This window comes from Aulonocara stuartgranti, assembly GCF_965226115.1.
Source record: "Aulonocara stuartgranti genome assembly, chromosome: 23".
In the NCBI taxonomy this organism is placed as follows: domain Eukaryota; kingdom Metazoa; phylum Chordata; class Actinopteri; order Cichliformes; family Cichlidae; genus Aulonocara; species Aulonocara stuartgranti.
This window is the reverse complement of record NC_138958.1, coordinates 11,825,479-11,947,374: the sequence shown is the minus strand read 5'-3', so window position 1 is coordinate 11,947,374 and position 121,896 is coordinate 11,825,479. Positions and strand designations below refer to the sequence as shown.

Below are 121,896 nucleotides of genomic sequence, written 5' to 3'. Positions count from 1 at the left end.
TTGAGCATCTTTCTCAAAGACAGCTTCACGGTGACATGTGTGGGGACATGCCGAGCGTACGTGCAGGAGAGAAATCTCATCCTTGTCCTCGCTCTGTGGCCTGTGTGCCACTGGGGCAGCTAATGAGCAATGTAAAGTCCAGCCAAGCTCTCAATCTGCTGCCCACAACATCACGGCACACCGAGTCCGGGCACAAAGCCAGGACTCATACAAAGTGCCGGACTGTCACGAGCACCCTGTGTATACGCTTCCTAGCTCCGGGCTATGGGTGGGTTTTCTGTTATCCCTGTAAGAGCAAAGACGCAGCTGACATTTAGGTGTGTGTGTTTGGAGGCAATCTGTTGTGAATTTAACAGTGAGTACACAAAGGCCAGGGAGGTATTGATTACTTTTTAGCTCCTTTTTGGATTGAGATGCTAGTGTGCCATTTAAGTGTGTGAGCGTGTGTGTGTGTTACTCCACGTGTTCAGACAGAGCCATCTGTTCCAGTCTATAGATTTAATGTATTATCCACTCTCACTGTCAGCACTGGTGCCTTACAGTACCTGCTTTGGAGTTAAGTTCTGCAGCCGTGCCACTGAAATTAAATTTAAAAGGTCGCACTGAGAGTATGTGAGTGTGGATTTTTGCCAAATGCGTCTACAGTAACTTGCATAAATCGTTGAATTTGCTTCTTCCCGGAAGATTATATTGGTTAAATCTACTCTCCATCATCTGAAGTGTGCAGACGAGCTTTTTTTTTTTCAAAGAGAGCTCAGACAAATAGCTTTATTTATTCAGCAGGGAGAAGCCTTTGCTCCAGTCTTATCTGAAGGTAATGACAAAACTGTCTGTAGCCGTCACAAACACGCTGGCCGTGATTAATCCACCTCCTCTCTCCTAATCCGATCTCAAGTCCACTGTGTTTGTTTTGTCTTCAGTCTTAACAAATGGACTGTCCAGTCCGCCAAGAGAGAAGTGGACTCGTAGAAAATAAAACAATGTCAGGGTCAGCTATTGATGAGCCCCGCAGGCAGCGAGCAAGCCAGACGAAAAGAGAGATATCAGGAGGCGAAGGTAGCAAGAGAAGAAGAGAACAAAAAAACTCTCTTCCCTTGTGGAAAGTCGGCTCTAAAAGTGAGCGTTGCTGAGGAGCGGTGTGGAAAATGTGATCACGGTTTCAATTTGAAGCTGTCAGGAGTAAATAAGGAGTATGTGGCTGGAAGGCATAGAGGGCAGGATTACTGAGCCTTGCTCTGCTGTGGCTCATTTCCACCTTTACTAAGAAAAAGAAGGAAAAAGAAAACACCCAAAGAGTGTGAGACTTTAAACTGCTTAACTCCAGCAGGCAGAAGGATAAGCCGACAAAAATATATAGATTCAGTATATAACACTGCAAGTGAATCATGGTGAAAACTCGTGAGCTAAATGTGGATTATTATGAAGAGAATTGTGCATCGTTTTAAGCTTGTGCTTCTCTTTCAGAAAATCAGCTGCAGATGTGATGTCATTCTTTGCAACTTCTTTGCCAACACAAAAATAACTTGGATTTTTTTTTTTTTTTTTAAAGCATGCAGCATCCTGCAGAATGCGTCAGCAGGGATTATGGGAGCTCGGTCAAAGTGATGCTGAGCAGTAAGTTAGAAATCATCCATATGCTTAGCACAGGGGGATAAACAGGTCAAAGGACAAAGCACAGGTCTGCCCTCTCAGCATTTCTCTGACTCATATTTAAATGCGTGAGGTCAAGTGTGACATAAAAATTGCACACTGAAAATTGGACATCAACACTGCTTGTAAATATCTGGAGGCAGCGGTTGCTTATAAAGGCTCTTCTGAGCTTTCCATGGCATTTATTTATGCTTATTGAGATAAGCATGCAAATATAAGCAAGCAAATATTGTCCCCAAACCAAATTATAGCACATCAACATCCCCAGAGTATCCTCATCTTCTGGCCTCACGTATGCAACAACAAAAGCTTCTGATTTCCTGTTTGTCGAGAAATCTTTAAATGCAGATGAACTGCAGGCAGCGAAAAGAAGTGACACATCTCTATCTGTGCTCATCGCTTTAGGCCTAGAATACGGTTCAGGTACTTTTATCGAATGATAATATGTGTGAGGCGCGTGCATACGCTTCCCATATTTAATGTGGCATTAGATCAGCGAGTTCACACAATAGCCTCCCACATCGTATGCAGATTGAAGCAGAGCAGAGGATTGTGGGTGGATTAGAAAGCTCTGGGGTTATGCTTCTCTTTTACTGTGGTTTCCAGCCAGCTTTAACAGCTCAGACAAGAAGAATCCAAATCGCTACAGATCATACGAGCAAACGAACCAGGGTAGATACAATAAAAACCAATTAGATGTGCACAAAAGGAGACGTTTTCAATGTTTCGGCTTTGGCAGAGTAGGAAAAAAAATCTTATCAGTAAGTGTAGATTTCACAAATTGGATTCTTAAAATTACTTTAAGAAGGCAGAGATATCACGTTCTCCCTTCAGCCTCTGTTGCCCCGCTCGTGACTTTCACATTGCACTGCTCCAGCTGATTATTACGTCTGGAACAACAGGATAAATACTTCTTTCATATTTGCATTTTATAGGCACATTATGGCACCAGTGGTCAACTGCAGGAGGAAAATATCCATGACAGGCTGATATTTCTTGCTGACCGCTGCTTGTTAGCGCTCAGGCCAGAGAGCCGATTAGGATGGGTGGCCGGTTGAGTTAAGCCGAGCGCTGCGATGCACACAGCTTAGATAAAAATCGCTTTGAAAGTCAGAAAGTGAGTGGGAGCGATAGCAAGTTCACCAAAAGAGGATTTGGGGGGTGGCATAATCAAAAGTTATGCAGTCACTTAAAGCCCAATGGAACAGGATGCCGTGACAAACTAGAGTGGTTTGGTGTACTTTCAGTGTCTTAATATATTTCAGAGAGGTGGGCGAAAAGATAAAAAAGGTTTTTCCATTGTTCCCGTTCACTCTGTGTCACCACATTGTTCTCACCTTATTTTTAGACCTGTCAAATGACCTGTGCTTTGGTGCCTCCAGGTTTCAGAGGAGCGCTCCCTGCCCGGCAGTTCATCAGTTGTGCTTGTGTGCCTCTGGCTACTCACTTCATGCTTTTTGTGTTATGTAAGCAGACTGTAGCAAAGTAGCACATCTACAGTTGCCAGGTTCTCTGTCTGCTCCTAATGCTGCAAAGCTACTCTGACTCCATCGCTTCATCTCTCTCTCCCTTCTTTCTCTCTCTAAGGGCAGGATTTTAAAAGCTCACCCTCAGCCCTAACAAGTATCAGCTCACTCTGTAGGCTTTAGTCTTTTTCTGTGTGACATGCTCATTTCTGTCGTTTTTACCACAAAATCTTGAAATTCGAATAATAAACAGAGAGGCAGTGGCTGTCAGTTTGTTCCTGGAGACACCAAATGGGCTGTTGGTCCTAATGGCCCATCGCAGTCAGATCAATCAAACAGCTGACAAACCATCTGATGGATGGGAGGCGTAGTGTCAAGAAAAAAAACAGTGGCGAGACAGCCAAGGTGAGGAGAAATGAAAGGCCATTAAACGCTGGAGTCTCCAGAGAAATATATATACATATATATACATACATATATATATATATATATATATGTGTGTATATATACATACATATATATATATATATGTGTGTGTATATATATATATATATATATATATATATATATATATATATACACACACACACACACACACACACACACACAAAGCAGTGAATACGTGGAGATTGTAGCCTTCGGCTCTTTGAGTTGTTTCAACCTCGATGTTGAGAATCAAAGGTCTTGCCTCTTGGTTTAATTTCCTGTTGCTTCTCCAGTCGCAGATATCATCAACACCAACAACAGCCTCGGGAGGTCTCAGAGTGAAAGGATACATTCATATAGCACTTAGATCACACACGCACACACACACACAGATCTATGTTTTGGATCTAAAACAAGGCTAGGCTTTACGATCACAAAAATCTCCAATATCTCCGATATTGAAAGGCCATTTGTAATTAGCTGAACTCCTGATGGAAGTTCTCCAGCATGCTACAGTTAGTCATGCAGCAGCCATGAAACATGCGTGTCCGCGTGTGGGTGGAAATAAATGCATACAGTGAACAAGGAGCGCAATTCTGTGTGAAAAGACGACAAATCTTATTTGTTCCACTGGCCACATCAAGGATGTTTAGGATTTGGCTTGCTCTGTGTGTGAGAGAGCGGGAGAGAAAGGTCTCACTGTGACTAAGAGGAAGTTTAACATTCACTCTGCATGTTATCAGCGCTGTCACTCAGCTGTGCCTGGCACATTCTCAAAAGCACAGGACTACGCTGAGCTGCGGGGGAAAACATAATGACAAACAAAACGACAGCAGAGAGTAAACCGCAGAGAACATCATCCCAGAACTGCCTCGACATCTAGGAGAAGCGACGTGTAATTTCTCCATGATACATCGGGTTATCTAACTGCATAATGAATAGTATTTTTCCTAAGATCCAGCAAAAATCATCTGCGGTGGATGTTCAGCTTCCGACAGCAAAAGCTTTAACCGTCCTTTTATTTATCTGTCCTACTTCTGCGACCAGCATCATCAATACGGAGTCAACACAAACTGTTTTCACCCGAAGAACAAGAAAAAGCACAGAAATGTGGGTTAATTGGACAGCTGGTAATTGGAGCGTATTAGTCCCTTTGCTGCCACAGATTGTATTCTGTGGGAATAGGAAAGTGGGGCATTTTGGAGAATCTCAAGCTGTTTACAGCCTGAAAGCACTCTGCTGATGAAGGCTAGAGCACGTAGAAGTCTGGCATTCAAAACGGGAAACGAATATCACAATCAAAACATCAAATCAAAGAAACAGTTGGTTTTCCTTTCCATCTAAAAAAGAATGGCAGTGTCAAGCAGAACTAAGCATACAGATCAGACAGCAGGGCTTTAAATGGTTTCCACACCCGGGATTAAGGTGTGTATGTGTGCGTCCCTCCCCAGGGTGTCGCAGTATCTCTTAAATTAAGCCGTTTGTTTTAGAAGCATTGAAAGGCCAGATTATGTTCTGTATGCTGGGATCTAAAACAATTGTGTCTCATGTTACTTGATATCTTTAACTTGCTGTTGTCATTCACCTCACCTGCCGACGCCAGATCTCCCCACTGCAATGGTGTAGTGCAAGTAAGCATATTTACTCAAACACAGAGCACATGATGCTTGTTTTTTTGTTATTTATGGCCACTTGGGAACAGTAGATACGAGCTGTGAGCACAGCACAGACGTATCACCTTCTGAAAATGAGCTGTGAGAGCTGTGAGAGTGAATGAAAACAACAAAATTACAGAACATCTCAACAATGGTGCAAAACAGAGGTGGAGATTCAGGTGGTAATTATCACACTGTCATTTTCTATCATCTCACTCTCATTAGATAGATTACTATAGTGTTAAAAAAAAAAAAAAAAAAGAGGGTATATGTATAACAACGAGAATCAACCCCACGGGCCACCAAGACCCACATGTCCATCCTAGACTCCTTCTTGTTCCGCTGCTCTGTTCTTATTCCAGGAGTTGTTGATATCCGAGAGATGGGCACAAGATGTTCTTTAAATTCCCCCCTGTGAAAAGGTCACGGTGACGATGCAATGTTGCAAAAGGGCATATTTCAACTCATTCTGTGACTATTGTAGTTTTGGTGGTTGCTCCTAATCAAGTGGCAGGTTGCCATTAAAGTAACGAGCGAGTGAAAACGAAACGTATTAGTGAGTAAATGTGAAACAAAGTAAAGTTCAAAAGAAAAAATGACACACAATGACACAAAACAACATTCTAATGGGGCAAAGGGGTAACCCTCCCCTCCTGCAGAATTTAATGCTCTTTAAACGAGTCGTCAGGTGTCTGGTTTCATTATTCATGCAGCAGGTACGACGGGGTATGAGTGTGAAAGGAAAACCGCTTTTCCCCTTCTGATTTCTTATCTTTTCTACATTTGTCACACTTTCATGTTTCAAGTTGAATAGGCTTTAATATTACAGGAACATAATTCGAGTAAATACAAAATGCTGATTTTTTTTAAACAATTTAATTTTTAAAATAAATTCAAACCTAACTGTGTGAAAAGGTAACTAAACATGGTAACAGCTGTGCCGTCCTTGGCTGCCAGAACTGCAATCAAGTGTTTGTGATACGTTCTTTCACATCACTGTGTAGGAATTGCAGCACTTTTCTTTGCAGAATTGCTTTAATTCAGCCACACTGATGAAGTTTCTTTTGAATCATCCAAGCGTGCTTGAGCTTCAGGACATGAAGTAATGGCCGGACATCCTCCTTCAGGGTTTTCTGATATGGAGCAGAACTCATGGTTCCCTCAGTTACAGCGAGTCGTCCTGAAGCAGCAGAGCAGCCCAGACCATCACACTACCACCACCCTGTCTGCCTGCTGCTGGGATGTTCTCTTTATGAAACGCTGTTAGTTTGATGTAACGGTACTCAAACCTTCCAGAAAGTTCAGCTTCTGTCTCGTCAGTCCACAGAAGATTTTCCAAAAAGTCTTACCTTTAAGCCTTGTTAAATCACTAATAAACTGTGGCCTGATCACTGTCAGACCTGCTGAATCACTTAAATAGAAGCTGTCTCACAAAGTGAAGCAGGCTAAAAGGTTTAAAGAAACAGCTGAGAAACAAAGTCACTGACATCCATCAGTCTGGAAAAAATTACAGAGACATTCCTGAGGCTCTGGGACTCCAGTGAACCACAGTGAGATCAGATATCCGCACATGGAGAAACTGGGAACAGTGCTGAACCTTCCCAGGAGTGACCGGCCAACCAAAATTCACCCAGGAGGTCACAGAAGAACCAGAACAACATCTGATGACCTGCAGGCTTCGCCTGGCTTTGTTAAGGTCAGAGGTCATGACTCAACTATAAGAAAGAGACTGTGCAAAAATGGCCAAAACATATTTTAAGCACATATAAAGACATATTACTAGAGGTGAAATCAGACAGAACAAAAAAGTATCACCACATAATATTTTACTTACTATTCTTAACATTTAATGCAGAATAATTATTTAATGAATTTATGGATATTGCTTTAAGCAGCTGTTTGAGCAGTAATCTCACCATTAATGATCAGTCTATGTTTCAAATTCAGAAATCAAGCGAAAGTAACTGTTAAAATCATCTGTGTACAAAATATGTGAACAGGTGGAGTCAGTGTTGGCAGCATCAGAGGAAGCAGCTGTCCCTTTTCTAACCTGGTAGAATATAAATCCCATGTGTCTGTCTCGAAACCAGAAGCCGAGGTTATAGTTGACTGGCAGCAGAGAGGAGTGAATAGAAGGAGTTCACCCTCAGATAGAGCTGAAGAAGCACACGCTCACAAAACCTGATTTTACAAACATGAAATAAATTTGGTGTAAAGATTTCAACGTTGGGAACACAGCAATTTTTTTCTTTTGAGAGTTTTTCAGCCCAGAAACTCCAGTTTGTACCTTTACGCTCTGCTCTCTTCTTAAAATCACAAAGATAACCCTGCTCGTGGCGCTGAGGGGACCAATGCGGGGTTTAAAAGCTGCTGTTAGAATCTTAGTGTGAACGTGGAGCCGCGACCTCTGCTGCCGTTCAGGATAACGGTGGGTGGAAAGTGTCAGAGCGTCTTTATTCAAGAGCTGTGCCTACTGTCAGTACAGGTTTGAGATGCTGACATTTAGGAGTAAGAAGATTTTATACTATTCAGCTTTGACTTTGACAGAGTTTCTTACTCCCACTCACAACATGCTACGAATTTTATATTCTCAAGTAGCCCAAAATGCAGTCGTATAGTTTATTTTAACAATATTTTAAATACATTGCGCTGTTTAATACTTCTTCGTCACTTACTGGCCTTTTTCTAAAGAAAAATAGACTTGGTAGAAATAGGCAATCAAATTAATTTTAAAAGATATTCAATACAAATACCAAAAGTTTTATATTTGCAACAGTCGGGAGCAGCTTACAGCACTGCTCAGTGTCAACGATAGAGACAGAACACATTAAAAAAAAAAGCAAAAGAGTTACTTCTAATATCCTCTAAGTCTGTAACGAGTCTAACACTAAAACAGAGCTACAGTATCTATGCTGCATTGTTGTTATTCTGCATCTACCTGCTAATAAAGTTTATCCAATACATTCACTGACGAAGTGCAGGTTTGACACCGTGCCCATGAATAATTGAAATCTTCTGTATAAACTCTTCATGGTTATACTTCATATTCAAAACGTTACTCTGGCTTGCAAAATCACATCCAGACCAAAAAAAAAAAAAAAAAAAAACCCACGAGGTTTTACAAAAAACTATGAGAGCGCAACAAATTTTTTAAATTCATTTAAAAAAAATGGATCTGAAAACTTTTCAAAGCTCAAATCACTGTTGTCCATCTTGTTTGGTATGAACTGCCTGATAAAATTTGATGTTTGACCTTTTCAACTCCATCCAGCTTTTTGCGAGCCGAAAACGCCACGACTCCTGCAGCTGGTGCAAACAAATTAAATAAAAGAGTCAAAGGTCAAACCACTCAGAGCAGGAAGTCGTCTGCACTGCAGATCCCGATCGTGAATTAAGATCTACAAGCTGTCAAACTGAGCCCCCTCTGCACACATACCACGAATTCACCAGTGGTCACGTGTCTTGTTGGTCTCTGTGCTCAGAATAGCATCCTAAATGTGTAAATGGATTTGCTCACTGCCATCAGCGGGGGCTGGCATCACACACTTCGAAGGCCCGACACAATTTGCTGGTGTGACTCAGAGGTGTAACCGACCTCAAGACAGACAAGGACTATCGCAACACAGATAGAAGCAGAGGCTTCAACTCCAGCCGGACTGTTCGAGAGGCACGGGGAGACCTAAAATACTATGATCCAGATGATAAGATGTGGTGAAGCTACCCGGTGACTCCGGTGGACTTTGAGGATAAGCTGGCCTCTGACGGTTCAGGGCACCAGATTATGATGTAAAATTATGTGAGGGGGATAAAACAGCATTAAGGAAATGAAAAATGCTGCCATGTCACATTATCCTTACTGGATTGTTTTGTTCCAGAAAGCCGACTTGATTTTGAGCGACAGCTCCCCAAGGCGGGAGCAAAAGTCGGCCCTTCGCTCATCCATCAGCAGCAGATCAACGCCGCTTTTACAAAATCTGCTCTTTCCTCTTACTTTGAAACTTTTTGAGAACCCTCAAAGTGTATGACTAACTAAAGGCTCTGTCTGTCTGCTTCATTTTTCATGCCTCTTTTCTTGCTCTGCTGCTCTGAAGATGATGGATGCTCCTGAAATCTACGGGGACAGCCGGTCATTAGGCTTGAGGTAAAGTGAATCACGCTGCATGACTGTGCTGCGGAGGGTGCGGAGGGCCAGCAAAGAACGCTACAGAGAAAAAGTAAGAGACAAGGGAGTTGGTTTGAGCAGTCTTGTTGGCTGACATTACAGAGTCACATTGTAATGTGGCAGATAATAGCCCGCAGGTCAGGCTGGAGGCCTGGAGAGCAGCCGGCACCTGCTGCCATTCACTCAAGGTGACAATAAGCCAATGTCGTCAAGTCCTAGATACGGCTCTGCCTCTAGGTTTGTGCATTTCAGAGAGGTTTTCAAACCATCTGTGCTGCTCACATAAATCCGGTAAAAACAAAAATAAATATGAAAGCACCTACCGCCTGCAACACAGCCACCCTGCATCTGAACTGATCTTCTCTACAAATCATACTGCATGCAACCACCCGTTACAGAACAAAAGCCCCACTATATTCTCTGCATGAGCCAAAAAGTCTTTGTTCCACAGCAGGTTTGAATATGCAAATGCATTTTTATTTTTTTTTGTCCCTTCCAGACTTCATGATTTTTACCTTGCACTTGAAAGGCAAAGGCAGAGCTTGTGCTTTAAAAGCAGGTCTCCAGCTGGCTACAAACAGCAGAGATAGAGGTCGATGCTCTCTAGTGCTGCCTCCGCTGAACGGTCTACCCTTCAAACGTTCAGACAGCCATGAGAGCCCCAAGAGACCATAAGTTCCTGTTCTGTAGCCAGCTCTCACTGCTGCTGCCCTTCCTGAAAACGCGCGCACACACACACACACACACACACACACTAAGCGTTTAATTCACATCAGTATGTGAAACTTCAGCGAAGCTGCTTTTGCACCCCAGCATCACAGGGTGAAAAACACCTCTGAGGGAAGGAAAAAAGGAAGTCACAAACTTTACTGCCAAAACAACCTCGTGTGTTTTTAGGAATTAATTGAAGGCAGCTGGATTTTTTGGCACCAACAAGCAAATAACTGATCTACCCTGGATGTGGCACCTCCCTCCAAGTAATTTAACTGTAGCACAGGTCACTGCAAGAGGGGAGAAAGCACTTAAATGTTTACTGCTGTTTATTTTTTAACTTGCAAATGATAAATTTAAAGTGAAGAATACCTGCCCTCTCTAATAATCATTAGACCTCAATGAGCTCCAAAAAAAAAAAAAAAAAAAAAGATCAAAGAAGGCGGCAGCTTCGCAAACTGAATTTTCAACAGCCAAACATACAGTAAAAACTTCAGAAAGAGACATTTGAGGAGGCAAAAATCAGAGCAGAAAGGGCCAGGACATCCTCACTTCTAGCACGGGTTCAGTGTGCTACGGTGCACTCCGAGTCTGTTAAAATTTCCAGGTCAGGCTTTTACTTTCCCTCATCAAAGCAGACACTGAAACTGAAAGAGCAAGAATTCAGTTGTTTTCCAAAGTGAATTCTTTATATGACTAATAAGTGACCTTTATGAAGAAAACAGGCGGAGTTCCCCATTTCAAATTACAGCACAATAACAGTTCAACACAGTGTTACTTTGAAGAGTGCTCCTTCCTCCAGCCTCGTTCACATCCATCCAGGGAATGAAAACTGGATAAAACCCAAAAATAAATGAAACCATTAGCGAGCTGATCCGCTCCCCCATTACTGACAATGCAAAATCAGTACAGCGGCAGCTCATCCGCGTGGGAGCAGATTGTTGAACAAGTACCGGTTCAGTCATTTTTCAAGAGGTTTGCAGGGCTCTTCACAGCAGCCTGCCATCAGCTTCTGTAAGTACACCTCACACTCAGCAGTAAACAGAGGGACCGTGCGTGCACACGGATAGAGGTTCGGCTCTGTGGGCAGCAGAAAATGACACTCGTCAGCCTCTTATGAGAGCCACATGACAGCAGCCGTCCCCCTCACCGGCAGCACAGTCAGATGTGAGCGCTGTGGTAACAGCACTTTTCTGCTTGGATGAACTCGAGTCAAACAGCTGAAAGTCACCTGCTTTAAGTCAAAAATAGTCCTGGTTCATCTGCCGTCACGGTTTGAAAGTGTCACACCTTTGATGTGCATGTCAGACATGAATTTTTGAAACCTAAGCTAAAATCCTTGTCTTTAAATACATGCATATCAACAGTAAGACTGCACACATTTTGTACTAAGAAAAACTAAGCCGACAGCTCAGAGGCTGATCAGAACCTCACTCGTGGTGAGTCCTATATAAAAGACTCTAGCACAATGAGTCCAGAGCCTTCAACCTTCAGCTTGCCCATTATTGCTTGCAATGTTTAGTACTGATCTTGTAAAGGAGAAATATTTTAAAATACACCTGCACAACTGAAGTGCCTTAGATGTTTACAGATACGACATCAACATGAGGCTGCAAGATTTGAAGACCAGTGTGAGCATCTTTTAAGTGCAAGCTACCAGCTGCAGAAAACCTACCCTACTAATATTCTTCAAGTTTAGTGCAGAACATTTGCAAACTTGCAAGGTTTGTGTTCATGTTGTGCCGTACATGAACAGTAACATGTCCAAGCTGAAATCCAGTTCCCCTTATGCTCCCAACTCTAGTTTTATGTAGCACTACTGCCATCTGGTGGTAACACACAAGCAGGCCAAGGCAAAGGCAAGGCAAGGCAAATTTATTTGTATAGCACAATTCAACAACAAGGTGATTCAAAGTGCTTTACAGAGACATTAGAAACAAAAACAAATAAAAAGCATGATTTAAAATTGATTAAAACAAACTAACTAACTAAACACACACATTTCAAACCTGTTCGCGCGATCTGAACCCTTATCGTAAGGGGAGCTACCAGTCCTTCTGTGGACGAGCTACTTTCTATTTTAAATTCCCTGAATTTAAAATACTCTCTAGACCCAGTCTAGACCCAGCTGGGGAGCTACCCAGAGCTCTAAACCCACTTAACAAACAGTATATAAAATCAAAACAGATAAAATCAGAACAGTAGATAAAATCAGTAGTTAATGTAAGTTTTGAAATTTAAGCTTAACAAACAAAACAGTATATAAAATCAAAACATAAAATCAGAAATAGATAAGATCAGTAGTTAGTGTAAGTTTTGAAATTTAAGCTTAAAAGTGTGGATTTGGTGCTTTATTCAAATGCAGCTGAGAATAGGTGAGTCTTCAACCTGGATTTAAATAAACTGAGTGTTTCAGCTGATCTGAGGCTTTCTGGGAGTTTGTTCCAGATATAAGGAGCATAAAAGCTGAATGCAGCTTCTCCGTGTCTGGTTCTGACTCTGGGAACTGATAAAAGACCGGATCCAGATGACCTGAGGGATCTGGAAGGTTCATACTGGGTCAGGAGGTCACTGATGTATTTTGGTCCTAAACCATTCAGAGCTTTATAGACCAGCATCAGAACTTTAAAGTCTATCCTCTGACAGACAGGCAGCCAGTGTAAGGACCTCAGAGCTGGACTGATGTGGTCCACTTTTTTGGTCTTAGTGAGGACTCGAGCAGCAGAGTTCTCAATGAGCTGTAGTTGTCTGACTGATTTTTTAGGTAGACCTGTAAAGATGCTGTTACAGTAATCAAGCCTACTAAAAATGAATGCATGGACTAGTTTTTCCAGGTCCTGTTGAGACATCAGATCTTTTATCCTTGATATATTCTTGAGGTGATAGTAAGCTGACTTTGTTATTGTCTTAATGTGTTTTTCTAAGTTTAGGTCTGCATCCATCACTACACCCAAATTTCTCGCCTGGTTTGTGGTTTTTAGATGTATAGATTGAAGTTCTCTGGTGACCTGTAATCGTTTTTCTTTGGCGCCAAAGACTATTACCTCAGTTTTGTTTTTGTTTAGTTGGAGAAAATTGTGGCACAACCAGTCATTAATTTCCTCAGTGCATTTACCAAGAGCCTGTACAGGGCCTCGGTCTCCTGGTGACATTGTGATATATATTTGTGTGTCATCTGCATAGCTGTGGTAGTTTATTTTGTTGTTCTTTATAATCTGTGCCAGTGGGAGCATGTAAATGTTAAACAGAGGGAGTCCCAAAGGGATAAAGTTTTATTGAATTATGAAATATAAACATACAAGAACAACCTGCAACAAAGACACTCAATATGACACGCTAAACAGCAGGGCAGGAGACTTCAGGAGTGGGCACATCAACTCCCTGTAGAGACAAGAAAGCTGAGCCGATTCAGCCGTTCAACAATTCGTTTACAGAACCGTGCCGCCACTCAGCTCACCGTGTTCACGTCGTCAATGACGACATCCTTCTCCGAAACCTCAAGGTCACTTTCTGTGTCATTGTGCGAGCGGTATTCTTCACTCTCCGTCTCTACAGAGCTGGGCTTTAAAAGAAAGGAAGCGGCCATGTTTTAAGATGCTCTTCATGTCTGTAACTAAAATTAAAGCCACAGGCTAAAGAAACCAAGCGTGTGGTCTCTGGAGTGAGTTTTACAACTTTAAATTTACAGCTCTGCATAAAACTAATGGGGGAGAAAAATACACAGCAGAGTTTGCTTCCTTGTCTCCCCCCCGCACAATACCAACCTCATAGTCAGGGTCAACCTCAGGTCCATCATCGTCAGCAGCAAGCTCCTGAGAGAGCGCCTCCACCCAAGTCTGCTGCTCCTCCACATCATCGTCCTCCTCCTCGTCATCTACGTCATCCTGTTTTCTCTTACTGCCCTTTCCACAGGGCTTTGCAGGAGACACTCTGATTTCTGTTCACAAAGCATGACCTTTCATGATGCAGTGTTCACTCAATTTCAGAGAAAACTTTAAAAGTTAATTTATATTTAAACCTTCAAGCAGGAGAAAAACACTTTAATTAAATCATGTACAAGAGTGTCCTGCTCAGAGGGGACAACAGTACAATCATAAGTTCCATATACTGTATGGCACATCCAAACACTACTTAAGCACAAACAATATAACACTTATAAACTTCAGGATCAAAGAATGAATACCTAGTGAAAGTAAACTGAACTTGCCACGAGTGTCTGAAATTCTTAAGTTTTGTTCAGTAAGCGGCTGCAGAAGGCCAGACAACTTTTTAATTACACATAAGGCTGCTTAGTCAATCAGCTTTTTAACAAGAGGTTCAGATAAACATTGTTTTACTGCTGAATTGCTCAAACCGTTTGTTTCATGATTCTAAACAGAGTCCCTCAGTAACTCTAAAAACTGAAATATTCTGTAGGCAAAGCTGCAAGCCAGCAGTTATTCACATTAACAGTTGAAGAGTCAAAGGTAAAACGTAGAGCCAGTACAAGTACATTTGGCCCCATTTTCAAATTCTTTTCTCTACTAATGTCACAAACTGTCATCTAATTGTCTCCACTGACTTATTTTAAGTATCAGCCGTGTCTGAACAGTGTGACAGTGGGATCAGTCCGTGTCCTGTTCATATTATTCGACAAAATAAACAACATGCACCTACCTGGGGACAGGGACAGTCCGATTCTGCTGGACACCGGATAGCCGAGGGCACTCTGCATCCAGCGGGGCAGGACGTACAGCAGCAGGCGGGTGACCCGGCTTAGGCGCTTGCGGCCTGTGAGGCTCTGGCGCCCAGGGCTGGAAACCGTGGGGTTAACGAGGACGTTTTCCTTTGTCTGCCGTAAGCCCAGCACCCACCAAAAGCCGCGGTATGCACGCACCTGCAAATCAGAGCAATGTTACTTTAGCTAAAGCTGGAGAGAGGGGTGTAACTTTGTCAGCTACGTACAACGATGCCAAAGGGCCAGAAGAGGCCGCGCAGCAGGGAGGGAAGCACCCCGTCTCTCCTCACAACTCTGTCCTGCAGGTAAGTAGACACGACCGGTGAAAAAACAAAACACAAACAACCTTCCTGCTAGTGCGAGAGGACCCGAGCAGCTAGCAGAAGCGAGAAGTCCCCCTCTCCTTTACCTCAGTATTGTTAGTCTGGACCCGGACCTGATCCTGCCCCAGCTCCACAACTTCGCTGACGCCCTCAAGACTCATTCTTCTGCGGGCTAAAACCTGAAGCTGGAGGGCTGCGATAGACCGAGGACGAACTGAGAAACCACAGCTTGTGAAGGAGTTAGAGCATGAAATGTACCCTGAAGCGTCAACGCTGCAGCCAATCAATGCAGACAAATGCACCTGCTGCAATCAGCGCGAGCCAATGAGCAAATCGCCAATTAACCTCCATCAGGCCAAAAAAGGCGGGCAAAACGGTTTGGGCTGGGAGGGATCACAAACGGGTTATAGAAAACTTAAAATGCAGCCGTGAAATATACACGTGTCTCTGCAACTGAAAAATATATATGTTTTCTATCAGCGCTTAAACATGCGATCTGTAAGTCAAAGTTTTGGGTTGTAATCTCAAAATTTCTGCTACATAACTTGAATATTCGGGGGGCCAACTTCTTGTTATTTTTACATTACTAAGTCTAAGACCAACGCTAAAATTTACTTCAACCCCAGTTTAGTTAGAAAGTTGAAATGTATTATTTTATTTATTTTTTAAAATGTATTATTCATTTATATCTCTGTCGATATAAAGCGGTCAGGGGGTGAAGGCCGGGTTCTTGAAAGATGGGAATAAACCATACTGGCCCCGTTAACAAAGACTGCCTCCAGACTGCAGGGAACTGTGCTACTGTTGGTGGAAGAGTGGATGTAAGATTGGGGACTCTAAATGTAGGGACAGTGCAAAAGGTTGGATGTCAAAGGTCGGGTGTGATGGAGGCAGATGAAGCACTGTGGTGAGTCCTAAATAGAGCAGCTGAAAGAAGGAGAAGGCTAACATTTGTAATATAAAGTTATTTCCTAAGAAAATGTTTTATTGTCACAGAAGCTTGCTTTCTGCCCACCTCTGATCAGATCAGCTGGGTGACCTGTGTGTGCTGTTTTACCGACAGGGACGTTGCAGAGCGCCCTCTGGTGGACAAACATTCCAACATCAACAATCATAAAATACAAGTGTTTGTGTTTCCCTTTTTTAATTTTTAATTTTCATTTAACGGCCATTATAATTGTAGATACCGATGTATCAGCTAAAATCAGCCCCACTTATATACTGGGTGGGTTTTACAGTTTATTAATCAACAGAACAGTTTACTAGAACTTTTTAAATATCACAGATAAATATTTACTTTGTAGAATTCATACATATTTGCAGCTTAGCTGTTTGTTTTTAAACATCCTTTTTGCAAAAGCTGCAATTTTACAAAATCTAATTTATAAGGGAGCGATGGGTACTCTTCACTGTTTTATTAGTCACTAATAAAATATGCAATAGCACCTGTCCCACTGCAAATAAAAAAAAATGTGCGAATCTTAAAATGTTAAACAAGTTTCTTTTCAAAATCTAAACCCTTCATGTAGTTACCAGAATACAACATCTGTCCTGCGTGCTCCTTGGCACACAAAGAGGTTTAAAAAAGAGGCCCATCATTAAGCTTCCATACTTGACAGTTTCCCTAATTGGAAACTGTTTCCGCTACCTGTCTTCGTCACATTTACGCACCCTTTGATGCATTTGCTGGAGGACAAAGGGATGTGGAAAAGCATAAAAGGTGCCTCTCCCCACTCCTATTTCAAAATCTACAGACGCTCCGAGCCTGTGTGCAGAGAGGGTTAAAGAGATTTAAACATGAATAAGAATCCCGTCACCAGAACGTTCACCATTGGAGCTATCTGCAGCGGAAGCAAAGCTTCAGATGATTTCCCCACAGGACGTAGGCACAGCAGTGCAGGGATCCAGGCGCTTTCGTGGGCTACCGGCACCGCAAAGTCCTTCGATTCCCATGAGAACATTTTTCCGAATATCCTGACTCCTGACAGCATCCCACAGTTCACCATTCCAAGTCTGTCTGTGCAGACTGGCTTCAGATCACTGGACAAGGAAAGTAACAAAGAGAGAGAAGGGGGCTCAGAGATGACGCCAGAATCCTCAGTTTCTTCGGCCTGCGCCACGGTCTCGTCATCTGCATCATTCTCCAGCTTTGCTTTAGTTCTGTCAGAGCGCAAAGCTGAGCGGTGTGTTTCAGACCCTTTAACCAAGAGGAGATCTCTCCTTCAGAGGGAGCTGCACTCTCCTTGCTCCTACAGTGAAACCCAGCATTGCCTTGACCCCGCAAGCAAAGCCGCTCTCTCCCTGCCGCACTTGACCAAAATCACCACCCCCTACGGCTTCGTCACCTTAAGTCAGAGCCCCCAGATGGCAAGCGAGGAGGCACTTCTCTGCCAAGCAGGCCCGCACCGCTTAAATAAAAATGACAAGAATTCATACTGGCTCAGCAGAGCTCCCGGGAAAAGCACAGAAGACATTAAAGGCAAGTCCTCCCACCTGTCAGGGCCGGAGAAGAGACTATCCAAACACTTGGCTGACTCACAGTCTAAGAGAGCACTACAGGCTTCTGCTGTCTCCTCCACCACAGTTTCATCGTCTCCACCACCAAGGCAACCAGATGAGAGCCGTAAACCCCGCTTCTACGAGGTCATAAAGAAACACTTCATCTCCCGCCATTAGAAACATCACTATATATTTGACTGTGTGGTAACAATGCCAAGAAAATATGTTATGTATTTATTTAAATTTGCATGTAAAAATAAAAGTTTTTCTCCCGTGTAAAACACTGAAAACTAATTAAATTGTACCAGATTTTGTCACTACTCTGGTGTCACTTTCAAATATCGATTTAGTATTGAAGCACCTGGTTCTGGTTAACCAAATTTCAGAACCCTTTGGGACATTTTTTCAGGTCTTCTGGTATACCCACCACACGTCTGGTAAACACTTCCTCTTCTGTCTGCTTGTCATTGCACACATTGAATACTGAAAATTTTTTTAAAAGCTTATCACACCGTCACAAGGTTTCGAGACAGTTTGTCTGTATACCTGCATGCAACTAAAACTCAGACATGATTGGTTTATACAACCAGACACAAAGCAGAAGTGGTTTGTTTCGCAAAGAGTTCAAAGTCTAGAGCTGAGCACAGAGGAAGATCACCTTTAAGATTCACTGAGGATATTCCACATCACCCGTGAGGTTAAGGTTAATGGATTCCTCTATCGCTTAAATGTCAGTCACTCTCAGTTTGCCTGCTCCTATTCACTTCCTCGCTGAACACGTATTTATGAGCCCTGAGTCCTGCAGCGCTGAATGCGTCCTTCTGCCAGATGAACCAAGCGCTTGCTCTTTAGCATATGAAGAGACCGCTGGTCGCCTAATACATCCTTGGAGCATGCGTCCTTAACCCTCCCACACACTGAAATTAAGCAGGTAAATATCATTATGGCCCAGAGTACCCTTATCTAAGCCGAGGGCGAGGGAAACACAAGGCTGACCCTTGAACACGGGAATAGATAAAGGTGATCTAAATTTAAAATCACCCGCCGTGCTGTTTCTGCGCGTGATTTAGGCCGTTCCTCGTGGCAAACAGGGGTTTCAGCTTTAATGAAAGTAAAAGAGGAGGAGATGAAAGAAAAAAGGCATGCAGAACATCTGTGTTGATTAATATAAAACAAGTTGGAGAGGTTCATATCGCAGTCCATCTGAATGTATTTTTATTGTGTTGTTATTGTATGTTCCTTAAATTGGACTCCACTGGTCAATATAACAATACAAACAAAAGCTGAATATTATTAGTTGAATTTTTTTTTCTTTCTTTTTTTTTTTGCTTTATTTTAACATGTGCTGACTGTGGAGTTTGCATGTTGTCCCTGTGCGTGGGTTAAAGTCACCTTATGCAGATGCAAGAGAGATGTTTGTATTTCCTGTCTCAGAGCGATGCTGAGAAACACGCATTCATTACTTCTAGGCTGAAATATTCATTTTATCAGGTCAATCCAAAACACCACAGTGAGTGTACTGACAGGGAAAAGAAAGAGACATATAGACAGACCTCATGGTACCTTATATCCCAACAGAGCTCTTCGCTCTCAGACTGCTGGTTTACTTGTGGTTTGTATGACATTTAAAAGTAAAATGAGAACCTGCTCCCTCTACTTTCAAGAGACTCTAAACCTTCGTGTTTGATAAAGCAACCTAGAAACCCAGAAACCTAAAAGATTCAGAGAGTTTCTCTCATCCCAACCAGTCGCAGCAGATGGCCGCCCCTCCCTGAGCCTGGTTCTGCCGGAGGTTTCTTCCTGTTAAAAGGGAGTTTTTCCTTCCAACTGTCACCAAAGTGCTTGCTCATAGGGGGTCATATTATTGTTGGATTTTTCTCTGTATGTATTATTGTAAGGTCTGCCTTACAATATAAAGCACCTTGAGGCGACTGTTGTTGTGATTTGGTGCTGTATAAATAAAATTGAATTGATTTAAAGAGGAGTGGGCCAAAATTCTCCTGAGCAACAACAAGAAACATCTCACTGCTGTTCTCACCAACAAGGGTTTCTTAACTAAGTACTCACTCATGCTTTGCTTGGGGACCAAATACTTATTTCATTCTATGACACACAGATGAGTTTGTTTTTTGAAATGTGGTTTTTCTGGATGCATACATAAGACTGGATGCACAGTGACATCTGGATTTTGGGTTGAGTTGGGAGATTTAAAAGAAATCAAACCAGAAGATATTTTAATCCAGATGAGCTCAGATATTTTGGGCATTCTAGTTTTGACACTGTGTAAGTACACTGGCTTTAAAGTTAAATGTCAGCTGAGGAGAGTTTGTTTGGCAGGAATGAGGCAGCGTGACCCACATTGTACTTGTGACCCTCTGATGTGCGCGTCCTTCTTCATTTCAGTTCTCAGACAGAAGTGAAAATTCAAAAGAAATTGGTCTGGTTACTTTCACTGAAAACACAGAAAGAGATTCAGCGCTAACGGCCTTCGTCACCGCCACCGTGCTGGAAGCCTCCATGGACTCCACAGTCAGCCATGATTACACGCTTTTACATGTGTTTATCAGTGACCTGCTGACTGCTGCAGTGAGTGTAAATATAACAGATACTGAAAAACTGCTTTTAGCCAGAGGCATTCTGGGATAGGACTACATTAAGGGAGCTTCATGGTGCAGAAACCAGCTGCACACAGAGATTAAAATATCATACAGCAACCTGTGTGCGCGCATGTGTGTGCATGTGAGGAGGGTTTCATACATGTCTCCGTTTATCAGTTGCATCACATCAAACCTTCTCCCCTGTAGTCAGGTGTTGATGCTGTCACACGGTTGTTTTTCTGTGCTGGCAGAGTGCGGTTGTAAGATTAAACTTTCTGCAGTCATTCATGTAATTAGAATATGAATATGAATTTCCTGTGTTTCCTGTCGCACTGTTTTCTCTTCAGGTGCACTGTAGTGTCAGTATTTGTGATCAGTAAACTATCCCTGGATCAAGTTAAGATTATATTCCAGACATTCATTCAAAGAGGTTTAAGGAACACCAACAGAAACACGGGCAGATGTTTATCAGAAGGCAGTTATTTGGTGTTTCCACCTGCACAAATATGTTTTCCTTCCATTTAAACCAGCGGTAGCAAGTACTTCAGAGAGCAGCGTGTGCATGAAAGCTACAAGTGCATCGGGCACATGAGAAAACCTAAACAGCACATGCAGATCAACTGCAACTGACAGAAGGGAGCAAAAATGAGTGCATGCTGAAGGTGCTCCGCTGTAACTGCTCTTCCCCATTTTGACAAGCTGAGGTTAGCTCAGAGAGCAGCTTTGCCCTCAGAACAGACATAACTTTTCCGGTGCCAACCTCAAAGTCTAACTAGAAATGATTAGAACGAAAGATAAGCAGGGCAGCCTCAAGAAGACACAAGTTTGCTTTAAAAATGTGCGACTACACGTGTGTGACTGTGAGAGGCAGCGAAACGCAGCAGGGGGAGTAACTGAAGCGGATGGGAAGTGTTTTATACTGACTGAGCTGGCCCCCTGAGCTTCACATGCACTCAGTTCAGTGACAGAAGCAAAGTGTGAGAGAAGTGGAAGAGCGGGTTAGGTGTTAGAGTCCCGATGGCGTCTGCTTCAAGCAGCAGAGTGGACGAGCAGCCGCCGGCACTGCCTGTCAAACAGCACAGGTAAGCATTATCTTTCTGTCAGAAGGAGAAACCTTTATGGCTCCTTTTGACATGTTTTTCATTGAATTTTAATAATATTTTCACTCCACACCCAAACCTGACAATGGAGCAGCAGGCAGCTTTTGCTGTGCATATATTGCAATTGCATGTATTTCCTCAGGCATTCCAGCGTGGAGTCTGACTGCAGCCCTGTGGTACCACAGCATCAAAGTTCCGCATACAACGATGTCTTTCCTGAACCCACCGACTGCAATGCAGCCCAGTGCCCCATACACCAACGCTACGGTAGGTTTGGAGAACGATGACACCAAAATATCTCTGCAACAATAAATTAGGCAAATAGCACTGTGGTTTACTGATTACTGAAGTATATGGCTCGGTGTGATGGGAAAAAAAAATACTATTACATCTGGTTCTTTTTTCTCAGTTCGCCTTTCAGTTCATGAGAACTCGAGAGGAAGTCACCTTACAAAACTTTTACTTTCACTGAAAAGGCAAACGGGGTAAATGTCCTTATACTGAATGACTCCTTTGGAGGTGTGATTGTACTATGCAAGCAAGTTCCTCTCAAATAGGAGTGTCAAACTTTCTCTGGGCCACATGCATTCAGTTTCATATTAAGTAGGCTGCACCAGAAAAAGAAACTACTACTAAACAATTAATAATGAAGTACATTCTTAAAATATTCCCATTTATTGAGCCAACCCTCACCGATCAGCTCATGAACAGTCAGTGTTGTTTTTGTAAACATAAGTGCAGTTTCAGCAGTATGTCTGTTTTACAAAACTATTTTACCTCAGTGTGTCTCTGTATTGTGTTTAAACTACTTCCCCTTCTTTGCCTGCTGTTGTTGTCTGACTTTAATTCCTCTGATGGTGTTGCTCAGATCCGTGCAGACACCTGGAGAGATTTTACTCTGATATCAACCCACCGCCTGTCCCGAAGAAGAGGTTACATCGTGCTTTATCCCTCCCGCCCACCCATGTGCCTTCGTTGCCTCACATGTCACCCTTTTCTCCTCTGCAAAGATTCCCCCAGAACTTTGACAATCCGCTGTACATGATGGCACCCAAACAAGATCTTTTTTTCTCAGAGGAGCTAGAAGAGTTTAAACCATCCACAAGCAGTCCTGTCTCCGTAGTGTCCTTCTCCCAGCTGTCGTTTGACACTCCGGATGAAGATCTTCCCTACATCTTCCACAGCTTTGTCGATCAGGGGGTTGTTTCTCATGGGATTCAGCATCGCCATCTACTCTTTCTTAGAAGCATGGCACAGACTGTGGAGGCAAGGAATCTGCTAGAGGGCTCTAGAAGGGATGTGAGCTCATACCAGCCTCAGGACTTCCTCTTGCATAAGGGCAGCCAGCCAAAGGAGATTGGAAACATGACTTACTACAGCCTGCACAGCCCAAAGTTCCCACAGAGAGTGCTCGGTTTAAGGGTAATGTTGCATGTCTTTTATTCATTTTGCATAGTTTACAACCAGCTCTGTGTGCATGTTGTGATTTGTAGTTGTTACATTTCCCTTGAAATTGTCTGCAAAACCAAGTGGTAGGAATGTTGCTCATAGCAACCAGTAAAACAAATATGATCTTTATCGGCACTTGCAAGTGCTACAATGGCTTGTGGTGGCAAAAACGCTTCCTCTGAACTATAGTATACCCACGGCTGCAGCAGAGTCGACTTTTTTTGACATATTTATCACTCAGCACTTCAGTGGTTTGATTGCTGCTTCTCTGTGCAGGTACACAAACACATTGATGAGGTTTTCTCCACTCAAATCCAGCGGCAGCCGCCACACGTCAACGTGCGAGATGTTATTACTTATTTCCCAACCAGCAACAGCTACAGAACCAGTGAAACTCGAGATCCTGCTAATCCACCAGGTGGAAGCAGCACTGAGCGTGCAGCAGAAGCCACGAACCTCTGCAAGCTCACAGTTCAGTCTTTCCTCCAGAAAGGCCATGCCGTGAGCGTGGAAAGAGACCTGCCACACGCCAGCCTGGATGATTTTGTTAAAGACAGCAGCTCGCTGCAGAGCACAGACTCTGTGCGTTATTATAGACAGGTGTGTGCTCTGTTGCTGCAGATATTAATGGGTACACACCATCTATACAGTAAGAGAGGCACTGCAGCTGAGCTCAAACCCCAGGAGATCCTTCTAGTGTGGCCCGATGGGAAGAGGGACAAGGCAGAAAACAACTTGAATAAGGACGCCTCTGAGGAGAAGGAAGAAACGGAGTGGGTAAACACTCCAGAAAAAGGGAGGATTCAGACGTTATGGAGGACGAGAGGCTGTCCTCGTGTGGTGCTAAAGCCACAGACTTTCGCTCAACCCCTCACCTCCATCAAATCTCAAATTACAGCTTTAATCCAGTCCTGCTGGCAAGAGAGTGCGACATCTCCGGGTTCAGTACCAGATGTTTGCAAATCCTCCTACCAAAAAGGGCTTCTTCATCTGTCCTCTCTGCTTGAGAGCGACAGCGGGGCTCAGATGGTGGACATGGTAGCCATGCTTCAGGTGCTCCTCTGGGGCCCACACGTCTCTATCTTCAACCAAGGAGGCCCTGCAACCACCATTATACATAACTGGCTGACAGTCAAGCGGGCGCTGCTGGTTATGAAGTTGGCCGAAAAGGGGCTGATCGAGGATCGGTCTCTTCTGGACTGGGAGGACTGTATGTGCTTGCAGTATCTGTCCTTTACAGACTCTGAAACAGTTGCGAGTGTGGCCAATGAGCTGTGGCACACAGTGAACGCTGAGCAAAGTTTATAGTCGATATCAAAGGAGTCCGTCGTTATCACCCGACTGAAAGGGAAAAACAGTCCAGATTGAGGAATAATCCACTTCAGTGCATTCTCCTTCATCAGCTGTTCATGTGCTGCACTTCATAATGTAAAACTAGTCTATTAAAAAGACTCCACTGGTTTAAAAAAAAAAAAAAAAGGCTGTTTTGTCAACTTCATCTGACTCTTGTGTCAGTTTTTGTCTGTACACTTTACTTCTCTCTAGTTATTGGGTGGGTTTCAAGTTTAAAAAAAAAAAAAAAAAAAAAAAGGTGTGAAGGTGGGGCATGGTTTCTGTTCTCAAGACCTTCACAAAAATACTGTGTGTAAATGAATGCGACTTCATGCAAGTTGTTGACTTTCTGAAGGGGATTAACCTTATTCCCCGTATCCCAAATCAAGACGTTACGAAATGCAGCCAGGAGCTTACACAACTACTACTGGCTCTAGCTTTGGCTAACACAACTAAATGCTTTCTCCTTTTAGAGGGTGTAATTATGTTTCATGACACCACAGAAACCACAGTTTAAGGTGAGCACTTTTATTTAGTACAGTTACAACATGCACGTCCCTATCAAGTGTATTGAAACAAATTAAAATCATGCACACATTAAAAAAAAAAAAAATCAACAGGAGAATCAACTGAAATCTATATTTCTAATTACATGAGTAAGCTCAATATAACTCATAAATATATTTGAGATGATGAGGGTTTAGAGAGAACGAGCAGGAAGCCAACACTACACATCGGGGAAAGTATCACAGCAGTAAGGATGCATTGCCCAAATATTACGTGTCGCTTGATTTACATTCCTGACATATTAACATCTTACCCTAGTGCAAATCGTAATGAAACACAGCACGTGGCAGGTAAAACACACCTCAACCATACTGAGCTTGGATGACATTTTTATAAACAAAATTATAAAGATGTGGTTGTGGATTGAAATAAAAAACAACAAACAAAAAAAAGATTTTTAACTGCTCAGCGTAATTTTAATCATCATCTGAAGAGTCACGCTCGATGCTGTAAGCCATGAAGAAAGCGTCAGGGCGGGAAGGGACGAGGGGATGACCTGGTCTCACAATCTCAAAGCCCAGGAAACTGAATGTACGCAGCAAGGATGCTATGGAGGACGACACAAGGAGAGATCAGAACAGAGCAAAAGCAGCTCATCTTCCATGAACATATAGACACGACACTGCCACTGTGAGTGTGCTGAAAAGCACCATGCAGAGAAAAGCTCTCAGCACTGTAAACACATCAGTACAGACTTGGACCAGATGTTAGAATCAACACACCCGTGACATTTCATAATCACACTGTTCACTAACAGCATCTGTGGTGGTACAGTGGACATTAGTCTGCATAACATGAGTAAGTTAGTTAATTATTAGATAAATCAGCAAGACTGTGCTCAGAAACATCCGGCACGTGTTGCAACATCTGAGCTCTTTAACGAAGAGTCTGGCCTGAGTCCAGTGCTACTTATTTTTGGAGTCGTGAGCAGTACATCGCACATTTATTACAGGTCTGGAAACTAGTGTGAAGAGGTAATGAGGTTCATAACATCTGCAGGCAGTATGCATTTAAAACATGCTTAACAACAAAAACATTACTCTGTTTCCTGATATAGCTCAGTATTTTATATAAAGCGTTAACAGTTTTAATTTGCATCAAAGAAAAAACAAAAAACCCCTCACCTCTATCATCACGGCTCTTATGAAAACAGATGAAAACGTGGTCAACCTGCAGCTGCTCTTCTGCAAACTCCAGCAGAAGGGCAAAACTGGAAAGAAACAGAGCAAACAAGAAGGGTTAATGTTTTGTCAGAGGGTTGTTAATAATTTGAGGCAGAGCACATTTCACCCAAAGATTAGAGGTCCTTCGTTTATTTATTTATTTTTTTCCAAATACCATTTTTGCTTTTAAGATTTTTTTTCCAGTGTGGATGTGAATATTATTATACCTGCCTATATACTGCATCAGGAAACACGAGTAGATGTGTGTTTCTGCTTTAGCAGTTACCAGTAAGTAAAAGCGTCTGGTCTACTTCCTCTTACTTGAATCACTTGCAAACAAGTTTTGCCTGCTCACCTGTCTTTGCTGCCCTCGGGCAAAGCTCCAGGAGGGATTTCAACGTACAGGTTTCCTCCTTTCAGCGCCGCCCTCCATACACAGTGCTTTCCTTCGGAGCGCCGGGGCTCAAAGAGTAAGAAGCGCACTCTGCTATTGGCAGGGGAAGGTTCCTCAAGAACCAGCAACTGAGCATCCTGGGAAAGTGTAGTTTAGGTTATGTTAAAAATTAAATTGCACATACCAGCAGGGAAATTTCTGTATTTCTTTTTAAGCTTTCATCACTTACAGAATAGAACAGCTTAGCTGAAAGATTGCGATCCCGTTGGTCATTCCCTCGCCCACCTGGGATCTTCAGGGGTGGGAGAGGGGCATCAGGAGCACCACAGAGGCCCCGGACACGGGTTACTGCAACAGCGGGAGCACCTCAAAGGACTTGAGATACTGGATAGCGAAACAAACGCACACACAGATGGAACCATCATGAGCTGGGTATTCAGTCGAGATTCTGCTACCAAACACAAACCAAACTCTTTATAAGCAGCAGGTTCGGCACAAATTAAACTGCAGAGTGACTCATCTGCAATACTGCAGTAAAACATTTGCTAACCCCGAGTGAGTCTTCAGACACAAAAGCACAAGACTGGGGGAACCGGTTCAATCAATAACCGTTCCTGTGTTGAGCACAGATGCGTGCATGACGTGCCGACGGATGAGGAACGCGTAACGGAAAGGAGAAGTGGTTTATGTCACACCACCACATCACTGATGCCTCACTTAATCTGTTAGCAATTTTCTGTCAGCTGTCAGTCAAATATTGACCACCAACTATGAGAAATTGTTTGCTTTTGTCTCACAAGGACACATCAAGGCTACGGCTCATGTGGGAAAGGAAGCAAACTTCAGAAAGCTAACGTTTGTCAGGCACACTTCTGCTGCGGTCACTTTAAGCTTGTTCCACGGTTCTCACAGGAAACCTGCCAGAAGAACGGGCTATTTTTTCCTCTAGCCACTAGCCTACTTTAGCCCTTCACTCACTGTGTAGCTCCAGTTTAAGAGACGGGGATAAACAATACTCAACAGCCATTATAATCCAGTGCTGTGTCACAGCACTCCTCAGATTTAGCTTGCTGTGACTGCATACATTTACAGCTTTGAGCAAAGGCCTGTTCACTGGGATTCTATTAGGAACAAAAATAACAGCACTGCAAACACCATCACACACAGAGATGCTCTCTTACGCAAATGCCACCAATGCGCTACATGTTGAGCAGAGGTGCGGAAACCAGTGTCATTTGCAGTGTATAATATTCAACTTATGATCTCACAGAGGATTGGGATTTTAACCAAATGCAGTTACTCCCTAAATCCAGTAATCAGATTAGGAAAGGAAGCCACTTGCCATCCTTGCAGAACCCCTCAACGCCTCCTCCCTGCGATTTAAAGAGAACACGAAGTTCTCAGTCAGTTTCTACCTTTAGCGTTCTTTGAGACTGACATGTGAACAGTAGGCAGCACCGCACAATGACACCCTGGGGGTCATCTTAATAAAAACAGCTGCCGTGAATAGTGTTTGTAGGAGAGTCTGCTGTAAATGAACATCATTGTAAAGGACATCTGCACTAAATCTCATGCATCCATCTAGCAGAGAATCATCTTTAATCTCATGTTCTAGCCTGCACTGTTATAATGAGACTCTTTAATGTAGTATGACATTTGCGATGTGGTTTTTTTAGCTCACCTAACACGTTCTGGCTTTCAACAAAAGACAAATTAGCAGGTTAAAAAGGTAACATTCTTTAATGCAGGGTTAAATTTGCACAAGTTTAAATACCTTTGATTTTATCAGGTGGTCAAAGATGAAAAGAATGAAAAGAAAAGGCCTAGCCTTCTCTTAAGGTAACAGACTTTTTTACCTTGGGAGGGGGGAGGCTATTAGCTGCTATAATAGATGTTATTTTAATGCATGCTTTATTATTGGAAGATGTGGATGTTAAACCACCCTTATCACACATGATAGCTCTGTGTCAGCATATTCATAAAGCCATTTTTTCAAGCTTCGGCTTAAAGAGAAACACTATTATATAATATACATACATAATATCTAACCATGACAATTACATAACTATATCCAACTTCCAACCAACTAGTTGCCACGAGAAGCAAAAATACATCAAGATTTGTGTGTAGGCCATAACTTCCAAAATTCCCCATACAGCACCCACCCTGCCCCCCTCCGTCCCTCCTCCCCCGCAGTGGAAATTTCCTATGAGCGCCTCAAACACTATAGATCAGCACAAACAGAGCGCGTCAACAAATCCTGTCAGGGCACGAGTGGTGCAACCACAACCGACCACCAGACTGGGTTAATCGCTAACAACCAGTTTCGAGGCATCCATCCCCACCAGTCTCCTCACTTCCAGTCAATCGGTACTTTAACTGCACCCAAACAGGCACACGGCTTGCTGAAGAATGGCCCCGCAGCAGCTCGCATAAATCAAACCGAATCGGATTAAAAACATTACAAAGGTTTTTCTGAACGTCGGTAAAACGTATTCCCTGTCCGCCCACCTGGAACCCGTGTTTTCCAGAAGTTACTGGGTGTCTTATCGTGGGTTCAGAAGGGCGAAAAGAAAAAAATAAAATAAAATATATAAATAAATAAGAAAATCCCTGAAACCACGAATTAATCCGTACAGCCATCATTTTAACTACATGGTTAGCTAACTTTACATAACCCCGCGCAAAAAATGTCGTACTAGTTCTACATCAAAAAAGATAGTAACATGGTTTCAAAGCCATTGATCATTTCCATTGCCAAGGACGAAAATATGAACGCATCCGTCAGATTACCTAATGCTAAAGAGCTAGCATTTAGCTTAAATGTCTACGCTAATATTTAAAGGGGAAACACACCTAGTAATGATAAAACACTCTTATTCCGCTTTTTAACACGCAAAATTTGTATTTTAAATGTTATAAATTATAATTCTAGTCGCAACCAGGTCTTAATAGAAAACCTTACGACACGTTAGCCCAGCCATCGATAACGCGAACCTGTGGCGTTTGACATATTAGCTGACGCGTTAGCATCTGTGAAGCTACCAAAGCGGCGCTGTCACTTCTAACATTTTGGTCATAATCCCGGTACTACGGTGTATTTAAGGTGATTAATATGCATCTTTTATGGAATTGAAATAAGCTACCCGTGATTAATAATGTTCTCTAGAAATGTCAACTGAAATAAGTGTCGCTGTTATGTAAACATGAAAGGCTGTGCTAGTCGCCCCACAGCGTATGCGAAAGCTAGGCCGCGGTTTTTAAACGTAGCTTAGCTTAGCTCACTGAGAGCAGCTGACACGGACCACAACATACCTTTCACTTTCAGGTTTATTACTGGACTTCTCGATAACAGGCATCTCGGGTAAGTTTCTCTCTTTTTCTCTAGCAAAACAGTGACTATTCAAAATCGTCTGTAGGTTAGATTTAACCATCCGGCCAGCGTCCACACCAGCTGCTCCCTCTGTCCTCTCCTCGTCACCGTATGCTGGGCTAACAAGCGGGGAGCTGCGGTATTTGGCAGAGGCGTGTTCTGTCAGTCTGACGTTTACTGTCGAAATGTGACGCAGTTACTCAGTACCATCACTTCACGGTGTAATAAAATATACAACAATAAAACAACGCGTACAGAATAAAAAGATTTATATCACAAAAGAATATCTAAGTAGTAATACATTGGGCTTTAGATTTGGCTTTAGATTGGGCACATCTTTTAAAAACAGCTGAAGACATTTTTATATAGAAAAGCTTTTGATTAATTTGTTATTACGTTGTTTTTATTGTTTTTTCATTGGTTTACCTTGCTGTTTTATTTACTGTTACATTGTTTCCATTTCTTGTACTGTAAAGCACTTTGTGATTTTTTTATCTATGAAAAGCGCTATATAAATAAATTTTACCTACTTACTGCGTACCCCTGGTACAGACGGTCTTGTTTTGTGTAGAATTAGCATAGCTTTTTCTATTTGTCTTTTGTTTTATATATATAATTTATCCCAAAAATAGAATTGAGTTGTATCATTTTTGCCAAGTCAAGTGGCTTTAATGTCATTTCAACCATGTGCAGTGGAACAGTAGACCATGGTTTAGCCGAGTACATATTTGAGTAGTAGGTTATTATTGCTGATCAAAAAGACTGGACTGCTCCGGTTGAGTAATTTTTTCAGACAAAGTTTGGACATGTGCAGAGCAGGGATATGGATATACTGGACAAATGCTGTTAAAAATGGAGCTGCCAGGCCGGAGGAAGGCCTGCAGAGAGTTGATGTGACAGGACGATGGTAGGTAAAGGATGACATGGATGCAGATGATGTGCTGTGGTGACCCCTGAAGGGAGCAGCCAAAAGAAGAATTGAAAGAAGAAGGAGAAGTTATTACTGATGATGATGCCTTTATTGACACTATATACAGCAATACACTGAGACTGCAGGTTCCCAATCATACACATCAGTGTCATGTGAATTTAGTAACATACAGAATCAATGAATTGGGACTAATTTATTATGTGATGAACTTTTAACAATGTGTTGTGTTTTAGGACCTCCTCATAATTAAGTAAACTTTTACCCCACCCTGGTAACTCTGGCTTATCTTCCTCTGAGCTGTGGAGGAGTAGGAGTGTTCATGGCACTGGAAGGCGGGTGTTACTAATCCTTGTTCACCTACTGGCTTACTGCTATTAAGTTTGAGTGTCCCTTTCCCTGTTTTCACACCCGTGCCTGTCAATCAAGCAAAGAAGCAGGTGCAGAGCGTGTACACAACCGCAGCAGCACAGCTCTACTATCCCTCACCTCTGTGGTTAAGCACAACTGAAAATCAGGTAAGCATATTTTTCTGTCCAGAGGTTCATATCAAACTAAACCCTGAGCTCCATATTTGTCTTTCTAAAGAGCTGCGTGTGCCTATTTTAAGCTGTGTTAGTGTCACATGTTAGTGTGTGGCTTGGAAGAGGGTGCAAAAGGCAGTACAGGGGAAAGTGGAATATGATCACAGATATAAGATATCGAGGATTATACAAACCCCACGTGTGATCATTCTGTGTATTCTGTGTACTGCTATTTTACTAAATCTCAACCACACAGTCCTACTGAATCTTTCCTCATCTTGCAGTGTTATTTTTCAGCCTTAAGAAGCTGGAGCAGGCCTGTCTGAAGGCTTCACGAGTAAGACACATGTTTCACTAAACAGCCACCAGACTGATGAAACTGAGCATGGACTAAATGCGTCTGACTCGTGTCTGTCTGCAGTGTCTTATGAGCGGATTCTGTGCATTGAAAATCTGAGCGATGTTCCAAATCCGTGGAAAGGATTCACTGTGAACCGCTGTTTAGTGGCGGCGCTGGTTGTGCTACTGGTGAGCTCAGGAGTTAACGAAGTGCATGGTGAGTGCCAGTGCACTGTCTCTTTACCCCCATCAGACATGTTTTGAGCTTGTTTCTGACAGATTGCTGTGATTTGTAACAGCCGACAGCTTCTGTGTAACACGCTCTCAGTCTTTCGTGCGATTGTGTTTTCTAGATGCTCTGGACTATTTTGTTGAAGAGACAGGTGTGTGGTCTTTCTTTGGAAGTCTGCAGAGTGCTTCAATAACACAGGTATGGTTTCTCGTGATTCTGTCAGTTAGCCTGCAACTGTTCTTGTTTAAAGACTGAGGGTGATTTTATGTGTAATGTACAGATACAATAAAGTTTTCCTCCTTTCGATGTGGAGGAGCAGCTGCTCCTCCACATCGAAAGGAGCCAGTTGAGGTAGTTCGGGCATCTGACAAGGATGCCCCCTGGGCGCCTCCTGGGTGAGATTTCCGGGCAGGTCCCACAGGAAGGAGGCCCCGGGGCAGACCCAGGACACGCTGGAGAGATTATATCTCTCGCCTGGCCTGGGAACGCCTTGGTGTTCCCCTGGATAAGCTGGAGGAGGTGGCTGGGGAGAGGGAGTTCTGGGATTCTCTGCTTGGGCTGCTGCCCCCGCGATCCAGCCCCAGTTAAGCAGAGGAAAGTAGATGGATGGATCGACAGTAAAGTTTTTTACTCGGTTTTCTGGATCAGCCACAGCTGAATACAGAGTCGTGCTCATTTCCAGCTCGGTATTTTAGTACTTGGACTTTTAATCATATATCTTAAACATCATCCTTTAATGGGGCAACCCTTCAGTTCATCCGCTGTGTGAAATGAGCCATTTTAGCTTTTCTGCCTTTAAAGCCGTAATCCATCTTCTTCTCTTGGTGTTCAAGCATCTCAGTGACAAGCTATCAGTCTGAGAGGGCCATATTAGTGATATCTGCTTCTCCTGGCATCATAAAGCAACAACAGTAGGATAAACAGGGCAAAATGGAGAATAATGGGCCTGCTGTAAATTCACAGAGGTTTTGAGAAAGTCTTTGTCAGATTTGGAAATAAGGGAACTGTAAAGTGTCCGTTTGTATGGCTGAGAATTAACAAATACCCGGTCAACACACAGCTGATGAACCACTGGATGGCTCCATACTCCCCTTACATGTAATCTTACCGGTTTAAACAATTTTATTCCTCTTTTTTAAAGACTGAATGAGCAAACCTACCCTCTCATAGCTGAAAAAATAAAGTTTTGCAAGACTGACAGTAGCAGTATCTGTTCAACCCAAAGCATAAAGCATGAAACACTGTGTAAAGTGCACGTGTTGGTGTACTGAGCAGAGCTGACTGGTGATCCTGTAGACTAGAGCAGTGAACAGCATTTGGAGCTTCTGTGTGTTAAAAGAACAACATTAGAAGTGTATCTTATAGTGCGTCTTATTTTACATACATCGAGATTGCTATGTTCTACAATCAAGGTCACCTGTTTCTGATTCTTCCACACGTTTTTAAGCGTTAAAGACATCAGAGTGCATCCCGTGTCTAGATGACATCATCTGTGCACCCATCTGGACTATTTCGGTGTGATTTTCCCATTTTTGGAGATGTATGCCTTAATGAGACTGTTGTGAGCAGTTTCATGCTGAAAGTATTTTCCTTTGAGAGAATTACAAATACCAACCAAAAGAGGTTTGCAGCTAGCTGCAGTTCAGCTGAAGGGGGGGGGGGGGGGGGGGGGGGGTGCCACGATTACATCCTGTCACCAGAGTTATTATAGTATTTTGTATTCTCTAATAAGTTTTTATTGTATTTTGACTTTTTGTTTTTACTGTTCGAAAATTTTTCGTTTTTATTCGGTGCAGTGTTAGTTTTTATCTTTTATTGTATGTCAGAGGTAAGATTTAGAAAAAGCAGAACATCTATTTCAATCAAACTATAAGTTTGATTGAATATATTTCCTCTATATTTAAATTTTAGTTATGTTACGAGCCAGCTCAAAAGCTGCAACATAAATATGGAGACCAACACCAGAATTTCACAGAGAAGATTTTATTTTTTATTTTAAATTATATGATAAGTTAGCTAAAATAGCTGGTACCACTAAGACAAAGACTAGTGCACCTCCATGAAAACTTGCCTCAAGTATGTATAAGGTGTGGTCAATTAGCAACAGCTGAACACTCTTGCACTGCCACTGCAAAGAGATTAGGGGCTACAGAGGGGCGTAACAAGTTAGTTTTAGTTAACAGTAATAACCTTGCCTATCACAGGTTAGTGTATACTTCTTTGGGTGATGGATGCCGAACCTTTCGCAGCTATTTTTGAGAGTAACAGAGTCATTATTGTATTTTTGGTACTGCAAGATGTGTGCTTAATGATTTTCATAAATGTTCCAAAGACAGCAGAAACGTCTACAGCCGGTTTCTCCAAATCTAGGAAATGCACACTAAACTGCTCAAGCTGGACAAACAGCTCTACAGCTCAGAGGACCGAAAATAAACTGGACTTTGGATCATCTCTTTAAATATCACGTGCTCAAATATTATTATAAATGAGAATTTTTATTATGCAACAGTATAGGATTTCCACAGTATTTAGGGCTGGTTGATATGGAATCACACGTGTCTTGTCTCCCATTGTCTGCCTCCAGATCTCCATATGGGACAGCTTCACCCGGTGGTGGGGATCTGAAGAAGTCGGAGCGATTAGAAGAAGGAAGAAGCCAGTTGCTAATAAAGCAATCCTGAAACCCAAAATCAAAGCATAAAACATATACTGTAGCTTATGTAGCTGTATGGCTACGAATACAGAACTTTAAATACACTTTGCATTTAATTATCACAAGTTTGAGAAGGCTATATTTCATCCTTTTAACAGTTTAACACTCAGAAACATTATTCCAATTAAAATATTTTCAAAATGACAAGATCTGATTCATTTTAGCATCACTAATTATCAAATATCTTAACATGAATAGCATTCACATCAACTTTGTGATCTTAAGACTTGTGATCTTTAATAAAGCATAAAAGTAGTTATATTTAATTAAAAGTACATGTGGTGTATTGTAATTGATATTTCATAACTGAAACATGCACATAACTATCAGTTGTGTGAAAGTTATAAATGCTGGGGTAAAGTAGCTGTAGAGAACAGCTCTAGCGGCATCCACACTCTCTCGCAACCGCATCTGGCTTGATTGAGATGAAGGTCCCATCTGCGTTCCAGTCCACCACCTCCAGAGCTTCGTAGGCCACGGGCACGCAGCAGGGCGAACGCTCATCCGCGTTGCCGCTCTCGATGTGGGAGTTGAGCAGGATGGCGTGGTTGTTGCCGTTGGTCAGAGGGAACGCGCAGGAGCCGTGGCAATTGTTAATGTTTGCGCTGCTTGGGCCGACAAGAAGCTTCGTCAGGGACACGGTGAGAGCCCTCAGCCCACAGACGCTGCCCCTCACTGACGAACTGGGGTCTGCTCTGGTGGCCCGCAGTTTTCTTTGCGCGTCGTACGTTTGGGCCACCGTCTGCAGAGCCTTCAGCAGAAGAAACGCACGGAACTGACTCCCTCCTGGCGGACGCAGAAAGAAAACACATGCAGCACTTAAAAAGGGGATATACGTGACCTGTACAGCGGTGACGACAAAATTCACGCTAAGCAAAAAGCAAAAGTGGAAACGAGTTCCAGTTTGTAGAGTCTGTGGAGCTGATAAACTGATGAACACAGCAGAGCAAAATGACAAAATAACAAAATCTAATCAAATTAAATTTAATATAGTTGCTCATCTATATATGTCAAAGGTCACTGGTTAATATAGATCCAAATTTTACCACTGACAAAACAGCAAATGATATAATAATAGAAATGAACGTCAGCCAAGCTCACACACACTCACATGATTAGTTTTCTTAAAGACATCTGCTGATATCTAAATATTTCATGTCCAGGTTTTTGTTCTTTTGATGAATGAGATCTAATTTATTTATTTTTTAATCTGCCGTCTTCAGAACTTTTAAAATTTGAATAATAGGAATCTGTTTGTGCACAAGACTTAAAATAATCTGAACTCATAGGTCACTGGGGCCGCTGTAGAACTGAACAGACAGTCTGCAGCATGATTACTGTTTTTGGCCCATAAACCTTTGACTGCAAGGCCTGTTATAAATGGGGTTTAGAGAATCCGTGGCCACTCCCTCCACCCAACATCTCCTAAAGCTGGAAGCTGAAAGCTGCAGAGGGATACTTAACTCATTCACTGCCAGCCATTGGCAGTGAATGAGTTAAACCCATTGACTCATGCACTGCAATTGACGGCTATAGACGTCAATGGCAGTGAATGAGTTAAATGCACCCGACTGTGCAGCAGGGTGTTGTTTCATTAAAAAAAAAGATGCTTCCTATGTAACTATAACTGTTCTTGCACATGTCACCTGTGGCATGTTCTTTCTTCTGTAACGCACTCAGTTCTTTGAGCCTCCCCAGGCTCTCCTTGGCTCCCGGTGAAACCTCTTCCTCTCTGATTAGATCTGTCATTTGCACCAAAGTCTGGTCCAGTTTCTGTCTGAGCTCCTCTAACAGTGCAGCAGACAGGGCCAGCTCTCCGTGGCACACCGGCAACACAGAGCTCCAGCTCGTGAAGCCAAAGACTGTGGGAGCTGTGGAGTTGATCATTACTGCCAGCAGGGTCTCGCTGGAGGATAAGCCAAGCGAGAGGGGAGGCAGAGACTGTAAGGAGTCCAGAGGAAGTGGAGGGGATGCGAAGTGTTCCTGAGGCAGAACACCACCCAGGAAGCGTTTCATCTCACAAAGGAAGGAGGTTTGCAGAGATGCCGGGGGCGAGCCCGAAGCACATCTGGGAAAGCAAACAAAAAAACAAAGCTGAACGCGTCTCTGACGACAGTGAATGTCAGCAGAAAGAAAGCCGGGCCGACCTCGTATCAGTTCCCGTTCCCCCGGAGAAAAACAGAAGTGGACTCATGCTGATGTTACTTCCTGATTTTTCACCAATCAAGATGCTTTTTAGGTTTTGTTCTACAATGAGAGGAAATGTAAGGAGGGTACACAATGAACCACAGATGGGGAAATAAAATGAAGAAGATGATATCTCACTCATATGAGGGGGTTTTGTCTCAGCAGTAATCTGCCACCTGTCATTAACGCTCCCCTCTGATGATTTTCCTGTCAGCAGTACATACTGCGTGTCTCCTGAAATGCACACAGCCTGGAAAACAAAGCAACACAAAAACCCAGAGTTAGAGATCTGCAAACCTTTCATTACATTTTATCACCCAAGGCAGGGATGGCAAACTCGTTTTACATTGAGGGCCACTTGATGCAGCTCGATGTGACACTCCTCTTTCAGTGAGTGTGAGAAGTTTAACTGCACATTTCATTACTGAGACATCTTAATATGAAAAAAACAAGTGCAATTTGTACACCAAGCCTCAGTTTTTGTGCATGACAGAGAAAAGTTTCTGTAGTAAATGAAGGAAATAAATGTGCAAAATTACAGAAAAACGTCCAGTAGCTCAAAGCCGTCTAGTGTGAAGTCTTTGCTGGGCCCAATCTGGCTCCCGTGCCTTATGTTTGACAGCATCCTTGAAGCAGCGTTTGCACCTGAGCTCTCTTTACCTGCGTGTTTGGCTGCAGAGACCGACTAGTGAAAGCAACTTCCAGGTCTCCTCGTGCCAGTGGACTTTCAAAGGCCAAGAGCAGCACGGGGTTCGTCCTGAGCGAAGGAGACCGTGGGAGGTCAAAGGTCAGCGTGATTGTTCCTTGCTCCTCTTCCTCTGATACATGTACTAAAAGAACAAAACCAAACAATTTACAAAGTGAAGAAAGAAAAATAGCAAGAATGCGGTTTCGGCTTTTACCTGCAGCTGGGTGCAGAACCTCCAAGCTGCTCTTCTTGTTAGCGAGGTCTAACGAGAGCGAGGCTGATGAGTGGGCAGACTGTGAGCAGAATCCAAACAGAACCAAACTGCTGTTTGTCAGTTCGCCGCTGTCCCCCACACCCTCACGCAACGCTGCAAAGATGTCCTCCACGAAGCATGGTGCAGCATGAGGCGCTGCTGCTGCTGCTGATGGTGATGATGGGGTCATCGCTGATGGGAGTGAGTACTCTGAAACGGACAAATTAGTTCACGCACTAAAGAACCAGTCTGAAGCAATAACCACATGCACGCATTTTTCCATTCAAAGTTAACGAGTTATTAATTAATTAATCAGCCGAGCGGTGTCTGACCGGTTACTGTGGGGTCCTGGGCCGGTTGCAGGGTCCAGCAGAGCGTCAGCGCCTCGCTGTAAAGAACGAGCAGACCCAACATGTTTGCAGTGTCTGCGCGTGCGTCTGTGTGGTCAGATCTCTCACAGGATGGGAGTTACATCCTCGGACCTCCCATTCTCACCACCTGGGGTCCCCTTTCTGCCAAAATAGCAGTACTGTGTGTCCTTGATGACTGAGATTATCAGTATTTGAGATATTTTAACCTGACTGTAGAGAACATTCTAAAATCAGACAGCAAACGGGACATAGATGTAAACAGAAGATGACTTTGGACACACTGAACATCCTTATCTAGCAGACACAAACAGGTTTGAGAAAGAAAGTTTCTCACAAACCTTTCACAGAACACGCCAGGCTGAAAGATGAAGAGTGTTGTTTAATGTTTCGTGGCTGCAGAGCTAATATGCACGCTGCCTAACTTAAACAAAGAGGACAGTAGAACTGGAGGTTTGCTTCCATCACGTCGACAACAAAGCTCAAAACGACTTTAAAGAAACACTTTGCAGTTTTGGTATATCTGCTTACTTGTTTACGTGTTTATTGCTATGTGTCCAAAGACAAAAGGTATTTGTCTTCATCTTTGCTGTCCACCCACAGATACCGATTAATATATACAATAGAAATAGAACAGATAAATACAAATAGTACAAATAAATAAATAAAGACAGAAAAGGAGACAATATAGTGAAGTGTGAAATAGGTCAGCTTGTTCAAGAGTCTGATCGCAGTGGGGAAGAAGGAGTTGAAGGATTTCACACTTCTAAACCTCTGTCCTGAGGGCAGAAGCGGGAACAGTCCGTGTTGGGGGTGTGGGGGGTCTTTGAGGATGGAGGCAGCTCTCCTTTAGACTCTGCGATGGTAGATGCTCTGCAGAGAGGGCAGCAGAGTCCTGATTATCTTCCCTGCAGTTGTTATCACTCTCTGCAGGTGTTTGCGGTCCATGGCAGTAGTGCTGCCGTACCATGCAGTGATGCAGCTGGTCAGTGTGCTCTCCACAATGCAGCTGTAGAACCTGCTGAGGATCTTGGCCGATATACCAAATTTCCTCAGCCTCCTCAGGAAATACAGCCGCTGCTGAGCCTTCTTGACCAGCTGTGTGGTGTTCAGTGTCCAGGTGAGGTCCTCAGAGATGTAGACGCCCAGGTATCTAAAACTGCTCACCCTCTCCACTTCAAGGCCCCGGATAAACAGCGGCTGGTGAGGCCTCCTCTTCTTCCTCATGTCCACTATCATCTCCTTTGTCTTTTCAGTGTTGAGGGTGGGGTTGTTGTCCTCACACTATGACACCAGACTGGCCACCTCTCTTGTAAGCCACTTCGTCCCCTCCAGTGATGCGACTGATCACTGCAGTGTCGTCCACGAATTTCAAAATGATGTTATCTTTGTTGGAGGTGACACAGTCGTGGGCGTACAGGGTATAGAGGATGGGACTGAGGACATTTGACATTATATATGGAAAAACTGAGACGCAGAGTTGAAGTTGCACTTTCTTATATTGAGATTCACATGTAGTTAAGCTTCTTTACTCTGACAGAGCGGGGCGTTTCACTGGTCAGGTACACTTAAGACCAAAGCGGGCTGAATGTGGCCCACAATCCACAATCAGTTGGACATCCCTGCTTCAGGCTAACCATCTCCTGCCCCCGGCTCCGTGTATAAATGTATGATCACTAGTGACACTACTAAACACCGTTAAAAGGTTTTTATTCTACTCTAAATGAAAATCTGATCTGTTTCTATAAGACATATTATGAGCATAATAAAGAGTAGCGGACCAAGGACAGATCCCTGAGGAACTCCGACTGAATTTTGATTTGATCAACTAAAACATGAAACCTTCAGTACTTCACCTTATTTCCATTTTTTTTTTCCAGAGTCATTTCAACATTTCTAAAATTACAACAAAAATAACTATTGCAAACCGGGAAATAATCTGGTTTATAAGGACTGCAGTCTTTTAACACTTTTTATATTAATGTTTTCTAAGTACAAAATATAATGTCATTTGTTTTATTTTGCTTAATTTTCATTCAGTTAATATCTTTTCCTAATTTTTAGAGAAGTTTTGTGGAAAAGAAACCGTTCGGAGCAAAATATTTGTTCCAATCTGTTTTAGTTTGTTGCATAACTGAAATGTCATTCATTTATTTTCATCTATGTCAGATGAGAAACAAATCAGATTGTTCATCAACTGTGTGGTCTGCCTGCATTTTGGGTGAACTTACCATTAAAGGTCATGGGAAGAGAATGGGTTATCTTAATGAACCCACACCGGAGATCTGGAAGCATTCGCGCTGGAAGACGAGCAGGAAACATGTTGTCAGAGGGAGACCTGAGTGGCTTCGAGGAGCTGTTACTCCCCTCAGCATTTTCACAGCTGCAGGCTTGTTGTGCAGACAGTCAAGGTCTCAGAGCCATTTGTGGACGTTTTCCCCCGGTGATAAAGCCAAGGTTCACCATACCTTATAAATCATCAGTGAGGAATGGCAGGAAATGTTCATTGTATCAAGGCGGTGTTTGAAGCACACCAGCTTGAATGTTTTCAGTCACACTTGTGGGAAACAAGAATTGCACTTTGATGAAAAAGTAATCAACATCTACACTCCTGTTTCTCCCCATCGTATATTCACCTCTCTACAGTGGTGAGCCACAGGTGGTAACCGGGGAACGCCACAGGCCTGGCTTCAGGTGGAAAGCTTCAGTGCACGGGCCTTTTAGGAGGCTTTCTCTGAGGCATCACAGGCATTCGACACAGAATAAGGTAACATGTCTGTGAACTGAAGCAGCAGAAGCTGTTTGTTTTTACAGACCTCACCGGACCAATAATCCTCAAGTGACCAAGTTAGTGACTGAAGCGGCTCTCTTATGCAGGACTACGTTTTTCTTCATTTATGTGTTTTATAACGTTCTCCATTTCTTTTGAAAGCTGACATATTTTTAAAAACAATGTCGTTAATTGTGGTTTTTAATCACCCATCACTTTCATATCCATCTCTCTGACTCAGGCTTGCAGGACCACAGTGAACAGGCTGTTAGTCTTTCTCGGGACTGACACGCGCACGCACGCGCGCACGCACGCACACACACACACCAATGATGCTGACTTCTCAAAAACTTCAGTATCTTATACAGAGACACATTTTTTATCAACTTATTTTACATCGCGGGCCACTTGCAGGCCACTTTGAAATTACGTGAACCGGACCAGTGCAGCTTCTCTATCCGTCTCTGTGAAGAGATTTACCTACAAATTTGATCTCAGAGACATGTGGAAACAGGAAGTGCAGTTTTAACCACATCTGTTTTTCTACACGATAAAGAAATGCTGCTGTAATGAACTGAAGAAATCTGTCAGGACAACAGATACTGTGGACCAGCTGTTAAAAAAAAAAAGGAAACTGCAATAGTAGATAGAAAAAAGAAAACAGAATTTTCTTTAAGGGTTTATATATTTGTTGGTTACTTTGTCTTTTCATTAGGGAAAAACTACCAAACTTGTGAAAGTTCATATTTTGCCGCCGAGCGGGCCAGATTGGAGTCTTTGCCAGGCCAACTCGGCATTACAAGGTAAATGCCGCCTACATGTGAAGTCTACTAACTTAGGATTTAGGTAGTGGGGCTTCAAACATGGTTCAGGTATGAAGATGTCAGCATGACACCCTCTTCCGTCACAGCAAACCAAATGGACTCGGACAAAGTTCACTCCAAACGCAAACTCAATATTATAAGAAACAATTTATTAATAATCATAAATTGCAGGGGAGAAAAAAAAACATTAATTCCATTTTTTCATCATAACATCTTAGGATAAAAGCACCAACATCAAACAGTAACAATGTTTCCATGAAAAACCGAGGGCCTTTTGGAAAGTAGGTTTGCCATTATTGCACCTCAAACCTGCCCTGGCTTCACCAATCAGAGAGCACTATACACATCCTGTAGGTCACGCGTGTCCTTGAAGGTTACCCCCAATTCAACGAGGGATTCAAACAAGACACCGAACCTCCTCCTTAGAGACGCAAATCTAGACAGAGGCATTTGTGAGATGAGGAAGATGCTGAAAGTTGTAGCCATTTCACAGCTTCTCGAGATCAGATCGCTCATAAAGCTCGGACTGATTGTCGGGGGTTGGGGTGTACGTGCCAGCAGGACTGCATCTGAGGAGATCTGATGAGGGCAGCTGATACATTTTTACCTTGAAATACACTGACTGAATGGTGGCCCTGGTCCTGAGTTGGGTCGTAGAGGGACTTTGTCATGCCACCTGAAGGTAAATTAACATAAGATGCAGCAGATTACGAAACTTGTTCTTTCAAGCAGTGTGGGGAGTTCCTGAGTTAAGACCTTTGGCAGGATTTCGAGTAAACAGCCTTGACTGCAAAGCTCTCAAAGATTATCTACGAATAATGTACCAGGATGCAGTATCATGCAGAACTGCACAGCTTTAAAGCCAAATCACACCCCAGAAATACATTTAAAAACTATAAAACTGCTTAAAATCTGTATGTAATGAATGGAATCCCTGCCACCTTCCTCAAAGTGCTCTGACAGGCACGTACACCCCCCTCCGCCCGCCGGTGTCCCTCCAGATTAAAGATTGAAAGGTTAGACTGGGCTGTGAGAAAAGCCACCAGGTGAGCTTGTGTGTAAGATTCTTAAACCATAAAACCCTGCAGCACAACAGGAGGAGTAGTATTCATCAATAGCTGCGATTTTCCTTGTTTTAAGTGAAGGAGAGCACCGTGCTGTCTGACTAGTAGTATTAAAAACTGACAAATCTGAAGACACAATCAAAAGCATAACATGTGACTGCAATCGTATCAAACACCAAGAATAAGAAAATCAAAATGCCATCAACAATAATTACAAAACACCTCTCAGTGCTGGTAACAAATGGACTAGTCTAATTCTAAATGACTTTTTCTCTTCACTTGCACACAAGTGCACGGGACACGGTTTTATTTTTCTATAAAGCTTTGATTATTACACTAATATTCCCTTAGATATGCGCTGGCAAGTGAAAAATTAAAAAAACAAACACAAAAACACACACGTACAAACTGAGCTTTAGTGTAATCCCACTATCAGAGGAAAAAAGGAAGCCTGTCTGATCTCACACACACACACTAAGACAAGTGTTTCACATCAGCTCACGGGGCGAGGTACGGCCTCGTCAGTAAGACGTCTACAGGCGGTGTGTGTAAAGAGGCTGATGCGCAGTTCTGTATGCACCAGTGAAGATTTCGATTGTAAAGTCTGAACTGCCCTCGCTTGGAAACAGAAGCACCATTTTTCCTGCAGAATCTGGGTTGGTAAAAAAAAATTCAACACCAAAAACAAACCAAAAAACAACAACAACAAATCAAAGAAGTGAAAATACCTGAAAAAAGTGATAACAGTTCTAGTACTGGAATCTGGTGGCGTTCGAGCCGCCGCACCTTTGTGTAATAAACACACAGCCTCTGAGTTTGTGGCTGCGGGGTGTGTGTGTGTGTTTGTTTTCAGGTGCTGATGTGCAGCCATGTTAAGGTCCTCTGGTGGCAATGCTTTGCTCTGCTTCAAGCCTCCTGTTACAGGGTGAATTTAAGGGTCACAATGCCAGCACCAAATCACCCCTTTCACATATATATGTATATATATTTATATACTTATATATATTTATATAGACTGTATATAGTTACTTATTTTATATACTTTTCTGTTTATGACAGAGATGTACAATTAAAGAAAACTTATGTACAAAAACAGTGTGTCTTGTTCACCAACAGCGGGCCGATGTATGTTTAAAACATTAACAGGGGCCCCCGTGGCCGTCGCTCGGACCCCGAGCCGGCTGCACGAGAGCACTTTCATCCAAAGGTGGCGTCTACAGTCGTACAAGATGCATTGAAAGAACGAGACAATAGCATATTAAATATGAGAAAGGAAATGCCAAAAAACGGCTTTACAAATGTCCCTGTGTACAGCACCAAGTACTCGACTTGTTTTTGATGTTTTCATTACAGAATAAATAAGATCAGGCATAGTCCAAACTTAGCACCATTGTTTTCAGACTGTGAGTCAAGTACACACACACACACTAATGCATTCTACAATGTCAACACAATTCAGGATTTAGGAAAAAAAAAAAAAGGCAAATGGAAAGACCGACAGCATAAATATAATCATCTAAATTATCCACAACTATACAGTCAGAGAATGAATCACATTCACAGTACAAACATCGTTTACAAAAACAAATTACACCGTTTTTTTAAAAAGCAAACACAGGTGTGAAAGAAGTCCAGTAGTTTGTTGTGGTTATGGTCAACTATGTTTTCCCAGTGTGTGAGGATTTGCATGCATGACTGTGTGCGTGTATTTAAACTAAACGCAGTAAAATTTCACATATCAGTCCACTTACATTTAAACCTGCCTTTCTTAACAGCACGGATAAATATGAATGCATGGATCTCTACTGTTAAGCTTAGCTTACAAAGAGGAATATTTCTGTTGCCGTTTGTGCGACTTCACAACCCGACGGGAAAGAAACAGTTAATAAATACACACAAACTCACTGAACTCTGTTGTTCTTGGACACGTGGATTCAGCTGTTTGCTGAGCCTTAACAGAGCAGCCACAGTGACGAGTGGCTGAAGAGCACCATTTCTTTTCTTCTTTTTTTTTTTTTTTAAACAAATGTTAAATGTACTCGGCGCTGCGTTGCATTACTGACACCCAAAGGCATGTTATTAATTTACCTTATCCTCAAAATAAGGCCAAAATCAACATCCGCAGATGTTTTCCTCATTCCTCTCATCCTTCGAGAGATTTGTCTGATTATTGCTAACATTAAATATCTGACATTAGCAGAAAAACAGAAACGACTTAACTTTAAGCAAATAGCTACAAAATATTTAGTATTTTTTGAGACAGAAGGAGTCAGAGCAAACCAAACAGACACAATCTAATTTATTATTTGGCTTTGAATTAAGCACCAACAACTCATTGCAGTTTGTCACGAATTTAAATATGAAAACACAGTAAATAATGAACATGGCAGGGGTGCCAACTAACACAAGCAAGGGCTTGTACATCTTCTGCTACGTGAGCTTAATATCCAGTGCGAAGTTAGACCAAAATACAAAGCTCCTCATTTTGTTACGCAACCAAATATATTGCAGCAAATACAGAATTTCACTGAGGGAGGAAATAACGCATGCACGCAAAAGCAAAGGTCCTTGACGTCTGAGCAGAGTTCAGTGAACTGGCTCTGTGTGTCTGTGTGCGTGACTCGTGAAGTGAAACTTTGGGGGGGGGGGGGGGGGGGGGGGGGGGGAGTAGACCCTGGTTTATCCTGTCGTTAAATGATAATTCTTTTTTTTTTCTGATTTTGCTGGATCCCGGTCGCTATAATTGGCACCAGAACAAAGAAACTACATATGAACAGATTAGATAGCACCTTAATGTCAAACACGATATTTAAGTTCACTCAGAGCTGGACAACACTACTCCACACACAAACATGACCAGTACCTATGAATTCTGCTCAGGGTGACCATAGTGGTGGTTAGTGTGTGTGTGTGTGTGTGTGTGTGTGTGTGTGTGTGTGTGTGTGTGTGTGTGTGTGTGTGTGTGTGTGTGTGTGAGAGACAAAGATCCCAGTACAGAAGCCGGTCTTGGAGGCGATTGGGTAGTGCAGAGTTTGAAGCACCAGTGAATGAGGAGAGTGCCTTGGTCCACACCTGGACATTTGCATAGTTTATTTAATGTTGAGGTAGTTTTCATCAATTACCTGAAACATTCAAAGACAGACGAGGACATCATGAGTGATTCTAAGGCTTCCAGAAATAACACAGCAAAAACACAGACAGCTGATTGAGCATTGAGCCTTTACTTTTAATCTAACACCTACTTCTCTTACCTTGTTCAGTCAGACAAACAGCTTGCAGAAGCACATGGAAAACAGGCATCCTGTCTCTCTCACTCCCTACCAGCCTCTCTCGCTCACCCTCTATCCACCCTCAGATTGTTCTCCGCCCTTCCCCTCTCCTCGCCCTTCCCCTCAGCCCCAAACCCTATCTAGGTCGGGAGCTGGGGAGCTGGGAGGTGGTGTAGGTACCATGCATGCTCTGAGTCCTCCACATGCTCCCAGCACCACCAGAACTGCTGGTCGGTGGCGGAGGGGGCAGACGGGGGGAGTAGTGCACTGCAAATGGACGAGAGGAGGAGGCAGAGGAGGCTGAGAGAGAGGAAGAGGAAAGGGATGCAGCAGCAGAGACAGAAGCAGCAGAGGTAGAGGATGAGATGGAGAGGGATGATTGTGCTCTCTGATGGTGGAGAGAGGAGAGGGACAGACGCGAGGAGTGGAGGGAGTCTGATCGAGAAGATGCTGGGGAGTCAGAGTGCGTGGATGTCGACGAGGAGGGGACGCTATGCAGGGGTGGAGGAGGGGGCAGGGAGAGCGTGGGAGGAGAGGGGCTATGCAGGACTGACTGCGTGCGGCTGTGCTGGGCCTGGGATAACGAGAGGGGCATAGGCGAGGACACGGGCGCCAGGCGCGTGGAGGCTGGCTGGGGAGTGGTGTGTTGCTGGGTTTGGGAGGAGGTAGAGGAAGAGGAGGAGGGGAGACTGAGCAGAGAGTTGAGGCCTCCTGAGGTGGGGAGCGTTGCCCCAAACTGATGGGAGGACACTGAGGGAACCACGTGGTGAAATATACCTGCAAATCATACAGCAGAAATGGAGGGAGGAGGAGGGCGAGAGAGTGGAGACAAGAGAGAGCCGTGGCAAAAAGAGCAAGGGGGGGGGGGACAGAGAGAGAAGCAAGGGCTGAGCCAGGTTGTGCAAAGCGCCAAGCAAGTCTGAGACAAGCACATAGAGAGCAAACAGAGTCAGTCCACTGGAAATGTAACGGAGCCAATTCAGCACAGCCAGCGTAACGCTGCAGGAAGTGAAATGACTCTGATGCACTAACACACCCGGGGAAAACGCATGCGCAACAACGTGACCTCCATGAAATCAAACAGTCACTCACGCTTTGTTATTAATGATTTCAACGAAAGTTTTGTGAAAAATGGCACATTTTCCGAGGGTGTCTCCAACTGCATCACCTAAGCGGCCAGTCCACGTCAAAGCAGGGCAGCACAGAGAGTCAGTCGAGAACACTTACCTGGCTCTTTCTCTTGCACGATTCGATATCAAGATGACCCCAAATACACAACCAAGCCCTCCCTCCAACTATTCGCTAATCCCTAGATAACATTGGCTATTAATCAGTCGTGCTCACCTCCAGCTGCTCCCCCTGCCAACCCAGCACTGGAGAAGCTTCCTAGGGCAGAGTGTCCGTTGACAAGCCGAGGGGTCCCAGTCACCGTGGATCCACCAGTCTGGGCCCCAAACAAAGATTGCAAGACTGAGGTTCCTCCAAGTGGGAACTGGGCCCCCAGGTACTGCCCCACAGACGACCCAGTGCTCGAGGAAACAGCTACAGGACTGCCTCCCACTTTCCCACTAAGAATGCCTCCTCCACTGCTGGCGGCAGCAGAAATGAAGAGGTTCTGACTGGCCAGATTGCCGCTGTTCTTCAGCTCCCAGTCACGGGAGGCCTTCTGCTTCTGGAGGGTCTGGCGCTGGTCTGAATTGCTTCCTCCTTGAGCACCACCAGCACTGCTGCTTCCACCCCTGGTGCTTGCCTCCTGACTGAGGAAAGGGTTTGGATTGCTGTAGCTGGACTCTCCATCGCTCCCTTTCCTCACCTGCTGCTGTTTGTGGTCAGAATCTGAGTCTGTGCCCCGACCCGAACCCCCGATGCCAAACGGAGAGCCCCCCTGTCTCAGGTCAGAGTTGGGTTGTTTGGGATCAGAAATGGGTGAAAAGGTGGATTTCCATTTGCTGGTAGAGGACAAAGATGACGATGAGGAGGCTTCACTGCCGGTGCTGTTACCACTGCTGCTTCCTGATTTTCTCCCTAGTGGAGGAGAAAGGAAAAAAACAAACAAACACACAGCTCTCATCATCTAGCAGAAAGGCAGAGAATGATGATGATTATTTCTTAATGTATTCATTTTCTACCTCGTTCACCATCTCCGAGTCTACCAGATCCATCTCTGCTCTCCAACGATATAGTGGCTATTTTTCTTTCAATTCTGCAAAAACAAACAAAAATCGAAATCAAAATAAGCAGTAACAATATTATAAATATATGAAATTTGCAACAGAGCTGACTGAGTCATATTTATAACGGTACAACTTGTGATTAAATAAAAGCACAAACAGGAAATGCTGAATCACACGGTTATTCAGCAAGGACATTTAAATGACTTCCGATCGATGAAGACGCCATCATAAGCTTCATATTACCGAGAACTGGAGCTGTCAACAGGATAACCCGAGTCCTCATCGTCTGAGCTGGGTGCTGTGGAATATCGACCCGTGCCGTTCATCTCCAGGGGGCGCTCTCTCTTCAAGATGGGAGGTTGGTCTAGGTCAGGCCCAACGGGGCTGCGGCTTGATTGCTCTGGAGAGGAGATGGCAGAGATCTCCAGAGGTTGGTTGATGTTGTTCACCTGTTGGCAAAAATAATCACAGTTTACAGTGACGCTGGCGACATCTGTGAAAAACAAAACAGACGGATGGTTACGCTGGAGCAGCAGGTTGTCTGTACGATGGCTAAAGAGGATGTGGCACTGTTATTACGCTATTATTACATTTGTTGTACAGTTTCAAGGTCATGCCGCAAAGTGTGCCTCTATTGAACTTTTAAGACTGATGAATTAGCAGGAGCCTTTAAAACTGCTTATAATATTGAGTATATACTTAATATAGTACAATACTCATAATGTAACTTCAAAGAATCTCATATATGCTCTTTCGTCTCCAGTGCTCACCATGGAGTTGATATTGAGTGGCGATCCTGAGGAGTGGTTGCTGGAGCTGAGCCCAGGGAATGATCTTCTCTTTGGGGATCCACTGGCCATAACAGGCCCTGGGTTGCCACGTTTCCGTCTCCCCCGCTTGCGTCCCTCTTGAGAGCAGAGGCTGTGAGAGGAGTGCGATGACGACGTATGTGTGGGTGTGTGAGCGTGCTGCGTGCTGGGCGATTGGTGGTGGTGGTTTCCATGGTTACTGTGGTATCCCTGCTTGGCCGGGTTGCCGGTGTGGTGGTGGAGGCGAGATCCTCCGGCTGCGCTGCCCCCGCTGCCTGACGAAGAGGAAGACGAGGATGAAGAAGAAGAGGAGGAGAAAAAGATCCTCCTTCGCAGTTCACTCTCCTGGGCTTCTGCGTCCGATTCACCTCCTTGGCCCTCCGGTCCATCTTCTGGAACAATCCTCGGGGGTCCGTCGGCATACTGGAGCACCCCCCCAGTGCTGAGAGGGGGGCTCTGGGTCGGACCGCCTCGGCCCATTGTTAAAGTGTTGCTGTGTGGAGGTGGTGAAGAAGTGCCATTATGGTCCTCGGGGTGCAGACCTCCATTCATCATGCTGGAGATGGATGAATATCCTAACAAAGACCAAACAGTTCATGAAGCTTCACAGGAAGATCAGACTAATATAAAACAGCCTCAATTCACATATTTAACCTTAAGTAAGCAGCAGTAAGTTTTTTCCCAGAGGAATTTTTAGCAACACCCCAAGGAATATACTCACCCATTTTTAAAGCTGTAATAAAATAAAACCAGCTTTTTTTCTTTGCAAGGGGTTTATTTTGGTAATTATGCTTTATTTGTGAAACGGACAAAAATAATTGGAAAATGCATATTATTCCATGAAATCAGCAAAAACAGAATCATCCCCTTTACTGTATGTTGTGACCATGTTTACACTGCATAGTCAGAGGCTTACTTACTTAATCCAGGCAAAACCCTGACTATAGTAGAAACTCTGAAAGTCACAAGTGAAAAATAGGCGAAGAGTCCATCCTTACCATTGGTCTGACCGGTCTGTGACACAGGACTCGGAGTACTTCTCTGAAATCATGAATGCAGAGAATTTATCATTGTGAAATCTGAAGGTATTATAGATTTATTTTGAACTTTAGACAATTACATTAAATAATTGACTAGATAAAAACCTAACCTACACATCTTAATCTTTAAACATAATATTTTTATCGTGTAGCGTGGCTTCACGAGAGGTGGATCAGTGATGTACTATAGGAAAAGTCAGCACACTCACCAGTCTCTCAGCACGACTGGGTAGCACCACACTGGCCAGTGGGATGCTAACTGGTAATTTACTTGGGTGAACAGTGCTCAGTGGGATACTAATAGGAAGGCTTGTAATGCTGTTGTCTCCCTGAACAGATGGACTCCTCTCTTTAATGCCCTGTGTCACAGCACAAATGGGAAAATTACAGCAGTGAAAGACTCAAGGTGTGCTTGCAAATAAATCACAGTGAAAATGACACAGGGAAAGATGAAAATTCACCCTCTCTGAGCTTTTGAGATTATTCTGAGCATCACATCCGTTGGGAGAGGGGCAGTTCTGTTTGGCTCCAAGTGGAGAGTTAACACCACCCAGATCCCTAAAAAGATAAATGATGCTTTAGGATTCAATCTGCAAACAGCAGAAATAAAAATGTTCATACATGTTTGTAGTAGGAACAAACCTATGTGTGGTCAGCCCTGGACCTCTTAAGTGAGCAGAGGCAGTAGGATCCTGGTTAAGGTGCCTACGCAAGGCAATCTTGGCAGGGGAGAAGCGCGTGTAGTCAGGAAGAGCATGAGAGAAGCTTTGCTGCCTCTGTCGGGCATCAGGGGTGGCAGCCACTAATTCATGGTCCGGAGATATGGGCAGGTACCGAGAAAGAAGCTCACCCTTGGAGTTAACCCGGTCAAAACAAGGTGAGCTGGTGCCGTTGATAGTAAACTCTGGACTAACACCGTTGAGAACTGGGGCTGTAGACAGGCCGAGCTTAGAAGAGTCCACGTCTGTGGAAGCGCGAGATTCCAGGTTTTTTCTATACGGGGAACTTTCGCCAGGGCTGTAGGATTTCAGCTGAAGTAGCTCCTGCTGCCTTTGACTTTTCTCCAGCTCCACAATGCTTATCTACAAACAGACACCAGGGGGAACTATTACACAGGTAAACAGGCTATACCGATGTTAAAATATTGGAAAATGTTTGTCACAATCGCTCATACACTCTTCCTGAAAACCACAGAGCAGTGAGGTGGATTAAAGGGTGGCGAGATGATAGAGGTAGAGGGGCACGCATCAGAAAAGAGAGACCAAAACACCTGGATATAGATCCAACAATCTGAAGATGTCAGCTGTGTACCTGCAACTCCAAGCAATGTCTCTGCTTCTCGGAGATCTGTTTGCGCAGGGCCTGCTTCTCTTTCAACAAACTCTCCAGACACAAAGAGCCCCAGTCCAGCTTCAACTCCTCACATCGAGACTTCAGCTGAAAAATAACAAGTTACTGTTACTCACTCTCTCTCTCCCATAACGCCGCCAGCCTGTTCGTCCAGCATTGCGCAAAAGTTAAACAGCAGGTACAATGACAGGTGAGAACCGCTGGAGACAATGCTGTAATTAAGGGCTGGAGGATCTGAAGCCTCACCAGCAGCAAGCTGTGGTCTCTCAGCAAAGCCATATCTCTCTCAAGCTGCTTGGTTTGCTCCTTCAGCTGAAGGTTATGGGCTGATATCTCCTTCTGGGCCTGAAGGAGGTCCTCCACAGTCAGGGCTTTTACTCCCAGCTGTTCAGCACACACAAAAAAAACAACACATTTTTATCAGTTGCTTTACTAGCGTGATGCTTAAAAGAATTGTGTCTAAGTGAGTCTTTGCAGACCTCTACTGGCTGAAGAGCTTTCCCTGCTGCAGTAATGTCAAAGTGCATTTTACATTCTAAGTGCTCATATACAGTCACACCTGATGCAGGTGTGCATCCACCCCCTGTTCCTTTTTTCTTTTTTTAAACTGAATTTTTATTATAATTTACAACATTGCAACTTGTACTTGTCAATGTTCACAAATAGGACAGTTACAGGAACCGCAATGCAGAAATACAGATTAAAATAAGAACTGCAATTAGGAAGCACAAAATAAAACTGGGAAGCAAAACAAAACCCAAGCAAGCAAGCAAGCAAACAAACAAACAAACAACAAAAAGCCCCAAAAACTTTATGTAATATTAAATAACATGTGACAATCTTAGCCATAAATGAACAAAACGAAACAGACCTATGCTAAATAATTGAAACAGTAAAGCATGTATGGGTCGCCAACGCTCAGCAAACAATTCTCTGAATCCGCAGAGCATATGTTATTTCCTCCATTTGGTAAATTTCTCTTACTTTATCAATCCACATATTATATGAAGGTGGGTCAAGATTCAGCCATTTAATAGTAATACACTTTAGTGCTGCTGTAAGCAAGATTCTTAAGAGATACTTTTTATTGTTTCCCGCAAAACCATTTGGTAATACTCCTAAAATGGCTAGCTGTTGGTCTTTTGTTAATGGTTGTTGGAAAACTGTGTTGAGAACTTTAAATATGTCATTCCAAAATGAGCAGATTTTTGGGCATGACCAGAATATATGTGAGTGGGTTCCTAAAGAAGTACCACAATTTCACCTGCAGGTGTCAGGATTTGTAGGCTTCGTTTTGGCAATTATCTCTGGGGTTCTAAAATATCTCATGACCACCTTCCCAGGTGTCCTCTGAGATTTGAGTGCCAGTCTCAGCTTCCCACCTTGCCTTAATATCCAAAGTTGCACTTGTATTGAAACTCATAAATGCGTTATAAAAATTGCTGATTAATTTTGGGGAGGAATTACTTTGAAATATTTTTAGAAATATTTCCTCAATGGGTGAGGGCTCCAAAACTTGCCTCCATTCTTTATGTTTTGTCAAAAAACTTCTTAGCTGCAGAAATCTATAAAAGTCAGGGGTCTCATCTGAGCTGCCCAGAAATAATTTTTCAGATTTGGAACAGCCAATCCCCCCGGCAGTTTTGACAGTTTTAATGTTTGGAACTTGATCCTTGGGCGTTTGCCTTGCCATATAGTTTGGTTTATCTAAATTATCAAATGTAGAGTTGGGAATGTTAATAGGCAGCATTTGAAAAGGGGATAGAAGTCTTGGCAATACATTCATACGTATGCTCTCAATCCGACCCAAGAAAGACAGAGGCAGGACTGTCCATCTCTCTAAATCTTTTTTTATTTTTGCAACTATAACTTCATAATTTACTTTAAACAAGTCTGATAATGAGTGAGGAATTTGAATTCCTAAATACTTGATACCTTCGTTTGGCAATTTAAAGCCACATCGCTCCTTGAATGTTCGTGAAATGCTTCCTCCTATATCCATTGCCAATGTTTTGTCAATATTAACTTTGTAACCAGAGAGGTAACCGTATGTACTAATAATTTCTTTTAAATGAGGTACACTGACTGCAGGATTTGAAATGTATAAAAGTACATCGTCTGCATAGATGGACAATTTATGCTGTTCTCCATTAATTGAAAGGCCCTGAATTTAATGTTCATCTCTAATTAACTGCACCAAAGGCTCAATACTTATATCAAACAGCAGGGGTGACAGTGGGCATCCTTGTCTTCACCCACGTTCCAGTGGAAATCTGGCTGATATTGTTCCATTTACCCGTACAGCCGCCATTGGGTTGGAATAAAGAATCTGTATCCACTTAATTAAGTTTGGCCCAAATTTGAATCTTTCAAGTGTATGGCCCAAGTACTGCCAGGAAACCCTGTCGAATGCTTTTTGAGCATCTAGAGACAGAATCATTGTTTCTTCTTGTTTAGTCTTGTACAAGGACATTAAGTTCAACAATCTACGAACATTGTCCCCATAGTGCCTTCCTGCAATGAACCTCGTTTGATCTGGATTTATAACATGTGTAATAATTTTACTAACTCTTTTGGCTAAAATCGTGGTGACAATGTGCAAATCAGTATTAAGTAATGAGATTGGCCTGTATGATTGACAATTTGTGGGGTCCTTGCCCTCTTTATGGATTACGACAATTACTACAATTGTAGTCCCATCTCCAGAGCGCAGGGGTAAGCTTTCAGTAATAAGGGTGCGACTTTGTCCTTAAGTTTTTTATAAAATTCGTTAATAAAACCATCAGGGCCAGGACTTTTTTTAGTTTTAAGGTTTGAAATCACCTGTAAAATTTCTTGTTCTCGAATTGGTTCATCTAACTCCTTTGCTACAGATTCTGGCAGTGTTTTTAAATTGATCTTTTCTAAGAAATCAGATAGTGTATTGTCATCTTTACATGCATCTGAATTTTTATATAATGACTCGAAAAAATTGGCAAAGCAACTTGCAATTTGATTTGGTTTAGTAATTAGGGTTTGATCTGACTTCAACTTTTGGACCATATTACAAGTTTGCTGTTTCCTGAGTCTTATTGCCAGCAATCTACTAGCCCTACTACCCTGTTCATAGTACTTTTGTTTAATGAATCTTAAATTGCCCTCAATTTTCTCGTTTATTAAACTATTAAGCTCACTACGTAACATTTGAAGATCGGAAAGCAAATTGGCCGTCTGTGCTTTTTTGTGTTGTTGCTCTAGGTGTTTTATTATGGCCTCCAATTCACACTGCCTAGCCTCTTTTCTTTTTTTCCTGGCACTTGCAAATGATATTATGCAACCTCTAATGTATGCCTTGGCGCAATCCCAGAGAGTTAAAGGCGATATCTCTGGAGTTGTATTCAACTCCAAGTAAGTATTTAGTTCAGTATGTATGAACTCACAAAACTGGCTATCATTTAGGAGTGAGGCATTTAATCGTCAAAGTTTTAGTTTTGGTGTCAATCCTAAGTCCCATGAGAATGATAACGGTGCATGGTCAGATAGTGTAATTGGTAAGATTTCAATATTGTCAATTCTATGCTCTTCTGTTTTAGAGGTAAAATGTCTATGCAAGTAAAAAGTATAATCTCTGACGCTAGGAAACCTATTTCTCCAGACATCAATTAGTCCCAGTTCAGTTGTTAAATGTTTTAGAGCTTTGCTCATTTGCAACGCATAGCTTTTAAAACTTGGTTGTTTATCCATATAAGGTGACAAGACAAAATTAAAATACCCTCCAAGCAATAAAACACCAGAATACTTTTGAAGTACTAGATTAGAAATTGTATGTATGAAATTTGGCTCATCCTCATTAGGGGCGTAGATATTGATGAGGGAAACCAGTACTCCATCAATAGAGCCGTTGACCATAATGTACCTCCCATGTGGGTCTCTATATGTAGTGAGTGGGGTGAAGTTTATCTGTCTGTGTACTCTTTTCCTGACAGATTTGTGAGATGAAGGAACGTCATCTCACAAATCTGTAGGAACTCTGTTTAAAAGTTTAAGATTGTCTTTGAGAGCAGATTGGTAACTTAAGTGCCTATTTTTGATGCAAATTAAGCTGGAATGTGCAGAGGCTCTGAAGTAAGCGTGTTCACTCCATCGCGCTCGCTAGCGCCCCCCCCTGTTTCTTTTGACCATGTTTATCCTCAGGTGGGACAGAGACAGCATGAGTTTTAAGCTAGTCTACAATTCCCATCCGTTTGACAATCTGCAGTTTTTGAATATACATGCTATAAATGGTTGAATGAAGCATTTTCTGTAGATTTCTACTAACAAGTGTTACTGCATCAGGTGGGAGCAACATAGCATCACTTCTTACCTCATCCAGTTTAGTCTGAAAGAGACCTTTGATCTTCTCCTTGTGAGACTGACAGACCAAATGGAGCTGCTCCGCCTGCCCTGATAGGTCCCTGTGTTTTTGCTAGAGTGAGTGGAAAGCAGATATAATAATATAAATGTATATACAGAATTTAGCGAGGTGAAGATGACCTCACTATGCAGTCTGTTGAGACAATAATTACCTTCTCTTGGTCTAAAAGTTGTTGCAGGTTGGAGCGGTACTGAGGAGTCTTCATGTAGGCCATAAACTGGAGGTACTGAATTTTGATATTGTCTGTAAAAGAAGATCAAAGTTGGAGACAGAAAGAGACGGACAGTTTAACAAATATGTTTGCTGTTGATTGGAGAACTGCAGAACTGTTGTTTTGTTTGCCTCTTCACGTTTTGGCCTCATTCTATAACGTGTGCCTAGAAATATTCTGACCCTGTGCACAAAAAAAAGTGCACATGCAAAAATGACTGCTGGAAATAATGAAACATGCACACCAGCTAATTTTCTTCTTGTCACAGTTTAAAATGTGGATGAGGCTCAACATGTTCGTTCGTTTGTTTATTTCTCGGCTCATATCAGTCTCTGGTGTTAGCTGGTCACGTAAAAGAACAACAAAGATGCAATAAATGCTGACGTGCAACTGAAGTTGAGGATGTGGAGAAAGCCCACCAACGCTTTTATTTTTTATTTTTAGTGTTCTGTGGTGAAATGGCTGCCACTTATTTCTGATTACTGTTCTTTTGTCAGAGACCACAGACAAAAACAATGATGGCATCAGAGTGAAACATGGCAGGTACCAGACTTAGAGAAAAGCTTATTTTCATTTGCACATTTACAACACAAGTATAATAATATCAAAGACCATTCATGCAAATCCTAAAAACTCAATTTTTCAAGGTATTAAATAAAAAAGGCGAACTGTGCAAAAGCAGAGCTTCTTTAGGAGCCCTCCACTCATCCTCAGTGGCGACCTTAAAGCTAAGTTCTTATAAAGTTCTTATGAAACCTTTCCCAGTTGGACGTTCAGTATCGTGAACTATTTTGACAAGATTAACATTTCAGTACAAAATCTGGTTCTCAAAAATAAATATTCTGTACTTCCAATACACCTCTGTATGTAGGTGTGTGCGGAGGCGGAGTCATAGCTATGAGTGGATGGCTCACGATGTGAATGTATTCACTGAAAAAGATCTCATCCAAAACTTCAGCACAACGAGAATCATCCTAACCAGCAGGCAACACACAAAAGTCAGATCAAGTTCTCTTTTATTAAGTCTTTAGTTCACAACCACAAACAGAAGTGGCGTTAAAAAGCTTTATGCTTTGTTAAATTTCCTTATAGATCAATCACACCACACTTCCCAGAACGTCTGTCCATACTGACATATAAAAGCTGTTGCTTAAATCAGTAACCTGAATTTCATATAACCATGTGTATATCTGGTATGGTGCATGTGGTTTTTCAGCATCACAGTTTAAAAAAAATAAAAAATAAAAAATCAATCGGTGTCTTCATTAACTTACCTAGCAGTTTTTCCAAACCAGGGGGAGTTGGGCTCAGCAGAAGTTGACTAGGGGTATAGTGCTGGACCTTGGGAGGTAGCTGGTAGAAGGGATTCTGAGGTGGTCGGTATGCATCTGCACGCATAGTAATATTTTCATTAGTAACATCAATAAAAGTCCTGTTTAGGAAATAATACAGACAGCATATTGTGTGTGTGTGTGTGTGTGTGTGTGTGTGTGTGTGTGTGTGTGTGTGTGTGTGTGTGTGCGCGCGCGCGCGCGCACGCGTTAGCGCTCTTACCCTGAGGGGGTGCTGCAGAAAGGGTCTTGGCATGCAGCAAATCCAACGCACTCTGATTCTTCTTATTTTTCTTCTCAGCAGCTGGAGTAGCTTTCTTGGGTCGACCACGTTTCTTATTGTTCAGCTTGCGACCTTTGGCCAGGAGTCGCGTTCTTCTCGGTTTAGCGGAGGGCTTGACCACAGTCACCAAGCTAGGACGCTCCTCTTCACCACAGGAGTCCTGCTTTATTACACAAAGAGATAACAGTCACATAGAGAACACAGAGACCCGTCTCACAACGCTGACCAGATTGTCCGGGTTTAATTCTCATTCTTGTACCTTGTTTGGTTCCTTGGGTTTTGTAGGCGTGGTACTATTGCTTTTACTGTCCTTCTGCTGACGTCTTCTAGCTGCCTCTTGCTCCTCCTAACAGAAGATGAATCAATTTACTAGTCTGATCCAAAAAATGTAGTAAATACAGGGACTGTCAACACACTGAAGAAGAAGACTCACCCTGAGTTTAGGATTTTTGAGACTAGCAAAGTAGTTTTCAAGCTGGAAGATGAGAAAAAGGAAAATGTGGGTATTAGATTAAGAGTTCTTATTTACACGTTTGTAACAACACTTAAAGAATCAGGTGCATGCTCGTTTCACAGTTCTGACTGAAAAAAGCAAACGCACTAAATAATTAAATTTAGTACAATCGGTACATAAAATGTGTTTTGTGTCATCGCCAAATAAAACTTCATAAAGAGTGAGACGGAGAGGGAAAACGGCATCAGGTGGTGACAAGAAACACATCTGCATAATGAGACTGTCACAAGCATTTTCCAGGCAGCCTGCCAGTTTTCTCACTGGGATTTCAACAGGTAACCAGGGATTACTTTCACCAGTTACTGGAATGACACATATGTCACGGTAATCTAATAAGCACATGTCTGCCTGTGAAACCTCAGATTGCTTACTCTCAAGATGCACTACTCATTAAGATGATACCAGCTGTTATTATGGCAGCTTATCTCTTGAGTTTAGGTTACGGTTCGTCTCTAATGGATAATTTATTTGTGTTGCTTTAGTAGTCAATTATTTTTTTATTGAGCTGACGAGATCCTCTGTTAGGATTTCACGTGTGGGCGCCTGGGACCACTTCCTCTCATTACAGAGACAAAGAGAAGCATGGGTGCTTACTATGGTGCGGTCTATGGTATGCAGGTAGTAGGAAACTGGCTTTCCAGTCCAGGAAACAGAGCCTCTGAGTGGAGAAAGCTCCACCACACGCATAATTGTGCCAATATCTGCAGGACAGAAGGGAAGAATATCACACGGAAGTCTAATTGAGCCTTAAATATTATTTATTTTTTAAATAAATTGGGTGCTTACCACTCAAGTTTCGACTGTTGATTCTGAAGTTTAAAGGTGCAAAGGGTTTGGAGGATACAATTTTCCCTCCTGGGGAAATAGAAAAACAAATGCACAAAAATCCTTTACATGTGTTGTACACACCACAGCTTTTTCAGCTCATTACTTGACGCACGCATGGTAATTTACACAATCACTTTAACTATCTATGGATGGATCTCATGAGCCAATTTTAGCTTAATTAACAATGAGAACAGCTGAAGAATTAATCACTACCAACACTACAAAAACATGATGCTTTATATAAACAAAATACTACATGCACCTGCTTTCAAACTGCTTTTCTATCTTTGATTAATTTTCTCTAGTTTTCAATAAAGGGTCTCAATTCAGTTTTGCTGGGAAATTTGAAAATACCAAATTAACAGAGAGCAGACTGTAGAGATTAAAGAAAAAGTGGACACATCTCCTCAAATGATTTTTAAAAGAATGCTCTGATCCAAACATGACATACAAAAAGTGGTGGGTCTGAATATAATGCAGAAATTATATGTTTGTGACTTTGAAGCTGAAACATTGTTGACTCTATAGAACACAAATTCATCAATGTGCCTAACAGACCGTCAGTGCAACATAATTTATGCTCAATTTTTCTGATAATTCTGATCAGAATTTAAGTGATGATCTATACATTTTCCAATTTAAGAGCCTTGTGTATGTCTGAGTGTTTTTTAACTGAAAGATAAAATAACGCAGATGTTTTCAAGTACAAACAAGTAATGAGTAAGTAGTGTAGTTATTAGCTGAAAAGTACTAACCTTCCTTCATGTTAGCAAAGCGCTCCTTCAGCTGGTGATCTACCTCTGGACCAAAGGCAAAGTTATTCACAAAAATAATACTGGAAAACAGACAAGAGGAAATACTTCACAGTTCAATTCACAGTAAAAATGGTTACCTCAGGATGTAATGAATGACAAAAACAGTTAAGGAGGCGATTTTCTGATTATATTTTGATTAGATTCAGATTCTAAACGGCCTTATTTGCAGAAAAGCATAAATGAAGATTTTGTCTTTCAGTCTGTCACTGTGATCAGGCTTTGTACACCACCTTGTGTTGGCGATTCTTTCTTTCCACTCTTCAGACAGAAAATCACCTCTTTCCAGCTGAAACAAATTGTACGGTTATGGAAAAAGTCCTGAACACCTGTGAATCTACAGAGCACCTGAATTTGTTTCTTCTGAACGTGTGTGCAATGAAAGTGCAACTTGTGTCACACAAGAACCAACTTACTGTGTACTCCCCGTGTTTCTTCCCATACCATTTCATCCATTTTTTAAACTCTTTATGCATGGTCTGAAACAAAGAACAGAAACAATATCAGAACACTTGATACGAAAATTCAAGTTTTTAAAAGTCAAAATTATGATAAAGCGAGAGTTGTGGAGGCATTTCAAGAAAGAGAGGAAGTAAACAAATAGCCCCCAGTTAAAGTTTGGATACTGGTTTCTAAAAAACGCCCTTTCAGTTACCAGAATGACTCGAGCATGAGTTTCACACTTATGATTAAGACTAAGATTTTGAGTTGAATTTCCGCCCAGTCGGGAGACATTAATTCAAAGCAGGGATGTTTATCTGAAGCTTGGGCACTACTCACCAGTCTGTTACCTGCTCTATAGTCAAACCGGCACTGATTGCAGTCATACACTACAGTCACATTATGATAGAGCTGCTGGAAGTTTGAAGACCGCTTAAGGTTCAATCCAGCTGTGTCAGACATTTACAATCTTAATTGAACTCCGTTTAGTGCTTTAGTGCAAGTGTGGAACAGGTATATGCACCTTGTTTGGTGCAGCGTGACAGGGCAAAAAAATGCTAACAAAGAAACCAGTTTGAAGGCTGATCTGAAGAGGAAATAAACAGCAGGTGCTCTTTCTGCTAGACTACGCTCTAGTTTACAGCTGTCTATAGTAAGCTTTGGCTTTTCACTAAAACAAATCTAAACGCAGTGATCTCGTGCTGCTGGGTCTGTATATCTGTTATGTGAGATAATGGAGTTACCTCTGCATAGGTAGCTGGAATGTCTGCTTTCTCTACACCGTAGTAGTGTTTACAGTTGGTTGCTGCTGCAACCTGCAGCACCACCTGCCCTACTCCTGCAAATATGAAACAATTTCTTTAAAAATACATAAACACACCAAAGCTGCCAGACTTGCTATTTATGCTGGAGTTCTGAATCTTACAATTTCAGACATTTTCATAGTTCTTAATTAGCATTTTTATCCAAGTAACCACAAACACACTTTACTGGAGTACTTTTAAGAAACAAAGACAAACTTCAGGTGCTTCTACTAAGTGGTTAGTATAGAATGAAATGTATAACAGCAAACTAACCACTGCCAAGGTCAACAAAGGTGTCTTCTTCCATCATTTCCATTTCATCAATAATCTGGGCCACCAGGTCGAAAGAGGTCTCTCCGTACACCTCGGGGGAGAAGGGTTCATAGTTGTTGAGCTTCTCTGGGTCGGTCACTGAGTGGTTGTACACCTGCTGTAAGATATGTCTCAGCAGCCCATTGGAAGGACGCTTGTTTAGCTTCATGGGCTGGGTTGTCCCTTTCCACTGTAAAACAGGATTTGCATCAATTACATAGCGCCCCCAGAGAGTGCACTCCATCCCTTTTAGGAGTTTTCAGACTCATTGTAAACGGTATCATCTTAACGTATTTAATTATTTTTCACAATTAACCTGCACACATGATAATGACAAAGCAAATACAGGCTTTTTGAGTGGTTTGTACAACTGTTAAAAATAAAAGACTAAAATATCCCATTTCAATAAATATGTGAAGCATTCACTTAATACTTTTGCAAAATAAATAAATAAATAACAGCCTCAATTCTTTTGGGAAAGATCCCACAAGGTTGGCAAACATGTCCTTTAGATTTTTCTCTATTTTTAAATGGTACAGTTATTTGAGCTTAATCCCGGTGGATGGCAAGTATCAGTGAACATTTTACGTTTCTGTCTGTTTTATGTAGTTTGGGTAAAAGCAAAGGATGCACATCCACCATTTTTAATCGAATAATAAATTTGATAAATTGCTTCTCTGCACTTTGACACTGACATAAAAAATACATTATTGAAAAATATGTTCAGCTGCCTTTCTAAGGGGTTACGAGTCCCATGGACAGGATCCAGCTTGGCTGACTTTGACCACAAGTGCTGAGAATAAACCTTGCTCTTCTCAATGAGCAGCTCCTCCTCACAGGTGGTTTCAACTGCCAAAAAACAGCTACCATAGCCTATGTCAGTCCAAGACAGTGGCGTTGGAGTACGATGGGGGAAGAGACTACTTGGAGAGGCAGAAAAATGATTTTAAGGGCTGCCAGAAAGGCACCCTGGTCTGCATGTTGGCAAGCAAAGATAAGACAGGAAAGGCCCAGGCTAGTTAAATAGCAGAGACTACAGTTTACTAGTTTTTACTCTAATATTCATCAGCAGCTGTAAGACCTTACACAGACACATATCATATTTATGACCAGCTGATTTAATTAGCCCTGTGTTAGCCTTAAGATGGGCTTGTGAGGGTATATACTCTGACTTCTACCTTTCAACAGCTGGAATAGGCTCCAGCTCTCGAGGAATAAGCGGTTAGGGAAATGTACTGTTGTATGGACAGATGATTTAATTAGTGCCAGGTAGACTCCAGACAATCTTTAGAAGTTCCTAAGTGATCTCTGAGAAAAGTAGCATGCACCAGAAATCAATAGCAAAAGGTCTGAATACCTGTGTAAGTGGACTATTTCTTTAATTACTGCAGTGGAATGTAGATAAGACAGCACACTAAAGAGTTCTTACCAAAATCCAATAACTGAAGGACAAAGATAGACCACCTTAGAGAACACTGGCTCTGATATCCTACTATAAATACTCAAAACCAGAATAAACAGTTAGGGAAAATGATTCACAAAGGGCACAGATTCAAAAGAACCAGGTTTGTGACTAATGTGCAGCCTTCTCCTACAAAACAGCAAGGAACTTTTCACATATGGACTCACCAGTTGATGAATGCTGTCAATGGCCCTGTTGTACTTGTCACAAAGTCTCTGCATGCTCTCAAAGCTGGGAGAGAGAGGCAACACATAAAATATGATCTCTATAATTTAATTTAAGTAATAACAGCACATTTCTGAGTGAAATAATACAGCTCACATGGGTTAACCCTAACTATCATGACCTAATTTGTTATCATGGCTGGGTAAAATTAATCAAGTCTTTAAATCTGACTCATAAACTAACTAAACTAATTATCAGAGACATCAATCTAACCTTCTGTCTGACTCACAGACTTTGATTTTACAGATACTGATGACATTATTTTACCTCTTGGTGTCATAGTCAATGAGTACATAATTTTCCATTGCCAGTTTGAGGTCTGGGATTTCCTCACACACCCACCTATTAAATAAACAAACATAAAATCACTACTAAATCAGGTCTTTGACAGTCATGTGCATGTAGGAGTATCGCAGGACGGAAACATCGCTTACCGAATGGTCTCGATGATTTCATGAGCAGCATCATGGTGTTTATCCTTAAAAGGGAGGGAGAAAATATTACAAAAACCACACCGAGAATAAAACATTTCACTCAGCAGCACCACAAATTACAGCTTTTAGATGTCCTTAAACTCCAAACACGACCACTCAAAACCAGTCTAAACAAAACCTCAACACTGCTGAAGCCATGATAGTTTTAGAAGACTGATGTGGGGTGTATCTAATAAACTGACAGCTGAAAATAAAATACCCTAAACTGTCTTCACATCTGACCTTACAATACCACAGCTCAGTAAATCATAGGTCAAAACACTAATACAATCTCATCAACTGACAATCATGGGAGGGAAGAACTCCCTTTTAGCAGAAAAAAACTGTCAGAATCAGGCTCAGGTGGGAACAAACACCTACAGCGACCAGAGGGAGTGTGAGGGGAAAGAGAAGACAAATATTTAAATGGTAAATGGACTGAGTCTTATATGGCGCTTTTCTACGCCGGGAATACTCAAATACTAAAATAATACTCTATACAACATGCCACATTCACCCATTCACACAAGTACTGTCATCTATGCTGTTAAGTGCTTACTACCACTCACTCATTCATACCCTGACATATGCATCAGAGAGGAACTTGGGGTTAATATCTTGCCCAAGGATATTTAGGAGGAGCCAGGGATCAAACCACCAACATTCCGATCAGTAGATGACCTGCTCTACCTTCCTGAGTTACAGCCATTTACCACACTGAGTATTGTCGTAGTGATCATAAAAAGAAAGAGGAAGTTCCTCAGATGGTTCAAGGTCACCTGATTTAAGCTACATTAAACATTTTATGATGTAGCCTAAATCAGGCCTAATTTCAGAAGCACAGAGTCTCTGTCTCCTGAACCCAAAATGTTAGCTGGTTCCACAGTAGAAGGACATGATAGGATGAAAGGTGGTGCTACATGTAGGCAAATTGCTGACTGGCTGAAAAGCAGGCCTGAACAGGAAAAAGAGTGAATGGATTGGTACTCATATAGTGCTTTTGTACTGTGCACTTTTTACTACAAAGCTCCTTCACCCATTCCCACACACATTCATACAACATCTAATCACACTGATCGAAGCACTGGGTAAACACACGACGCCAGTATCTTGCACAAGGATGTTTCAACATGCAGCCAGAGATTGAACCACGAACCATCTTGCTGACAGATGACCTGTCCTATCTCCTGAGCCACTACCACCACCACTCAGTTTTTTAGTGTTTGGGAGATTCTGAATGTGCATTAGGAGGATTATGTGAATGCAATCGCAGAGAAACAGGGGTATTGCTTCATCACAGTAGCTAACCGCAGGGAAAAACTCCTGATATGTTTATGGGGAAATAATCAGTTTAACAGAGTGCTTGCTGAGCCAGTATTGTACTGAGCATGTGTTAGTATAAACAAGATGTGTGTAAATATATGGTCTGGCGATGTGCGTATGCAATGAAATGCTGATTAGCCATGGGCACATGCTGCTTATGTTAATTAGCCACGAGGAACTGTTCTTGTTATTAATGCATGTTAGTCTGGAGAACGGTGTAATGTTTAATATTCAGAGTTTCCTTTAACCAAATCATGATCCTGTGTGCAACCCTGCAGCAAATGCATTTATAGCCCCTAAACATATTTTATGACTCATGAGTCTTTTGCTGCATTAGCTCTGCAACGGATTGTGTAACAGACCCTGGAAAGGTCGGATTACCTGCTGAGCGACAGTGCCTGTTAAAACAGCATTTCCAAATCCAGCAGGAATGTTAATGAAACCGTTTTCTATTAAAAAAAAGACATCGAGTGGAGGGAAAGTAAATATGACATGCACACTAATATGTGTGAAGGTAAGGTATAAAACTGCTGGATGGGAGTTTTGATCATTATAAATATAATTAAAGAGAAATTACAACAAAGAAGAAGAGAAAGAGATACTGTTCAGTGCTCGCAAAATCGCTAGCCCGACGTCCCGGAGCTAGCGATATCTCTGGTCGGGTGACCAAAATCCATCTCAGCCCCGCCCGTCGGGTTATCATATAGCCTGACGGGCAAGGCTGAGATAGATTTTGGTCGCCCGACAGGCGATATCGCTAGCTCCGGGACATCGGGCTAGCGATTTTGTGAGCCCTGCGTGTTGATTGCGCTCTTATTTCCTGAGGGTGTCTCCACAGCAGATGGATCTGCATGTTTGATTTGACGAGATTTTACGCCAGATGCCCTTCCTGACGAAACCCCTGCCTTTGAGATCATTAGTAAGAGTACAGCAGCTTGTGACCCCTTAAGGCCGGGTTTGTGTCTCCTCCCAGGACTGAACCAGGGATATTTCACATGTAAGGCAAATGTCCTAAACATTTCACCACAGAGCCACAAAAAGACCTTATAAAGAAATTATTTGAATCTTATTACCCAGTTAACGTGTGTTTAAAATAAATTAGTATATGTATCTGTCTTAATGTACTGTTCTAAGATGAGTTTTTATGAATTTCAATAACATCTGTTTGAGATGTTAATGCAGACTGTATGTGTCTATTTGAATGTATATAGGAACTTGAAAAAAATAGCTGATGCCAATGGGAACCCTAATGAAACTGGAGAGGCTGAAGCTATGCTCATGCTACATCCCGTGTCTCTGAAAATCACCCTAAGTTGGTCAGAAGCAAACTTGAATAAGATAAAAATCTATTGTATTTTACACATGCAGGGAAATTATATTCATTAATTTTAGCAGGAGTGCCTGAGCAGCTCTCTGTGAGTAACAGGACTCAAGTTGCATCCAGCACACAGGCTGCCTAAGCCTGTTGCCTGAGCTGACCCACTGACCCACTTTCCGTCTCCTGCTTTGCCAAAGAGAGCCTCTGCTGGAGAGAAAGAAAAGAAAGAAAGTAGAAAGGGGAAAAAAAAAAGAAAACTGAAGGTGAAAGAGGACAAAGGCAGGGAAAGTGAAAGCGAGAAGCGAAAAAAGAACTGTGAAAGGAAAGGGGGGCCTGAGAGAGGAGGAGAGCCTGCTATTTGTCAGCTGTTTGAGGCCTGGCACAGCAGCATGAGCTAACGGCTCTCAGCTCTCAGCCCACAGCTTCCAGCTTCCCGCTCAATACTACCCGCCAATACTACGCAAACTTCCGCCAAAACTAAAACATCCATGCGCACACCCTGAAAGAACCATGGCTAGACAGGAGATCTGTTAGCGGAGCACAGCAGTTAACCACATTATGGAGCTAACTATTAATGATAATGAGCTACAAATCTTCCTAAAACACACATGAGCAAAGCACTGTGTAGCTCTTAATATGGAAGCTATACAGAGTATGAAGTGAGCGAATCAGATGCAGCAGGGGGAGGTCACCTGCTCACACAAAGACGGCACACAGCAACACCAGTAGAGAGCTGCTGCTAAAAATAAACGCCGTCTGAAAGCTAGACTCAGACAAAAAGAACAGAGGACCCTCCTCTCCTCCCCACTGTGGGTTCAAGTGACGCACGTACTACTCCTCCTCTCCACACTACCTCTCCTCACAGATGCACCGTGGGTGTAGGGGTTTTACCCAAAACACTGCTCAACTATCTACACCGCAACACCCAATGAGAACAAATGACCAAAGTCAGGCTTTGTATAGAAATTTGAATACATTTTATTTATCAAATGGCAAAAAAGTAGTAAGATGAAAGAGCCTTTTTGTTTTAGCTATATCGAGACTAATCAAGCTTATTTATACCTCCATTTATGCACATAAGAATTATGCTCAGTCACCACTGATTTTGTAACAAAGAAGATCAAACAGACATATGAGTCAGATGTCAGTATTAGCATTTACTGCCTAAGAGCACAAGAGATTAGAGCTACAAATTTCTATGACCAATCTTTATCTGTTGTGTCACATCAATTTTGTGCTGGCTAAATACTCAGATGGTGCGACAAAGAGCTGAAAAGCTTTAAAACAGCTTGGTCATTTTTTAAATGAAATTTGTTTTTGTTTTCCCAGCACAAAAGGGCCAATGAATAAAAGCTACTTTAGTCTGCTCCCTTATTCACAAGGGGCTGCCACAGCAGGTAGCTCCACATGTTTGATTTAGCAGTTGTTTTATGCCGGACACCCTTCCTGGCACAATTCTAAAGGCATCGGTGTCTCCTCCGAGAATCAAACTGGTGATCTTTCACTTATTAGGCAAATGTCTAAACCACTACAAAAAGGGCGATGAATTAGAAATAAAATAAAAACTGGTGCCAGTACTCCTCACTAGTATAGACAGCATAACAGTTGGACATAGCCACCTCGATGTCATCCACTGGTTTGTGAAGTCCTGTTATGAAGCCTCCAGCTGAGCTTTTTCACCGTCGCCATCTTGGTGTTTTGAAGCCAGATGTGACGAGCAAGAGGTGGATATGACTGATCCTTGATATGCTCATAGCTTATCATGGCCCTTTCTGACTCTAAATCATTTTTTATAAATTAGGCTCAAAATTAATCAGTTGAAACTAGACACTGAGGCCATCAGTCTGATCAGCACAGTGTGTACAGAGCTTCTCAATGAAGAAGGAACCTATTTCTTCCAATCTTTTCTGGTATTTTTGCAACCAGACTTAGCCCCCTGGTGTTACAAAGAACACAGGCTTAAGGCACTCTAGCATCACACTTTAGACAAGGCAGGCATGTCCATCTTTGATAACATCTGTGGATATCAGCCAAACTCGTAATAATGATATCAGTGGTGATACAGAATTAAACAATCCACACATTCCTACTGATCATACACCAAAAGTACTTAAAACACCAGCGTATCTCTTAAAAGTGTTGTGTGGGGCTGCTTAGTACCAATACCTAGAACCAGATGGATAAAGAGCTGCACCACACCAGAGGTGCTCTTCATATGGAAGCATTTACAGATGCACAGATGTGGGGATTTAGTGAGCAAACAGCAGATGAAAGACTAAACAAAAGAGATCAGAGAACATCTTCTTTGCATTTTTTCTATGGGCTTGGTTCACTAAAAGCACAACTTACACATCAAAAGCCTGTAACACCATGTTGTAGGGCTGGGCCATATTATACCGTTCACGGTAATACCGGTATAATGTTAGGCAACGATAGGAAAATGAAATATCGCGATAGAATGGGAGTAAAACGCGCATGCGCAGTGCCTTTGTTTTCATACGCACATGGCCGATTGTTGAGTGAAACAGATGAACCAGAATTGGTTTGTAAAAATGGTGCAACTTCAGTGATGTGGAACTGGTTTGGTGTTTGTCCGTCAGATACACGACAAAGCACATTTTTTTGCAGAACATGCAAGCGGCCGTTGTTATTGTCATATTTGTCGGACTAAGATGCTCTTAAATCTGGGAGTAATCTGGGTCCTAAACTCTGTATGCTTCAGGTCAAACAACACTGCAGCATCACTTAGAGTTAAAAACTGTCTAAATTCTTTCATCTTTAATAAAACGATCAGCATTGCTGCTTTACCAGGTGTAACTATAAAGTTTAACTTCCAGGCATCCATGAAAACAAAAGTTATTACATTTAACGGAGTTAGAAGTTAGCAGGAAGCTAGCGGAAGTTAGCTCGCTAGTTTCGCTAGTTACCTAAGCATGATATAGCATGTTCTGACAGAGAGATTTCTGAAAAAAATCAAACGTACAGCTCTGCTATCACTTCCAACATAAATGAAGACAGGAAACTAAACAGCAGTGACGTTTGTAGGGTTACTGAAGTTGGGCTAGCTGGTATATAATGATGTGCTACGTGATCGCTAGCGACACAGCTATGTTAGCATAACATAAACAGTGAAGCTGGAGGACGAACACTAACACTTTTCCACTTATAAAAGTTAACGTGAAGGTTCTTCATGGTTAGAGACAAATGCAATCGCATGGCAGGATGCTGTAAACGGACCAAACTTCAGTCAGGAGAACAACTGAGATAATCCATCCACAATACGAGGTTAGTCATTAATATACTGCAACAACATGGGAATAGAGCCGCTGCCAGAGAATTCAACATTAATGAATCAATGGTACAGAAGTGGAGGAAGCAAGAAGAATGAGTTTAATAAAGTTTGATTTATCTGACTGCTTTGTTTCGCTTAATGTGCCTTATAATCCCGTGCACCTTATGGTCCGAAAAATACGTACTGCACACTGCAGTTTAATGTTGCAAAGCACCTCTTTTTAACTTCAGTGGATATTATACATGGTTATGCTCAGGATATGTCAGCCCATTTCTACTGGAAATGCCTTTTGGTTAAACTTTCAGCAAGGAATTTGCATTTGCACTGTTACATTTTTATAAAGCTTTAATGTACATAAAAACCAGCTTCTTGTTTAAGTGAAAATAAATGGAAGGTTGTCTTTTTGCGCTAGTAATGTTGTGGAGTTGTATTTTGTCTCGCATCAATTATATCGTCGGTTATATCGTTATCGCAAATTTTCAAATATATATCGTGATAAATATTTTTGGCCATATCGCCCTGCTCTACCATGTTGTGTCTATCATACACAGATAGCAATGTGCTCGTGCTCTGTAGGTGTGATAAGCAATCCTAATGTGGTGCAATGTAGGAGTGAAGAGTAAATGGAGTGGGATCTGCTGTTACCACCAAGAAGTTCAACAAAGGGAAAACACAATGAGTTTTAAACGTGACTGGGAACACATACTTGTATGTGAATTCTAATAATACAGCATTGCTGAACAGGAGCAGGCTCATATCTTCCTCCCTGCAGACTTGACCATATGGACAAGAGAGGAAGGGAGAGGAGAGGGGAAGTGTTTCCCCCTTTGAAAACAGGAGGAGAGCACCGCATGAATGGGCTCCATATCACACAACTCCACATGCATCAGCTGTTTCTAATTCAACACATGACAGTATAAATAGCTCACGCAGCCCAATGATGTATTAAATTCCTGACATGTTTGTCCTCCTGTTTATCTTTGCAGACCATAACATAAGGAAATGGGAGGAAGGGAGGGAGGAACTGTGAGTGTTATCAGAGTCTGGCATAGTGCAAAAAGGGAGGGTCAGCTCTGTCAGGCAAAGCAGGGAGGGAGTGCCTGATTGCATCGACAAGCAACTCTGACTCAACAGAGACTGAAACGGGTGATGGGACAAACACACTATGATGGAAGTGAAATAACCAGACTGACAGACACAGTGCAGCGTGGGGGTGGGGGAAAGCGCCACAAAGAGACCCCACACACGCATTCTCATAAACTCCGCTATCTTCTCACCGCAATTACTATAAATGAGAAAGATAGTTCAAACTAACTACACACCACTGAAAAGGACCACAGAACTTACAACCGCTTCCCCTTCCGCTTATACTGAATGAGTCAACTGCAGGCACTGACGTGCTGACAGCTACATGGAAATAAAATTAAGAGAAGAGAGAGAAACGTGTCTCTACCAGGCATGATTGCTATCACTGCACAGAGCAGACTGACTGATGGGGGTGGTGGGTCCACCTCATGTACAGAGTTAACCCGAGCAAACACAAGTCAGCTGCTCTCGCTCCTAAAACTATGCTGGGATAACACACATACACACACAGAAGGCAGTCTAGGAATGCCAACACTGCTATTCAGATGTGTACAGACAGGAGTTCAAAAACCTACTGTGTAACCATCGGAGATATGGTGTGGTCTATGTGAGCAGGGAAAAAATGTTCGGCCATAAAATAAGTTAGGGACAGACTAACAAAACGGTGGTCCAATTTCAAAACAACCTCCGATCAGTGGCTGTCACTGTTAGTTTTATTAGCTACGGTCAAATGTGCCGTAGGATCTAAGTGTCTACAGTATGACAAGGAAAGAACGGATTGAAATAATCCAGGTATGCCATCAGCCATGGCAGAAGGCTGATACAGCACGTCTGTCACCATCCCAACCAGTATGACCCGATTCTCCGGACGAGCGTGCCACGGCTCTTTTTGCTAGCTAGAGTTAGCGCACAGCTAACGCGGCTAACAAAGACTAAAACAAAAGGCAAAGCTTAAAAGCTACAAAAATTAAGCTTTAAAGTTTAACACTTACATATACTGGTAACGGCCATGGATACCCAGCGGGTTCTGCTCCAACCGGCGATTTGAGCTTGAGCTCCAGCTTTTCTCCCATCCTACACTTCACGGCGGCTTGGCTGTGGTGGATAGCTAGCTAGTAACTGCTCTCTGTTAGCCAGCTGGTCGGTTAGCGAGCGACTTACAACGAGAACATTTTGTAAGAAAAACGTTCAAACGCGTAAAATTAAAAAAGACGTCGACGCTGGTTACGTGGCAGATACACTCACGATGCGTTCAAGTGTATAACTGGATATGACTCGCTGTTCTATTTTAAATAAAATGCCTTTTTTATGCCCACTGGCAATAACACCGATTCCGTATCGCCGCCATCTTGCCCGGCATGAATACTTATGGCAAGGGGCCACTGGCAGCGGAGGGGACGCAGACGTCACTGAGCCAGCTCACGAGCAAGCCACCCCTTCCCAAGCTGCGTGAGAACACCGATAACATCACGACTTTTTTTCCATATTAACGCAGGAATATTTACGCAGAGCCGGCAGATACATGATAAATGATAACAGTTCGTTTTAATGCTAAAAACACATTCGACTCTGATTCTCAACATAATACACTTTTATTTACCCATAAATTATAAATATAAATTATAGCTTTAAGTAAATTAAATATAACGCAAATAACAATGCAACGAGTACTAATAAACACATTCTGTTTTACACGTTTTTATGTACTAGGTGTTGTTATAGAAAGTTTATATACAAATTCAATATAAAACATTGGAAATTAGACCTAAATATTATTTTACCAGCCTTTAATTCAATTAAATTCAATTTTATTTATACAGCGCCAAATCACAACAACAGTCGCCTCAAGGCGCTTTATATTGTAAGATAGATCCTACAATAACACAGACAGAGAAAAATTCAACAGTCATGTGACCCCGTATGAGCAAGCACTGGGGCACAGTGGGAAGGAAAAACCTCCCTTTTAACCGGAAGAAGCTGGCTCTTACACATATCCCTGAGGTACACCAACTGTATAATGCAGTTTGCTCATTTCCTAAGAACAGCTAGAAATGTGTAGGGTTGTATTTTGGAATCTGTATCGAACTCAAAGAGCTTTCCAACTGTTTCTCTGTCTATACTCGAGGACTCTGTCACCCAGTGCTGATGTTTTGGAATTTTAATTAGGTCTTTACTACTACTACTACTACTACTACTACTACTACTAGTACTACTAATAATAATAATGATAACTTTTCTTTTGTTATCATTATCTATTTGAAGACTACCCCTGTTAGTTAATTTGAGCACAGATCTGTAGCTGACTATAGGCAGAGATGTGCAAACACATGCATTATCAGCAGCCCAGAGTCTGGATCAAAGGCCTAAATGAAAAACTCTGTCAGTACAATATTTACCAAAGATTGCTGTTGTTCACAAGACTTACAGCTTTGCCCAGGAGCCTCAAACATCTGCATGTAAAGACTTTAAACGGCCCGAGGAATTTCATTTATATTTTAAAACTAGTAAGTCGGTTGGCTGGAAAACAGTTTTATAGAACAAAACCAGCTGTTTGATATGTATGACGGAAATACAGAAATATTTCTTAAGGAAGTTCTTCAGTATTTATGCAGGCAAGTATCTACCTACCTATGGCTCTTTATAAAACAGTTGTTTATACACTTCTGTGCACTTGCAAAACAGTTAAACATGGATATGATGTGTAAGAAACTGGGCACATCTCATTCAAAATTGATGGTGTAGTTGGGGAGCTAATTATAGTAAAATTGTTTTTTACTTTATGTGTGACGTGTCCACAGTGAGTGATGATTTATAATGGACTGTGGTTGAGGAAGGGTTGGGTTACTACCCGGTCAAGTCACCATATAATTTTCATAATCTGTGTGCCTGTCTTTTTGTTCCCATGCAGCACAATGTTTGCTGAAAAACAATACAATGCACTGAAGGATGTGCAGAAGCATCTATGCTACTGTAGTCATGTGGACTGAGGGCGGTTATGGGAGAGACATTTATACTTTCATGGGTTATGTTGCTGTATTTTTTATTGAATGAGAAATTACATGTGAGGATAAGTGGATGAGCGAGTACACAGTTTAAACAATAGATAGAGCGAAGAGAGAAATAACCTCAGCTCATTCACAGAAAAGTTGTCTGATTCAGCTCAACAGAGCCAGCATTGTTTACAAGAAGGTTCAGTCATCTATAGCCTGAATGTGAACAGAGACTGTAGTTCAAATTTCTGGCCTTTAGCCACAAAACTGCACCGTACCAGATAGACTGACAGGCTATGGTATCTTGATTTTGAAAGCATTAGATCCAAGAAAAATAGCTATGACTGGTGAAGTGGGATGTTTCTATTATACTCAAAGAAGTCATATATTACCATATAAATGGGAATGTGTCTGCCTGGTGCTAGACGTCTCTTTTGCCAACTGATGATGAGGATGCAGCATCTGGATGGAGATCAGCAATGAAGGAAGAAACCTCCTGATATTAGAAATGACCCTGAAGGTCAGGCAGTCGATATGAAGCAGAAACCCGTCCATAATAGAGGAGAAGACGCAGCAAGCTGCCAGTTTGGCTGGTGCTGCAGAATGAATAAGAGATAATCAAGATGGTAAACTCCCAGGTCAAAGAGCACTCAAGAGAGTATTATGGGGAAACTAGCTTTCCCTGGTGGATTCTGTGGTTAAGACAAAAAAAAAAAAAAAAAAAAACACAATAGAAATTTCAGTGAGACGAATGCAGCTGGTCAAAGCTTGAAGGCTTAGCAGATGTTTATCGCTGCTTCACGTTCACCTGTTTTGTCTGAGACCATTTGCACTAACCCTCTCATGTATCTGAGAGATGAGACTTTTCACACCTATGTCAGAGCAGACTTATAGTGCCAACTTTGAGGAACCACTGATGCATTTTAAAAATGCAACTGTCATCACACACATCAGCTGCTAAAATCAGCAATGTTTCAGCCAACTTAGGTGTGAAGACTTTCCTAAACAAACATTCAGCTAATGGTAAAGCAGCTGGTTTGTTTTTAGAATCCTCATTAGCATGAGCTTTATCTGTAGCTATTATAAGTGTCCGTATACTTAAAGGAAACCAATTATGCTCATTTTTAAACCTCATATTTTCATTCCTGGACTCTGTATGCTCCTTATTTATCTTAGCAGCCCCTCAATCCACCCAGAGTAACCAGCGGTTACCATTTGAGGGCTCCGAGTCCACCCACTGTCAGAAATAAACTGTTCTAGCTGCTCCGTTTTTAAGGTCAAACACCCTTCTTCTGCTTGGCTGCACTTTTTAAACAAAAGAAATAAACACTGAGTGTGTGGGGCTTCCTCTGCTCACCTGGTTCTATTAAATTCAATATAATTTTATTTATACAGCACCAAATCACAACAACAGTCACCTCAAGGCGCTTTATATTGTAAGGTAGACCCTACAATGATACATACAGAGAAAAACCCAACAATCATGTGAACCCCTATTAGCAAGCCCTTTGGCGACAGTGGGAAGGAAAAACTCCCTTTTTACAGGAAGAAACCTCCGGCAGAACCAGGCTCAGGGAGGGGCGGCCATCTGCTGCGACCAGTTGGGGTGAGAAAAGGAAGGCAGGATAAAAGATGACTGAATGACATCACACAGAGGGCAGAAAAAGCTGGTCAGAGCAGTGTGACGGTGGAACTGCTGGCTCACATGAATTATCCGTCTTTGAAATTCTGGCCCCCTCTAATATTAACATCCACCACTGCATAATAAAGCCTTTTAAATTCATCGATTATGCCATGCCCTCGAGTTTAATGCCAATTACCTTCAATAAGAGTCAGCCCTTTATTTCAACTACAGCCTACATTTTCACATGAAAGCACTAGCTCGCTCTGTTAGCACAGAATCTGAATAGAAGCAGATCCCTCTGCAGTTTTCAGCACAGAGAGAGAGGGGAGGGGAGACCTCTGTGTGTAAACATGTTTGTGTATATGCTGCTGTATGTTGAGGAGAGGGGGAGATGGCAGCTTGCCACAGTGAACTCTCTGACCAGCCCCCCTCCCCTCCAGCTCCCTCAGCAGCTCTGAGGCCAGCTTCGGGATGAGAGCCATGCGCAGCGAGGCTCAGGCACAGCTCAGCCCAGCCAACTGGAACGCAGTCGCTATGTAGATTTCTGGGATCTTTCACAGTGTGTCAGATTACAGCGAGCCTCGTCCTGCGCTGCCTGGCTGGAGCATCCTCTGCTCACGCTGCCATGCCAAGGCCTTTTTGGGATCCACGTTTAAGTGTCAGCAAACACACATTCACAAATTATAAGAGGATGCCAATTAGATACAAGACACACGTAGACTACAAAGTGGAAGCTTTTAACTACTTCCCCTTGCAACCAAATGGATCCCCGAAGGTGTCGCCGAGCACACGTAAGGGTTTACCGACGAAGAGAAACAAAGAAATCTGGGACACCGCATGGATCTAAATATTTCTAGTTAATCTGCTGCCTTCATGGACAAAGGCGAGACATGCCAGGACTGTGTGGAGGCTGGGGAACCCAACAGTGTGAGACTGCTGCCATCCAAAGGATAGCTGCTGTATTACAAACCAGTCGATTCAGTAATTGTTACCAAAAAAAAAAAAAAATTAATGATTTCCTTAATTAGAGAAAGTGCTTCAGTAATTTGAACTTCCACAAACATGTTTGTAAGCTTTAAAAAAAAAAAAAAAAAAAAAAAAAATGACTTCATCATCTGTATGATTAAATATTCCTGACCCCATGTGGAAACAGCAGGAAATGTAGCACCATTACAATAAAGGGCAACAACAACGGATTCAGAATTTCACAAATAAAGATTTGAAAGAATTTTATTATTGAAACAAAGATCATCTCAGTCCCAGTCCCTTATGGTTTTCAAAAAGCGTGCTTTGGGTTTTAGCGCCAACATTTCATGACTGTCCTCCAAAGCCCTCTTTGCTTATACAGCAGCATGTATATACTGAAGGGAAAAGGAAAAGGGGGAAAAAAAAAATCAAAACCTATACAAACAGATCATTTTGGCACAATCAACTCGTACATGGTAATCCTGTGCTGGCATATTATTACCAGTTTGCTCTCCATTGGATCAAAATATCTTTCACTGATAAACTCATTCACGATGGATTTTGACCAGAGAGGGAAATACAGTAATCATGTCTGAATCTTTGTAGAAAACAAGGTACAGTAAGAGTGACTGAAAGTCTTTGTTAAAAGGTGTAACGCTCGGTGTTGCAGAGTGTTGATACCAGTAACAAAACATTCCTCCTCACAGACTTCCGAGTCCCAGATCCAGCCTCGGTCTGAACCCAGCAGCATTTCTAAGTTCTGAACTTCATGTAGTGTTTGCATTAGGAGCAAGATGAAAATCTGAAACCTGACAAGTCCAGTGCGAAGCTCTGACCCCTCACAGGGAAACACTGAAGAACTTCCTACTGGATGGTAAATCAGACAAAATTAATGAGAACTGGAAGCGGGGAATTCTGTGATTTGGTAGAGCGTTTTGTGTCATCCCACTCAGTAAGCACTTTGGTATACATGCTGGTCAGAGTCACGTCTACTCGATTACATGATAATACAGTCGGACTAGGCCTCAGCGTGGATTTTAATATCCTTGGGCAGTTTTTTTTCTTCAAGTAAAGATACAAAGACTGTTCATTGTAACTCATTCATAAAGCATGCACTCGGATGGACAAAGAAGTGTGTCGATTGGACAAAACCCCAAGGTAACAGCAAGATCAGAAGAAAAAGTGCAGATTCTCCATATTCACGTAAAAAGATCGATATAAGAAACGCACTTGCTGACGGCGCTCAACGTTTCTCGGGCATCTCGACTCGATGCTGACCCGGGAAACTGATTTTTTGGGTCGCTCCCTGTAAATACTTGACATCACACTTGGAAAAAGGCAAAAAGTGGTTCTCCTCTGAGCAGGAGGTCCACCGGGCTCCACTCGGAAGATGAACAAAAATGGCTTCATCTTAACAGTCGTCTCAGATGGACTAGCATGCGGGAAGATTAGCAGACAAAAACAAAAGTAAACATGATCTGAACACAACTGAAAGTGATAATGGTGCACAAGCCGAAACTTCCAAAACTTCCCGGAGATGAAAAGAAAAAGGCTTTAGGTCTGCATCCCGTCTGCTTCAGCTTACAATTCAAGGATCTTCCGTAGTGCGAAGAAGGGTAACACTGACACCGAGCTCCTCAGAAAACTCGGACACATTCTGTTGCTACAAAAGCCGTAATAAACGGGAAAGACGATTCATTAACAGCAGAGAATAGTTTCTCACTGACGCAATAACTGAACCACAACTTAGGACCACTGCAGGAACAGAGCTCGGGAGTTCGTCCTGAAGGACCGCAAACCCGAGCCCCCCCTCCTTTAATACGCGTGCATATGATTTTAGAAACGAAAAGCTGAACGCACAAACCCGCGTGTGACCGTGCGCACCGGTTTCAAATGAACAGTAATATCTGCATCTCTTTAAAAGAGATAAATAAAGAGAATAAAGTTATCCCAAAAGACTGACAGACGGGCAAGGCAGCTTCTGGATAAAATACAGGCAGACATTCAAAATGTGAGAACAGAAGCTTTAAAGTACTGATACAGAGGAGTGTAAAACAGACTCCTCCCCCATTTTAATATCCAAAATAAATACAAAGAAATAGAGGTTCGACATCTCAACCATTCATTTTTCACTAAGTGGGGAAAACTTTTTCATCATTCGTTTAATTTTTTCTCAACTCAAAAACAAATTCATTGCATTTGGCATTCAATCTGCAGCTTTCATCTCCGTGTCCCTCCTGTTCCCAAAGCAGGAAAAAGAATTTGGAAATCTCCCAAGAACGTGGCAAAGTTTCCATGTTTGACACTTTCACATCTCTGAACTATAAGCAGGGTGTGTAGAAAAACAGACCTGCACAGAGCCACATTTTCTGGATGCACACCAGGCTTCGCCTCATCTCCACAAAAGAAAAAACAAAAGAAAAACAGAGCGTGTCCCGCTTGGTTCCCACTAGAGCCTTTGGCCCCGATGAGAGGAATACTCCCTTCATGGCAATTTTTTTCTTCTTCTTTTCTCCCCACACAAGCAGAATCTGGAGCTTTCCACCATCTGCTCGGCTTCCAGAGATAACAGGGAACACAGTCTAATAACCACTTTTAAAGTTGCTGTTGATCGTACTCCGCAATGAGTTTCTTAATGTGCGCCAGTTTGTTGTGTAGATATTCACAGCGGTTCTTCTCTTGGCTGTAGTTTGGATTAGTCTGCGATGGAAAAAGCACAGCGTCAGAATCTGATAAACCGCTCACACACTTCATCATCAGCGTCAGTCAGAGCTACAACCTACCTTTTTTATTTTACGATACTCTTGAAGTATTTGATTGTGAACCGTCTGTTCAAAGAAGGAAAGAGTTTAAGTCATTTGTCTTCACATTAAAGGTAAAAGCGTTGTGTTTATTATACGGTTACTCGTGGTGCCGTGGAATCTTTCGCGTCTCTCTCGGGGTATTTACCTTGTACTTGTCTGTGCCGTGTTGGAGCTGTTTCAGCTCATTATCAAGCACCGTGAACTGCCGGGTGATGCCCTCTATTCGAGCATGTAGTCCCCGGTACTCGCTGTACTCGGCGTTGAAATCATTTTTATACCTTTGACGCTGCTCCGGAGAGCTGATCACTGTATATTTCCTAAGGAGAAGAATACAGAAAAAAATATTACTGAACAAGAAGAGCCCAAACTACCAAGGACACTCCCTGTCTGGGCAGCATTTACTTTGGATTTTCTTTGTTTTTTTAAAATGTACTTTTACATTGTCTGCAGTAAAAAACAGATGACACAACTCACAGCACAGTTGTAAGAGTCAGAGTTTCTCAGTTACAAGGCTTTTGTCAGTTTTCCACAAATAAATCATCGAGCTGACCTCGAAGACCTCAGTGGATGCGAGCCAAATTTGAGTGCATTGTTAACATGACCCCAACGTTTTATAAGAATTCTTTCAAAACTGTGTTTACAGACAGAAGGACACACAAACTTTACCAGAACCCAGAAATATAACCAACAAAAATAAGTTGTGAGGAGTGAGAAGAATCAATATCGGCTTTTAAGTCTGACGCTGCGGGAAAAGTGCAACTTAAACTGTAACCCAAAATATGTGTCATCACGTCTGCGTTCATGTTTGAGTTGTGGCTGTGAGGAGGAGGAGTATAATTTTTGTGTCTCAGCCACAGCTATGGAGCTTGGTGGCAAAAGGACAAAAAAGTAATGAGCGCTTTCTGAACACCAGCACGCACCCGTCTCCTTTACGTCACGTCTCACCACCAATGGGACGGTGAACTATCTCCTCTCCTCATGTGTGACTCACGGTGGAGGCTGTCTCATTTGTTCTGATGAGTTTAACAAGAAGAAATTTGTCAAAACTTGAATACTCACAATAAATAGTCTGCCACTTCAGGTGAAGATGAAGGAATACTGGTACTGTTACACATCCCATTAAGATCTGAAACGAGAACACACATTTGAATAATCTCAATGTGTCATCTGTGCAGGTCTCTAATGCAAAAGCAGAGAAACGTCAGTATGACTGTTATTTGTATTTAACTATCATCTTTTCTGCCAGTGAAATTAACAGGCGTGCATTTGAGGCACAAACTCGAACAGCAGGGGTCTCAGTTTGTTCGATAAGAATAAGACTCGTCACATGATGCATCACCTACTCACAGTGATGACTAACTGGAGAGCATCCAAATATCAAGTATCACTTTTATTCAGAAATCCACATCTAACGCAGTAAAATACTGTGTGTGTGTGTGTGTGTGTTGTTCTCACCTGTGCTTCTGTGTGGAATACTGTTGCTTTTGAGGTTTCCTAGGCTCGTCTCACAGGCTCTATTAGGCTCCGACACACACTCGTCACGACTTTTCCTCTCGTTTTCCTGCTCCTTCTCCCTCACCTTCTCTTTATCTTTGCTCTTCTCTTTGTCTTTATGCTTTTTGGACTTCTTTTTAGACTTGGTGTTTAAGGAGGAAGAGCTCTTGTCCCGCGGGGCCTCCAGGATCGTGTGTCTGGGGGAAGATGTTTGAGGGAGCGAAGGCGGCTGACTGAACCTCTCGGGCACCGCAGATTCCTGAGAGTCACAGTCGCGTCCATTGTTGCTGGAGTCATTGCTGACGTCCGACAATGCTTCAAAAGGACGGGGGATGTCGAGCATGGGCAGCTGCTGGGAGCTGGACGGCGTGCCGCCATCTGGCGCTGAACCCACCACTCCCGACGGCGTGCTGCCTGCATCGCCTCTGCCATTGGAAGAGCTGATCTTGCCATTAACCGGGGGTGTTGCAGCCTTGCTAGTGAGGTGCGATATCCTTGGCTTTTTGTTGGCGAGTGGGTCGATGAAGTCGGCAGCGGGCCGTTTCTGGCGAAAACAAAACAGTTTTAGTTTCATACCTTAAAACAGCGTTTGATATGAAATAGTGTTCCAGGTGAAATCAGGCAGGGGAGAGACTAATATGAGAGCAGAAAGCAACATAATGAAAACGACAAGACTACAGAGTATTCGAGGAAGAGCACTCTTAGCAGCAAAGACACAATGAGGACTGTGCTTCCTTTTCACAACAGCAGAGATTAGATTACAGACAGCCCTGTTTGACCCAGTCCACTCTGAAGACTTTGGGAGTGGCAGACTCAATGACTTTGTTTGCTCTCCTGACTTGGTGGTGTGAAACAAAGGCAAAGAGCCAGTGAAGAGCTCAGCTTGAACCTCCCAAGCTCTTCTAATCTTCTCCACACAAAGCACCTTTGACACCTGAGATCAAAAGTCTCCTGAGATGACAGCCGGAATGAAAAGACTTCTTTATGATTAGCCATGATGGAGGAGGCTACACTTTAAGTTTCATGTTCATCAGTGTGGATATGCCTTCCCATTGTTCTGTAGCACTCCCTGATTCAGACCAGACCCAGCTCAGGTTTATGCTGCATTACCTGCTGTGATTCTGTCTTTTTACCAATGCAGCTAAAAATGGAGCCCGGAGGCCTGTGTGTGTGTATTCATATCTTTGTGGGGACCAAAAATTGTAAGTTGACTATGCTTGTGGGGGACTAACAACCCGTTATAGGGACAAAATGCTCGTCCCAACGAGTCTGAAGGCAATTTTCAGACTCAAAATGTGGCTTTAGTGTCAGGGTTACAATTCGGTTATGGGCAGGGTTAGGGTATTAGGGTAAGCGGCTAGGGAAAGCATTATGTCAACGAGATGTCCTCACTAAGATATGGAAACGTGTGTATGTGCGTGTGTTTACAGAGGGAGTGAGCGGAAAGGAAGGGGCAAACAGTAGGTGTCTGAGGCAAGAACAGCTGAGTGGAAGGAGCTATTAATAAAGCAGAGCCTCTTCTCCTCCCTCTGCTTAATGGAAGTGTAAATAATGGTAAATTTAGACGTCTGTACAGACCTAACAGGACAGGCAGTATGAAAATATCAAAAAATTGTTTAGGCAGTAAGGCAGGAAAACACAATTTCACGCAGATATAGTATACCCAAGAAGATATTTTGTATAATAACAAAAGTTAAGTATTCATGGAAACGTGTATATTTATTTAAAGATTCTAGGGGAGCTTCTAATATCCCTTAATGCGTAATTCTGACCAGCAGCAACCACTTAAGAAAACATTTACTCCAAAAGGCACTTTGGAAATTCACAGAGGAGGATACTAAGAGGAAACATTTATACTTTTGCAGACAGCCAGATGATTTAGAAAAACCCTCCTTGGGAAATACCAGACACCACCAGACTACTACAACAACAGTCCGGGGGTCAGGCTGCAGTGTTTGGTAAACTGGTGGAAATGGAAAGAAACGCTCCAGTACACACATTAGGTGGAAATAATCTTACCCCTATTCCTCCTGCCTTTCTACAAGGTTGCTGGAAACATACAAAAGGCTTAAGCATGCTTGGGTTACACATTACGCTTTGTATTTACACTGAATTTTTTTCCTGCCTGGTCTGTATCTCAAACAGGGGTTTTCTATTCTTACATGTAGCTTCCTCCGTCTTAACCAGCCCTTTATCGTGGTCTGATCACAGGAAGAGACTTGTTATTAAATGTTCAGTCAGTAACGAGGAGGAGGAGGCAGAGGGAAACAGCAGATGAGGCTTTAGGAAAATGTGTGGAAGTGAGAGACGGGTTAAAGGAAGAGGAGGCTCACTTGAGATGGAGAGCAGCTGGCCAGCTCTTTCGGTGGGCTCTCTGGTGGAGGTGCAGAGCTGTTCTGGGCTTGTTTCCTAAGAGAGTTCATGCACACAGACAGAGACAGAGCCAAGAAAATTTAATACAGTTTATGCATACCTGCAGTGCATTAAAACTCTTATCTATCCAACTATCCTGGTGAGTTAAAGCAACATATGCACTGGCAGCAATGAGGGGCTTAAAGTGCAGGAAAGTGATCTCTTTCAACCTCAGCGTTTGACCAGACACTTCCACACCACTAACACGCTTCTCAGGTCTGAAGCAATCATGGGCTCATAAAGTGTCTTTGAAATGACTTAAACCCTTACAGCTTAAAATCCCCTTTTCTAAGCATACACGGCAAAAAACAGAAAAAGAAATCTAGCTGAAATTGATTCTGTGACAAGCAAATTGTATGTACGAGGACTTCAAAGACCTGAGACAGTCACACTGAGAAGCTCACAGGGTAGCTATGACAACTGAGTGAAGGAGGAGGTACTTGAGAGCAGCATTTAATTATCTACAGAGAAGGCAAAGTTTCAATAATAAAATCTGTGCACATTTTTAACATTTAATGCTTTTTAATCTCTCAGTCACTGCAGTGTGTTTATTTAACGGCTGAACGGTTTTGGCAGCAGCTCGTGCACGATGAGCGAGAGAGTGCCACGACACTCTGAAGTGACAAAGAAAGTGGTGCCGCTGCTCACTTGGGGATGGATGCTTGTTGTGCCGGGTTACATTTATAAAGAGGTTACTTTTGCATGCTCCGACAATAACAGAACGTCGATTTAAAGGCAAACGAGCAATATTTACACGCCGATCGTAACTGCCTCCATTACCCACGAATCATTGCACGGCCAGGTATGAACAAGGATAAACGGTGCATGCTACGTGCAACAACGTACACTTTCTGAGAAGCATAACTACACGTTAGATTGAAGCATCCCACGGCTACTGCGATTGGCCCGTCGATTCTCCCTGTGCATTTCCAGCTATGTTTAACGTTGAAGTACGATATCAGTGACAGGGCAACAATCAATGCCTCAGTAATCATCACTGTCAATATACAGAGGGGGAAAAAGTCACAGGATTTGTTCCTATCGACTGGCACCGCACGTGTAACAGCAGGACACGACAACAATGTTGACCACTTAGGTAGGATACATCACAGGCTCTACAAGGTATTCCCCACAGATATATGAATCAGTCCTTAAAGTTGCTTTTTTGAAGCGGAACCTCAGTCCGCTGACCTGAGCAGAGTTCCAACGCTGGCTTAAACACTAGCAGTAAAAACAGAATTCACTGGACAAACACCACATGTGGCCATAAAAATAAAGACGCATGCAGAGATGCTCTTGCCACAGCTGAGGACTTTATCAGTAGGGGGCAGTTAGGTACACCAAGTCTCGTCAGTGCCGCACCCTTGTAAAAATCAAGCCGTGTGTGCGTGTGAGTGAGAGAGAGTGAGTGTGCAGCTGACACTCAAAGGCAGGCAGGAGTGAGAGCAGTGAGACAGCGGGTTAAACCTTGGACAGGTGCCACTTCACACATAGATCAGCATGGGCTGGAACACTTGCATCATGTGCGCCCCACTCATGTTGCTGTGCGACTCCTGCGTGACTGACTGCATTAGCTCCAAACACTGGAGGAGCCACGGAGGGGGAGGTGGTATTTAGGTGGGAGGCTGTTTGCTAGTCAGCTGATAAACTCCCCCAAAAAGAGCTCAAAGTACAGTAAAGACACAAATGGGAAGCAAGCATGTACGGATGTTAAAAAGAAAATACAAGAGCACACACACGAAATACTGACTAGACTTTCCGACAAAAAACTGAGAACTGCTGCAGTGCATGAGACTGCGTGTTGCATTATGAACACTCAGTGTTAATATCCTGGCTGCCTTCAGGTGTGGGCACAGTTAAGGTTACTGTGGATAATTGGAGCTATTCTGGAGTCCACTACATAAACACAAACTGAGGACTGAATGTTGCTGGTCTATATATAGCCGGTCGGACGCTCGCTCCCTCGCTGGCTTGCTTTTCCTCGGCGTTCCAGACCATGAGAAACCAGATTTTTCCACCGGGACGGAAGCCAGCAGCTCACGCTGTTAACAAATACAACTCTAAGAGGAAATTCAGTGGAATGCAGAAATCTTCCTGGGGCACAGAGAAAGTCGAGCACATTGATACCTCCCAAAAAAAAAAAAAAAAAATCCTTAAAGAAAATAATTTCAATCCAAAAATATCCTTATACATGCAACGATCACGTCTCATAAACGACACAAGGAAAATATTAAAGAAAAATAAGCATGCATAGATATTAAACATTACTTCTATGCGCCGTAAGACTTTAAACTCATAACCATCACGCTGGCGCTTAACTCCCGCCAGAAATACAAACAAGGTGCTTTTCAAGATTTTTAAGCCACAACACGTGAGATGAAAGTTAAATCTACTGATCTACCAGAAATGCTGCTGTACAAATGAACACTGCTACAGTATCAGAGCCTTCTAACTGCTGGCATGCTATCCCACTGAACACACATATTCATTGTAACTGCTGACATACCTGAACAGAATTCTCTTGAGAAGCTGCTGGTCTCCTTCTGTGTAGCCTGGCCAGTCCTTCTGAATTTCCTTATACAAAAAGTCCTTTAATGTGAAAGTGTTTTCTCTCCCATTCAGGTTTGCAACCTATGAAAGGAGCAGAAATCTCAGGTGAGCCCAGCTACTATCAAAGTATCAGGAAATCTACATGATGGCCAAGAGTGTGTGTGGGACCTGTTGCAGGTGGCTATCCAGGGAGTCTTTGTCTAATGGCGAGAGACCATCCTTCTGCAACCTCAGGATCAGCTCGGGCTTCTTGTAAGGCTTGAGAGCCAGCAGGTGGACGAGGCGCTCTCGGAGCGGCCTGTGCTGAGTTGCGCTCTTCTTCAGCGTACTGCTCGAGATGATGACGGGTCGAGACGTCCTCCGTAAGGGGGCGACATCTGAGAGTCCAGGTGCCGGTTTCCGGATCTGAACCTTCTTACCTGAGAAGAGTTAAAACGCACAGACTGATGTTACACATTTTAACGGATCTTTCAAAGAGCAGTCTTAGGAAAACCGTCTGCAGTTTATTTACGAGTTACGACGAGACGCTCGTCTTATGATGATTTTAATTATAAGGGGTGTTTATTTATCACAAATAAACACAGTGTTAGAAAAATGAGTCATCAGGTTGCTTTTTGGTTGGCAGCCAGTGTATTTTATTTTCTTAAGAACAAAAACTGCAATTTCATCACAGCATCTTTGGACACAGTGGCTGTTAAAGGCTGGGAGAGCTTGCAGATGACTCATAGGTGACGCATTGTGAAATGATCTTAAGTTCAAGTCTGTGTGGCAACACTAAACTTCCAGCAAAAAGCAGTGATCGCCATCTCCCAGTGACACCTTGCTTTCGGATCACCTGGTGAGACCAACAGCCCGTTTGCTTCCTAGCACGCGGACCGAGCGTGCTTGACTCAGAGCCTCATGGTGAACAGGCTCACACTAGATTTCTTTTTTTTTGTAGGCAGTGAGGCAGAGCCGCTGCGGCTTTCTGCTTCGACTGACACTCAGGGCACTGCGGTGCGGCTCTGATACCAAAACAGAGATTCAGGAAGTGGACGTGTTATGTGTGGATGTGCCTGGGGGCATTTCCTCCTCTGTGTGTTTTTAAATTACATTCAAGGAGAAATGGATCAGTGCGTATGAGCCTTTACAGCAAGCACGCATGCTGTTACCGTGAAAGTACACTGCCGTTCAGACACAGGTCACTTTCTGTTAACGCTTCATTCAGATAACCACAGCGAGGAAGCTCAAACACTGGTACAGTGAGAACCCATTCACCAGCAGAGCACGGGCCAAGTGTGGGTGTTTGCAGGGAAATATCGCTTCACACAAACCAAAAGCTCAACACTGGTAGTCTTACTAGTCTGTGTGAGTAGGAGACTCTGAAAATGACAGACCAACAGTTGGTATTCATGTGTCATAGTATCGCGTTTTCTCACCTACGTATCGTCCCCCAGGCTTGATGACGATGGCACTCCTGCTGCGAGTCTCCTCCTCAACCTGGGCCATGCTTTCCTTGGCCTTCTGGTAGGAGTCGTCTGTGGCACATACTGTAATCTTGTCCTGGATCCCACCCAAACAATCCAGCTGAATGCTCCCTTCACTGCCAAAACAAAAAGGAGGTGGTGAGAGAGGAAGACGGAGAATGGACAGAAGTTTGAACTGGAAAAAATCCCATTAGAATCCCTTTTATTGGAGATGGGGAATAAGACACTTGTGATACATTTAAACGAGTCCTACTTTAAAGTATTGCAACAGTGTATTTATAACATTAAGTATTAAAGACTATTTTCACTACTCCACCCCTTCACCGTGCATTCCTGCCCACATGAGAGCCATTAAACCCCCCGGAGGGCACAACTATTATTTTTTCAATTTCCAGCCAACTGTGGGTTCCCACAGTACGACTCACTGCGGCATCAAATCCTATTCTTTCACAGACTTTCCGGCTCCCTTTGATTAGGATTTGGCAGAAAATGAGATGGTGCTAGCACAGTTGATGGAAGCTGAGCTCTGTCATTTGGGTTTTAGACTGCAACTGGAGGTTGACGAGGATCAAGTCGGAGATTCGAATTAACTCCAGCTGACCCACTTTTTAAAAATACTTTGAGAACAATGGGGTCAGAAACTTGACAAGTACAAGATCCTTGTAGTTCCTCATTCTGTTCCTCCATTTCCTTCCTCATCGACGCACACATCTGCCGGCACTAATTTGATTCAGTCACAGTTTGCGGACGTTATGTGTCGAGTCTTTCCCACCTCTACTTGCTGGGATGGGCCCGACCACCCATGATTGAAGTTTAACTGTACTGGAACACCAGATAGCTTAAGTTCTTACCTCAACATTATTTTGCAAGAATATTTTGTTTAATAACTCAATTTTGGGTTAACTCGACAGAACAATGTCGTCACTCAGCTCGCGGCACCTTTTCATATTTAACTGGAAAAAGATGAAGAACGATTGAACCATTTACCAAAGTTCATAAAAGTCACAGCGTCCCGGAGCCGAAGCCCCGATTGTCTTCATCTATGCTGCCTGTAAGGTGGTGAATTGAGAGACCTGATGATTGGCCTCAGGTCCCGAGTTCAACAGTATTTCCAAGCAACAGTCTGCCTGAAAATACTCATTAGATAATTGAAGTCCAAAGACTGCTGACTATTTACACATGGTTTAAATATGTTGACAGAACATGACATTACATCTTGTGTTTTTATGGAGTGTTCCTAGTGCCAGTCCCAAGCCCGGATATGTGGGAGGGCTGTGTCAGGAAGGGCATCAAATCAAACATGCGGATTCATCTGCTGTTGGAGGACTGACTCCTTGGGTAATACACGAGCGACCGTAGGCACCTTCGTGTATTTACATAAGAGAAATTAATAAGAAAGCACTGCTTGTGTTTGCGCTCTTCACCTGGTGATGTACTGCTGGATGCAGTCGAAGCTGCCCTGCGGGTTATCTCTGCCCACATTCGACAGGTAGAAAGTAAAAGTTTGGAGTTCGCTTGAATTTTCTGAGCGTGGTATTGAAATTTTCTGTTGAAGACAAAAACAAAACAAACGATACATTAACTCAGCATGAAAGTAAAAAATGGATTTCACAAAGGTCTGATGCATATTACAAACACGTTTAACATTCTTTCCAGACACTTTTCCTGTATGTTGTTTGCATTGCTGTAAACAGGATGTCACTGTGGTACATAATATTTAAGAAAAAAAAAAAAGCTTATAAAGCTCCAGGGGTTTTCTGCTCATTTAAAAACCACGCAAAATGCATGTAAATCTACCACCTTGTGTTTCTACGGCATTCATTCACAACTACAGAGTGTTTTAATTGTTGTCCAAACGCACCACTAAAATATGTTAGCAGAACAACTATGGTAGGTATTTCTGCAGTCTGTGGCTTTGGATGTAGTTGCAGTGCGCACATACTACTCTGCCCCCACAAAAAAACCCTCCTCCAGCACTACAGGTGTTGGTTATAAAAGACTGAGGTGAACGTAGAATTAACCACCGTCATCTGGCTAATAAGCCTCTTATCATAAAGCAAAGCTTCTGGATACTTTGGTTAAGTAGAGGAAATAGTTTTAGAAGAGAGCCGAGATTCAGATGTTGCGTTTTTCCTTTAAAGTAGATAGAGCAAAACTACAATAGTGCCCAGTGTGAATACAGCTGACATTTTAATGCAGTGGAAAGACACAGGCTGGTAATCATCTTAAAGGGCAATGTGTAGAGTGAGCGGAGAAAGCACGGGGCGACACCCAAACCTTGGCTGACACACTTCTGATTCACCTCAAAATGATTTTATTATGCTGTGAATTCAACAGTGAATTGATTCGTCGCGTAAAGAAACTTCTTCACTAAAGGAGCGCGAGCGGAGGCAGAGGTTTGTGTTTTAAGCACATCTGACCAAATTCAAGTGGTGTCACCGCCAAGGACTGTGCATCACACTGAGCCAGTGCGACAAAAGGCTGACGTTACATATTTGGTGGTTTTGGACACCTAGCAGAGGTCCTCTTGATTGGTGAGCAGGTTACTGCTGGTGACCCAGCCTCGATCCGAGGCTCTGCCTGTGACTCACAGGCTCCTTAATCAGTGCTGGAAGTCACATGCAGGCGGCTAAACCGTTTTACCAAAGACAGAAAGTGTGGAGGCTGCAGGTGACACAATCACCTGTATTTTCCTACCTCTAAAAACTGTTCCATAACTCTGAAAACAGCTTTGTTAACAAAAGGGAAAATGATCATTTACAAATTATAGCACACTTTTTTTGTTAGTTATCTGCATTAGCCCAGTTAATTAGCAGCAGTAACACTGACCACCCTACTACACTGTACAGCCTGTATTTACAAAGAGAGAGCAGGGACAAGATCAGGTGTAAGAGGAGGGAAACTCAGAAGTTCCTTTCTTATGGAACAAAGTATGACTCAAGTGCACAACAAGATTTATGAAGAGTGAAGTACACCGCCTGCGCTCAGAAAACATCACAACTGTAAGAAAAACACCCATAAAACCAGCCACACCTATCAGCACCATCTGGTGATTGTGCTCACATCCACGTTTGTCCCGTTTAGGAAATCTGGCCCTATATGTACTCAATGTTCTTAGTCCATTTTGTAATGAGCCCCGACCCCATCGCTCGTCTTTACAGATCAACCGGCAGTGTTGCCATTGCAACAGAGACAAATGGACGCAGCCCCATTATGACTCCAGCACCCACATACTTACTTGTACTTGCAATAAAACTCTGGCCTACAGCAAACAGGAAAAATACAGACTATGCAGATAAAAGCAGCTTACTCTAAGATCAGTAAGGGCATTTCTATTGAGCGTTTCATGCTCGAAAATGCTTGCTAGCTTTGATGGCAACACATCTCCAGGCTTTCAGCACATTATAAAACCCGTTACGGCAGTTTAAGAACACGAAATGCACGTGGGAAGAAGATCAACAATGATACAGTGTGTCATGGTGTTGAAAGACACCTACATATCCAGTTTAAACATACTGTACGTGTGTCACGTTTAGTTGAAAGAGCAGCAGATCGATGTGTTGACTGTGAATCCAGATCTAATTAAGAGGCACCGGAGCTGACTGAGAGGCAGGGCACAGGGGAGTGACTCAGTGACTCACGCTGGAGAGGATGAAAGAGTGAGAAGAGGCTCCTCCACACCCAATGGCTCAGGCTCCACGCTAACAAACTGTCGAAACCACCACGTGGACGTAGGGCTGCTCGATTATGGCAAAAATGGTAATCACGATTATTTTCACTGAAACTGAGATCTCGATTATTTGACGATATTTATTTAACCCTTTAAGACCTACTATAGAACCAAGTCCGTCAGAGCTTATATTATTTTTTTACATGTTGTAGTGCCATTTGTGGGAGCATTTCAAGTTGCTATACAACTGTTATAGCCCATATTTTAATAATATGTATACATTAAGTCCATAGTAACTACATTAATTGCAAAAAAGTGCAATAAACTACAAAAAAAAAAATTGAAAATAGAAATATATGTAAAAAAACAAAAACTACTTGGAGAAATTTAAGAGGTTTATCCCTCAAAACTTTAAATACAAAAAAAGTTGCAAAAAATAGTTTACAACAACAGGAAATTTATTTTGAGTGTCTTCATAGTTTTATTTTGGAGATAAAGCAATTTTTATATACTGCAGGAAAAACAAAAAAACAATCCTATGATGCAAATTTGCAAAGAAAACAGCAGGTGCATCAAAATAAACTATTTCCAGCGGTGCAATTTGAGTTCTAAGCATCACAGAAACTATTCAGAAAAGTCAAACATGACCAGTATAGGCTTTTAAGGCCTACAAGTAAAAAAACCTACATTTTCCGCGAAAATGACGTCACTTCCGGTTTCGGGCAGGAAATGGCGGACATGCGATAGTTAGCGGTGACGTCTGTTTCAATGTGCGAAGTGTTATGAACAGCTGATCGGATCGGCAAAGCGTGTTTCTGGAATATTATGTTTTTGTTCCTGCAAGCGCTTTTTATGCAATTTTTGAAAAGCTTTATGTGGAAGGAAACCCTGACCGAGGACAAGCTGATGGCATAAGATGCAAGTACAACTCCTCTGGTTTCATATGCAAAAAAATAATAATTATTGCGCTAGCTTACACGGTTCAGGTTCTACAGGGATTTAAAAATAGTTACACAAAACGGAGCGTGCTGCTCTGACCGGCTTTAAAGGGTTAACAATAACAATGTATTGAATAATGGCTTTAAAAAATTATATAAAATAGTGTGCAACACCACTGAAGTTTTTTTTACCTCTCTTTTCAACCAACAGCAGTCACTCTCCTCTCCAAATAACTTCTGCTTAGCTTTCCGAGCTTCCCTCGGGTCCTCTTAATTAGCGGTCTCCAACCTTTTTTGCGCCACGGACCGGTTTATGCCCGACAATATTTTCACGGACCGGCCTTTAAGGTGTCGCGGATAAATGAGGGAGGGGCTAATAATCGGCTCAGTCATTTTTAATGATCGTTGAAAGCCCAGATCGTAATCGTGATTAAAATTCAATTAATTGAGCAGCCCTACGTGGACACATGAACGAGCACCGCTTCTAAAGAAAGTTATCACTGTTGAGATCAAAACCTGACAAGAAACGCCTCCCACCAAGACCGAGTCTTTGGTAAATCAGATGCACAGGTGACAAAGTGTCTTTGATCACACTGAGCAGGCACGACTAGATATGGATGAATTTCTTTTTTTTTTTTTTTTTTTTTTTTTTTAAATATATGCATTAAGTAGAGCCAACATTTTAATAATACATTAAATAAGTTATGAACTTTTAACACTCGAACTGAAAAATGTGACTGCAGATCCGGTTTGGTCAGAGTACCCAGAGCTCCGGTCTGCATCAAGACTAAGAGGCTAACTGGGTTAAGTTTTATTTGCATGGTTAAAACCTTCCAATTATTAAAGCTTTGAGAGCTTTAGCACAAATCAAAGGAATACAAACAAAGAAACATTTTAAAGAGATTACCCATCACCACCTTGTGGGACCGTCTGATGTTCAACACACAACCAAATTAAGTGCAGTTCTTCGCAGTGTTAAAAAGGATCTGAAAAATTAAATTAAAAAAAAGAAAAAGAAAAAAAAAAGAAGTTTTACAGAGACAGGGATGCAGCAAATTCACCAGTCCCTTTCATTTTTGATCAAGCCAAAACCCCACAAACTTGATATCCACACCTCTTATCAAGGTGAGAAGAGAAGAAAGTCTGTCAGTGTCAAATCTTTGGCTTAGAAAGTATTAATCTATTTATTTTTCTTAAATTGGAGACACCAAGATTAAATGGATGACACTATTGACTTGTTCAGCTTCAAGCCAGCCAGAGAGCTGTCCAAATCCTCTCCAATTGAGCCGACTATGCTTGACTAGAAATCATGGTGCACGGTGGCCGATATCAGGAGCAGAGCAAGAAAGTCATGAAAAACAGTGATTCATGAGGAGAGACACGATGGATCTGGGGGAGGATAAGAAAACAATAATACCCCCGCCCCTGGATCTAATAATTGACCCTCCAAGTCCCTTGTTAGAGGGACAGCAATCAAACCCTGAATGGAAATGTGAAGGGCGAATTCTGCAAATCCACAGTCAGCCCTTACCCTGGGCACACCCACGAAAGCAATACAACAATGAAATCTGGAAACATGAGCCAGTCCTGCTGCTGATACATGTGCTGATAGTTTACAGTGTGAGGTAGCAGGCTTATCTGTATCCGTTCGACTAAGATATGCATAATGATAATTTTTCCTTGCACTCTGCATCCATAACACAAACAGGCATGGTATTTTTTACACGTGCTGCGGGGGGAGGAGCCAGAAACGCCGCTCATCGAGCAGTTAATGAATCCGTTATGAGAATTTCTGAGTATGTGGGAGAAGCACAACCTGCAGCAAAACGTGTTTTAAAAATAATCTGGGGGCAAAGCTACTGAATGTTTCAGCATTTTCAGATTTAACTGTCCTTCCTGGCTCTAGAAGATCCTGTGGAGGGGCAACTTTGGACATGAGCAATATTAAGCGATGTGTAGTCTTTTATCTATCTTTGCAGCAGTCTGTAATTTCTGCGCATTTTTTAAATAGACAAAATCAAACAAGAACAAGTGATTAAAATTTTTTTAAGCTCAATCTTGATGACTTTGCTTTGTGGGATGATCAGTGTGCAGGAAAAACTCTGGTACTGTACATCCACCACCTCTTCTGAAGAATTCATAAAAAAGGATGTGTGTGTCACTTTTACCAAAATTAGGACAGAATATTTCTGCAGCCAGAATGAAATATGAGGGAGAGACGTCTCATCATCCAGATCAAAGTTTTCCATGTTTTATGCAGCCAGCGTTTGTGTTTTTTGGCCATTTAAAATATGAAACCTGTCTGGAAAATATGTCTCCCATTTCGTTTCTAGCCTTTTGGATTTCCCCCCACTTTTCTAAAAAGTATGTGTGCAAACTCTGTCAGAGCTGAACCAGATGAATGAATCTGAGTGAATGAATATTGGATCTCTTGACAGCCAGGCCATCTGTTCTGTAATTCAGTCACTTTCACACTTGTGACTTGCATTCTCATCTTAACACCAACAGATTTTTTCCCTGAGCAAGCCTGCTGCATCATAACTGCAGCCTGAAACGACCGGCAACAGACAGCAGGACCTTCTACAGAACATGTGACCAAATGTGTGTTAAGTTAAAGACAGGTGGGTAGGTAACGCCTACCATGACGCTTCTTATAAAAACTGCAGCGTCACATTGAATAATCAGCCTGTAAACTGGAGATAAAGCCATCTTTCCACAGCAGACGTGTTCATACACATAAAATAAATGAGCATTAAATGAAAGAGCGCCTGGCTCCATGGTTCTGCAGTGCACCAAAATACTGACAGCAGGCAGGAAAGCTTGCTACAACTCTAAATACAAGGCTATTGTGCATAATGTTATAGCAAGAATATTAGTTCTAAATTTTAAAAACAATGCAACCTGAAATACTAAATACTTGGCTATACTTGAGCTACAGCAGTGGTCCCATCTGCTGCTTTACAGGCGTTTATAAGACTACATACATAAATGATGAATGGGGAGCTTCTGCAGACTCCGGTCTGTTTGTGTACATCAGGAAACAACTCGTGGATACAGTCAAGAAAAACGTCTTGCCCTGAAAATATTTTTAACATATTTAGAGCATTAAACTTCCATAAGGAGACACATATTGGCAGATGTTTTGTTAGCAAGCAGGTTAATATTAAAAAAAAAAAAAAAAGTGTGCTGTTAGAAAGTATACCAGCCACCAATCTATTTAACTTTGTCCATCAGTAGAAATTTAAGTTCTGTAATTCAGTGATGATCGTCCGTTTTATTTTAACCATTTTTCATGTTAAAGTTCAAACATTCATTGTGCCTGCTGAGACCTGCTGATATGGGAACTGTAAAGCTTATGAGGAGGCTGCCTGAGTTTACAACGGAAACAGTAAGACACATTTTAACCACATTTCTCAATACGGTGCCAACCTGTGCCGGAGCTTTTTATATCACGTTCAGTGACCGAAGATAACCTGGTGTCAAAGCCTTTATATAAGCCAACAGCCTGGGGTGCAGACGAGGCAGTGCCAATGAGAGCAAGTGTGTAGGAGGGCAGGATTAAGACAGATGTATGAAGCATCATTATGGATAAAGATGCTAGAAATCTCTGGTTTTGTGGGTATTGTGACCACGCTGGCAGAACAGAAACACCACTTGGGACACAAATGCACTGCTAATAAAACATCTGGGCATGGCAGACACTAAGGTTTCCAAAGTAGAAGAGCAAATAGACAGTATGCATGTCAGACGGGGCAGGCTGACACACGTCAAGCGGGCATGTTGCCTTTAATGGAAGAAGCTGCTTGTGCAGAGTTCATCATTGTCGGACAGTTAGCTGCTGATACAAGGAGCGCTGGCACCACGGTGACATTTTTATATCATGGAAAGGCACAATTAAATTATAGGATTTGAAGGAAAACGTCAGTGCGTTCTGCTTACTTTGTTTACTCCACTGTCCGCTACTCGTTTTGCATTAAGAAAGAAAACTGGGCACTTTGCATGGCACTGCTTGCTGTACCATGCAAACTACACCAATACTGATGCAAAATATTATCAGGATGTCCTAAAAACTCCCTGAAAAGCCTTCAGTTAATCCAAAATGCTGCAGCAAGAGTAGCGACAGGGACTAGAAAGAGAGAGCATACTTCTCCTATATTGGCTTCCATTCATTGGCTCCCTGTTAAATCCAGAATTTAAAATCCTGCTCCTCACATACAAGGTCTTAAATAATCAGGCCCCATCTTATCTTAATGACCTTATAGTACCATATCACCCCATTAGAGCACTTCGCTCTCGCACTGCAGGCTTGTTGTTTCTAGAGTATTTAAAAGTAGAATGGGAAACCAAGCCTTCTGTTTTCAAGTCGTTCTTCTGTGGAACCAGCTTCCAGTTTGGATTCAGGAGACAGACACTAGCTCTACTTTTAAGATTAGGCTTCAAACTTTCCTTTTTGCTACAGCATAGTTAGGGTTGGATCAGGTGAGCCTGAATCTTCCCTTAGTTATGCTGCAATGGGTGTAGGCTGCTGGGGGATTCCAAATTCATTGAGTGATTCTTCTTCAGTCACCTCTCTCACTCACTATGTGTTAGTAGACCTCTCTGCAGTGAATCATACTTTTTATTCATCTCTGTCTCTCTTCCACAGCATGTCTTTTATCCTGTCTTCCTTCTCTCACCTCATCCAGTTGCAGCAGATGGCTGCCCCTCCCTGAGCCTGGTTCTACCAGAGGTTTCTTCCTGTTAAAAAGGAGTTTTTCCTTCCCACTGTTGCCAAGTGCTTGCTCATAATGGGTGACCTGATTGTTGGGGTCTCTGTGTTACTGTAGAGTCTTTACCTTACAACATAAAGCACCTTGAGGCGACTGTTGTTGTGATTTGGTGCTGTGTAAATAAAACTGAATTGAACTATTAAGTAGTTCAATCTGACCATTTTTCAGTTTGGACAAATAAATCTAACAATCTAATAAAATAAAATCAGAAAAGCCTCAACTCTGGTTAAAATAAATACAATTAATTTTTCAAATTTCAAATAAACAAAATTAGATGTGATCACTTTAATAAGTGCACTTTAAACTTTAACTCAGTTACAGTTTGTACTAGAGACAAAATTCAAAAGAGATTTGGAAAGTGGAGATGATCAATCTTAACAGGACATTCGGGGTCCTGTATGATACTTAGATGATAAAACTATCAAACATCATTCGTTAGAATTCCCACTGTGGACAAACACATGACTGACAAAGAGTACACATGAAACACAAGCCTTCCTTTATCTTGCTTTCATAATATGTCTGAATATAGGTATGAAGACAGAGGCAGAGGACATGACGCTGCAAGAGGTTTCTTTTTCTCCCCTACTAATCAGTTTTGTCAGATCACGTTATTTGGAAGGAGAAGCAATAGAAAACAAATTTACGTGACTAACATCACGACAGGGCCAAACGGCTGCCTCAAGTTCTGTGGCAACAGTGCTTTAAGGTCGAGCAGCGCTTACACAGCACATGACACAATGGCAAGGAGTGCATCATTACATTTAACATCTTTTTAACATCTCACACTCACACACAGTGTCATGCTTACAAAGAAACAGCAAACTTGTTGGGTGCGTCACCATTGAAATCATCTTGAAAAATCTGAATTGCGTTATACAATCACCTGCCATTCTGTTAAGTACACCTCACCGTCTTCAGAACGAGGTCCTCTGCCATCGATAAAGCATTTATCACCCAGAGAACTGCCTATTACTGAACCTCTCCGTGCCTAAATGAATCAAATTGCTGCCACGTGGCTGATACCCGCATTAACAAGCAGATGGATAGGTGTACCTAACAAAATGACTGATAAATGTGTAATAAAGACATCTTTTGAAACTGAAAGTGGCAAATACCTGCGATAATTCAACAAGGTCAACTGTAATAAAACTGAGGTGATGATGTAGGTATAGTAGCGTGTTTACGGAGCGGAATACATTCTTACCCCTTGGTTTCCATTAAATCTTATCAATGGCGATGATGACAGGACCTGTGAAAAGAAACAAAAAGATTAATTAACGTCAGCCAAGTTACCACAAACACCTTTTGTTTTTTAATTAACTGCTCATGTATGGATATTAAAACTGTTCAGTGAGGGCAAAAATGTGATTTTGAAACCGTCAGCAGTAGATTAAATGGTAACAAAGTAAAGCCATCATCATTTCCGTCCTTTGTCTTTAGAAAAGATACCAGACACTTTGCTAGCTCCTGTACCTGACCCGGGTGAAATCTGTTTATTCCAGTGTAAATGAACTGTGATAGATGGGGAAGACTGAAAAATCCGCCCAGCGTTGGAGAAGCAGAAGCAGTCACGGGTGTAAATGAGGAAGAACAAGAACAGTAAAAAAAAAAAAAAGCTGCCTGCAATCATGTGGTCACCTTATGGCTCAAGTAGACAAAACAGAAGAGAACTTTTAAAAAGGCATGCTATGTGCCGCAGACCACAAACACGTATGGATTAGTTTTTATGCTGAAGAGTTGATGGTCACATCAAAGGTACTGAAAGCAGTAACGCACGAACACCAGAAATAAACCAGAACAGACCATTTCACACTTTCTAACAAAAAAGACGTGAGCGAGACAACCCATTTAATATCACAAAATTAAAGTGACAAAATTGTGACCTCCCACAAGCAGCAATAAGTTTGTAAACACGGGAAAAGCAGCACAGAACAGAGTTTCCAGAATTATTTCAAGGGAAACTGCATTTCCTCACGAGTCCATTTCTTATAAATTTTAATTCTTTCAGTTTAACGATTCTCAAAAAAGTGGAAAAACAAACAAACAAACATTCCCGGACTTGGGGGATTTAAAAAATAAAAATAAAAATTAATAATAATACTACTACATGTGCATTCTTAAAACAAATCTGGTGCTGACGCTAAGACAAAGCAGGGAGCGGCACAGAAAGCCAAACTTAATCAATCAGCAGTTTGCTTCAACCTAAACTGAACCTTTGACAGTGCCGGTAGCTCCAGATGAAGCCTTTTTGGGGCGTCAGCCTCACAATTACAGGTACTGTGGGTACTGTAAGTACCGTTAAACATTTAAACAGCACTTTGGCTTTTCTGATGCTGCTTTAGTGGATTAAATGTGATCAAGTGAGAGTACTAAAAAGTTCAAGAGAGGGTAAGCCTATTAAAGACACAACATGCTTTGTATTCTTGCCTGATCCTGACCCAGAGATCTAGCACTTGCATATAAAGATAACAGAGTTGCTATTCTGTGTGGTTTCACTTAAATTTCATTTTATTTTTTAATTTCAGGCCTTAATAGTATGGACCACATTTCTAGCATAACGGCCGGTGCAGAACGACTGCACGTCTCTACCCATTATAAGCCTACTGGGAGGAACTCTTGAAGCTTTCTGAACTGAGTGGTTTCTGGCATATTTCTTATGGACAAAGTTGATTGGCTATGCCTCAGACGCTAGTGAGGATGGTCTCTGCCTATCCAACTACCTTTGGAAAAGCCCACAAACTATTCTGATGGTCATCAAACCACATTTTGATATATACCATGGTGACGAACTCATCATGAAGGGTACTGAAAGAGTTCAAATACAAAAAAAACCGGTCTGTATAAAATTGTGGGAAATTTTTTTCCCACCTTAGTAAAAGCTCTCCAATGATTTTATGGTGTTTATGTGTTTATGGTGTCACTAGTTTAAAGGTCTTCTTTAATACTGTAAAATGTTCATTTTGTGGATTTTTTGGTCCTATTTAGAGCTAAACAGCAGACAGATACGTTTTAGCGTATGGTTAACTCTTCTTTGACAAGCCTCTACAGCGAGACCACACAGCTCCATCCTTTACACATCAGATCTAGTTTTAAACTATGACGATTGCAAAATAATCAGCTCGACATTTGAAAATCACCAGTGTGACGTTACTTCAGCTACGAAGATCCTTTATGTGCTACCTGGCTTATATGCCTTTAATGTTAGGCTTGTGACACGCCCATGCATACTCTGACATGTGCCTGAAAAGGTTTACATTACTCCTGCAACGCTCGCTGTCCAATCACAGCACACACACCTGTGCAACGTCCTTAATTCCTTCCAAGAAATGCTGGACCTTTGGAGCAGGTTTAGACAAATGCTACAACCATTAAATTAGTTAATGCACCTTATTAGCTTAACTGTTTTTACACATAAAAATTGGTTGAAAGAACTATTTAAAAATTAATTAATAAATTAATTAAAGGGCATAATCAACTGCAACATTAAACTGTACTGAATCATCCTGAATGACTTAATCGTTCAAATAAAGCCGGGACTTTCTCCATTCATTTCTGTAATCCACTGTAATCCAGATGTCAAACACTATACTCAACTCCCAAGCAACATTTCAACAGCATAAAGGTCCGCCTCCTCTGAGGAAAAAAAAGAAAAGAAAAAAAAAGCTGCAGTTCAATGGAAACAATTGTGAATTCTGGCAAAGGAATTTTCTCCATTTTATGAAGGAAATCTAGACAAGTTGTGCAAATCCTGCCCAAACTCTTCTGCCAGAACTTTGGAGGCTTCAGCTGGTTTTGCTAACTCTCCTGGTGTGTGCGTTTCTAGCTTGTTTACACACACACACACACACACACACACACACACACACACACACACACACACACACACACACACACACACACACACACACACACACACACACACACACACACACACACACACACACACACACACACACACACACACACACACACACCTATCCCTGCTAAAACGATCATCGAGTCTGCTGTAAAGCTGATTTATAATTATTGCTTAATAGCTCAGCTGGGAGTGCTGGACTCAAAGAAACTGTTCTGATGATCCAAAATAGAAGTGTGTTAAATACCTTTTGCCACACCCTTTAATTTCCCTTCCCTTAACCGCAGCCTGTAAGATTCAACGGCGTCTGAAAAACAGCCTGGACACACATTAAGTTGTGATGTGTGGCACCTTCCTGACAGACAGCCATCTGCCATGTTCAGTTCTGCCAAAGAGTTCTTCCTGTTAAAAGGAAGTTTTTCCTTCCCACTGTTGCCAAGTGCTTGCTCATAATGGGTCACCTGATTGTTGGGGTCTCTGCATTACTGTAGGGTCTTTACCTTACAACATAAAGCACCTTGAGGTGACTGTTGTTGTGATTTGATGCTATTTAACTGAACTGTACTGAATGCGGAAAAAGAATGCAGTCTTTCCAGAACTGGTTTCTGGTAACAGCTTTAAAAGCCTAGCTTAACCTCGCTGTGTGTTCACTGTTTACTAATTAAACATAATGCACTGTAAAAAAAGAAAAAAAAGAAAAAGAAAGACTGCTACTTGAAGCAGCAGTGTCTCAGAGACTCTAGTTCTATTATTTGAAGTTAAAGACTTTGTTGCGGAACAAAGGGAATGAAGCGAAGTAATCCTGGCAAAGCAACTCTGCTTAAACTCAAAAGAAATTGCAGGGCAGCAGAAAGGAGATGGAGGAAAAATAAAAATAATATCAACCATCAAATATTTTCCGAGCAACTTAAAATGTACAATAATACATTAAGGAAGTCAAGAAATTCATACTTCGCCAAAATAATCAGTATTAACAAAAATAATCCCAAGGTCCTCTTTTCCACCATAGATCATTTATTTAACCCTGATTTTAAAAGCTCCAAAAGAACCCCCACAGACTCGCTCTGTGAGCAGTTTGCAGACCACTTCAGGGGAAAGATCAGCGCCATCAGATCTGATATTTTATCTAATCGCGATATGATTGTAAACACATCTGAGGGCTCGATTGTACCTGAGGAGACACTGGACAGCTTTGTCCTGGTTAATGCTGAGAACTTTCAGAAGGTTTTCTCCACAGTGAGATCCACCACATGTCTTTTAGATCCAATTCCTTCTTCACGCTTTAAAACACTTTATGGATTTTTTGAGGCTGAGCTTTTATACATGATGAATTGCCCTCTTCAGTTGGGTGTCTTCCCTGCTGCCTTTAAAACGGCGGTGGTGAGGCCCCTTCTGAAGAAGAGCAATTTGGATTGTAATGATTTTAATAACTACAGACCTGTATCCAACTTACCATTTTTAAGTAAAGTCTTAGAAAAACTTGTTTTTACTCAGATTACTGATTTTCTCAATGATAGACAGATCCTGGAGATATTCCAGTCTGGATTTAGGGAGAACCACAGCACAGAGACTGCTCTCCTAAAGGTTTTAAATGATCTTAGATGTAACTGGGACGCCCAAAAGCTCTCAGTCCTGGTGCTACTGGATCTAAGCGCAGCCTTTGATACAGTAGACCACGCTATTCTTTTAAACAGACTAAAACACATGGTGGGCCTCTCTGGTGCTGTACACAACTGGTTCACTTCCTATCTCTCTGACAGATCTTTTATGGTGAGTATGGATACATGCTCCTCTAAGATCCATAAAATGACATGTGGTGTGCCTCAAGGGTCGGTTCTAGGCCCTGTACTTTTTAATTTGTATATGTTGCCTCTCGGCAGTGTCATCAGGAGGCATGGAGTGAACTTCCACAGTTACGCTGATGACACGCAGCTGTACATCTCCGTGTCTCCTGATGACACCAGACCAATGGATGCCCTTTTTAACTGTATCTTGGATATAAGATCTTGGATGGCAGAAAACTTTTTACAGCTTAACCAGGACAAAACTGAAGTTTTAATTGTCGGTCCTGAGGCTCAGAGAGAGAAACTCTTGTCTAAATTAGAGGCATTTTCACTATGTCCTTCGCTACAAGTGAAAAACCTGGGTGTTATTTTTGACTCTGAGCTTGGTTTTATCCCACATGTTAAACATGTAACCAAAATTGGATTTTATCATCTAAAAAATATAGCCAGAGTCCGCCCTATTCTCTCTCGGGCCAACACGGAGATGCTGATGCATGCTTTTATTACCAGTCGCATTGATTACTGTAATGCCCTGCTCTCTGGTCTTCCTAAGAAGAATATTTCAACTTTACAACTCTTGCAAAACTCGGCAGCTCGTGTGCTGACGAAGACCAGAGGGCGGGCCCACATTACACCGGTTTTAGAATCGCTGCACTGGCTCCCCGTGTGTTTCAGGATCGATTTTAAAGTTCTTTTATTGGTTTTTAAATGTCTTAATGGTCTTGGGCCTTCTTATCTCTCAGATCTGCTTTTACCATACGAACCCTCGCGGACCCTGAGGTCCTCTGGTACTGGCCTTTTGATTGTCCCTAAAGTCAGGACACATACTCACGGAGAGGCAGCGTTTCAGTGGTATGGTCCTCGTCTGTGGAACAGCCTGCCGGAGGAGCTCAGGGCCGCAGAGAACGTACATGTTTTTAAGAACAGGCTCAAGACCCACCTTTTTAATTTAGCTTTTACTTAGCGTTTATTTATTTTTTATGCTTATTTATTCTATCCTGTTATTCTATTATTAATTTAGGATTTACCTAATATTTCTTGATTTTATTCTTATTCATTTTTTAATCTTCTTACTCTATTTATATTTATATTGTATCCTGTTCTTATTTATTTTATCATTTTACCCTGTATACATCGTATTGCGTCATATCTCCAGTGTTTCCTCGGAGGGCGCTCTCTGCACCGGGGCTGTTATTGACCGTGGCTGCTGGGTCTCTGGGGTCCTCTCAGCCTGGTTGGGGGGCTCCTTTGCCTCCCTCCGGCTGTGTGCCCAGCCCGGAGGCTGCGGTCTGTGACCGGCTCCCGGTGCAGACGGCTCTCTGTTATGTTTCCTCACTTGGCTCATGCGAGCCCAGCCCAATTTTTACTCTTTAAGTGTGCGCGTGTGTGTATGTGTGTGTGGGTGGGGGTATATATGTGTATTGAGAGTGTGGGGAGTGAGTTGGAGGGTGGGGTGGGCTGCTTTTAACTATGTAAAGCACTTTGTGCTACATTTTTTCTGTATGAAAAGTGCTTTATAAATAAAGATTGATTGATTGATTATACTGTACTAAACTCATAATATTAGAAACCAAAAGAAAGGAAGAAGAGAGGGGGAAAAAAAGAAAATAAAAAAGCACAGCCTATCCGGGGACACCACACCTTTCATGGAGCCAGGCTCCCCGGTCTCCCCCCTGCAATGTTTAACGCAGCACCAGTTTTAGCACCCTATGCCCTCCCCCTCCCAGCAATGCTAACATACTGCTACCCTCAGCCTGTTCGTTTGAATGGGCTGCTGACATGTCACTATTCTCTGGGACCTGAGCCCAGAACGTTCCACAGAGCTAACCTTGGGGACACAGTACAGCTCCTGGCCTCAGACTGAGCATGCGGATGTCCCCACACAGTGCCTACTAGCAAGGAAATGAGGACCAGCAGGGACTTGGTGCCAAAGAGCTAATGAAGAAACTAAAAATCTAAAAATCTGTCAAAATGAAAGCTTAACTTCTGAGTGCTTATTTTCCCCCTATAGTATTAAAAAAAAAAAAAAAGCTAATGATGATTTAAAACTTGATTTTCAAAAAGAATGTAGAACGAGTCCTTTTCAACTGTAACGTACGATTGATGGCCAGCTTTGAAGCGACATCCACATCCACAACACAAACACAATACATCGCTAACGGAGTGCTACTTCACATTACCGCCGCTTCTGTTTTGGACGTGCAGAGAAGCAGAACACGGACTAACTTTTGCCTGTCTTCACACCTCATCAGTCACTGCAGAAAAGTGTTCAAATCTAACCACATGTGCTCATTTCTAAAGAAAGAGGAGGGGGAGGAGGTCAAACGCTTTTTATGTTATAACCTCAACTGGGGCACACCTGATTTTAGTACAGCTCCGTTTTGCACTGCATCAGAGTATTACTCAGTCAGAATGGAGTCTCTCATACATTATGCAATGTTTACATCCAACAGTTAGGGAGTATCAGACACTATGTGAAAAACAATTCATGAAAAACATCTTTTCAAATCTGATTTCCAAACATTAGATCAAGTAATTGCAAATTAAGAGTTGGGGTAAAGAAGGCTTAGCTCCTTTTATTGACGCCACAGCTTTTGACTGCATTAGACATCCTCAGAAGTTATCCAATTTGTCAATGATCAGTTCAGATATTTATTCAGTGAGAAGTCCTCAGCATGCTTATAATTTGCAATTGTCCTCCTTAAAAGGAAAAACAACAGTAAATCCTGACCTGAGCTTTTAAGATCTTGTTAGTGAGATTTTGGTATTTCCTAATCAAACCTTGCTCAGAGTTACCAAACATTTCATTAAACACATCATTAGCCTGCTTGGCCACAATCTTTTTAAAAGCTTAATAACAAAAATCTAAAGGGGTTCCTGACTATTAATGTGACAGGGTCAAAAACTAGATGGCACACAGGAAATTACCACTCAGATTAACGCAGAAACTATGTGAATTTGATTAGTTACACAAGTGCAACTCTCCAACAATGCAGACTGCAGGGGAAGTAAAGGCATGTCTTTGTTTGGTTGTGAATGTGCACAGGAATAGCCAGGACTAAATCCCCATGGGTAGGACTGCAGTCAGGTGTTTAGTTGCATCACTGTCACACTTTTAAGGTGCTCCACCTGTCTAGGATTTCAGAGGTGGAAAGAGCACTATGTGCCATGTACTCTGCAGGGGTAAACTGGTACTGGGTGTTCCTAGTCATAATACGAAGTGTGCGTGCATTTCTGCAGTGCTTCTTTTGCGTGTCTAAACCCTGAAAATAGACGTGGCAGCACAATAGCACACACGTATAATTGGGCTAACTCTGTGTTCCATTTACTGTAAGATCTTCACCTCTAGAAGGAAACCCTTTGAAGGGTTTTAAGTTTTCCATCTTTTGATTCAGAGCTTCTTTTGATCGCGTGCTTGAATTGAAGCATTACTTTAGCCCTGCAACAAAGAAATGGTGCACACATAATCTGCACATGGCATCTGACAGGTTTTTTTTTTTTTTTTTTTTTAAAACATACGCTTATGGCACAACAATTTAAAAACAAAACAAAACACAAGACTACGCCTTGTGTCACCCTAAGCTTTTATTCTCTGTTTAATTACTACATGCATGTAAAACTTGAGTATAAAAACAGAAAGCAGTCTCATTACAAAGAGAGACATTTCTCTGAAAACTGAAGTGAGCAAAACAAACTAAACTCATTTAAGATCTTAATAGAAGTTCTTCAAATAGTCTTCTTCTTCTAAGGCCTTGACAAAAGTGATGTGAAAGTGGAGACTCAGCAGGCATTCAGAGGCTCCAGAAGAGCAAAAACAAGCAAATGGGCAAAACAGTAAGTTTACCAATTATGCAGAAAATGTTTCATTTGTCATTATAAACCTTTTACACACTTAAGACCATTAAGCTGGGCTGAATTCCCTGGACTGATAACTAAGATTTGATTTTTTTATTTTTTTTTTATTTTTTTAAATAAACAGGATCATTAGTAGTAGCTGGACTTTTTAATTAGTGCAACAATATGAACACTCAGGTTGTGCTGAAGACTGGTCGCCGCATCTCACACCATGTTGATACAGCCAGCAACAAACCACATGTTAGATTTTTTTAAATACTGAGATTACTAGTGTAGCAATAAGAGAGCTTCCTGCAGTAAGTTAATGAAATCTTATGATAATAGTGTTGCAAATTGAACACTATGAAATATGGAACCAACGGTGATTATAGTACCAGTGTGCAGGGAGTTCAGAGAACAGGTCTACAAAAATTAAAATGGTAAAAACGTGGTAATTCTCACGTTTAAGGTCATCGCCTCTGGCATTTCCTGACAGTTTTCCAGCCTGGGTGATATTTTTAGATCCCTGGAAATCCCTTTATGACCACTTGGGCTGTGACCTCTATTTCACCACGAACTTCAACTTCTCTTTCACACTGACCTGAATTTGTACAATGGATCATTACTGGTGATGAGAGGCGGGCTTCCAGCTTTGTTTGAGAAGTTTTACAATTTCCAAGCAGGAATCCAGGGATTAATGCAGATGCGCAGTTTTGAGGGGATCTCATAGAACTCCAAACAGACAGCTATACAAATCACCATGGTTCCGCAATACTTCACTTAGAAAATGCACAGCTGTACACTCACTGGACACTTTATTTGGTATACCTTGCAAATACTAGCTTGTACCGTGTTTTATGTTGAGACAGGCCTTTGTGGCAGAGATTCAACCATACTCAGACCAGCCCATCTGGCACCAGCAACCATGTTCACAGTCACTTAAATCACATTTCCACCCATTTGGATCCAATCAATTAATCTATTATTTGTCAAAATTGCCCGTACACGTTGCGTGTTACGCGTAGGACTCAGGTAGTATTATGCTTAACACGTAGTACACCCAGTTTGAACTTCAGCACACTATCTTGACCACATCTGTGTGCAGTACATTCAATACATGTTTTTAATAATGCTGCATCATTGGTGAAGAGTAAAAACAGCTGGACAACCCTCCGTACAGCTTTGTGACAACTTAACCACTGCCATGCAAACCACATTTGCACTGTTCTTCGTTTCCTGGCTTTTAAAAGTAATCTGTCCGTGATCTTACAGTAATATATTGAGTTTGGGAAGTAGCAATGATGGTGGGAGGTAGCTCAGAGCTACTTATTTAAATTTAAAAAAAAAAAAAAAAAAAAAAAAAAGTGTAAGAAATGAATGTACCTCATTTGTGCAACCGACCTGTGAACTGTGCAGTAGGGGTGCAACGATACACAAAATTCACGGTACGGTTCAATATTTTGGTGTCATGGTTCGATATTTTTTCGATACAAAAAAAAAAAATGTTTATGCCTTTTTAATTTGTCATTTATTAAAATTATAAATATATATTTTAACTCAAAAGTACAGTTTCTAAATTTAATGTTGCTGAAACAACAAAATAAAAAAATAAATCTATCTGACCGAGAAATCACTCATCTTTAGAAAAGAGTTTATTACAGAGAAATGGCTCTTTCCAAAATAAAAGCTATACTATACGCTTCTTCTGGGCTATATACTCAGCAGCATATTAAACATATTAGGTCCCCATAAGGAGAATCATGTGCTTGTTGTTTTTGTCTGCTTCCACTTGTCTTTTGCACTAGGATGATGTCGGCGTAAATGTGCAGTGATATTCGTTGTGTTCCCACTAGTGCTGTCAGCGTTAATCTCGTTAAAATTACATTAACGCCATAACGTGGCAAATCTCCTTTAACGAGTTACCGCGGATTGCCCCGTGCGTGGGGCTGGACGGCGTCAACATGTTAACAAGCTAAGTGCGCTAACGCACTAGTTCCCACCAATTGAGCATTGCGTGGCACATCCGACATACTGTTTTACTTTTGTCCATGACGTGCTTACCATCAGGGTCATGCTTCACATGAAAACCAAGATCGTTCCAAACGCCAGATCTGAATTAGGGTGGGGGAGGTACAGTTTCAGGTAGCGTTGAGGCAGCTTAGCTTCTGTCTTGCTAGCTTGCGCTCCACTCAGTGGATCTGCACTCGACAGTGCAGCCTAGGCAGAGTAGTCGAACGCAGATCCACTGAGCGCTCAACACAGACAGCATCGTCAGAAGAAAAGTTGATAAAATAAATAAAAAAATTTGTATTGTTCAATACATATGCGTACCGAACCGAAAGCACTGTATCGAACGGTTCAATATCGATACGAGTATTGTTGCACCCCTACTGTGAAGCCTGTTAATTTTAATCTGTGTGACCTGATCTTTGAGCTAGCACATGCAAAGTGTAATCACTGTCCAGTGTATGTAGTTGAGCTACATTGACACCCTACAGATGGAAAAATTCAGTTTTCTTACTCCAACAGCATCGGAGGTCCAACACGAGAATAATTATTGTGTGTGTTCCAACCTGCTTTCTGAGGTAGAAACACACACAAGGATAGACGTGAACATAAAAGAGGAATCTCCTTTCAAACTCAGTCTTTTCAAATGTGGAAAAGCCTGCATTGAATTGGCAGATATTTCTTCAAGGTCCAGCCTAATTCAGGTTTTCTGAATTGATGAAGCAGTCTTTCATGTATTACGTCTGGGCATTTATTCTTTATCGCTACAACCCACTGAGCGAAGTAACACCTTTAAAAACGAAGGTTATGTGTGAATAAAACTCAAATGTGCATATAATTTGTTCTGGCGCCACAGTCACACTACTCATTTGTGCCTATTTTAAGCATTTATGATGCTCCACGTATGATTAAAAATTAAAAGACCAAACCATGACCCATGCACTGACTGAGCTCTTGGAAAGGACATACCAGGTCATGGAGACATTGTCACTTGTGGTAACCTTGCCACAGGGCACAGGAACACCATGACATTTAGAGTCGTATTTGGCCTTAGTGGTTATGGTCATCTCTTGCAGTGTCCCATGCTCTGCTGAAACTGAGGAGTAAGCATTCCTTAAATAACCGTAGCGCTGGCATTAGCCAACTGGATTCATGCAACAAAATCCCCACCCAGGTTCTGTTACCTCCCCTACCGTTCCCATAAGGTCTGAGACGGGGTTAGGTGGCCAAGCCCCCAGCTTACTTACAACTTCCTTAGATACAAGTGCTTTAATTCAGAATTTGTCACCGTTAAAACTTATGCTCACAGATGAAAAACAACAGAAAGGGTGTCAATTTTTCACCCATGATGGAGAAACTCAAAAGTTCTTTATCTAGAGAAGAAATTTAAGCTCTGGACAACAATTTGAGCAATTCAACAACTTTCTATCCTGACAATTCCGAAGGCAAAACATGCTTTCGGTTACACGTATCAGACAAATGCCACTTTAGGTTATGAAGAACTAGACTTAACGGAGCGCACTCACATCTCATACAACTCTTTATAAAGTTCAGGACTTCAAGCGAATAAAATGTGGAATATACTGCACATAAATCCAGACCATAGATCATCACGGGACTGATGCCAGCACTGATGTTTGTCCTCATGAATACAAAATTCATTCTTTTCCTCTCACTACAACACAAATAACTTGTCAATACCACTGGGACTAGCTACCCCTCACCAGTATTCCTGGTTTAAGTTATTATCATGCCAAATGTTTGTAAAATCTATCATTACCGAACGAAGCTTGGTTCCCTGTGCAGATACTGTGTGAAAGTCTTCAAGTCATTACACCTCATGACAGTGGTGTAAAAGTGAATTAGAAGTGAGTTTGTCTTTAAGACGAAGGTCAATTGGGCATTTCTATTGTCAAAACAGAGGTGTGAGTTGGGTCTGTGTGCATGAGAGAGCACGCACCTGTATGGGGGCTTCTGGACAAAAGGCTGTCTCTTTGATGGATGGACATGTTAAGTTTTAGATCTTTTGAGATAGGAAAAAAACCTAAAACCCCCAAGTACTATTTCAGCACACTAGTCAAGCTGTTTTTTCCTAGTACTGTGCTATAAAAGTCATGCAGACATAATTCAAAACTTATCTGTACTCTCCATAACCTTCAGCTCAGTGATGCCGGGTAGCCTTACTCATTTCCTTGCTTATGTCACAGCTAGTAGGAAGAAAAAAAAAAGCGAGTGAGTCTCTGCTGGCAGTCCCGTAGCAGAAGCTCCAGTTCACCATGTCCTCAGACGTACCAAGAAAACCCCCCAGCTGACAGTCACGTCTCATTCAGCCAGCAGTGCAACAAGACATGCTTTATTAGACTAATACAGCATCTAAATGAACTGAATCAGCTTTCCGTCTGGTCCCGTGTTTTGTATTTTGTTAGCTTACAGAGGAATGTGATCAATAAGCCTTTAAAAATTTCTTGCTCTCCCACAAAGCAAAGCGTGTAGTGACTTCACTATGACACAATTAAGAGTTCACCTCTCTTCCTCTACCAGCTCACCCCAGCAGTTGGGTGCCAGCCAATGTTAGAACAATCAGGAACTCTAAGGGGGGGAAAAGCAACAATGAAGGCAATTTAGGCTCAGGTTTGAGGCAGTGGCATGAGTGATAGGGATGTTTCTGAGAAACAACAGCAGAGATGGACCAAAGGGAGCGTAAACTGCACATAGCTTCAGTCTCAGATGATCCTGTTGATTTCTTTTTATTCAAATGAAGGCAGAGTTCTTATATTTATGACCTAATGAAAACTGATAACAGCCAACCACAGGCAAATAAGAATCCCCAAACTGACGTCAGTCCAACAACTCTCACCACAATTTATGGCATGTGAATGTAGGAAGGCAGGGTCTTCAGTTGAGAAGAGCACCGCTCCTGAGCCCCAGTGTTAGCCTTTGTTTGGATTTCATTCCAGTGCTTTTAAATATGTAAAGCTCTCATTTGTGTAATTAACACAGCAGACACCAACATTACTAACATTATAAGACTGATTATCTTCTTTAGAGGACACACGTGCACACCTATGCAGGACTGTTCTGTGTCACATGGGTGGTTTAATAATCTCTCATCATCTGTCCAATGAACCTGTTGAAGTCATAAAAACAGTGCTTAACTGCCTCTGCAGTCCTGTGCTTATTGGCATATAGCAATCCCAAAACTAAGCAAGAGCTCAGAACCTGCCGACCTCAGAGATGCCGCTCAACACAAAAAGTTTGAATGCGAATCGTGAACCGTTGAGCCCGCCAAGAGTCAACATCCCCACAATGAGGCAGCAAAGTTTCTATCACCTTACTACTCCAAAACCATTCACTTCTCTATATCGTCCACACATCTGATTAGTCAGTAGCACAGTCATTCAAACTGTGAGTAAGGGTTAAGTCAAATAACAGGGAAAGAGGTCAGGATAATCTCACAATGAGCTATACGAGTTTAGCAACACGTCTGCACGTCAGTTCAAGGGCCACTTTCAGGAGAGCATCTTCTGGATTGTGAAACAAGTTTTCAATTCCTCTGACATCCATGTTATCAAAGGAAACTTCCAGCTGACCAATTTCCTGTGTACTCTGAGTCGTTTAATGCAAATTTGAGCCTTTGCAGATTGGATGAGCACTGGGCAGCAGTTTATCCTCAAAGCTCTGCCAGTTCAGTGTTTGGAGCCCATTTCGGGAGGTAGCAACGACCAGCTGCCTCCTAAGGGAATTTCTAGTCCCACAGTTAAGGCAGTGTTACCAAATCAGTAAGCAATGGCACTCTGTGACCTCCCACAGCTCATAGAAAACTGCCATAACGTTCATCTGGCCAACGAACGTACTAGAAGGGCAGCGGTTCTCCCCACTGGTGGGTTATAGAGTCATGTTATTGGGAAAAATACATGTGGAAAATTTATCTTGGTTGTCAAACAGAAGAGTTTGACATCCACCGTGGAACAGGCACAGGACACAGACGGAGCTGTGAGGGGAGCATTTTCTTAGATTAATGGTTTAATTTACTCTGACCGATAAAAAGTTAAAAATCAAATAAATTGCCAGATATTTTCTGGCAGGTTCACCCATCGATAACCATAATAATCAGTTAATTTAGCCTTTCTGCCAAATAAATACCAAGTGTTCCACAGTTTTAACAATTTGCTTGACTAATCTAACATTCATATCTGCAATGAACTCTCACCTTAAAGTTTTGTTTTTCTAACCTGCACCCCTGGGAAATATCAGGAAGGCATGATTAAACGCTAAAGCTTAAGATCTGCGAGATAATAATAAGTTTCTGCCTCCTTCACGAGACTGGAGGCAGATGCCAGATGATGAAAGTTTTCATGGGAAGCAGTCAGGCTGGTAACAGCAGTGGACAATCGGTATGGCACGTTTTCAGCGGGTAACGTAAGAAAGCTCACATGGCATGTGTTTTGATAAAATTGTGGCCAAATGCACTGCTAACAGATCTCTAAATCACAACACCAAAGTCCTAAATGATCATCATTTCCTAATATAACCATCACAGATACCTTCTAATGCTCATTCCTTCCATGTGCCTTGTATTTGATTAGGCAGACCTCTTCCTACAACTAGTGGCCACCCAGTTACCTGTCACAGTTTACTGTTGTGGATTGTCAGCTGCAGTCCTGCTATACACAGCCACTGAAGCTGGAGATAAGGCCCTTTCCTCCTGGCCTGTCAGCTTTTCCCTGTCAAATATTTATAGAAGCTGAAACGTTAGATGGCCACCATCAGACTTAAAGCTGTGGACACAAGAAGCCGAGTAAGAGCAAAAAGCAACCCAGAAACCCACGAGCTGAATCTAGTGTCCAGTAACTTCAGACAATGTCTAAAGCTGTAAACTGAACATGATGAGCATTTACTGGATGTGAGGAGGGGGGGTTGGGTAAAAAAAAATGCCCATGTTTCGCATGAATACCGAGTGCTTTTTCAAAGTATTCACTGCCGAGCCAAGGCTTTGAGAGAGGTAACAGCTTAAAGTGAGCGGACAGGGCTCAGATAACCGACGGCACCAGACACCCTCATGTGTGGGCAGTTTGATGGCTAGTTTAGCTAGCAAGGTTTGCCCCCACCACCACCCCCCCCCCCAAAAAAAAAAAAAAAAAAAACAGGAGAGAAATGACAGGGGTACCAAACTTTCTGGAAACATCTGTACACGCGCCATAAATGACTAATTTTCACTGATAATTCTTCTACGTTATAAAAGACGTATTTAAGCAAGACAAGTGGCCGATACCAAGTTTACACAGAGAGGCTGAAACAACGCGATGAAGTAAGCGGGCTGCGGGTCCAGTGGCACCGGGCTGGAGTGAGGGGTGTCTGGGTGTAGCTACAAAAACACGGAAAACCCACCGAGCACCCGGCCACAGCCGGGGCTCGCTAAACTACACGCTCATCAAACCGAACCGGCCGTGGACCTCAGCGTGAAGGCAGGCGGAGCGGGGACCGACCTCCCTCCGCCTGTCACAGCCGCCAGCACGGACTTCGGGAGCCGACCGGGACGGCACGGAACCGAAAAGGCGCCGCTTACCCTGCTGCTCTGGTAGGCTTCGAACGCCTTCAGCGCGCTGTCAGTGAGTTTGACGTGAAACACGGAGACATTGCTGCCGTTGCTCACTCTTCCACAGGACAGTCCGTAACACTGCTCCTCCTTCAGCGCCGCCATCTTGCTCTCGCTCCCACCACCACGCGCACGGACGCGCTCTGCCGTAAACCGAGAAGTCCCGGTGCTTTTCAATGAATATGCAGCAACGAGCCGGGGAGCGAGGAAGCCCCGTGGGCAAAGCCCGAGTGTCTGCTCAGAAATAATAACGACGACGATGATATTGATGATGATGATGATACTTTACAGCGTCACACCTGTGTTGCTTTTATAAGTTTGGTAACTGAGCGATGTTAAATTGTTTCAATATTTTGAACACTTAAAACTAATTGATATTTTAGATGACTTTGATTTTTTTTTCCTGGATATTTTGTAATTATGTCATTTTATTAACGACTGAAAAATATACACTGACTATATGAGCCAGCACTGCCCAGCAGAAACGCGTAGGTAGAGGGAAACGATAGGTCATCAGATTACGTCAGCGAAACGTCAATGTCTGAAGGCAAGAACACACACACCATGATGGTTTGGGTATAGTCACAACACCCGAGAATGTCCGCTTGTAAACCAATAAAACATGGACAGTGACTCTATCTCTGATTTAATTCATTTAACTGTCTCTGTGATGTTTTGGCTTCATGCTGAGAACGAGCACTCCAGATGTGTTGATCGAGAAGGAGCTTCACCATGTCTTGGAGAGGAGATGAGTGTCCTCATGCAGTGTGATCCTGCATGAGGAAGTCAGGAGTGACTGTATGTGAGAGAGGTGCAGGACATGTACAAGGAGCAGGTGGAGGTATGTACCGGAGAGAAGCGGAATAAAAGTCAAGAACAAGAGAGAATACCTGTGTGTGATTGGGAGGCGGATCAGCACAAGAGAGGTATAGAAGTGAGTGTAAGCAGGGTGATTTTGGTTTATAAGCTGGTAGAGAGCTGCTGTGATGAAAGAAGTACAGGAAATAAGTCCAACAGAGGGACAGCTCAGAGTCAGAGAGATGAGGTGGTTTGCACATGTGCAAAGGAAGGAGAGTGGATATCCTGGACAGAGGATGATAAAGATGTAGCTGCCAGGCAGGAGGAAAAGATCAGCCCAGAGGAGGATCATGGATGTAGGGAAGGAGAACATGCAGAGGGCTGGTGTGACGAAGTAAGATGCTTGGATAGGAGGAGATGCTAAGGGGAACCTCAGAATGGAGCTGCCCAACTATGACTGACTTAGAAAAGCAGAAGAAAACAGGCAGATGATCTGGAGCATGTTCTCCACGTTCTCTATTAAAAGACATGGATGCAGCAGAGCAGCTGCGGTCCTTTTATGAATCAGTGCAACAGTCGATATCTGTGAAACACAACTGCAGAAAGTGACACAAAGGAAACCGTAGTCTCATGACCGACATGTTTTATTGGGATCAATACAAAATTAACAAATGCATGGAATGGCATAATTACTTTAATCAGCAAGTGTTACGAGTCGATGCGGCTACCAGCTACTCTGATGAAAGCACAGATTTACTGGAGTCGCATTTACTCTAGGTAGGAAAGCAGTAAAATAAATTAACACCAAATGGAACTTAATTTAAGGCAAACTACACAAAAAAATTACAAAGGTGGAAAAAAACAAACCCACGCACGCACTCAACATGGCCTTCAGAGAATCATCCTTCAACATTTGGTCTTAATTGTGATACTGAGGTATAATTTACTGAAAATGAAAAATAAACTCCACTTTCACCCATCTGCTGAGAAATTACCTGTACCGTACTCTGCTGTCACTTTAAAGGGAAAAACTGCATCTCAATTAGGGGAAAATATATATTATATACATCTACATTTCTCTTTTTCTGGCGGTTGAATGATGGTACACATGACAGAGCATGAATAAATCTCCTGGTTTTAAAATGTAATCCCGCAGTCATGTGCTAAATAATGTATGCTGCCTCTGATTGTTGCTTTCCCTCTGCTTTCGGAGAGGTGTCTGCGTTACCTGCGACTCTTCGTGAGGCGTTTCTCACTCGCAGGCTCCTTCGTAGTTCCTAATGACGTGGGCACAATTTTAAGACCATCTCTCTGCACCCCCACAAACTTCAGCGTACACCCACCAACTTAAACATATCCAAAGACTGCAGTACTGCTCTACAGGTGTTTCAATAATAGTGTGTATGTGTGTAGAATCAGTACAAAGGGTCACAGAGGTAGTGCACAATGTAGAGCATCATTAGAAACGTGTGTGTGTGTGTGCGCCATTAGAAAGTGAAATTGTGTCTCTTGCATAATAAATATTACTTCAAATGCACAATCTGACACTGAACTATAGCAACAAATGGTAACATTTCACAGCAGCTGATTTCTTTTTTCTTAAATCTATTTTTACACTTTTCGCTTCAGCGTTCCGATAATCGCTTTGAACTACCAGACTGGAAAAACGATGGCAGCAAAAGAAAAGATTCAAAACGACAGATATTATTAAACCTACACATTTACAAGGTTGGAATTACATCTCCCATATTACATCATTACCGATGACGTCGAATTTGTCACAAAGTTCTCAAACATAGCAGAGAGGAGAGAGTGACGGCGAAGAGGCAACTGACCGACTGACATTTCCACCTCCTTTGACCAAAGGTCAGAAGGCACTGCCAGATGTGCTTTTGTGTTTCGGCTGGCCCGCTGCGTGGGACTGGTCAGGCCGTCGCTACAGGTTCGCATCAATTTCTAGCAGCTATGACAACAGATAAGGCTACGCCGCCGATGGCTACTGCAGTGGCGCCAAAAAGCCACTTCCAGCTGAGACCCTGGGGAAACAGAAGTAGAGTGCATGTTAAGCAAGTCGAATGATTTGTTGACTCACTGAAAAGCTCAAACAAACAAAACTCCACATCCTGTTTTATTGGTAATACTGATTAAGTCTGAACCACAGGTTTAACTCCGTGTTTTAGCGACAGTCTCACCCATGAAGACTTGGCGCGTGGTTTCTGCGTGCTGCTGTTATCAGAGTGGTTACCGAGCATCTTCTTATACATGGCCTGCTCTGCTCCCCGCTGCTCCGAGTGCTTCTTCACCAGCTTGGAGAGCTCAGCGTGGATCGTCTGCACACAACAGGCGAGACAATTAGACGATTCAAAGCTGCTCTTCAGTCTAGCACACCTGCTGACGTGCAGGACACGCAGCTGGAGTGCCGATTTCTGCGTCCCACGTACGTCAGGACGACGATAAGCAGAAAACACAGCTTTGCAAGAGAAATACGACCAATATTTTTCAGTACTGATGAAATACTTAACATAATCGAATCCTGGTGAAACATGAAATTTGATTTGTGTATGCATGTTTTTGTCTTCCAAGAAATCATTTTGCCCACATGGTGACAATTATTCCAGGATATGAGTCTAGTTATTGTTCCAGGATGGTCTGCTACATGAGTCACTTGCTAGTGACTAAGCAAACTAGCTTTTTCAGACACAAAAACTTTTTCTGCTTAGTAAAACAACCTGATCAAAGATTGAGTTTACAGTAATGTTCACTTAACCGTGTATTCTGTCTGTGGAAATGTTTCAACACAAAGGATTTGTCAGTTTCCACCTAAGACGCCGCAATGGCACCATCAACCGCTCACCAAAGACACAAAACTGACAGATGACTAACTTGTCCCTGAGAGAAATGATAAGGGTAAACTAAACATCCTGTTCTAGGAGCACATGTGTCCAAATGCTGTGCTGAGAAGTTCGAAGGCCGTCTAAATTGGACCAGTCATATCCACATGTCATTTCAAAAAAAGTAAATAGACAGGAAAATCATCTCTCACGCATCCGAGTTTGAGATGGGGGTGTGAATGGCTGACACCAGTGAAGAAGAAAAAAGCAGACAGTGTGTCTATTAGAGAAGAGGACGACAGTGCGTCATCCTGTCACTTCATACGCCTGCGCCTGTCCAAGACCGCCTCATTTATTATAACGAGAGTGCCGCGGTATTGTTGACGCTTCTTGCTGTTAGAACACGGGTTATTTAAGGAGTCTTTTCAGTTTTTGTGGCATATTTTAGCATTAAAAAGGGAAATATAGCACCAAATTAGAAACATGGTGACACACAATGATGACTCTTATGAAATCTGAATTCTCCCCCCCCAGTTTGATTCAGTTTCTTAATCTACTTTGTTTTTAAATGTAGCTTTGGTACGTTTCATTTTAATACCTCTGGTTTATTCCATTTGCTACACCTCTGTACTTGTTTCAGATTTGCAGATATCAGACATTTAGCTGCATTTCTCCAACTACTCTCAAAGGCCCATTAACTTAGCAATTCACCCGAGCCACAGAAACACTCCATTATACTTGCACTGTGTGTGTTGGCTGAAAAGAGGTTTGCAGGCCATGTGCTGTTTGACAGATTTGTGTAGGACTGAAGTGGGGAGTTCTGGGCACGAGCACCAAGTTGCTGCAGCTTACAGCTGATCCAAGAAGCCCACACGTTTAGACGAGTTTCGTCAAACGGCCTCGCGTTGCCAAAGAACCACGTATACTCGGCTGTATAAGCAGAACAGAAACACTTTATGTGCTGGATGTGAGTAGAACCTATTCAGATCAACAATCTGGAGACGGACCCCTTAAATTGATCAATTGGCTCTAAAAATAAAGATACTTTACCCTATAGCCCCATCTGCTGGCCATAGGAACACAGTTATTTGTCAACACCACAACATGTAGCCATGTTGATTAGCACCGTTGCTCCAGGTACTCTGGATTCCCCTCACAGTCCAAAGTAACTGGTGATGCTGAACTGCCCATAGGTGTGAATGTGGGTGTGAACGCTCGTCTGTCTCCGTGTTAGGCCTGCGACAGACTGGCCACCTGTCTACCCCGCCTCTTTCCCTTCATGTAGCTGAGATAGCGCTCACCCAACCGCCCGCAGGACCCTGATAAAGATAAGAGAAAGAATGGATGGCCAAAAATACCTTGTTGCTTGGTTCCAGTTTAAGTGCCTTCCTTAAAGTCTGGATGGCGTCTGTGAATTCACCTTGCAAGGCCAGCACCTAAAGCAAAGACAGGTACCCGTGAATAAGAGAACCAACGAGTTTACTGACAGAAGGAAACCGAAAGCACGAGAGCTACGCGCACCTTGCCCATGCGGAAAAGTGCCTTTATGTTGTCTGGCTGGTGTTCGAGTGCTGACACGCAGGACTTGAGCGCTGCATCGTAGTGGTCCAGTTTCAGCTGAGAAGCAGCCATGTTGTTTAGACACTTCACTTTCACATCCAAAAGCCCCTCTTCCTCCTCGGGGGTGATGTCAACTACAGCAGGAACAAAAGAAGAAGTTAAAAAAAAAAAAAAAAAAAAAAAAAAGAACAGTGCAAGTTATTATTCAAATGGTGCGTCATTACATTAGAGGAACACTGGTTAAGCTGATAATGTCTTTTCACTACAACAGCCAAATCCAAATTTACAGGAATGCATCGTCAACGTGAGCATCGGCAGATCTCACCTTTAGAACTAGACTCCGTTATCTGCAGGGCAATGCTATACGAATTGACAGCAAAGGCGTAGTCTCCGCGCTGATAATGGGCATTGCCCCGCTCTCTCTTTTGGCTGGCCAGGGCAATCTTCTCCGCAGGGGGTAGCAGCTCCAGGTCTGGAGCATCAGTAGCTTCCAGCAGTTTCACTTCTAGGGACAGCTCAGCATTTGCAGGAACTGCAGGTTCAAGACTACAAAGGGAAAGACAAACAATCAGAGGCAGGGTTTAAGAGAGTAAAAGTCAACAATCACTGGATTACACAGGAAACAGGACCTGTCACATGTCCCTGCATAGAACGAAAAACCGTTTTTGTCCAGTAAAAAGTAGGTTTAGCTTTTTAAAATGTAGTGCTTGGATGCGTTTTTTTTTTTAAAATCGACATTTAAGTCTGCATTAGAGATTAGCTTAACCTGTGCACAGAGCCGTCCAGGTTTGCTTCAGCGTTTGGAGATGTATTTCTTTAGGCGTCCTGATGATGGATCACTTACATTTCTAAAAAGATGCTTAAAAAATAAAATAAAAAATCTCCACAGAACAGCAGCCTCTGGCAGCAATATTAAAACTGCTGAATGAAGGGTAGTTTGGTCCGAGGAAAGAAACCACTGCACTTTTCTACATAATGAAAAGAGAAAAATCCTGCAGTGCAGAGGAGCACTACGACTTTCCTTCAATTTTCAGCTCATATGAAAGTTAGGAACTTCATTATGATCACAATGTAGCACTGCATCAAAGACGCACATAATCAAATGAAGAAAAAAAACAAAAAAACAAAAAAACCAACCTAAAAATGTTCTGAAATAAAAACATGGACTTCTTTACGAACTGAAGACCAGCAGTGACGGGTACAGCATCACTCTTCTCACTCGCTCCCTCTCTTTTTTATTAACACACACAAGTGTGGAAGAGCATTTTCATTCATCGAGTACTTTTTACATTGTGATATTACTATGTTTTCTTATATAAAAGTATTCTGCAGCTATTGAAAACATTACATTAAAGTTTACAAGCAGTAATTAGATACATCCACAGTCAGACGATTAACCACTGCTGCGTTCGCGAGTCTAAAAATACTCTCAGGTTTAATGAATGCGCAGCATCAATAAAGCGTTTCTTTGAGATGCCACCAGCTACCGGGCAGACAACAACGCCTCTCTGTGTCTCTCTCAAGATGGGCGATATAAACAAAAATCAGAAAGATGAGAGCTGCACAAACCAGTGTGACTCTGCAGCTCTGTGGGGAATGACGGGGTGTGCAGTGCCATGAAAAAAGTATTTCCCCCTTCCCAATGTATTATTTATTTGCATATCTGTCACATTTCAATGCTTCAGATTAAATTAATTGGGGGGGGGGGGGGTATCCAAACCTACCTGCCCTGTGTGAAAAAGTAACTGCTCCCCTTGTGAAATGATAAATGAACTGTGGCCTGATCACTGTCAGAGCTGCTGAATCACTTCAATAGAAGCTGTCTGACAAAGTGACGCAGGCTAAAAGATCTAAAGAAACAGCTGAGAAACAAAGTCACTGACATCCATCAGTCTGGAAAAGATTACAGAGACATTTCTGAGGCTCTGGGACTCCAGTGAACCACAGTGAGATCCATTTTCCGCACATGGAGAAACTGGGAACGGTGCTGAACCTTCACAGGAGTGACCGGCCTACCAAAATACACCCAGGAGGTCACAGAAGAACCAGAACAACAAGGCCAGAGGTCATGACTCAACCATAAGAAAGAGACTGGGCAAAAATGGCCTTCATGGGAGAGTCCAAGGAGAACACCACTGCTGACCAAGAAGATCACAAAGGCTCGTCTCACATCTGCCAACAAACAGCGGGATGATCCCAGAGACTCCTGGGAAAATCTTCTGACTGATGAGACAGAAGCTGAACTTTCTGGAAGGTTTGAGTCCTGTTACATCTGCATCAGACTAACAGCGTTTCATAAAGAGAACATCCCAGCAGCAGGTGGACACAGTGGTGGTAGTGTGATGGTCTGGGGGGCTCTGCTGCTCCAGGACGTCTCGCTGTAACTGAGGAAACCATGAATTCTGCTCCATACCAGAAGGAGGATGTCCGCAAATCACTTCATGTCCCGAAGCTTAAGCGAAATCAAGCAGCAGAGCAATGATCCAAACAGCAGCAAGTCCACCTCTGATTGGCTCAGAAAGACTAAATGAATGTTTTGGAGTGTCCAGGTCAAAGTCTGGACTTAAATCAGACTGTGCTGCTTCAGCGGGACCTTAAACAGCCGTTCATGCTGGAAAACCCTCCAATGTGTCTGAATTAAAGCATTTCTGCAAAGAAGAGTGGGCTAAAGTTCCTCCACAGTGACGTGAAAGACTCACTGAAGGCATCACAAATGCCTGGTGGTGGAACAGCCAGTTATCAGGTTTAGGGGGTAATTACTTTTTGATTTTTGTTGTTTGATTGTTGGGTTTTCCCTGTTCCTGTTACAATATTAAATCACTATGAGATTATTATTGTTATGCATTATTGTAGAAGGATTCCTCTGTTTTAATTGGTTAATTTAAAGCTCTTTATAAACCATTTTGTAACCTCTAACTAGAACCACACCAATAGATCGGCTAATATTAGCTATGTGCCGATACGGCCTTATCGGCCACGATAACCCTCACTTAACTCTAAAAACTGTTGTGAGAAACGGTGGTACAAGCCAAGACCTGTGCTCTCCAAAGTGTGATCAGAAAGTCACTAAAGCTTCATTAGATAAGTGGACAAGACAGAGAACTGAAACCCACTTTTAAATGAATTAGCATTGTGAGAAGGCCATTATTAAACTTTGATACAAAAAGTTTAAAAATAACAACATGCAAAAACAGCCTCAAACACTTCCTTACCTTCCTCTGGCACCATATGCATATTTGGCATCAGTCTGGATGAGCGCCTCCTCTCCCAGCGCCATGAGCTGGACTGTCAGATCCAGTGCCTGAAAAGGAGAAAAGCTCTCTTGAGAAAATTAAGGAATCACACATGAAGTGTGCAAATTCCACACACAAACCTCTGCAAAGGGCATTAATAAACTAATCTAACAGGTCTTTACCTGGATTACATCACCATCTCCCAAAGTGAAAGCGAAATCAGGCTTCTCCTCTACTAAAGTCCCGTCCACCAGGCTCGTTTTAAGACGGATTTTCACATTCTGTCCTTTCTGTGGTCGACTGTCTCGCCCTTCGCCTTCCTTCAGGACTTTTTTCTTCAACTGCCCATTACCTGGAATTAGACACGGTCACATGTATTACAACACTGACCACTGTCCATATCAGGCTCAATGCCCATCACTAATCAAGGAAAGTGCAGCACAGCCTACACTGCTGTGGAGCACATCATGGGTCCTACATACCCAAAA

General features: G+C 42.4%; 7 protein-coding genes and 1 long non-coding RNA gene across 13 annotated transcripts in view; 2 read left to right on the top strand and 6 right to left on the bottom strand.

Moving 5' to 3' along the window:
* Positions 1-13,319: 13,319 nt before the first annotated feature.
* org (oogenesis-related gene) lies at positions 13,320-15,397 on the bottom strand. 3 transcript variants are annotated; one of them, XM_082524871.1, is made up of 6 exons: positions 15,197-15,391; positions 15,015-15,086; positions 14,727-14,901; positions 13,835-14,007; positions 13,528-13,632; positions 13,320-13,451 (listed from the first exon to the last, which is right to left on the bottom strand). In XM_082524871.1, the coding sequence occupies exons 1-6, from the start codon at positions 15,269-15,271 to the stop codon at positions 13,407-13,409; spliced, it is 645 nt and encodes a 214-aa protein (XP_082380997.1). In that variant the 5' UTR covers positions 15,272-15,391; the 3' UTR covers positions 13,320-13,406. The 3 variants fall into 3 exon arrangements, with proteins under 3 accessions (XP_082380997.1, XP_082380996.1, XP_082380998.1); XM_082524870.1 differs by having other exon boundaries at positions 14,727-14,946; positions 15,197-15,380; XM_082524872.1 differs by lacking the exon at positions 15,015-15,086 and having other exon boundaries at positions 14,727-14,946; positions 15,197-15,397.
* Positions 15,398-15,518: 121 nt separating this feature from the next.
* LOC309700943 (inactive tyrosine-protein kinase PEAK1) lies at positions 15,519-24,700 on the top strand. 2 transcript variants are annotated; one of them, XM_082524868.1, is made up of 6 exons: positions 15,519-15,608; positions 15,816-16,017; positions 20,737-21,288; positions 21,449-21,573; positions 22,175-22,728; positions 23,032-24,700. In XM_082524868.1, exons 3-6 carry the CDS (start codon positions 21,224-21,226, stop codon positions 24,061-24,063), a joined length of 1,776 nt encoding a protein of 591 aa, XP_082380994.1. In that variant the 5' UTR covers positions 15,519-15,608; positions 15,816-16,017; positions 20,737-21,223; the 3' UTR covers positions 24,064-24,700. The 2 variants fall into 2 exon arrangements, with proteins under 2 accessions (XP_082380994.1, XP_082380995.1); XM_082524869.1 differs by lacking the exon at positions 15,816-16,017 and having other exon boundaries at positions 15,548-15,608.
* Positions 24,600-29,737, bottom strand: oaz1a (ornithine decarboxylase antizyme 1a). The gene is given in 6 exon segments (XM_082524873.1): positions 24,600-25,201; positions 25,779-25,864; positions 26,173-26,348; positions 26,441-26,527; positions 26,529-26,595; positions 29,527-29,737. Coding segments are annotated over 6 exon segments (666 nt in total). The 5' UTR covers positions 29,646-29,737; the 3' UTR covers positions 24,600-25,070.
* A 1,201-nt stretch (positions 29,738-30,938) lies between these two features.
* On the top strand, positions 30,939-32,173 carry LOC309700946. Its single transcript, XR_014274812.1, has 4 exons — positions 30,939-31,030; positions 31,321-31,373; positions 31,458-31,592; positions 31,729-32,173. It is a non-coding gene; the product is annotated as an uncharacterized lncRNA (long non-coding RNA).
* A 1,910-nt stretch (positions 32,174-34,083) lies between these two features.
* amh (anti-Mullerian hormone) lies at positions 34,084-37,956 on the bottom strand. Its single transcript, XM_082523763.1, has 7 exons — positions 37,781-37,956; positions 37,410-37,658; positions 37,168-37,337; positions 36,646-36,757; positions 36,468-36,567; positions 35,967-36,388; positions 34,084-35,106 (listed from the first exon to the last, which is right to left on the bottom strand). The coding sequence occupies exons 1-7, from the start codon at positions 37,860-37,862 to the stop codon at positions 34,700-34,702; spliced, it is 1,542 nt and encodes a 513-aa protein (XP_082379889.1). The 5' UTR covers positions 37,863-37,956; the 3' UTR covers positions 34,084-34,699.
* Positions 37,957-41,538: 3,582 nt separating this feature from the next.
* dot1l (DOT1-like histone H3K79 methyltransferase) lies at positions 41,539-71,651 on the bottom strand. Of its 3 annotated transcripts, none has more exons than XM_082524026.1 (29): positions 71,216-71,651; positions 63,166-63,209; positions 62,999-63,073; positions 62,674-62,737; positions 61,006-61,234; positions 60,673-60,767; positions 59,905-59,967; positions 59,722-59,777; positions 59,432-59,511; positions 58,635-58,703; positions 58,443-58,549; positions 57,768-57,809; positions 57,594-57,680; positions 57,275-57,494; positions 56,995-57,108; positions 55,661-55,752; positions 55,459-55,560; positions 51,363-51,500; positions 51,078-51,203; positions 50,409-50,848; positions 50,228-50,324; positions 49,976-50,125; positions 49,725-49,767; positions 48,688-49,301; positions 48,161-48,366; positions 47,873-47,946; positions 47,088-47,768; positions 45,726-46,520; positions 41,539-45,596 (listed from the first exon to the last, which is right to left on the bottom strand). In XM_082524026.1, exons 1-28 carry the CDS (start codon positions 71,294-71,296, stop codon positions 45,880-45,882), a joined length of 4,830 nt encoding a protein of 1,609 aa, XP_082380152.1. In that variant the 5' UTR covers positions 71,297-71,651; the 3' UTR covers positions 41,539-45,596; positions 45,726-45,879. The 3 variants fall into 3 exon arrangements, with proteins under 3 accessions (XP_082380152.1, XP_082380151.1, XP_082380153.1); XM_082524025.1 differs by having other exon boundaries at positions 57,275-57,497; positions 71,216-71,650; XM_082524027.1 differs by lacking the exons at positions 61,006-61,234; positions 62,674-62,737; positions 62,999-63,073; positions 63,166-63,209; positions 71,216-71,651 and having other exon boundaries at positions 57,275-57,497; positions 59,432-59,476; positions 60,673-60,763.
* A 5,078-nt stretch (positions 71,652-76,729) lies between these two features.
* Positions 76,730-113,561, bottom strand: ell (elongation factor RNA polymerase II). Its single transcript, XM_082525422.1, has 12 exons — positions 112,957-113,561; positions 97,114-97,158; positions 87,954-88,075; positions 86,482-86,645; positions 85,232-85,482; positions 85,020-85,144; positions 82,435-82,510; positions 80,063-80,645; positions 79,667-79,733; positions 78,753-78,924; positions 78,587-78,631; positions 76,730-78,503 (listed from the first exon to the last, which is right to left on the bottom strand). The coding sequence occupies exons 1-12, from the start codon at positions 113,089-113,091 to the stop codon at positions 78,399-78,401; spliced, it is 1,890 nt and encodes a 629-aa protein (XP_082381548.1). The 5' UTR covers positions 113,092-113,561; the 3' UTR covers positions 76,730-78,398.
* An 849-nt stretch (positions 113,562-114,410) lies between these two features.
* fkbp8 (FKBP prolyl isomerase 8) overlaps positions 114,411-121,896 on the bottom strand; it is an 8,496-nt gene continuing 1,010 nt past the window's right edge. Inside the window, exons 2-9 of the mRNA XM_082525203.1 lie at positions 121,891-121,896; positions 121,591-121,760; positions 121,388-121,476; positions 118,501-118,721; positions 118,137-118,309; positions 117,974-118,051; positions 115,977-116,114; positions 114,411-115,820 (exon numbers count right to left, since the gene is read on the bottom strand). The exon at positions 121,891-121,896 is cut by the window's right edge and continues 256 nt beyond it. Of these exons, the coding sequence (XP_082381329.1) occupies positions 115,734-115,820; positions 115,977-116,114; positions 117,974-118,051; positions 118,137-118,309; positions 118,501-118,721; positions 121,388-121,476; positions 121,591-121,760; positions 121,891-121,896 (962 nt within the window). The 3' untranslated portion in view covers positions 114,411-115,733. The remainder of the gene's footprint in view (positions 115,821-115,976; positions 116,115-117,973; positions 118,052-118,136; positions 118,310-118,500; positions 118,722-121,387; positions 121,477-121,590; positions 121,761-121,890) is intronic.

Excerpts from the sequence above, each read along its gene's own strand:
- ell (XM_082525422.1), bottom strand. The coding sequence starts at position 113,091 with ATGGCGGCGCTGAAGGAGGAGCAGTGTTACGGACTGTCCTGTGGAAGA. Across the intron at positions 79,734-80,062 it reads TATTCCACACAGAAGCACAG|ATCTTAATGGGATGTGTAAC; the intron begins GTGAGAACAACA and ends TTCTCGTTTCAG. Across the intron at positions 78,504-78,586 it reads AGTATCGTAAAATAAAAAAG|ACTAATCCAAACTACAGCCA; the intron begins GTAGGTTGTAGC and ends TTTCCATCGCAG.
- LOC309700943 (XM_082524868.1), top strand. The coding sequence starts at position 21,224 with ATGGCGTCTGCTTCAAGCAGCAGAGTGGACGAGCAGCCGCCGGCACTG. Across the intron at positions 21,289-21,448 it reads CTGCCTGTCAAACAGCACAG|GCATTCCAGCGTGGAGTCTG; the intron begins GTAAGCATTATC and ends GTATTTCCTCAG. Across the intron at positions 21,574-22,174 it reads CCCCATACACCAACGCTACG|ATCCGTGCAGACACCTGGAG; the intron begins GTAGGTTTGGAG and ends GGTGTTGCTCAG.
- dot1l (XM_082524025.1), bottom strand. The coding sequence starts at position 71,296 with ATGGGAGAAAAGCTGGAGCTCAAGCTCAAATCGCCGGTTGGAGCAGAA. Across the intron at positions 57,810-58,442 it reads ATACCATAGACCGCACCATA|CTTGAAAACTACTTTGCTAG; the intron begins GTAAGCACCCAT and ends CTCATCTTCCAG. Across the intron at positions 48,367-48,687 it reads CACTCAATATCAACTCCATG|GTGAACAACATCAACCAACC; the intron begins GTGAGCACTGGA and ends TTTTGCCAACAG.
- amh (XM_082523763.1), bottom strand. The coding sequence starts at position 37,862 with ATGTTGGGTCTGCTCGTTCTTTACAGCGAGGCGCTGACGCTCTGCTGG. Across the intron at positions 37,338-37,409 it reads GGTTCTGCACCCAGCTGCAG|TACATGTATCAGAGGAAGAG; the intron begins GTAAAAGCCGAA and ends TTGTTCTTTTAG. Across the intron at positions 36,568-36,645 it reads GACAAAACCCCCTCATATGA|AACAAAACCTAAAAAGCATC; the intron begins GTGAGATATCAT and ends CTCTCATTGTAG.
- org (XM_082524870.1), bottom strand. The coding sequence starts at position 15,271 with ATGAGTCTTGAGGGCGTCAGCGAAGTTGTGGAGCTGGGGCAGGATCAG. Across the intron at positions 15,087-15,196 it reads TCCAGACTAACAATACTGAG|GACAGAGTTGTGAGGAGAGA; the intron begins GTAAAGGAGAGG and ends ACTTACCTGCAG. Across the intron at positions 14,947-15,014 it reads TCTGGCCCTTTGGCATCGTT|GTGCGTGCATACCGCGGCTT; the intron begins GTACGTAGCTGA and ends TCTGATTTGCAG.